General features: G+C 34.5%; 4 pseudogenes; 1 reads left to right on the forward strand and 3 right to left on the reverse strand.

Annotated features, from left to right (window-relative positions):
* Positions 1–55541: 55541 nt before the first annotated feature.
* On the reverse strand, positions 55542–65514 carry LOC138340773 (endoribonuclease Dicer homolog 2-like; annotated as a pseudogene).
* Positions 65515–72546: 7032 nt separating this feature from the next.
* Positions 72547–104899, forward strand: LOC138340774 (endoribonuclease Dicer homolog 2-like; annotated as a pseudogene).
* A 5899-nt stretch (positions 104900–110798) lies between these two features.
* On the reverse strand, positions 110799–111563 carry LOC138340776 (endoribonuclease Dicer homolog 2-like; annotated as a pseudogene).
* Positions 111564–135941: 24378 nt separating this feature from the next.
* LOC138340777 (endoribonuclease Dicer homolog 2-like) lies at positions 135942–143686 on the reverse strand (annotated as a pseudogene).
* Positions 143687–144179: the final 493 nt, after the last annotated feature.

A 144179-nucleotide genomic window follows, 5' to 3' on the forward strand; every position in this document is an offset into this window, starting at 1 on the left:
AAATATCATTCCAAACCATCACATACCTCATGCCAATACTTAGAGAAATATTAGGTCTCCCCAATTATTCTATATACTATGAGCACATAATCTCTATTTACCATCACACATCTAAGTAATGCATCACAAAAATCTGTATCTCTCCATCAACAAAGTTGTTTCAATCCCCTCGAAATCTTAATTAACCATGTAGAACTGTAGGTCCACAGTGTTGAACATCCATAAGTTACCTATTATATTTTGAACAATCAAGCTAGACATAACCACCTAGAATCTTCACACATAATTGCTTGTCGCCCAAATTAAAACTTAATCTTAAAAAAAATCAATGATAACTTTCTAGTAAATCTGTCCTGAACTAGTTCACATCTCAAAGTCATATCATAACTCATAGGTAAAAATCAATGGATCTTTCCACTACAACAATGACTTATATGAGAGGTCTTATTTCTTCGCTTTTCTTAAATTCTTCCTATCACACAAAATTGTAAATATCTTGAACTCTTTAATACATCAAACTCTTGTTCCTTTCAATTCTATTTGAGTGGTGACTTAGAAGCTCCTATAATTTTCCGCTACTCACCAAATAATAGTAAACGTCAAACTCAGAGATTCACAAGTCATCATTACAATACCGAAATTCTTTTAACAAAAAATCCTTATCATATAGCTATGTCTCAGTCACAATCCATCACAAACTCTATTACCAATATGCTGACTTAGCATTTTTCATAACCACGAAGTCAACATTCTCAATGACATGACACCTCAAATCCAGTTATACTAATCAAATTCAAAAGGCTAACACAATTTTATACCCACTTTCTTACTAATATTCTCAATTACGTTCACAGAAGTATACATATCGAGACTTCTTTTGCCTATAAGTTTGTCATCCTAATATCGATCAACTTTAAAGGTGCTTATGATGAAATACTACTCATTTAAAAATCTTTGAGATACACTTCACAACCTTAACACATGAATATCATACCAAAGATCCACCACTAAAAGCTTCCTTATAAATCATGCTTAATACATCCATTCGTATAACAAGCTAGTTGGTTTCTCAAATATGAATTCAACATCAAACTTTATTATATGATCATGTGATACAATTGATAACTCTGTGTTCATATATCATTAGTATCACATCGTGAAAGATCGTACATCACCATTAAAACAAATTATACCGACCGAGGAGATCATATTCAAATAGGTCGCAAATTTCTACCTATTAAATTACTGTAAAGTATTACCAAATTAGTTATTCATCTAGCCCAAAATATATGTATTGTTTCATAGGCCAAATCAAAATCAAAAGTAACACACTCTATAATTCTAAGCAAAACCAACTAAGCATCTATACTATTGTAGTTGTCGTATTATGATTTTTTTTTGCACTCGATGTATGTTAGTTTTCAACTTCGATCGGCGCAATATCATTCGCTAAGAAGCCCATATATGTTATGAAAACTAAACTAACTGTACTTTTCAAGTTATATTGTTCATTATCTAGCGACCCCTTTAATAATCTCCTTTCCAATTGTCAAACCATTTCATATATCGCATATACCACACAAGTACTATTCAGTATACTAGGGTAACTAACCTTACATTACCCCTTTAATTTTTTAAACATTTTAAATCTAATCATATATAATATCCATAAGTATATCACTTAAAATTTAGTACCAGATCTAAAATTCAAACCATACACGACATCGACTACTCAAATGAGGATCTACGCACGAGCCATCACATAAATGAGAGTGAATGGAGTGAAGCGATGATAGTCAAAACTAAACAATGTACGCACGATTGAGATCCAAGAAAGGGAGATTTTTATTAAAAGTCACTATATCCTCTCAAAGATAAGTACAAACGTCTCCGTACAGATCCTAAAGACTCTACTTAGACTCGGCTTGTACACACGTGAGACCTATGAACATGGGGTTCTGATACCATCTTGTCACGCCCCAAAAATGGGCGTGATGGCACTCGTCTTAACCCACCAAGACAAGTCAGCCTAAAACTCAATCATTATAATAAAGTGTGGACATAAAATATAAGTAACTTAATAAAAACCCCAAAACCTGGTAGTCACGTATACAAGCCTCTAATGTATTACAATTGATTAAAAAAAACTGAAGTCTCAAATGAGCTTGTTTCTAGAATAGAACAAGATCATAATTAAGGAGAATAAAGTGTGCAGCGATGGAAACAACTACCTGACAAATATCCAAGAAGCTTCGGAAAAGAAGAGAATGGCAAATACAAAAAAAATCCAGGCTCATAACGTACAAAAATTTGTAAAAGCAAGAGGTGAGTACCAAACCACACGGTACTCATCAAGTAAACCTCTAAACACAAGCTAAGGGGATGAAATACAAGTACTCCTACCACCCCTAACCAAACCTTCACAACTACAACCTACATTAAAAATCAACCCAACCTAACAACTCACAGTTTACATAGCACGTAGCTGAACAACAACACTTAGACCAATTACCTATCCTCAACGACAACACTTCAACAAATTACATATCATCAACAACAATACTTCAGCAAATTACATATCCGCAATAACAAGCTCAATATTGATCAATCACAAGTTCTACACAAAGGTAATCAGAAGATCAGCAAAATACGATATCAAGTTCACTAATGATAAATATGTGCAATGCAATGGAATAGAATGTAAAGTATAATGATGCATGTCTGACCTAGTGATACACATTCGTTGTCTCTCAGTCCAGGACGCATGTGGGACATATCTGTTCATGCATCTTTCGCGGCACACGACATGACCCTCAATATTAGTATTTATCGCGGCGCGCGATACGTCCCTCGAAATATGGTATCCATCACGGCGCGTGATACGTCCCTTGAAAAGGTACATCCTCTTAAGTACACATTCTTTCTCAATGCACATAATACTTGTCACAACCAATGCCTCAGAATAATGCAGATGACAAGTTCACACAAATAATGAGGAGATGACCATTTTCATAACATCGCACAGTTCACAACCACACAAACATGAAGTTACATCAAAAATGACTCAACAAGCCTTCAACCCTTTCTCAACACAACACACATAAACAATTAATGACATTTCCTTTTTTATCCCCATTATTTCATCATTAGAATTAATCAATGTGGACAAGTCAACCCATCACCAATTCCGTTACTCCCAAACATATACACAAGGAAATACACGCATTTCATACACTTAATCAGAGTTTAGAAATCCACTTGCCTCAATTTATCGAATAATTACTTCAGGACTTTAGCCTTCCTTCTTCGTTGTACTTTCAAATCAATACAATCTATTCAAATCAATAACCACAATCTTCAATACTTACAACACTCATATAACTATCTGTTTAACTTTGACCTAACAATTTATCCAAATTTATAATAAAATTCCTAAATCTTGATTCTAACCAACAAGTCAAATCTCATATTTCTTAAATTTCAAGTCAAGAGTTAAGTCATAATATCTCCAAACACTATAACCCTAATAGTTTCCATCTAATATAATTGTTCAATAATTATCCCAAAATGACTATAGACGACATATAAATATTCCATTGGAAATCTTGGCATACTGCCAAAGGAAACACCATCAATAATTTTTTTAAAAAAAATCCAATGACATATCTATAATTAGTTATGACATTACCACTGTGAAAAACTACATGACAATTATAAGAAAGATTTAAAGAAAATTAAACCTCAATGAATTTTCAGAATCTATATGTCACACATTAAATTCCTATATATTTAGTACTCACCCATTACCATTAATTTTCAAAACAAACTCACAAACACTTTTTTCTTCTTTAGAACCTACAATAATCCACTTCGATTTTCTATCTAACTCTTAATGAATTAAAAGAATAAATCAACATAAAACTTATCTTATATACGTGTATTGTTTCATCAACAAACAATCATAATTTTTTTTTGATACGCTCTAAGCCATAAATATATGTAAATAACATATGCATACATGTGCACAAGATTAAAAATTAGTTTCACATATTAGTGTATATTATACACGTTTTAATCTAAAAATCTACTTCTAATTACATAAAAACTTAATAGAAAGGATTAAAATAATTACTTTGACGCCTTGAGATGAAAATATTAATTTTTCTTCTCCTTTTCCCTTTTCTTTTCTCCCTTTCTTTTCTTCTCTTCTTGGTGTATTTTTTTAAATCTTTCTTCTTCTATTTTTTTCCCAATCTCATATAAGCCACCATAGGCTTATAACGGTTTGGGCAATTTGCCCTTTTCCTTTTTATTTTATTCATTTATTTAATTAATTCCATTTCTATTTTTTTTAATTTTTTCATTATTTTTAGCTATAAAATTTTTTTTTATTAAATTTAAAAATCATGTTACTCATTGTTACAAGTCATATAAATTATTTAATAAATCTACTAAAACGGATAATATAAAAATAATAGTTGGAATTTCTAAAACGACTAAGAGGGGTTTCCAACTAATATAAAAATGTAAACATAAGAAATATCCTATCAGAATAACAAAATAACCTAATTAATAGAGGTTGATTGAAGGTGTGTGCAGCAAAATATCCAAAGAAGGGCACAACAACTCCAAAATAATCCAAACTCATTTGCAATCTGAGAGAACGTGCCTGAAATTGAAAGCCAATCTGCACCACAAAAGAGTGCAACAAGTGTAGTATGAGTGCGAAACCACGTTTACCCAGTATATCTCATTGACCGACAGCGAAGAAGTAGTGACATAAGTTTATATACAAAAAATTAATTCTTTAATTATAGAAATCTATATTACACTTACCAGTCAAGTTTCATCAAATAGAGGTAATCAAACATCAAGTAACTTTCAACAACAAAATAAAACACATAATCATAAAAAATGAAGGATGTCATGAGATGTAATGCAATATGATACTATGAAATGATGTGTCTCAGAATACCCAGTACTCTCTCAACCGTATATACATGATACTCCTCGGAAATACATCGAGAGTTCATGACCCATGGGGGACTCGTGAGGTCCATCTACCGACACGGACGATCTCCACGTGTTTGTGTTGACGATATCAACGCACTATCATAAAATCAAATAATTCCCAGCACGAACGATCTCCACGTGTCCAACTTATAATCATAACCAATCACTCGCACGGACGATCTCCACGTGCCCAAATTATAATCATAACTCGATCTCAACACGGACGATCTCCACGTGTTAGACCTTTACTCATGCTCAATCTCATGTCAATGAATATGCACAATATGATATCAATCAAAGGGGATGATTCAACAAGCCTTCAACCCTTTCTCAACACAACACACATAAACAATTAATCACATTGCCTTTTGTATCCCCATTTTTTCATCATTAGAATTAATCAATGTGGACAAGTCAACCCATCACCAATTCCGTTACTGACAAACATATACCACAAGGAAATACACGCATTTCATACACTTAATCAGAGTTTAGAAATCCACTTGCCTCAATTTATCGAATAATTACTTCAGGACTTTAGCCTTCCTTCTTTGTTGTACTTTCAAATCAATACAATCTATTCAAATCAATAACCACAATCTTCAATACTTACAACACTCATATTACTATCCGTTTAACTTTGACCCAACAATTTATCCAAATTTATAATAAAATTCCTAAATCTTGATTCTAACCAACAAGTCAAATCTCATATTTCTTAAATTTCAAGTCAAGAGTTAAGTCATAATATCTCCAAACACTATAACCCTAATAGTTTCCATATAATATAATTGTTCAATAATTATCCCAAAATGACTATAGACGACATATAAATATTCCATTGGAAATCTTGGCATACTGCCAAAGCAAACACCATCAATAATTCAAAAAATAAAATAATCCAATGACATATCTATAATTAGTTATGACATTATCACTGTGACAAATTTCATGATAATTATAAGAATAATTTAAATAAAATTATACCCCAACAAATTTCCAGAATCTATATGTCACACATTAAATTCCTATATATTTAGTACCCACCCATTACCATTAATTTTCAAAACACACACACAAACCCTTTTTTCTTCTTTATAAACCTACAATAATCCACTTCGATTTTCTATCTAACTCTTAATGAATTAAAAGAATTAATCAACATAAAACGTATCTTTTATACGTGTATTGTTTCATCCACTAACAATAATAATTTTTTTTTTGATGCCCTCTAGTCCATAAATATATGTAAATAACATATGCATACATGTACACGAAATTAAAAATTAGTTTCACACATTAGTCTAAATTATACGCGTTTAAATTTAAAAATGTACTTCTAATTACATAAAAACTTAATAGAAAGGATGAAAATAATTACCTTGACGCCTTGAGATGAAAATATTAATTTTTCTCCTCCTTTTCCCTTTTCTTTTCTTTTCTTCTCTGTGTTATTTTTTTAAAATCTTTCTTCTTCTATTTTTTTTCCCAATCTCATATAAGCCGTCGTAGGCTTATTATAGTTTGGGCAGTTTGCCCTTTTCCTTTTTATTTTATTCATTTATTTAATTAATTTCATTTCTACTTTTTTTTTTTCATTATTTTTAGCTATAAAATAATTTTTTATTAAATCTAAAAATCATGTTACTCATTGTTACAAGTCATATAAATTATTTATAAAATCTACTAAAACGGATAATATAAAAATAATAGTTGGAATTTCTAAAACGACTAAGAGGGTTTTTCAACTAATATAAAAATGTAAACATAAGAAATATCCTATTAGAATAACAAAATAACCTATTTAATAGAGGTAGATTGAAGGTGTGTGCCGCAAAATATCCCAAGCAGGGCACCACAACTCAAAAATAATCCAAACTCATATCCAATCTCAGAGAACGTGCCGGAAATTGAAAGCCAATCTGCACCACAAAAGAGTGCAGCAAGTATAGTGTGAGTGCGAAACCACGTTTACCCAGTATATCTCATTGACCGACAATGAAGAAGTAGTGACAGAAGTTTATATACGAAAAATTAATTCTACAATTATAGAAGTCTATATCACACTTACCAGTCAAGTTTCATCAAATAGAGGTAATCAAACATCAAGTAACGTTCAACCACAAAATAAAACACATAATCATAAAAAATGAAGGATGTCATGAGATGTAATGCAATATGATACTATGAAATGATGTGTCTCAGAATACCCAGTACTCTCTCAACCGTATATACATGATACTCCTCGGAAATACATCGAGAGTTCAGACCCATGGGGGACTCGCGCGGTCCATCTACCGATACGGACGATATCCACGTGTCTGTGTTGACGATCTCAACGCACTATCATAAAATCAAATAATCCCCAGCACGGACGATCTCCACGTGTCCAACTTATAATCATAACCAATCACTCGCACGGACGATCTCCACGTGCCCAAATTATAATCATAACTCGTTCTCTACACGGACGATCTCCACGTGTTAGACCTTTACTCATGCTCAATCTCATGTCAGTGCTTATGCAATATGATATCAATCAAAGGGGATGATTCAACATCTCAATAAATAAAATATCGATGACATATAATCACTTCAATCATCACAATTACAGGGGTTCAATAAAAGACACAGCCACACACAAGAAATCAAGTCATTAAATACTTCATCTAATACCCATATGCTTTGGCATTCTCAAATTACAATATACCATATTATAGTAAAAAAATTTTCCTTTTATAACGTTGGTACTCGTACCAATGCCCGTCAGAACATTGATACTATACCCCATATTCCACCCTTACCCATTATCTAATTCATTTTTCACTTTAATTAGGAAAACGTCCTTCAACAAGTCTGAAAGTCTTAGCATACCTTTGAATGTCGATCGTGTGTCACGGATCCTCATGATTTTGTCTTTCTCTTTTGTAAAGCTTCAGAATGTTCCCCAATCTATTAAATATGTAATAATTGTAAGCAAGTATGTCTTATAACACCTTGAGTGTTTAATATTATTCTCTATCCCATATAGAAGACTGACAAACTTAAATTTTAGATGTTTAGTGTGAGCGTGTATTCAACAAAAACATAATAAAATTTGAATTCGATAACATAATGATATTTTTAGTTTCCTTTTAACGTTACATTCTTAAGAGTCCTTCTCTAATTATAATATATGTGCATGTCTTATTATTCAAAGAATTATTCACCACCTGTAAAACCTTCCAACTACATTATTTTAATTTTTTCGTAGGAATTAAGTAAGTAATGGAGTAACTTCTATATTAAATCAAGTGTTTTCATCGCATTCTAACCGTGATTCTTAAGTCACTCAAAATCATAGAGCATAAATCTATTCTCAAAACTCTAAATTTCAAGTCTATAATTTAGTTTTAATTATCTTCAAATAACTTATCTCTAGTTGTGTTCATATATTATAATATACCTAATTACATGTGCTTATATGTCAACTTTCATATTCCTAAATCTTAAGCGTAGAAATAAGTCTCAATCCCTTCAAATATCTAAATTTGATGTTAAACATATAATATACCCACAACAATTAATTACTCATCTCAACATATCATAACTTCAATCATAATGTGGTGTTAAATTTAAAGGGGCAACCAGTAACCTTAACTACTGTACTTGCCCCAAATTATCATATATATTTTTTTCATAAATAATACATTACTCAAATTAACAATCATTTGTCCACCATCACGTAAAGAACTATTAAAATCCTATAACTTTCAAAGGTTAAATACTACAGTGCTTGTCCCAAACATTAATAAAAAAGTTAGGCATGCAAACATTAATAAAAAAGTTATGTTGGACAAACATATGTTAGTAAGGGATATTAGAAAACATAGAAATTTTTAAAGTGGAAAAAAATTCACCTCTCTTTTTCCTTCTATGAGAATCCAACCATAGAGTTTCTCCTAGCTAAATGTTGAACTATTTGTAAAAAAAACCAACACATTATTAAAATAATTTCAAGATGAAAAAAATTTTAATCAAAATTTAATTTTCAAATTTTAACCTGCACTTAATGTTTCCATGAACAATTATTTTTCACATAAAGCTTGCATCTCTAAATCTTAATCTTTCTACAAACTCTAAAATATTTGCCACCTATATACATAATAAATAATTCCAAAATCACAATTATGTGTAATCAATTAAATAGTAAAATAAAATCGATTAGGAATAATGACATTTGATTGATACAAACCTTATCGCTAAAGATATTAAAACCCACACTCGTTCCATCATAACATATAGTCAATGGCACAATCATTATACTATTTTTCAAGCCAGAGTCAAGCCTGATTTATACAATTAACATGAAATTTAATCGATGTGTTCATAATGGATATTTGAAGATATGTATTGAAGAAGTTGCAGAACTTTAGTTATTTTAAAAGATTTTATGTATATCTCCTAAATTTATCTTTTATATCTTCTCGACAAACTAATTGATCATTTATTGAATTGATGATTAATTTTTTTTAAAATAATTAATATCTTGGTTTCCTGCTTTTCTAAAATTGTGTTTGAATATACTTTTAGTTAACTTGAAAAAAAAAATTGTGAGTAGAAAAGAATTTACCTCAAATTTTGCTTCTCTCAAAATCTACCTCCACTTAATGTTTCCACAATATGATTGTCTTTTTGGTGGAATGACATTCTTAATTTTTAACATTTCTACAAACATTAGAATTTCCTTCGCCTACATACACAACGAATATTTTAGAAAAATAATTACTTGAAACTAAGTAAAAGTCAAAGAAAACACATCAGAGATTAATGACATTTGATTTATAAAAACCTTGTCACTGGAGACATTGAATTTTGCAACCTTTCCATTGCATGCAATAGTCATAAGCACGATTTTCATGCCATTTTCCAAGCCATCACAAATCCTAATTAATAAATCAACACAAAGATGAATCAATATTTTTTTTCATCGTCTGAAATACTAATCGAGTCACTACAAACATTATATTTGCTCAAAAGAATCTCTATACTTTTATAATTTTTAAATATATATATATATTCTTTTGGCGACAAAATTTAATTTTTACTCAAAATATTTTTTTTTTAGAGGGGGATGTTTGGCTGTGCAGAAATTTGATTCCAAGATTTACCATGGCAATTAATTGCTAATGTAATTTAATTAAACAATTCAACTTCTTTTGATTCTATTTGATAAGGATAAACATCTTATATCTTCAAAAATTGCTCTTTTAATCTTCAAATTATTTAATTCTCTATTTAATATTTCCCTTTTGGCTATTGATATGCATTTAATTTGAAAAAAATAAAAATACCAACTTCTCTTTTTTCGCTTCTCCAAGAATCTAAGTTGAGAGTTTTTCCTCGCCGCTTGGATTTTCTCCTTACCTTTACCTTGACTTTGTGTTTCCAAACCCAATGGTTTTTTTTTTTGATGAAGTATCATTCACAACTTTTGACATATCAACAAACTTTAGAATTTCCTCAGCCTATATTCACATTAAAATCAGAAATCACAATTACATGTAACCAATTCAATATTGAAAAGAAAAGGTTTTAGGATTAGTAAAATTTGATTAATTAAAATTAATCTTATCCCTCGAGACATTTAAAATCTTAACTATTTCATTTTTCAGAATTTCATAAGGATGGGTATTCCCAATCACATTATCAATAGCGACAAGAAAATTTCACAAAGGAAATATAATTAGAATTCAATGCCCTCTGTAACTATTTATATACTTTGTATTGAGATAAATCAAACATATATATGTACACTTACACGCATGAACATGTACTCATTGATGAATTTCTATAGCAAATTAGTGAAAAAGAAAGGAAAATTGGAACTTCCAAAAAATTAAAAACAAAAACTACTTTTCTCCTTACATAATACACCTTCATTTAAGATTTTCCTTCTTTATAGAAAGTAAGATTAGGTTTAAAATTAACAATTTTGCTATTTTCTATAACGTTAAGAAAATTAAAAATTATTATGCAACTTTTTCACCTGTAAAAACCAATTATTTCAATACCAAATATCGCGATAATATCCAAATAATAATAATAATAATAATAATCTCAAAACCAACATGTTATAGAGAACTTGTGCATTTTAATTTTACCTTCCTAATATTTATCGTACTTCTTTTAACGTTGTATTAATTTTTTTTTTGTTTTTATGTTTAGCTTTTATATAGTGAAAATATATTCTCACACTCTATGACACTGTAAGATTGATATATCATAAAAGGCAACAACAATAGATAGTTACTGTATTTGAACTAAATTTTTACTAATATACCATGAAAAATAAACTTCTAAATTATAATTAATAATGCTAGCGTTTAGTCAAAGATTTTAAAAATATATTTTGACAATCTATTTTTAAATTTATTTGAGTATGTAATTTAATCTGAAAATTTTGATTTTTAAATATTGTTTGGAACTTCTGGGCATACTTTAAATTTTTAAATTTCAACTTCTAAAAATATAGTCAAACGAGGCTAAAATTTTGACTGACACCAAAAAAATGTTAAGTTGAGTGGAAAGGACCCTCCATCACGTGAAGTGCACAAGTAACAAATTCTGCATGTGTTTTTAAAGAGAAAGCATCAACTAAAAATGACAATTTACCTCAAAGGATAATAGTATGGACAATTAACCTCATAGGATAATAGTATGGATTCGTGTCAAGTGTTTGGTAATAAAACTTCAAAATTTAATTTGAAGTTGAATCTCAAATTTGGGAAAAAGTGTTCTTAACATATATTTTTTTAATCTCCATCTTCATAAATCAAATAACGTGTCATATTCTCTCCTTTGCAAAAAGTACAATCAAGAACAAGTTCATTCAACTTCCACTTTATAAATTTAAATAAATCAATAAAATATTTGAAATCTATTATAAACTTCACTTTAAATCCTAAAGATTTTGAGTATAAAAATCATAAAGGAAGATTTTAAGGGAATCTACTTGAAGACATTATCACAAAGCAAAAGCGTTTATTCAAAAAATGTTTCTATCTCTTTCCTCTAGCTTTATGTTACCACCAACGGCAGTAATAGAAAATGTGCAAGAAAATGTGTAAACCCTAATGGATGAAAAAGATAAATTTATAAGTGGTTTAGATTTAATCTGGAACATCCATCAACTAAGTCATCTAATGATATATTGAGAGTCTTCATTAGTTATTAATGATGTACTTTACATTAATTGGGCCATGTATAAAATAATAAGAAGTCTAACATTTTTTCAATTGGACCAATAACCACATAACACTATTTAAGAGGAAATATCATAAACAACAAAGAGAGTTAAAATTAATAAGCCTCATTATCTACAATTTACCTAATTTTGCTCCATAACTATAGTTTCATTTCCTATGGGTATTTTCTTTTGTATAATTCGCTTGTCAATATACAAATATAGTAAGTCGGTAACTATAATACAAATTAATTATGTATTAATATAATTAGAATTTTTTCAAAACATATATAAATCAAATGTATTAACAAATGTACCAACATGATATCATATACAAGTTACGGTAAGCATATACAAATTTTAGATTTGTACAATTATGAACTAAATTATAAAAATTTTGAATTTATACAATTAGGAGTAGAATTATATAAATTTGGACGTGACCCACATGAACATGGTTATATATTAGTGACGAAAAGTAATTTCTTCAAACTATTAATTAACTAGTATTTGTGTAACATCTCACTGTTTGAATGAATTAGAATTAAAAAGAAAATAGTTTTGGAAATATTTAATGAGGAAATTTTAGCAAGTTATATTAAGCATATTTTTGGAAAGATTCAATAAGGAAATTTGAGCAAGATACATTAAGTATATGAGCTTTAGGTCAATTTCAAACAACCACAACTTTCAATACATGATAAGTTAGGTCTATAATAAAATATCAAATGAAAGGTCATTGAATTACCTTTCCAACGCAATTGAGTTGGCTAATTTTCAATCTCGTATAATGGAAATATGCCATTTGAAGTCGGGCTGTCTAGTTAAGGAAAACTACCCAAATTTAAGAGGGGTATTTTGTTCTTTTTATTACCCAAATAACTTAAATAAAAAATTGATAATATTTAGGGGTCTAAATTGATCTGGTTCATTTTTACAAATCCTAAAATGTTCTAGGGGTTTGAGAGGTGTTCAAGAAGAGGAGAAAAAAAGAGAAAAGTCTATAGTTCGCCATGTTCTTTAAGATTTCGTTGTGAATTTCGCCAAAGAGTTTTATCTGTAAGAAGTATGTGAGTTCACATGGAATTAGGTTCCTTCACCACGTGCGATAATGATTTAATTCAGTGAAATTACGTCCTTCAAAATAAAAGATTTAAGTGTTGATGAGTTATGTTGAAGTTTCTTTCATTATCTTGACTTTTGAGATTTGATGTGTTGTTCAGATAATCATATGCGTTTTAATGTCGTTTTTGGAGTTGATTCTTGTGTACATTGGTTGGGTATTAAAATATAAGTGTGTGGAGGAAGAAATCAATCGAATCTAGAAAAAATCAGGGTCGAAAAACAGATAAGAAAATTCATGGGTTTTTAGGATAGAGGCTAGCGTCGTAGTACTCAGTGCACCAGAGGAAGGGTTCTGTAGTTTCTCCCCTGGGGCGCCACGCCACTCAGTGAGATCTAGCAAGTATTCTGTACTTCAGGGTTGGTTCCCTCCACCACTGACCATGCTAGGTTCGCCTAGTAATCTACCCTTTCCGACTTCCCCCGAATCGTACCTATGTTTCTAGTTGTTTTTTACATTCTAAGGTATGCTTAAACATCGAGAGATAATCAAAAAAATGAGATCATAACCCTTTAATTTACAATTTAAATTCAAGGTAGAGCAAAAAGTCAAGTCTCAAGAGTCCTTACGGTCTTTCAAAAGTCTTTTACAATTAATCTCGAAATTCTCCATCACAACAAAAAGCTAGTAGACTATAGGACACGAAAATCAGTAAAATAGGGGGTCTATGTACTCTGCGGATCATTTGACCTTGAAAATGGACCGTTTTAGCCATGGTGACCAACCAACTTCATTATATAAGGTCTTAACGGGTGTCTTTGTAAAATTTTGGTCAAAAAGAATGATCTTAGAATTCTTGATCACCAAAAAAGATGGTGGACTATAGCACACGAAAATTGTCAAAATAGGGAGTTTACCTGATCTGCGGCTCTTTGACCTTGAATATGGGTCGTTATGGCTGTGGTGACTTACCGAATCCATAGATATGGTCTTAACGAACATCCTAGTACATATTTGGCAAAAATGATCTCAAAATTTTGGATCATCAAAAAAGTTGGTTAGCACATGAAAATCGGCAAAATAGCACGTTTACCTACTATGAGGCTTGTTTGACCTTGAAAACGGGTCGTTTTGACCGTGGTGACCAACTGAATCTGTAGATAAGGTCCTAAAAGAGGTCCGTCAAAATTTAAGGTAAAAACTAATCTTGAAATATCGGATCACCAAAAAAGATGGTGGACTACAACACATGAAAATCGGTCAAATGGAGGGCTTACCTTCTTTTAGCTCGATTGACCTTGATAATGAGTCTTTATGGCCATGATGTAAAATATGCTCGATTAATATGGTCTTAATGGACGACCGTTTAATTTTTTGGCAAAAATGATTTCGCAATTCTAGATCACTAATAAAGATGGTGGACTATGGCACACAAAAATTGGAAAATTGGGGGATTTACCTGCTTTGGGGTTCATTTGACCTTGAAGATCAGTCGTTTTGGCCGTGGTGACCAACCGAATCCATATATTAGATATTAATGGTCGTTTTTGAAAATTTTTTAGAAAAATGATCTCAAAATTATGGATCACCAAAAAAGATGATGGACTATAACACACGAAAATGGGCCAAATGGAGGGTTTACTTACTCTGGACCTGTTTGACCTTGAAAATGGATCGTTTTGGTCGTGGTGACCAACCAACTTCATATATAAATACTAACGGATGTCGGTGTAATTGTTTGGAAAAAATTATCTTGGAATTAAGGATCACAAAAAAAGATGGTGAACTATCTATAACAAACGCAAATCGGAAAATTTGGGAGTTTAGCTACTCTAAGCTCGTTTGACATAGAAAATGGGACGCTTTGTCCGTGGTGACCAACCGACACAATAGATAAGGTCTTAACGGACGTTCGTGCATATTTTTGCAAAAACTGATATAGGAATTCCAGATCACCAAAAAAGATGGTAGACTATAGCATACAAAAATTGATGAAATAGGGGGTTTACCTACTGTGGGGCACGTCTGACCTTAAAAATTGATTGTTTTGGCCGTGGTAATTGATCGACTCCATAGATAAGGTCTTAATAGACATCCGAGTAAATTTTTGGAAAAAAAAGATCTCGGAATTCCAGATCACTAAAAAAGATGGTGGACTAGAGCATAGGAAAATTAAAAAAATGGGGGGTTTACACTACTAAAAAAAGTGAATACCGACCTCAAATAATGTCAGTAATTTTCGACCTCCGGAGGTCAGTATTGTTAAAAAGAACAAAACTAGTTGTTTTTTATGAAAAAGGAGGAATTGAAAAAAATTCCGACCTCAAACGATCGGTGTTTTTCAAGGAAAAATTTATTACAATAAAAACCGACTTCTTGATGTCGGTATTAAATAAGATAAATGAATAAACATATTTTATTTTTGATAATTTTATTTCATCAATATCCAAATACCGACGTCATAAAGTATGTATTTTCATTTCATCCAAATACTGACATCATGAAGTCGGTATTTCATCCGAATACTGAAATTATGAAGTCGGTATTTTTATTTCATCCAAATACAAACCTCATGAAGTCGATATTTTTTCTTCATCCAAATATCGACCTTATGAGGTCGTTATTTTTATTTTATCTAAATTCCGACTTCATGATATTAGTATTTATCTTTCATCTAAATATTGACCTAATGAGGTCGGTGTTTTTATTTCATTCATATCCAAATACAAATATCATGAGGTCGGCATTTTTATTTCATCAAAATACCGACCTCATGAAGTTGGTATTTTTTCTTCATCAAAATATCTACCCCATGAGATCAGTAGTTTTACTTCATCTGTATTCCGACTTCATGAGATCGGTATTTATCTTTCATCTAAATACCGACCTAATTATTGGTGAATATAGTGTTTGAATTAAGTTAAACTAAACTAATTAGAATTAGAAAGTTGTTAAGTTATTTAAATATGTAATGTGATATATTTGGTGAATAGAGTGTTAGAAGTAAGTTAAAACTAAAATAATTAGACTTAGAAAGTTGTTAAGTTTTTCAAATAAGTTAATGTGATTTTGTTGGTGAATATAGTGTTAGAACAAAATTAAAATTATTATTATTATTTTTGTAGATGGATCCTGATTGTAGTTAGATGTATAAAAGAAACATTCTAGGTCGAGCGGGTATGATACCAAAATTTGCAGATGGTGTCACTAGATTAATAAATCATGCAAAGACACTTGATGATTTTTGTAACGACCTGTTTACTCGGTTCGAGCAGTAGAACTATTTTTGATAAAAAATTACTGGGTCGACACATCACGCGGCGGACCGTCATGGTCACGACGGACCGTGATGGACTCCGTCGTCCCATACTTGTGTAATTTCTCCTGCTGCTCTCCTCATTACCCTCGACGACAGGTAGGACAAACCATCATAGGCACGATGGTCCGTCGAGGGTCTGCGTTCCAAAACACTACAACTCTGAAATCAGGGTACTGGGATCGACTCTCTGAACTTCACGATGGAACTGCAGCACAGACCGTCGTAGGTACGACGGACCGTCACAAGTTGCGTAACCTTACTACTGAATTTAACTCTCTGAACTTTGTGACGGACCTGCACGACGGATCATCATAGATACGACGGACCGTCACACGCTGCGTAACTCCACCCTGGGTCGGATTTCCGCTAAAATTTAAATGGGTGTTTTGAACTATTCATGATTATAATTAAGAAATTAGTGGGGTAAGTTCAATAATTTATTTACTTGGGGGTTAAAGAAGATAATAGGGAAATAAATAGTGGGTTACTTTCATCATAATGAATTATATGATAATTAGGGTAAATGAAAAAGAATCTGCAGAAAAAAAAATAAAAAGAAGAGAAAGGGAGAACGAGCGAGAGAGAGAGAACGAAGAAGAAAGCAAGTGACTTAGACTTCAGATTGAAAAGGGTCAAAGGCATTGGGGAGGTATCTTGCTTGATCATGATTCTTCAGTGGAGGTTGGTTATGGTTTAATTTCTATGTGATAGATAAACTCTAAATAGCGATCGATATGTATTGGGTGGTATTGTAAAGTCTTCTATGTACTTGATTGTGTGATTGTATGTGTTGATTGTGCAGTTTTAGTTGGTTAGAATGATGAGATTGTTGAACCTCCAACCTTAAATCCTCTCTATTAAGATGACACCTTGACATAAAGAAGACTTGATGAAATAAAATAATGAGATAAATGGATCGGAGTGTCACGTTCCGACATGGTAATATTGGATCGGAGTGTCCCGTTCTTACTCGTATTAGGGGATCGGAGTGTCACGTTCCGACACAGTATATGGGATCGGAGTGTCACGTTCTGACACGATAATAATAAAGAGAAGGAATCTTGGATTAGGTTAATATACTCTAATTTGAAGAACCTATTTTCCCAAATTAGTATAATGTGGAGGCTTCAGTCCTCATAGGTGTGCTTGGTGTTGTTGCCAATGGTTCTTGTACTTGTTGCTTGTCACCTGTTAAGTATTGTGGTTTATTTCATATTATTATTCAGTATATATTGCTTTCTATTTTGAGTTGGCCGATGATACCTACTCAGTACGTATTCCTTATACTAACCCCTACTTGCATATTTCTTCTTGTTGTTTTGTGGAGTGCAGCAAGTGCACCATCGACTTTGACTCGCCCTCAACTCTAGCCAGTCTCCAGCACATCAGATTTCAGGGTGAGCTATTATTCCTAGCTCGGACTGGATTCTATCCCTCACGTCTTGATGTCTTTGAAGTTCAGACATGGACCATTTCTTTTACTTATTTTAGCTTCTTAAATACTCTTAGATTTAGAAATTTGAGGATAGATGTTCTTGATGTGATGACTTCCAGATTTTGGGAATAATAAATATTAAACTTTAGAAGTTTATTTAATTGATGACGTTAATAAGTTAGGTTCTTCCGCAATATTCTTACTTCTCATAACTGATTTACTGGTAAATGTTGGGGTTTAGATTTGTTGGTTTGCTCACCTAGGAGGATAAGTGTGGGTGCCACTCGCGGCTCGTTTTGGGTCGTGACAATCTTGGTATCAAAGCCTTAGGTTCGTTGATCTCATCACACAAGAACGAGTCTAGTAGAGTCTTGAGGAACAGTAGGGGGACACCCTTACTTTTCTTTGAGAGGCTATAGGACTTTAGGAAAACTCCATTCTTTCTTTCTTTCGTGCTATTACTTGGATCCAATTGGTATCTAGGTGATACAAATTGGTATCTGACATCCTCACTCTATTATGCAGATGGTTAGAACTAGAGCAACAACTGTGTCAACACCAACACCGGCAAGAAAGGGTGCGTCTGAGCCAAACATTCGGGTTGTAGCTCGAGGAGGAGCAGTGGCAAGAGGACCTGGTAGAAGTCGCAGGAGAACGCCCTCAAGGGGTAGAGGACAAACTCCTGGTCCAGCTAGTAATAGGGCGGTGACTCCTCCACCGACTAATGAGGTAGTGAGAGAGGGTGAAGAAGGGGAAAACGAGCAGGTTAAAGATGAGGAATTACCACCCTAGCCTACCTCAGAGATGATTAACCAGGTTCATACTTATCTTAGCGGGTTATCTGATCAGGGCCAGACACCTCCAGTGTTTTCTAAACAAGCACCTCATGTTCCGAGAGTACAACATGCAGCTGGTGTGGCTCCCTGCATGGAAGCCTAATTGGAAGTAGGCACGTTTCCTCGATTGACTACAGGGTCTATAATGACCAGTGATCAGCATGAACTTTTCACTAAATTCTTAAAGTTTAAACTTCCAGTCTTCAAGGGTGCTCAATCTGAGGATGTCTATGATTTTCTGGTTGATTGTTATGAGCTGCTACATAAGATGGACATAGTAGAATGATTCGGTGCTGAGTTTGTGACCTACCAGTTTCAGGGGAATGCCAAAATGTGGTGGCGGTCGTATGTTGTGTGTCAACCAGCACAGGCACCACCTATGACTTGGGCATCATTCTCTAGCTTATTTATGGAGAAGTATATACCCTGGACTTTGAGGTACAAGAGGAGAGATGAGTTCCTGAGCCTAGAGAAAGGAAGGATGGCTGTTACTGCTTATGAGGCTAAATTTCGTGCACTATCAAGGTATGCCACCCAGCTTTGCTTCAGTACACAAGATCGGATTCGCCGTTTTGTGAAAGGATTGAGGTCAGATTTGCAGATCCCAGCCTTACAGGTAGCTATTGCAGCAAAATCCTTTCAAGAAGTGGTTGATTTTGTAATAGAGGGGGAGGGGGTGAAGCCAGACGACTTCACCATGGCGTCGACATCTAAGAAGTTCCGTAAGGAAGGTGAGTTTAGTGGTTCTTACTCCATAGGGCAGAGTTCAGGAGGTTACCCAGCCCATCCTAATCAGTCTTCACTACAGGCTGTAACAGGGGGTCCATCGCAGACCAGTCAGCATTTTTCTGAGTTTGGAGGTTATCCCCAGACTTCGTCATTCTCATAGAGACCTATGCTTGACTCCAGAAATTGTTATGGATGTGGAGAGACTAGACATATTAGGAAATATTATCCAAAATAGAGTTACAGACCCCCAATAGCTAGAGGAAGAGGTGGTCATGGTAGGGGTCGCCAATCTAGAGGACGTGGTGGCCAAGGTAATGGTAGTCATTAAATCAGTCGGGGTGGCGGGCAAGTTGGAACTTCTGCAGCACAACATGGTAGGGGTAACGTGCAGACAGGTGATAGGGCCCATTGTTATGCTTTCCTCGGGAGGTCTGAAGCAGAGACATCTGATGCTGTTACCACATGTAATTTTTCGGTCTATGACTGCATGGATTCTGTATTATTTGATCCTGGATCCACATTTTCATATGTTTCTTCCTCATTTTCTAATGATCTTGATTTATATTGTGATTTGCTTGACCTGCCTATTCGTGTCTCTACTCCTGTGAGTGAGTCTGTGATAGTTGAGAGGGTGAATAGGTCCTTTCTTGTGACTTTTGTGGGGAGCAATACTCATGTAGATTTGATTATTCTAGAGATGGTTGATTTCTATGTAATTCTTGGTATGACTTGGCTTTCTCCAAACATTTCAATCTTAAATTGTAATGGTAAAACTGTGACATTGGCCAAGCCTGGGACAGATTTGCTAGTGTGGGAGGGTGACTATATTTCCACTCCAGTTCATATAATCTCTTTTCTTCGTGCTAAGAGAATGATTAGTAAGGGTTGTTTAGCTTTCGTGTCACATCTCAAGGATGTACTTCCCAAGTACCTTCGATTGAGTGTGTCTCGATAGTCCGTGAGTTTTTGGATGTGTTTCCTGCAGACCTTCCTGGTATGCCACCAGATAGGGATATTGATTTTTGTATTGATCTGGAGCCGGGTATTCGCCCCATTTCCATACCCCCTTATAGAATGGCTCCAGCTGAGTTAAGGGAGATAAAGTCCCAACTTTAGGAGTTGTTAGGTAAAGGTTTTATTAGACCAAGTGCATCCCCTTTGGGTGCTCCTGTTTTATTTGTGAAGAAGAAGGATGGAAGTTTTCGGATGTGCATAGACTACAGGCAATTGAATAAGGTAACTATTAAGAACAAGTATCCTATTCCTCGCATTGATGATTTGTTTGATCAGTTACAAGGTGCTTGTACCTTCTCAAAAATTGATTTGAGATCTGGTTATCATCAATTGAAAATACAGGTAGCAGATATGCCCAAGACCGCTTTTCGAACTAGGTATGGACATCATAAATTCTTAGTAATGTCTTTTGGGCTTACGAATGCCCCTTCTGCTTTCATGAGCCTGATGAACGAGATTTTTAAGCCATATATGGATCTCTTTGTTATTCTATTTATTGATGATATACTGATATACTCAATGAGTAGGAATGAACATGAGGAGCCTTTGAAAAATGTATTGGAATTGTTTAGGGAGAAAAGGCTTTATTCCAAATTCTCCAAGTGTGAGTTTTTGCTAGATTTAGTGTCCTTCTTGGGACACGTGGTTTCTAAGGATAGAGTGATGGTGGATCCATCTAAGATTGAAGCAGTGAAAAGTTGGGTAAGACCTACTAATGTTACAGAGGCAAGGAGCTTTGTTTGTTTAGCTAGCTACTATCGTCGATTTGTCAAGGGATTTTCTTCTGTTGCTTCCCAATTGACAAATTTGACTAAGTAGAATGTTCCATTTGTATGGTCGGACGAATGTGAAGAAAGCTTCCAAAGCCTCAAGACCTTGTTGACTACTGCACCAATTCTTACCTTGCCAGTGGAAGGTAAGAATTTCATTATTTACTGTGATGCATCTTATTCTGGTTTGTGTGCAGTGCTAATGCAAGAGAGGAATGTAATTGCTTATGCTTCGAGGCAATTAAAAGTGCATGAACGTTACTATCCGACCCATGAGTTGGAGTTGGATGCAGTTGTGTTTGCATTAAAGCAATGGAGACATTATCTATATGGGGTCAAGTGTGAAGGCTATACAGATCATCGTAGTTTACAGTATGTGTGTACTCTGAAAGATTTGAATTTGAGGCAGAGGAGGTGGATGGAACTCCTGAAGGACTATGATATTACTATTTTGTATCACCTAGGAAAAGCTAATGTTGTGGCAGATGCATTAAGTAGAAAAGCAGGGAGCATGGGAAGTCTAGCCCACTTACAGGTTTCTAGACGCCCATTGGGTAGAGAGGTTCAGACTCTAGCTAATGACTTTCTGAGACTGGAAGTACTAGAGAAGGGAGGATTTTTGGCCTGCGTGGAGGCAAAATCTTCTTTTCTTGACAAGATTAAAGGAAAACAATTTACTGATGAGAGGCTGAGCCGAATTTGAGATATGGTATTATGAGGAGAGGCTAAAGAGGCAATAATGGATGAGGAAGGCATTTTGACAATTAAGGGAAGGGTATGTGTGCCCCGTATTGATAATTTGATTCACACTATTCTTAAAGAGGCTCATAGTTCAAGGTATTCTATACATCCTGGTGCAACCAAGATGTATCGTGACCTAAAGCAACATTTTTGGTGGAGTAGAATGAAGCGTGACATTGTTGATTTTGTTGCCCAATGCCCGAATTGTCAGCAGGTAAAGTATGAACACCAGAGGCCCGGAGGAACACTTCAGAAAATGCCCATTCCTGAATGAAAATGAGAAAGAATTGCAATGGATTTTGTGGTTGGTCTTCCAAAGACATTGGGTAAGTTTGATTCTATTTGGGTAATCGTTGACAGATTAACTAAGTCTGGTCACTTCATTCCGGTCAAGGTGACTTACAATGTAGAGAAGTTAGCCAAACTCTATATCTCAGAAATTGTTCGATTGAATGGAGTTCCACTTTCCATGATATCAGATAGAGGTACGCAATTTAGTTCTAAGTTTTGGAGAACATTGCATGTTGAATTAGGTACTAGGTTGGATCTTAGTACTGCATTTTACCCTCAGAACGATGGTTAGTTTGAGCGAACGATTCAGGTGTTGGAGGATATGCTTCGTGCATGTGTGATAGAATTTGGTGGTCATTGGGATAACTTCTTACCCTTAGAAGAGTTTTCATACAATATTAGATATCACTCAAGTAATGATATGGCCCCATTTAAGGCATTGTGTGGGAGGAGATATTGGTCTCCCATTGGTTGGTTTGATGCGTTTGAGGTGAGACCATGGGGTATCGATCTCTTGAGGGAATCGTTAGATAAAGTAAAATTCATTCAAGAGAAGATTCTAGCAGCTCAGAACAGGCAGAAAGAATATGAAGATCGAACGGTTAGGGACTTGGATTTTATGGAGGGTGAACAAGTCTTGTTGAAGTTTTCACCCATGAAAGGGGTGATGCAGTTTGGGAAGCGAGGTAAGCTTAGTCCGATGTATATTGGTCCATTTGAAGTTATGAAGCGTGTAAGGGAACCGGCTTATGAATTGACATTGCCTCCAGGACTCTCAGGAGTGCACCCGGTATTTCATGTGTCTATGCTGAAAAAATATCATGGGGATAGTAACTACATTATTCGTTGGGATCCAATTCTTCTTGATGAGTATTTGTCTTATGAGGAGGAGCCTATTGCTATTTTAGATAGAGAGGTCCGCAAGTAGAGATCAAAGGAGATTGCATCTATCAAGGTTTAGTGGAAGAATCGGCCAGTTGAAGAGTCCACATGGGAGAATGAGGCTGATATGCAAGAAAGATGTCCACATCTCTTTACAGATTCAGGTACTCTTTCTCACCCTTGTTTTTCTTCCTGTGATCGTTCGAGGATGAACGATGGGTAAATTGGTATCTATTGTAACGAGTAGTAGATATATTTTTAATAAAAACTGACAGGGTCGATGAATCACGCGACGGACCGTCATGGTAACGATAGACCGTGATGGACTCCGTCGTCCCATACTTGTGTAATTTCTCCTGCTGCTCTCCTCATTACCCTCGACGATATATAGGACGAACTGTCATAGGCACGACGGTCCGTCGAGGGTCTGCGTTCCAAAAAACTTCAACTCTAAAATTTGGAACTGGGATCGACTCTCTGAACTTCACGACGGAACTGCAGCACGGACCGTCGTAGGTACGACGGACCGTCACAAGTTGCGTAACCTCACTACTAAATTTAACTCTCTGAACTTTGTGACGGACCTGCAGGACGGACCGTCACACGCAGCGTAACTCCACCTTGGGTCGGATTTCTGCTAAAATTTAAATGGGTGTTTTGGACTATTCATGATTATAATTATGAAATTAGTGGGGTAAGTTCAATAATTTATTTACTTGGGGGTTAAAGAAGATAATAGGGAAATAAATAGTGGGTTACTTTTATCATAATGGATTATATGATAATTAGAGTAAAAGAAAAAGAATCTGCAGAAGAAAAATAAAAAGAAGAGAAAGGGAGAACGAGCGAGAGAGAGAGAACGAAGAAGAAAGCAAGTGACTTAGACTTCAGATTGAAAAGGTTCAAAGGCATTGGGGAGGTAGCTTGCTTGATCACGATTCTTCGGTGGAGGTAGGTTATGGTTTAATTTCTATGTGATAGATAAACTCTAAATAGTGATCGATATGTATTGGGTGGTATTGTAAAGTCTTCTATGTACTTGATTGTGTGATTGTATGTGTTGATTGTGCAGTTGTAGTTGGTTAGAATGATGAGATTGTTTAACCTCCAACCTTAAATCCTCTCTATTAAGATGACGCCTTGATATAAAGAAGACTTGATAAAATAAAATAATCAGATTAATGGATCAGAGTGTCACGTTCCGACACGATAATATTGGATTGGAGTGTCACGTTCCGACACGTATTAGGGGATCGGAGTGTCACGTTACAACACGCCATATGGGATCGGAGTGTCACATTTCGACACGATAATAATAAAGAGAAGGAATCTTGAATTAGGTTAATATACTCTAAATTGAAGAACCTATTTTCCCAAATGAGTATCGTGTGGAGGCTTGAGTCCTCATAGATGTGCTTGGTGTTGTGGCCAATGGTTCATGTCCCTGTTGCTTGTCACCTGTTAAGTATTGTGGTTGATTTCATATTATTATTCAGTATATATTGCTTTCTATTTTGAGTTGGCCGATTATACCGACTCAGTACGTGTTCCTTGTACTAACCCCTACTTGTATTTTTCTTCTTGTTGTTTTGTGGAGTGCAGCAAGTGCACCATCGACTTCGACTCACCCTCAACTCTAGCCAGTCTCCAGCACATTAGATTTCAGGGTGAGCTATTATTCCTAGCTTGGACTGGATTCTCTCCCTCACGTCTTGATGTATTTGAAGTTCGGACATGGACCATTTCTTTTACTTATTTTAGCTTCTTAAATACTCTTAGATTTAGAAATTTGAGGATAGATGTTCTTGATGTGATGACTTCCAGATTTTGGGATTAATAAATATTAAACTTAAGAAATTTATTTAATTGATTACGTTAATAAGTTTTGGATATTTCGCAGTATTCTTGCTACTCATAATTGATTTACTGGTAAATGTTGGGGTTTAGATTTGTTGGTTTGCTCACCTAGGAGGATAAGTGTGGGTGCCACTCGCGGCTCGTTTGGGGTCGTGACAATTTTTTAACTTCAAATATTGATTAGGTGTCCTTGTATGAATTGTTAAAATGAGAGATATCATACAACAGAGACTATTGCTATGCATCTTATGAGGGATGGATTCAAACAAGGGTATACATTTTTGACTAGTCATGGTGAGGTTGAAAGTAACACCATGTTTAATAAGTTTACCGCTAGTTAAAGTAGTAGATCTATAGAGTGTAATTATTTCCAAGATTCTAGAATATCAGATATGGTTGATAATGCTTTTGGGATGCATTCTGATTTTGAATTTGGGGAAAATGTAGAAGAAGATCCCAATAAAGAAACAAACATCTTTTATGAACAATTTTATAATTGTAGTAGTCCTTTGTTCAACGAAAGTCAACACTCAAAATTTTCTCTTGTAGTTATATTGTTGAGAATCAAATCTAACAATAATATTTCTCAAAAAGGAATGGACTCTATGATAGAACTTATGAAGGAATTAGTTGATTCCAATGTAAAGATTCATGATTCTTATTTTAAAGAAAATGCATCGATGTCTAGGTTAGGACTGTCCTTGATAAGAATTGATTGTTGTGAAAATGGTTGTATGTTATACTATAAGGAGGATGTCGATGTAGAGTCTTGTAAGTTTTGTAGTCATCCGCGCTATAAGACTGGTAGTACAGGAAAGGAACTTGTTCTTAAAGCTTGGAAACATTTTGATAGACCTTATCCAAATTTTGTAGCTGAACAAGGAATGATATGTTGGGTTTGTGTGAGGATGGTTTCACCCCTTTTTCAATTGGGCCTGCACCATATTCTTGTTGGCATGTGTTTCTTACGCCGTAAACTTCCACCTGAGATGTGTATGACAAGTCCATATATATTTCTAAATTGTGTCATTACTGGTCCGAGTAATCCAAAAAGCAAGATTCATGTGTGCTTACAACCTTTGATGGATGAGTTGAAATTTTTGTGTTCTAAGTGGGTAAAAACATGGGACATTTCTTGTAAACAAAATTTCAACATGCGTGCTACTTTAATGTGTACTATTAATGATTTTCCTGTCTATGAGATGCTATCTGGATGGATGACAGCTGGAAAGTTAGCATGTCCCTATTGTATGGAAAATACTAAATCATTCACATTAAAACATGGCCCGAAAAATTCATGGTTTTATTGTCATCGTCGATTCTTTCCACCTGATCATGTGTTTAGGAGTAAGAAATGTGCATTTTAAAAGAGTAAAACTGAACGAGATGGTCCACACTCAATATTAACGGGTGATGATATTTGGGAAAGGGTTCAAAATTTTCCAAAGGTAACTGAGGAATCACCGTACGAATTTAATGGGTATGGTGTTACACATAATTGAACTAAACAGAGTATATTCTGGAAGTGGACTTATTGGGAGGATAATTTGCTTAGACATTATCTTCATGTCATGCATATTGAGAAGAATTACTTTGATAATTGTTCAACACTGTAATGGATGTTACTGGCAAGACAAAATATAATGTTAAGGCTAGACTTGATTTACCAGAACATTGTAGACGTCTGGAGTTGCATTTACAAGACTCTTCCAACAACAAGTTACTTAAGCCCAAGTCTAGTTATTCATTCACAATGGAACAGAAGAGATAAAATTGTGAGTGGGTGGAAAGCTTGAAAAAGCAAGATGGATATGCCTCATATTTGGGAAAGAGAGTTGACAAGGAGCGTGGAATATTACATGGGATGAAATGTCACGACTCTCATGTTTTCATGGAACAATTACTTCCCATTACTTTTTTGTATTGCCTTAAAACATATGGAAACCGATGACAAAGATAAGTTTGTTCTTCAAAGACTTGTGTTCCAGCACATTAAGAATAGAGAATCTAGTCCAAATGGCCGAAAATATTGTTGTCATTAGTAATAAGTTGAAGATGATTCTTCCACCTAGGTTATTTGATAGGATGGAACATCTTCCCATTCACCTTGTTCATAAAGCCTTACTTGGAGGTCCAGTTCAATATAGGTGGATATATACTTTTGAGCTGTAAGTAACTATACCACATTTATTCTTATTTGATAAATGGTTCATATATCTTTTTAAATTATGTATCTAATATAAAATTTTACAGGAGCATTCGCAAGTCTAAAAGGAGTATTAAGAATAAACATAGAGTGGAGGGATGTATGTTTCAAGAATATCTAACCAAAGAATGTTGCCATTTTGTTCTTGCTACTTTGATAATTATGTGTCCTGTTTGAGAAACAGACCTAATCGACATGATGATAGTGAGATGATCATGCAGTACAATCTTTATCAATTTTTAACGAACTGGGTAAGGGTTCAAAAAAGTGTACATTGCGCAAACATACCGAAAAGGAGAAAAAATCTGCAGAGCTTCATGTCTTGTTGAATTGTCCAGAAGTCCAACCCTTCTTAGAGTAAAAAATTTAAATATGTAAAAGGCATATATTCAACTACGATTTAATCAAGAAACTAACTGTATTTTAAATGTGAATCTACAGTTATTTTGTGAGCCAATATGGTTATGATGAAATGTTTTCCATCATTTATACCATGGTATACTAATTGGGTAAGTATTGTAATATATACACCTATTCATATATTAGTTTAATCCACTTTATCCTAACAAATCCTTTAATTAACTAACGATATATAGGTCTACAACTAAAAAAATTGCCACATTTGATAATTTTTTCAAGGGTATTTCTTGGGGACCGATTACTGTTCACACAATGTCCCAATATATCGTGAATGGTTTTAAATTTTCCACAGAGAAATACTCAAAGAATAAGAAAACCAATAATAGTGGTGTTTGGGTTAAAGGTGATGATGGAAATAAAAATGAGAATGTTTATTATTTTGGCGTCCTACAGGACATTCTAGTATTGGAGTATTCGGGTTGGCCAATAAAAAAAGTAGTACTTTTCCAATGCAAGTGGTTCGATCCAACTTCAAGAGGTATGATGGAGCTTAAGCAGCATAATACATTGAAGTCAAGCACACTAGGAAGTATGAGGATTATGATCCTTTTATTATTGCACAGAATGCTAAGCAAGTGTACTATGCTCCTTATCCGTTGCATAGGGATAAGTTTGATTGATGGGTTTTAATAAAAAACAAAACCGAGGGGGCGAGTGGAAGTTGAGAATGAATTGGTTGTTGCATATCCAAATGAAATATCAAGTGTTCATCAAGTGGTAGATGTTGAGTTAGAAATGAATTTGGAGCATCCTGATCACATTTTAGAAGAAGTTAATAGAGAAGAATAAGATATGCCAACAAACATGGAGGAGGATGAGGAGGGAAATTTTGAAGAAGAAGAATGGATAGATAAGGAGGAAACATCCGAAGATGATGCAAATGAATGGATAGATGATGTAGAAACATCCGAAGATGATGAATAACACTTTTTATGTTTACTTGGAGGATTTTTAGTTATTGATATTTGAGTATACTTTATATTTTAATAGTTTTAATGTTTGTTTGACATTGTGAAAGACCATTTTTGTTAAGCATTATGTTATGATATAGTTGTTTGATATATTTGTTTGATATTGTGACATTATTTTGTACTATTCTTTTTTTATCTTTATGTTTAATTGATATAGATGGTAGATAAAGACAAGGGTAAATAAAAAATGTCAGCTAATCCAAAAAAGAAATTTAAGGTCAATGTTGTGAGAAGGTTCACTTGGGTGGTGATATCTGATGAGCCCTTTAGAGTGAATATTTCAAAACGAGCCTCAGTTTTACATAGTCACTCTGCACAGCAGGCATATAATTCCTCTACTCATGTGGCTCCACAATCAGGTTATACTATATCTACACCTACTGTGATACCTAGATCAGGTCACCAAAACATTGCAGGCTATTCACATCTTGGTCGTGAGTCTATCTTACCATCAGCTAGTGCTAGTCAGTACAGTAATTTGAATTCTAATATTGGATCAGTTGGATTTTCAAATATTCATCTTGAATCCAATGGCTCGGAGCCTAATACTCCCATCACCCAGCACTCAGATGGACGTGGTCCTTAGCCAGGCAATAGAGACAATTTTCGGAGACTTGTCATCGAGCCGTTAGGATACAAATATGATTTAATTATGTTTCATCTTCCATTTGTGTTTTTATACTTTAATTAATTGATTGATTATTTTTTGTTTACCATTCTTTTTCAATGAAATCATATTTAAACTTCCGTCTGGATATGGGTATGTTAAGATTATTTTAATGTGCATCGGTACTCACTATAATGGTGTGTACCCGACCTGGGGTTCGATTCCAATTAACAATAAGGGCAGATGTTCAATGAATTTAAGGTAAGAATGTGTATCAATTAAATTCACATCATATAAATTTAAATTCGCTATTCATTTGAATAATAAATATTTTGTCATATTACATTAAAGAAATATTATGTTTGGTCTCCCGAACATGAGGAAGATGTTCAAGCGTACTTCAAGGTTAAAGCTTCAAATTTTATTTCTAGCACATTTATTGAATGTCGAAAAAATAATTGAATTCCTCAATTTATGGTACCAACTCGATAGGATCTATTACTGGAACATTGAGGTGGTGATAAAAAGTTTAAAAAGAGTACTTAGATTGGGAAGATGGCTCGCGCATCAGAAAAGGGAGGCTCTTTGCACACCGGTGGAGCTATTAGCCTAGTTACTAGGAAGGAAAGAATGGTATACTTTCTTAATTTTGTAAAATACTTGTGTTTTTTTTTGACAAGTGGTTTTTGGAGATTAGATTATACTTGTGCTATTTGTAGAAAAAAGAGTTGGGTAGGCCGGTAGCTGTAGAAGAGATGTTCAAGGTTACTCATGACAAGAAGAGTACGACTCCCAATGAAGAAGAAAGATGGATTGAGCAACGTGCACAAGAGACAGATGTAAGAACTCTATTCAAGTTAATCTTTTTTTCTCTCTCTTGTATATATTAAATTCTTATTTGTAGAATTCTTTGTTTAAATTACAGGATAGGTTTATACGAATGTCTCAGGAATATCGTAGTACTCTACCTCTTGAGAGCCAGGAAAGATCATTTACACAAGAAGAAAGTGAGAATCTTTGGAAACAAAGTGCAGGTTAAACGATTAGAGGTTCAGTTTACGACTATCTAGAAAAGACATATCAAAATAAGTAGGCTTGGTATTGTAGTTCATGATCCTATAGATTCGATGACGGGGGTAAAGAGACAATATCTACATTGAGGGTAAGATAAATTTTCTCAATGCCGAGATTGCTGTTGTAGATGACACCGAGAGGAAGAGAGAGGTGGAGATTGTAGCATCAAAGGAGGCACGAACAAGAAGTATGCAACGCTTCAGGACCAACTAAATTTTCTTTTTAATTCAGGAAATATTCTTCCTCCATGTCCCACCAGTAGTGATAATGGAGCTAATCAGGAGGGTGATGAGAATAATAAGGGTGATAAGGATAGTGAGGGTTATAAGGAGTAGTTGTATTGGCTTGACATTTAGACTTCTATATTTCTGGAACTATTTGATCGTATTTTAGTATATTTTGAAGTTGGATGAAGTTAATTTTGAAATAGTTTAATGTATAATTTGAAAATATTGTGTTGTTTTTGTTAGATCAAGTTTATTTTAAAATAGTTCATTTGGAATTCTTTGAGTTCGATGAAGATTATTTTGTAATCGCTTATTTGAACTTCTTTGGGTTGTTTTGATATAAATATGCAGGTGGGATACTAAAATTGTAGCTCACTACTGCCACATTTGTAGAAGAAATACTTACCTCTTGAGGTTGAAATCTAAAAAATAAGAAATGAAAATGCCGACCTCTGGAGGTCGGAATCGCAAAAATAAGATATAAAAATACCAATCTCCAGATGTCGGAATCTCAAAAATAAGAAATAGAAATACCGACCTCAGGAGATCAGAATCTAAAAAGTAATAAATAAAAATATTGACCTACGGAGATCGATAAGAATTAAGAAATAGAAATACTAACCTCCAGAGTTCGAAATCTAAAAAATAAGAAATAAAAATACCAGCCTCCGGAGGTCAGAATCTCAAATATAAGAAATAAAAATATCGACCTCCGGAGGTCTGATGTACCGTGGTTTCACGGTACTCTCAATGCTTTTTCCTTAAGTTTAGTGTGTGTCTAGGGCCTTTTTGTAGTAATTTTAATATATTTTTATATGTATTTGTAGTAAATCAATCCAAAACGAAAATGCAGAAGACTGTGCTGAAAGTAGTGCAGATGTGATGACCTACGAAGCTCTCGACGGTTCGTTGACCCATCGACGGTCCGTAGGTGGTGATTGTCAACTCGAGGTTCAAGAATTTGGAAGCAACTCATGGAAATTTGACAAAGTGTGGGGATACAGAAGGATCGACAGTCCGTCGACTAATCGATGGACCGTCCTGGCAAAGCGTTGATTCTAACAGAGAGTAGTCCTAGTACCTGACTTGAAGAAATCGATAAGTATGGAAAGATGGAGGCATCTATGGACCATAAGTGAGACGATGGACCGTGCTGTTGGTCTGTCGATTGTAATAGAGAGGATGTAAAAGTGATGGCTCGAGAAAAAGTTAAGTGTGGACCGACAGAGGCAGTCGATGGTCCGTGTTCCATCGATGGAGCTTTAGTTGGGTCGTTGACTGAAGTCGCATTTTGGGACATATTTTCCTTATTTAGAACTCCTTTTAATTTTGTACTTTATTATTATAAATAGGGTTACAAACCTCCTTTTTGGGGTTAGACTTTTTGTTATTTATCATACTCTTTTTATTGGAAGTTGAACTTTGAATTTTTGGAATTACTTCAAAATTCTGGAATCGATTTTCAAGATATTTTCTTTAATTCAAGTGTTATTTCAGGATCTTTTTCAAAACTGTCAAAGTAAGTACTTGAATTCTTGTTTAATAACTAGGAATTGTGTATTTCAAAGAATGAGTAACTCAATCCACAACTAGGGTTGTGATATTGATAATTAACTAGGTAAAACTACATAATTAACAATTCTAGAATAGGTTCTTGGATGTATTGTTAATTCTTTCGTTTTGAAGTCTTTTTAACGAGTGCATGCGTTAGAACTTGCCCTCTTTCCACTTACTGGACCAAGGAGGTAGTTGATAGGAAAGGAATTATTAACACAGATTTAGTATACACTATCTAATAGGCTAGTTTCAATTGGTACAAAGTAATAACTTAGCCATACATTGAATATGATGCTTAATATGAGATAAAGGTAAGGTTTAGTAAAGTAGACACATGTAACCTAACAAAGGTACGGAGTGAAATTCTCTAGTTGCCGGACCAAGGAATCAGAGATACATTATTTACCACTTTGCATGCAAGACACTAATAAAGAATTGTTATATCTAGGATTTCCACGTTATGAAACTATGTGAAACAATTACACCCTAGGTTCTTTCATCACTTGAAAAACACAAAAGTTATAATCTTGCTATTTGTCTTACTTAGAAATAATAAATATTTTTGTTACACAAAATCTCCCTTTAATTAATAGTTTTCGGAAAGGACTTGACTAAATTAACGTAATCGATGATTGAAGTTAGTCTAAATCATTTTCCTCATGGGATCGACCCAATCTAACAATTGGGTTCTTTACTTGATATGACCTCTTATACTTCTTTAGGGAAGTATAATTTGAGCATATTAAATTATGGCGCCACTGCTGGGAATAGTGACTTTTAGATTAAATTTAAGAGGAGTTACAGAAATTTAGTTAACAATTTCCTGATTTTACTTTTTTTTGTTTTTGGCATCCGAGTCCACTTAAACTACTGTGTCTCCATAAGAAATTTAATCCCCTCAGTGTACCCGAGGTTACAGATTAATTTCTTCCAAGATAAAACAGATTTATCCTATTAAATAAGTATTGGTACCTCAAACTTCTATAATTTCAGTGAACGTAAGAACAATAACAAGCCACACAAACTTAGTTGATCGAGACTTTGTTTATTAGAGAAAATATATACAAAGAAGAAAAATTTCCAATTTTTGAAAAAATAAAAAATGACTTCCTCTTTTATAGCCGTGTTCAGCAAAAAAGCGTGTTTGTTCAGACAAGTATGTTCAGACCAATTTTTCCCAGAAAGTTGTGTCGTTTGAGAAAATTAACGACTTTTTGGAAATCAGACCCTTATCACTGTTGCACGCGAATTTCAAATAAATTCTGTTGCGTCAAAATTAATTCTGTTATTTAACTAACATTCTGAATTAATTTATAAGAGAAAAGAAATTGATTAATAGGTCACATGATTTGTCAAATCCAAATCCAAATTCGAAACCGAAGTGGAGGTCGATCGAGCACCGACGGTGCGAGGGGGCACCTTCTTCTTAGAGCTTTAAGAATTAATGGAAGTGTTTCCTAATATAAGGAAAACAATTTTCTTTCTTCTACCGATATGGGATAAATGACTTTTCATTTGCACTTTGCAAATAAATTTTCATTTTCCCTCAAAAATTAGTTCCTTCTCATTTACCATTCATACTTTGCTAAAACCTAACATTTAATGCCCCTGTAATCTTCCTTTTCATCATTGGAAGGAAGAATTTCTCCCTTTTAAATAGTGATGGTCTTACTTTGTTAGCAGAACGTCGAGAATAATTATTCTTTGTTTAGAAAATTAATTTGGTCAACCATGACCGTAACTTCTCATTGAAACTTCATTATTTTTTACTTTATGTTTTGCAATTCATGTAGCATTTAAGTCATTTATCTACCCAATTAACTATCCCGTATTCTTCCTATTCATTTCAAGTAAATAAGGACGGTCTTAATTTTTTAGGAGAACGCTGGGAGTAATTGTCGTTTGTTTAGAGACTGAACGCGGTCAATCATATTGGCCATAATATCCCATTGAAACTCCATTAATTCAATCATTATTCTATCTTTTTATGTATTCAAACACATGTAATTAACCTCTATGCCATTTATCTACGCAATTTACTAATAGGTAACCTTCTAATTCATTGCAAGAAAAAATTTCACCCTTATAAATAGTCGGGTCATACTTTGTTAGCACAATGTTGAGAGTAATTGCATTTTATTTAGTTATTGAACATGGACAGTCATATTGGACATAACTTCTCATTGAAATTATTATTTCACTCATTATTCTATATTTTTATGTGTTGTCACTCATATAATATCTACTTCATTTTTCTATCCAATTTACTACCTTATAATCTTCCTATTCACTGCAAGGAGGAATTTCTCCACTACAAATAGTGATGATCTTACTTTTTTTTGTTGTATTAGAAAATATGAGTGCATAAAAGTGAGTTTAAAAAGAAAGTTCTTATTATAGAGTTCTGGATTCAACTCTTGTTCAATATTTATTTAGTTGTACTTTGAGTTTCAGGTATGTTGTCTGGAGGGGACAAATTACGAAGATTATTGCTAGATTTGTGAACAGAGTTTTTGCCATGGGCTTAAATCTCCTTAAAGAGAGAAAAATATACATCCATATTTCTACCTGAAGATAATTTATTTTAAATTGTAATTTTAAAATTTCACCAACAACAACTACTTGACTTTCCCATATCAATGTATATCATCCTACAATTTTTTATTTTATTTTCAACAAAGACTATATTATCTAATCACTTGAAGAATATCTACATGTAAACCTAAATTTTCTTTCTATATTGCTATTTTTTGGTCATATGTTTTTCTTACAACCATGTTCTGAAATTTTATTTTGAATCGTGGGTCAATTACAAAATTAATTATTATCACACAGAGATAGGAATAAAATATGTGTACATCTTAGTCTTACCCTCCTCAAATTCACTTGTGGGATATTAAATGTTCACTATTAGAAAAACCAACATCAAAAGGGGTTTTGATAAACCCATCTTTTGAATTGTGGATCAATTAGAAAAAAATCTTTTTATTCTGCAAAGGGGTAAGATTTGTGTACATGCTGCCTCTGAGACTCAACTGTACATTAATATATTTTACTACTAAATATGATATTGAGCAAGACTTTATTAGCATAAGAGATGGTGATGTTTAAAAAATTGATCATAAATCTTGACAAATTGCCTTACAAAAAGTTAAGGTGATCGTAAAAAATTTGTCAAGAAAAATATGGATGTATCGCCAGTTCGCCACAATATTTTCTGCAACAACGAAAATATCATATTGATTGATTTTTCTCTCGATATATTTGATATATTTTTGAAAGAAGTAGAATTGATACACTCTCTACTAGTATTATTGAGCGCCGTCCAGTTATAATTTGTAGTTTTAGAAAAATCAAATCATTCTTTTGCTAATAAACTAAAACTATGCTCTTGACAACTCAATGATAAATGAATGTGTGTATAGAACTTTTCAACCCATTTCAATGAAATATCGTTTATTTACTAATCATAAGTAACTTAGTTCTATGAGTTGAAATCTCTCTTTTTTGAAGGGTTGAACACGTTGAACTTTGATATTTTATCTAAGAAACTTTGTTATAATTAACCAATTATGGGATAATGAGTGATGAACTTGTAGAAATGGTAGCTATGGGAAAGGAAAGTTGTGAAGAACTCTATAATAATAATCTGGAATGTTGTTTATCCATTAAAATTTTCTTAAATTTATTTTCTTAAATACTCCTTCTTGAACTTTTAAGTGAAGACTCATGTCTATCGATTATAATATAAAAGAATTCTTAACCATCATTTCTATATTCAACAGTGCTAATCTTGGAATTCTCATTTTTTGTCCTCAATTAATTGAAAGTTTTTATTTCTCTAGTTATCTCAATATGTTATCTGTAAATTTACGAGGAAGCATGTCACCTATATTTCTATGCACTTTTGCATTCATACGGTTAAAAATGATATTGTGAAATGACTTTGAACATACAAAATGGTAAATTATTTGAAAATTACTTCATGTCCATTACAGACTCACTCCTCTTCACTTGCAATAGAATTTTCTTACTTAAATAGTCTTGCCTATAGAATATACGATACGTCAATATTGAAGATGCAAATGTAGGTAAGGTAATAATTCACCATATTCCCTTTAGCTAATGAGGAAAGGGAATATGTGGACCATTTTTCTCGAGATGATAATATTGTGCCCTCCTTATTTGATGCACATAATTTATTTTCGTAGCTACAAAATAGGTGAAAAGTATAATCGGTAAGTAGGAGACCTGACATCGATCTATCATCCTCATGTTCTTTTACTTGTTCGCGCAAGGTGATTAAGGATTTCTACCTTTAAGCCTGTGGCATAAGTACTTGAACATGAGACGGGTTTCAATGTTTACCAAATTCCTCTATGGAGTAAATAATCATTGGTCATTGTGCATGAAGTTCATTGAGACAATCAATTAATTCAATTCATATTGTTCTCAAATATTTGGACGAGCTAGAAAACTCTTTAGGATTACTTCATCCTTGGAGATCAGTTCATTTCCCATACTATCATTATCTACAGTACATAGAAATTCGATTAATTATATTCCCGCACAATGCGAATGTTTGTAGTTGTGAAAGGGGGATGAAAGTATTTATAAAATGAGGAACTCACGAAAATTATGACAATTCCATATATATTTTAGCCATTTTGATAATATTACAAGGTTTACATTTCTTTACCATATTCAGATATTTGCTATATTACCGTAAAAAACTGTTGTTAAAGAAAGATTTTTCTTTGGTCGTATAGGCCATTTTATTAATTAACTAAAAATGAAAATAAAATTTTGGCCCAAGCCCAAAATAAAACAATCAAAATAATTTATTTCTAATATGATTAGGGTAAAACCCACTTTCATTAACCCTACCTGTAAATGCTAAATGCAGCTTACACTTGAGCTCATTTTCTTTGTTCACGGCTGAATGTTACTCAATTAATTTTTCTCTTGTGGGCTGTTCCAGCTCTGCAATCCAACATTCTTGTCTCTCTTATTCTCAAAGAAGAAGTGTCAATCAACCAAGGTAATGTAACTCCTATCTTTTCCTTCTCTTTTTCATCACCATTCAAAATCTTTGTTATTTCTTGAAGTGAAAGAGCTTTTTTCTCTTAAAAACATATCTAGAATTTTAAAATTTTCTTTGAGTTCAAAAATCGGCTATAAGAGAATCAAAGCAAACTCTTCAATTTCTTACCTAGAAGATGATACTCTATTCCAAATCACACATGTACTCATTACACATTAATAATATATATTTAGTGATTTTGACATTAAAATGGAAATTTAAACATGAGATTACTACATTTCAAATAAGTAATAGATTAGACTTTCCTTTGTTTTAGATCAAGGGTGTTATTGCTATTCGCTTGGGTTAGTTTATCTACTATTATAAATAGTAGAAACTAGGGTTTATTTTAGGGGTTGATTTTTGAATGAAAATTTGATGTTTATACTTCTTTGTGAGTTTGGGGAAACCCTCATATCTGTTCAATTGAACCTTCTTAATAGGTATTCACTTGTATGAGTTCAATTTCTTTTACCCTTATGAGTTTATTCTAGTAATTGAATACTTTTAGTTACTAGATCATCTGTTTTTCTTCTTCTGAATCTCTCTGTCTTTCTTTCTACTTCTTGATAGTATATTTGGTTTGATTGATTGTAGTTCGCTTTATTGTTTTTGCATTTAGGATTACATCAATTGGTATCTCTCCCTCTACCTTTCTATTTCTATACCATAATTCTTGCCTGCTTGATTGTGGTACTAGGAAAGTCTATCCTTCAAGGCATAAACAAATTAAATAACCAAGATTTTTTGTCACCGTTGAAAATTGTACTTGATACGTCATGGTTCTCAACTCATTTCGTTGACGACCAGGTAATGTTTTGACTGTATTCTAAAAAAACTTATATTTCTGATGCAAAAGGAATTTTCCTCTAGTGAACAATATATTTTATTGTCTTTTTATTATGTTTAATGAATCTACTAGTCTAGGTAGGTATTAAGTGAATTTTAGTGCACCTCTAATATCTGAAGTTCTTTATGTCTTCACAATCCAATTATTAGGCCAAGTAATGCATGTATACATGTCATCTATACCTCCATTCCTCCTCATCCTGATCAAAAAATTTAAGAGAATTGACCCCAACTAGCTTAAAATTGACACGTCGTTGTTAATTATATCAATATTTTTTTGACAAATGCCTTTATCACAACTTCCACATAATGCCTCATAAAGTAATTTTATACTAGTATGATCAATAAACGGCTAGCTTTGATATTCACTTAAATTTTCCTTAGTTTGGTATTGGATTACTCAGTATTGGGTATTTAGTGGGTGTACATGATTTATTATTGTCCAATTATCTAGTGTAAAGTGTCACTTGACTTGCACCACAATGATCAATAGCTTATGTAAAAATATAGGATATAAAAGAAAATTAATAATCTTTTTTATACTAAAGTATTTGGGCGATCAATTAAATGTTGAGACATTTAATACTAGAATTTTTGTATTTTGAATGAGTATTATTTGTGTATGTTGACCACAATGATGTTGAAACCCAATTAAAGATTTTGTTAAGCTACAAAGTGTGTTGAGCTCTTTCAGGAGGATGTTCCCACTAATTGTGACTTTCCAAATTGTCACATTTTTCTTGTGGATGTGATTCATCTCATAGAGTTCCACAAAATTTCGGTGTCTATAAACCCCTACTTCAAGGCTTGTCAGCATGTAGAATCAATAATCTCGAATACAAGAGTTGATGTACCCTGAAAAATAGAGTTTCAGTCTTTGCGGTTAGTGTATCAAGATTTGCATTTGATTTGTGAGAGAGAAAATGAAGGGTAAATTGGGTCACACTAGGTGTGCCAATTTATTTGCAATTTTTTTTGTCACAAATACAAAAAATATATTGCAATCAAATAGTAATAAAAAGAATAATTTTATTCATAAATATTGTGAGTACAAATATGTTTATTACTTTTTTCTTCTCTCTTAGGATTTCTCCGTGATTCAAAGGTTGTTGGTGTAACTCAAACCAAGGATGATGTTGACCTCCTTAGGATTTATTTGATCTCCATGAAATAATTTTATGGATCTTGTTAAAAAATTTGGTTGCCAAGAAGAGGGCACCCACATCATCAGCACTTTACAAAAAGTTCATAAATATATGAAATTTTAGAAATGCCTATTCAAGGATATATATTACACTATATATAAGTAGTCTCTAAGATCCTTAAATAAAATGGGACTCATCTTGTAGAGTCCCATCTCAAATATCGAATTGTTAAATAAATTGGACTCACTCTTGTCCCGTGAAACATTTTTGGTAGTTAACTTAACTGTCTTGTTGGATAGAGTTCTATTGTGTGAATGACTATTCCAGAAGAGGTCTTATGCTTAAAAATTTAATATATAATAGAAGCCAATATCAACAAAGATCTCACTCTAGCAAGGTAGTCAATAACACCTCCAAGCACATTTGGGAAAGTAGTTTCACTCTCCAACCCAAATGTGGACACGAGATCCAATTTCTAGAATTTATCGATAGTAAAACATATGTGCCTTTGCAGATCTAGCATGAGGCATGAACAATGTGCTCAACCATACTAGCCTAAACTTAAGATTGAGCAGAGCATTAATTATTTACAAAAGTAGACTGAAAATAAGTAATTCGTCTTGGAATCAATCTCGAATATTTAAATAGAGATGTGCTGTAACAACATATTCTAGCACTACATCTCCAAGAAATTCCAAGTGCTAATAGCATTGTGGAATCTCAGGTAGAATGTAAGATCCGTGAGTTACATTGACTAGCTTGTGGAATCTCAGCGAAGGTTCGTGAAACTTGTAACTTAGAAGTGATTTCTAAGATTCATACATTGACTAGTTTCTTATCATTCACGATGAAGTGCCTTTGCATAGTTGCATCAATAAAATCAATGTCCATCCCAATCCATTTCATTAATGATAAAGCTTCTACTTTGTCCGCCCGAGCTAAGGTAGGCACCTATTAGTGCCTCAACTCCTGTGGGGAAGTAGCAACTTTATCATTTATGAAATGGTTTGGATTTCACATTGATTTTGTTGATGCACCTATGCCGTGTGAATGTTAAGAAGATAGTTGATGTCTGGTACTTTTAATTATGGCTAGTTACAAGGTCCATGATCCTTCACTGCTTGTTGAAGCTCTAACTCAGGGATCATACATGCTATCTGAGATTTCACGATGATATCAACACAAGGAATTCTTGGAGATGCAGTGCTAGATTATTTTGTTACAACACATTTTTATTTCTAATGTTTTAACTGACTCCATGAATAATAATTGATTTGAGGTTTGCTTCTGTAAACAATGAGTGATATGCTCAATCTGCTGTTAAGACTGGCATGCACGAACACTTTTTTAATGCCTCTCCAAATCCGCAGAGACAGATGTACTGTTGAGAATTTTAGAATTTTGATCTTCAGTCCACGTTCGAATGGGAAGCTGAAACTACTTTTCAAAGGTTCTTAGATATGTTGTTCGTGCGAAGTTTGTTGATTCTAGCTTCGACAAAGATACTTGATACCCTTCTTAACATAAGACCTCTTGTAGAACCGTTGGTTACACCTCAAACAATAAAACTCCAACCAATAAGAGAGTTAAGTAAACTATGTGCCCAGAAAGGTTATTTATAGAAAACTTAGTTTCTTCATGAGACTGAGACTCTACATTTGTAGACATTCAAATTGTGTGGGACTCTACCAAATGAGTCCAACTTCTGTTAGAATTCATGAAGATTACTATATAAAGAAAACTATATTCCTTAGAGAGGGATCTTGAAAATTTCATACATGGAACATTCACAGAAAGATCAAGATGTGGGTGGACTATTCGCGACAACAAAATACGTCATGAAAGTCCACAAAATCCTCTGTACATGGAGATTATATAAAATTCATTTTAGATAGAAACTATCTAACATAAGAATCAACAAAGCGACAAAATTGAACTTAAAAAAATGGTTAATTAATAAAATATTATTGTTTCTTTATACAAAAAATTTATTGCAAATAAATTGTCTCCTAGAACCCTAAATAAAATTTATATTTTATTTTGGGGTTTGATAGGTTGGATCCGAGTTAAAGAATTGGTCAAAATCCATTCAAAGTTGTAAAAAGATTGAATATTTATTTATCAATTGAATATTTATTTTTCAAATTCTTCATTCAAAAGTCAAATAGATCGTTTGATGAAATTAATTAACTAGACGAGAGTAAAGATAGATCGAGTGTCTTTGAGGTCTATCTCATACCTTCTAAATAGTATTTTTCTCCAAAAAGTTTGGAGATGCACGAAATTTGATGAAGTTTAACTTAATATAATGAGATTTACCTCAATTAGTATAATTAACATTGTTCATTGATATAAGATGTCACGATAAAGATGCCACATTTCATTTAATTATGAGAAGTATCTCTGTGGATGGAGCTGATCTATCTTGTGGATATAACAATGGTGTGTTGCTTCTATATATATGCTTGTTTCCCATCATTAATATTATTATTGTTTAAAACAATGATAGTTTTGACATGAAAAGATAAGATGTGTAGATTACGTATCGATGAGGATGTTAGAGAGGTTGGCTATAGAGGGTGCAAGGAAAGACAGAAGTAGACAGAAAAAAAATTGGAGAGAGGTGATAATAGAAAATTTAATGCAACTTCATATTACCAAGGACATGACTTATATAAAAAACTATGGAGGATACATACTAGCATATCAAGTTAATAGGTGGTGTATAAATATCTTTATTACAATGGTTGGTGTTTATCATTGTATATATACAATTGTTTATTATTATTTTAAATAATCTATCCCAGCAAATTGTTCATCGTATTACAATGTTATTATCTCTGCACCCTTCAGATAGATTCTGCATCGTTTCCTCGTTACTTACTATTTTTATTACTTGAGCCAAAAGTCTTTCAGAAATAATCTTTTACCTTTACGTGATAATGGAAAGATGCACGTATATTCAGTTCTTGTGGGTCGTGCTCAAAAATGGACTCTTTAAAGAACCCTTTTCGTCTGTTAGTATTCTCCTCCTCTCTTTTAATTGTATAATGTTTGTTTGGATTATAGATCTTTGTAGAAAATGAGCTTAAAATTCGTTATGGGTGTTTGATTATGTGATTGAAATTGAGTTTTTTGTTGATGGATGTGAATTATTTACCAATAAGCATGCCCCCTTTGATTAATCTCCTAGTAAGGAAGAAGAAATTGTGAAATTTTGAGAAATGGGTTAATTTTGATTATGTGGTAGGAATCGAGTGTTGTATTGTGAGCTGAGGGTCTATTGGAAACTCCCTGTTAGGGGTAACGTTGCGTACACACAATCCTCTTTAGACCCTCCTAGACTCAACTGCACATTAATATGTTTTTACTACTAAAATATGATATTGAGCAAGACTTCATTAGCATAAGTGATGGTTATGTTCAAAAAATTGATCATAAATCTTGACAAATTGCCTTACAAAAAGTTAAGGTGATCGTTAAAATGTTGTCCACAAAATTATGGATGTATCGCCAGTTTGCCACAATATTTTCAGCATCAACCGAAATATCATATTGATTGATTTGTCTCTCAATATATTTGACATATTTCTGAAGGAAGTGGAATTGATACACTCCCTACTCTGTCCAGTTATACTTTGTAGTTTTAGAAAAATCAAATCATTCTTTTGCTATTAAACTAAAACTATGATCTTGACAACTCAATGATATAGTAATGTGTATGTAGAACTTTCCAGCCCATTTCAATGGAATGTTTTTCTTTACTAATCATGAATAGCTTGGTTCTGCGGGTTGAAATCTCTCTTTTCAAAAGGGTCAAACACGGCGAGGTTTGGCAATTTAGCTATGAAACTTTGTGGTGAATTAACCATTTATGGGATAACAAGTGATGAACTTGTAGAAGTGGTAGCTATGAGTAAGAAAGTCGTGAAGGACACTAGGATAGCAATTTGGAATTCTAGTTTATCTATTGGTATTTTCTTAAATTCATTTTAAAGGTTAGTTAACATTTTTTTTCTTGACATTTCTAGTAAGGTTGTACCTTAAAGAACTCTTAATTACCATTCCTATATTCCATTATTCTAATCTAGGAATTTTTCCTTTTTGCTCCCATTCTTTTTTATCAATTAATTTAAATGTTTTTATCTTTTGAATTATCCCCGTACATTGTTCGTATATTTATGAGGAAGCATCTCAACTATATTTCTTTGCACTTTTTAATATTTATTGTTATAACGATATTGTGAAATTACTATGACCATACAAAATAGTAAATTCTTTGAAATTTACTTCATATCCATTAAAGACTCATTGTCCTTAACTTGCAATACATTTTTCCTAATTAAATAGTCTTGCATATAGAAAGTAAGATACACCAATATTGAAGATGGAAATATAGTTAAGGTAAGATTTCTTCATGTTCCCTTTATCTAATGATGGAAGAAAGTGTGGACCATTTTCTCGAGATGATAATTTTGTGCCCTCCTAATTTGATGCGCGTATTTCTTTTTTTGTAGCTAAAAGAAGGTTGAAGGTATATGCGATAAGTTGGAGACCTGGCATCGAACTATCGTCTACATCTACTTTTACTTGTTTGCACATTCTTATGTTTGTGACATAAGTACTTGAACATGATTAGGGTTTCAATGAATACCATATTCCTCTACTATATAAGTCTAATAGTTAGGGGGACATAATTTCTTTAGACTTTGTTGATTACGGTGTATTAGAGTTTTATATCTAAAGAGTAAATCATTGTTGGTCATTGTTCATACTGGGAGTTCATCGAGAGAATCAACAAATTCGATTCATATTGTTCTCTAATTTTTGGAGGAGCTAGAAAACTCTTCAGGACTACTTCATCTTTGGTGATCAATAAATCTCTTATCATTATATACTAAAGATGAAATTTTAATTTCTTATATTCCTGCACCATCTGCATATGACTAGTTTTTAAGGGGTCTGAAGTTATTTTCTATATGAGAAACTCACGAAAATCTTGGTAATTTCATATTTTTACTACTTTGAAAATATTAGGTTATTGAAATTTCTTTACCATATTTATTATTTTATACTTCCTAAATTACCCAGAAAAACCTTTTTTTAAAGATTTTTTTTTGGGGCCATATAGACCATTTAATTAATTATCAAAAAATGAAAATAAGGTTTTGGCCAAAGCCGAACCTAATCTTATTAGGGTAAAGCCCACTTTTATTAACCCTAAGTACAAAATCTTTTCTTATAGTGTTGCCTCCTTGCTCGCGGCTTAATACTACTCTTCACGATTCTTCTGGGCTGTACCACCTTCCTATTCCAACGTTGTCATATCTCTTCTTCTCATACAAGATGTGTCAGTCCACCAAGGTAACAACTCCTATCTTTTCCCTTCCTTTATTCATTACTGATGAAGACGATTCGAAGTAATTTGGATACCTTAGTAGATTAATAAAACAAGCATTGAAGGTTTAAAATACACTTAAATTAAAATTAAGCAAGAGGTGACTACATTTTAAATAATTAATAGCCTAGCCTTTTCTGTGTTTTAGCTCAAGGTTATTATTGTAACTAGCTTATGTTCGTTTATCTACTATTATAAATAGCAGATATTAGGATTTGTCTTAGGGGTTGGTTTTTGAATGCACATTTAATGTTTAGGCTACTTTGTGAATTTGGGAAATCCTTACATCTGTTCAATTTAACCCTCTTGATTATTTGGGTAAGTCTTCACTTTTATGAATTAAATTTCTTTCACCTTTAGATTTTACTCTAGTCTTTTAGTTGATAGATCATCCTTTTTTTCTTCTAAATCTCATCGTCTTTTATTCTATTTCTTAATAGTATATTTTGTTTCCTTTAATGTTTTTGCACCTACAATTACATCAAGTATCGCTCCCTCTTCCTTTATGTTTCTAAATCATATATCTTGCATGCTTGTTCGTGTTACTAGGTGGGTCTATTCTTCAAGGCATAAACAGAAGAAATATCCTAGATTTTTTCCACTGGTAAAAATTGTACTTGATACCTCATGGTTCTCAACTCACTTCCTTGTTGACCAGGTAATGCATTGATTATATGCTCAAAAAATATATTTCTGATGCAGAAGGAATTTTACCACTAGTGAAAAATATATTGAATGACCTTTTTATTATGTTCTATGAACCCTACTATTTTAGGTAGGCATTGAATACATTTTGCTGCACCTCAAATATATGAAGTTCTTTGTGTCTTCACAATCCAATTATTAGGTTATCATAGTGCGAGTATTGGAAGTATAACTTATACATGTCACCTATATATTCATTCCTTCTCGCCCTGATCCAAAAAACCAAAAGAATGGACCCTAACTAGCTTAGAATTGACATGTAATTGTTGTTTATATCAATTTTTGTTTGACAAATGTCTTTACCATAACTCATCTTTTTATACTAGTTTGATCGATATACTGTTAGCTCTAATATTCACTTAATTTTTATTATTCTAATATTGGATTACTTAGCATTGGGTGTTATTGGGATGTTCAGGATATTTTATTGTCCATATACCTAATGGATAGTGGCATTTGGCTTGGACCTTAGTGATCCATAGCTTATATAAAAATATAGGAAATACAAAGAAACTTTTTAGCATTGTGTGTTGCCGGAGTTATTATTGTCTAGATACTAATGCAAAGTGTGATTAGCTTGGACACCAATGATCCATAGTGTCATGTCCCACCACTTCCTAGATCTGTGAAGAGGTTAGTAAAATACTCTAGAACATCCTAGATATATTCAAGAAGGCTTTAGAATTCCGTAAAACTTTTAGAGAATTCTAGAATAGGAATGAAGTGTAAATATTGTAGGGATTTTTAAAGTAGAAAAAATTTACACTTATGCCTTTAGGAGGTAATATAAATAAAGGGCCTCTCATTGAAAAAATGCCCCAACCAAGTGTAAAACATTCGACAAAGTAATACAAAGCCTTTTTTGAAAGCTTTTCAAGTTTCTCTAAGTCTTTCTTGTATTCTCTTAGCGGTCTTAGATTCAAAAGTACTACTTGAGCTTACAAGACCGTGAAACATTGTAAGTAAGTTGTCTAGTGTTGCATGAAACATTAGTTAGACTCTAAGTCTCCGACAATGTGGTATCATATCAAAGGTTTGTTGTAAGAGAATGACCAATGAAGGAGACATAAAATGTTGCAAGCACCCCTACAATCAGGATGGATGGTGGAAGTAAGATTTGCAAGGAAAACAAGCACCACAAGAGTAGTATGGAAATGTTGTTTGACCCTACACCAAGCAAGGCACTAACATGTCACCCATATTTGTCCATTGAAGCAAGTGACGATGAGTATGGTGATGAGGCTATTGACGCCACCATCGAAGAGGAATAAGTCACAAGGTTTCAAATGGAGAGGTAGACCGTAGAGATATTAGGGCGGCATTTGGATGAGGTTGATGAAAATTTCAAGACTCTAAAGGACTTCAACCTTACAAAAACAACAACATCTGCAAGGAGTTAGAGGGACTCCATCATGTCTAGTTCGAGATGAAGGAGACCATCACTTTCTTGGAGTGTCGTCTCATTGATGCGCTAAGTATGATTGCAGCTATGAGAGTCTAGAATAAAGCACTCAATGAGGGAGTGTAAGCTAAAGGATCGACATCATCCGGCCGAGATAGGGAAGCCTAGGTCGAGGCTCCCAAGTCTCATATTTTCAAAGGCATCCATGACACCCAAGAAGCGGAGAACTTCTTATGGCACTTGGAGAATTACTTCAAGTGCAGTTCGGTAAAGAGTGACAAAAACAAGATCAACATTGTCGGGTTGTATCTTCAAGGCTTGTGAGAGTGTAAACCTTATAAACTGAAGATGCTACTTGAAGTACCCTTAGAATGGAGTTTCGATTTTTGAAGTTTGTGGCTTGATATTTGGATTTTATTTGCAAGAGAGGAGATGCCGAGTAAATTAGGTCACACTAGGCATCCAAGTTATTTGGATAAATTTCTGCAAATAGAAAAAAATTATTTCAATAACTGAATAAATAAAAAAGAATGAGATTATTCATAAAAATTGTGAGTACATATATGTTTATCCCTTGATTCTTCTCTTATAAGATTACTCCACGATTCAAAGGCTATTATTGTCACCCAAACTAGGATGTTGTGGACCTTCTTAGGATTTATTTGATCATTTTGAAAGGATTTTACTGATCTTGTTAAAGTATTTGGTTGTCAAGAAGAGTGCGCCCATATCTTGATCACTTCATGAATATATGAAATTTTAGAGATACATATTCAAAGAAATATATGCACTTTATATAAGTGTTATATACGTGTCAGCTAGAGTTTAGGGTAAGTAGTCTCCAAAAACCCTAAATGAAATTGGATTCATCTTGTAGAGTCCCACAAAATTTTGATGTCTCAAATCTCATGTTTTTGTCCCGTGAATTTTTTTGGGACGCATAGCTCACTTAATAGTCTTGCTGGACAAAGTTTTATTGGTTGAGGTCGAATCAACTATTCCATAAGCGGTCTTATGCTTTGAAATGTGGTATGTTTGTCGAAACCTGTAGTAACAAGGATCTCTCTCTAGCAAGGGACTCAAAATCATATCCAAGCACCTTTGGGAAAGTAGTTCCACTCTCACATCTAAACGTGGACACAAGATCTAATTTCTCAAAATCCTTAAAAGTACAACATAACCTTTGTATATCTAGCGAGGCATGAAGAATATGCTCATGCGAGCTAGCCTTAAGTGCAGATTGAGCATAACATTCATTATTTACAAACATAGACCGCAAATAAGTAATTAGTCTTGGAATCAGTCTTGAATATTTGAAATAGAGATGTGTTTTAACAACATAATATAGCACTACTTCTCCAAGAAATTCCAAGTGCTAATAGCATCTTGGTATCTCAGGTAGCATGTAAGATCCGTGAGTTAGAGCTTTTACAAACAACGAAGAGCCACAAAACTTGTAAAGTAGTAGTGATTTCCAAGTATCCGTATATTGATTAGCTTCTCAATATTCACGAGGAAGTATCTTAGAATAGGTGCATCAATAAAATCAATATCAATCCAGATCCATTTCAATAAATGATAAAGTTGTCACTTCCGCGTTTGAGCTGAGGTAGGTACCTATAAGTGCCTCACCACATTAGCTGTTATCTTACTTATAATCTCTCACTTTACTCGATTATACAATTCTACCAAAGGCAAACTCTTTGAAAAAATTCTGAACTTGAGAATTATCTCTAAGAACGAACCCCTTTTTAAGATTTAATTGTTCATTACGGATAAATCTCAGAATTTTACGAGTACATCCAAGCTTGAACAATGCAACACTCAAAATTATTTTATTCTTCTTAATGCTAAAAGACCCTCATAATGATTTTCATAAGTCTTAAACAACTGTATACTGATAGTATATTTGAGAAAAGATTCTCCAAGTTACCTATGTGATTCCAAATGAGACTTCTGGATTCATTTCTTTGTTGTCAACACTTTCAAAACCTTAGCAGTTGGGATAAAAATTTTTAGTTTGCCCTAAAAAGTCCAAAGATTCTAGCTGACAGATAGTAATTGGCGAAAGATACTTGACCTAGAGAATCATATGAATCTAAGTTATACACGTATGACACTGAATCTTTTCGGGTGGAATATAACAGATTCACTGCCATACATGTATACCTTAGAATTCATAATATTCTGAAGGTTTGAAATCTCTCCTAATACATATCTGTCGTGCTACAACCTTTAGATTTTATATGGGAAGCAGTAATGCCATATAAACTTGAACTGCAAGGAAAAACTTTATATCCCAATTGCTAAGGTTTTGGAAGTAATGACAACAAAAAATTCCTCTAGAAGTAACTTTTGGAATAACATGGGAAACATGGAGACTTTATTCTCGAACGTGATGTTAGTATACAATTACTTAAGACCTATGAAAGTCATCACGAGGGTTTTCTCAAAATATAGAAAAATAAAATCATTTCCAATGTGACACTGTGAAAGTTCAGATGTGCTCGTATAATATCAAAATTAATCTATAATGAACCATTCAATCTTAAAATGTGATCATTCCTGATGAAAATTCTTGAGCTCACTACTTTTGTTAATAGTTCCTATTGCCTTCAATAAAAACGTATAGTAGGCTAAGACAAACGGTTAGAAATAGTAAGAAGTAGTTGATGTGGTTGAGGACCTAATAGGTTCCTACCTCAACTAATGTGGGGAAGTAGTGAATTTACCATTTATGAAATGACTTTTGTTGCACAGTAATTTTGTCTGTACACCTATGACAAGACACTTCCCTTTGAATGCTGAGAAACAAGTTAATATGTCTGGTACTTTGTATCCCTGCTACATTACAAGTTCCATGATCCTTGACTGCTTGTTAAAGCTCTAACTCAAGGATCATACAAGCTACCAGAGATTCCACGATGATATCAACATTAGGAATTCTTGGACATACAATGCTAGATTATGTTGTTACAACATATATCTATTTCAATTATTCAAACTATCTCCATGAATAATTATTGATTTGATGTATGCTTCTATTAACAATGAATGATATGCTCAAACTACAAAAAAAGGCTGGCATGCTCAAGCACCTTCTTCTTCATGCCTTGCCAAATTTTCAAAGAATGTACTGTAGAGGATTGTTGAAAATCGGATCTTGTGTCTACGTTCGTATGGGAGGATTAAACTGTTGCAAATCAGTGTTACAAAATCACAAATTACTGATTCTAATATATTGTTTAGAAACACGAAGTAACTGAAATTTATAGAACTTGTAAGAGAGATGAACAAAAATTTAATTCACAAAAAGTAAAAGTTGTAAAAAACGTACCAAAATCTTAAATACCTTTAGATCAGAAAAAGATCAAGTCCACTGAACTCACAGTGGCCCCTTAAGGAAATTATTTCCCTCTAGTATCTGAGGTTTGATTTGGAATATAACATCTTAGGGTAAAATGATCTTAATCAGCAGAGTGTAGATACTAAAAACTCAACTGTCAGTGAACCAATTCACAGTAGGAAAGTACACAAAGAAAAATATGTGCAGACGAAGAAGAAGAAGAACATAAAATTTGTAAGGAAATATTCCGAAGGATGAGTGGTATTGATAGGCAAGAAAAATAGGTTCCGAAAGGTTGCAACCCTTTAAGATTTCACATGACCATTAATGAAAGTTTGCAACCTTTCAAATGGTATTGAATGTTCCTAAAAGTTGAAACCTTTTAAAACGGTCATGGCGGAAAATTTAAATAACATGGGAAAGTTCAAATAAAACGGGTCGCATGCGGATCCGAGTTAGGTAGGGTTTGTCATCTAAAAAGTTGAAACATTTCGGCTAATTTTCAACTTCTGTTATCAACTAATTAATTGAAAACATTTTTGGTCATTTAATAAATAATTAATTAAATAATTAAAATAAACTTTGTCCAAAAAATAATCTCTCGGTGATTTTCCAAATCCAAAGCCGAAGCCGAAGCTGAGACGAGCGAGCGACGACGACGACAGCGTGAGGGGGGTCCCTCTTTCCAACCTTTTAAACAATTAATAGGAGTGTTTCTGTATTTAACCTCTTCTATTTTTCTTTTTACCACGGATGAGGGACACATGCCTTTTAATTAAAGCATAAGAGGACTTTTCAAATTTCTAACTCTTCAAGTTCTCAACATTTCAAACTCCTCTCTTTCCCTCTATTTCCCATTAATTCTTGCGACATACCCAAAAATCCACCACATTGTTGGGGAATGGTTATAACATAGGAATGCACGAACAATTATGTAATTTACAGGCAAGAATTAATTGCATCTGGATAAGTAGGTTTCCCTTTGGACTTTCCGTAGTGAACATATGTCGGATATACTCGGTCAATCGATAGATGTGATATCTTTGAACCGTCGATCTTTGCTGTATACCAAGACAAGTATATGTCACACAGTAATCCTTTTCTATTTATGGTTCTTACGATTGTGTTTGTTTAAGCCATGAAAACCTCCTGATTTCATGAGTGTATAGAGAATAGGCTTTTGACATAAATTCTCTTTGAAGCAGCTTTCACTTCACACTCAAATACGTGATTTCTAGCCGTGTCATCTCGTAGATACACCATTTGTTCAAATATATTAAACTTAGCAAATCATTTAAAACTTTAAGCTTTATTACCTCATTAACAAGCCTTAAAATCTTAACCTTGTTCTTGAACATTAACTTCATCATGAGAATGGATTAAGTTAATTGACAATGTTGAACCGTCAGCCACAACTTTGTTTTTCTCCATGAATCTAGATCTTGGGATCTCAAGTCTGCGAGATAGAGTTACCATCATTCTGCCGTAAACCCATTCCCTTAGATGATCTTTTAACTGCCTCTCTCACAAGGACTTTCATTAGTAGATCTGACACATAGTCTCTTGACTTTACATAGTCAATTGTGATAATTCCACTAAAGAGCAGTTGTCTTACGGTGTTATGTCTCCGTCGTATATGACGAGATTTCCTATTGTACATAACGCTTCCTGCCCTACCTATTGTTGTTTGACTATCACAATGTATGCAAATAGGTCCAATAGATTTGGGCCTGAATGTAATATCCTCTAGGAAATTCCGGAGTCATTAAGCTTCTTCACCAACCTTATCCAAAACAATGAATTCAAATTTCATTGTAGAGCGAGCAATACATGTCTGTTTCGACGATTTTGAAGAGGCTCCTCCTCCACCAAGTATGAACACATAACCACTCGTGGATTTTACATCATTTGACCAAGTGATATAATTTGCATCACTATATTCTTCAATCAAAAACAGTATACTTATTAAAATGCAAAGCATAATGTATTGTATATTTTAGATAACCGAACACACATTCATTTCCATCCAATGAGTTTGATTTGGACTACTAATGAACCAAATGAGTTAACTAATAGCAGATGCTAAATCTGGTCGCGTAGAATTCATAATAAACATTGAACTTCCCAACACTCTGGCATATTCCAATTAACAGTCCTTCATTGTTTTTAAATGTACAACTTAAAACAATTGGAGTTTTGACAGTATTTAAATTCAAGTACTTGAACTTATCCAATACTTATTCAATATAATGAGATTGAGATAATGCTAGTCCCTTGGGAGTTTTGATAATCCTGGCCTCTAAGACCAAATCAGAAACTCCTAAGTATTTCATATCGTACTTGCTGGATAGCATGCGCTTAGTACCATTTAAATCGTCAATGTCTTTATTCATTATTAAAATGTATCAACATACAAACAAACAATGACTTAATGATTCATATCATTTTTAATGTAAACACATTTGTCATATTCGTTAATCTTGAATCCCTTCGCCAACATTTTTTGGTCAAATTTAGCACGTCTTTCTTTGCGTGCTTGCTTAAGTCCATAAAGTGATTTCACAATGCGCACTTTCTTTTCTTTACCATGAACTATAAACCCTTCAGTTTTTTCATTGTAAATTCCTTCCTCCAACTCTCCATTTAAGAAGGTTGTCTTTACATCCATTTGGTGGATTTAAAGATCATGCACTGCTGTAAATTCTATTAACATTCTAATTGATATTATCCTTGTTACTGTAGAGTATGTGTCAAAGTAGTCCAGACCTTCCTTTTGTCTATACCCTTTGACGACCAGTCTAGCCTCATATTTGTCAATAGTCCCATCACGTTTCATTTTCCTTTTAAAGATCCACTTTGATCCTAAAGGTTTATTCCATGGAGGAAGATCAGTCAATTCCCTAGTGTGATTGCTTAAAATTGATTCGACCTAACTATTAATTGCTTCTTTCCAATAAGTTGACTCAGACGAAGACATAACTACTTTAAATGTTTGAGGCTCATTTTAAAACAATTGTGCTAGAAAATCTGGTCCGAAATAAGAGTTTTTTTGGAGAGTACTAAGCCTAGGTTCCTCACTTGTTAGAATATTTTCCATTGATTCTTCTCGTGTTCGTTTAGGTCTTTCACTTGTTGACTCACTTTCTATTTTATATGGATAAATGTTATCAAAAAACTCTGCATTAATTGATTTAATTATCGTATTAATATGGATCTCAGGATTATCAGATTTGTGAACTAAAAATTAATAGGCTTTACTTTTCACAACATACCCAATAAAGACACAATCTACTATTTTGGGTCCAATTTTAACCCTCTACGGTAAATAAAACACTACCTTGGCTAAACACCCCCACACTTTGAAATATTTTAAGTTGGGTTTCCTTCCTTTTCACAACTCATATGGAATTGACTGTGTTTTTCAATGGGGTACTCTATTGAGTATTTTATTACATGTAAGGATGACTCCCACCCAAACGTTTTGTGGTGAACTAGAATTGATCCTTAAGGCATTCATCATTTTCTTTAATGTCCTGTTCTTCCGTTCTGCCAAACCATTTGATTGTGGTGTATAAGGTGCAGTAGTTTGATGAATAATACCATATTCCAAATATATCTCTGTAAAAGGATATTCATATTTTCCATTCCTATCACTCCGAGTCATATATCTTTGTGTATTAAGTCTAAAGGTTAGGATTTTCTTACAACAGACTTATAAGGATGTTTAACAAACTTACAATTCACACAAATTTCACATTTCGATCTATTACATTTAAAATCAGGCAAAATACATAAAGATTAACCAATTTTCGCAAGGCTTTGTAATTTATATGTGCAAAACGGGAAAGCCATAAATCATTTAACTCCAATAAGTAAACAGAAGCAAAATTTTTATTAATACTGTCAACAACCATTACATTCCGTTTGAAAAGACCCTGATTGAGGTATCCTTTTCGTATGAACATTTCGTTCTTACTTATTACAACTTTATCATTAACTAGGACACACTTAAACCCATTCTTAACGAGTAGTTCAACATAAAGTAAATTCTTCCTAATAGTAGAGACATGCAGAACATTGTTCAAAGTCAACACCTTGTCGGATGTCATTTTCAACATTACTTTCCCAATTCATACAATCCTTGTTTTTACTGTGTTTCCCATGAATAAATCTTCATCGTACTCAGCAGGAGTGTACATTGCAAAGGCTTCTTTCGCAGAGCAAATACGTCTAGTTGCACCTTAGTCGAGAAATCACTCCTTGTGGTTTCCAACTAAGTTACACTCCGAGGTCAATGCACACAAGTCATCTGCATCTTCCATCCTTTCCATGATGTTTGCTTGACTTTTGTCTTTGCCTTTAAACTCTCCTATTTTTTCCCCACCATCGATGAGGGACAAATGCCTTTTTATAAAAGCATAAGAGGACTTTTAAAGTTCCCAATTCATCAAGTTCTCATTTTTTAAATTCCTCTCTTTCCCTCTATTTCCCATCTTCGGGCTACATAGCCAACAAAAACTACTTCCAAAATGTGTTGGGAGATATTATTGGGTTAGTTGTTTGTGTGGTCTTTGTTGATTCTAGATCTAAAAACTCAACATTCGTAGACATCAAATTTGTGTGGGACTCTATTAGATGACTTAAATTTCAATTAGGCCTTATTGAAAACTACTCCTAGCTTACACTATATAAAGGGTAATGTATCCCTTAGAGAGGGATCTTAAAAATTTCATAAATTCATGAAATATTTACAAAGATATCAAGATGTGGGTGGAATCTTCTTGTTAACAAAATACATAAAAAATATCCATAGAAACCTATTTACATGGATATCAAATAAAATTTATTTAAGGTGCAAATTATCCGTTAGAAGAATCAAGAGAGGGATAGAATTTTATCTAAACTATTAATTAACAAAATATTCTTGTTTCATCAAATTTATTTTGTGGTCAGAGTATATTTTCCTTAAATAAGATTTATGTCAAACAAATTTTGTCTCCTCGAACCTAACAAGTATTATAACTTCTTTTAGAATTTGATTAGTTCGATCGGAGTTGATAAATTGGTAAAATTTGTTAGAAATTGATGAAAAAAATGAATATTCATTGATCAAATCATTCATTCCGTAGTCTGATAGATCTTTTGTAGAAATTAATTAATCAGACAAGAATAAAGATAAATCAAGTGCCTTTGGGGTCATCTCTTACCTTATATGTAGTATTTATCTCCCTAAAGCTTGGACATGCACACACAAGAAGAGGCCTTATATTTAAAAATGTACTAAGTATCTTTTTCAAAGCTAGAATAAAAAAAGATCGCATTAATAAAGGACCTAACAACATCCCCAACCACATTCCGTAAAGTAGTTTCACTCTCTCATCCAAATGTAGACACAATATAAAATTTATCAAAATTCTCAACTGTATAACATATCTGCCTTTGCAAATATGGTGAGGCATGAAGAATGTGCTCATGCAGGCTAGCCTTAATTGCAGATTGAGTATATCATTCATTATTTAATAATTAGCCTTAATTGCAGATTGAGTATATCATTCATTATTTAATAATCTAGACCACAAATAAGTAATTAGTCCTGTAATCCACCTCGAATATTTGAAATAGATATATGTTGTAATAACATAATCTAGCATTACATCTCCAACAAATTTCAAGTGCTAATAGTATGGTGGAATCTCATGTAGCACGTAAGATCCCTGAGTTATCGTTTTTACAAGCAGCGAAGGGTCGTGAAATTTGTAGTGTAGCAATGATTTCTATGTACCGACATTGACTAGCTTCTTAGCATTCACGATGAAGTGCCTTAAGATAGGTACATCAATAAAATCAATGTCCATCTCAATCCATTTCATAAATGATAAAGCTGCTACGGTGCCCGTCCGAGCTAAGGTAGGCACCTGTTAGTGCCTCAACCAATTCAGCTACTCTATTGTTTCTAATCTCCTATGCTTTACCCTACAACACATTTCTACTGAAGGCATCAAGAAATTTTTGTTAAGTTTTAAACTTGAGGATTATCACTAGGAATTGTCCACACTTTAAGATATAATGGTTCATTACGGATAAATCCCAAAATTTTACGAGCACATCCAAGCTTTAACAATGCAACACTAAAATGATTTTATTTTTCTTAATGTTGAGAAGACCCTCATGATAATTTTCATATGTCTGTCACGACCCAAATCCGGGCCGCGACTGGCACCCACACTTACCCTCCTATGTGAGCGAACCAACCAATCTAAACCTTAACATTTCAATATTATATAAACAGAAATTAATGGGGAAGACTTAAACTCAGAAATAAAATCAATAGCTATTATTATCCCCAAAATCTGGAAGTCATCACCACAAGAACATCTACGATCAAATGACTAAACTAAGAGTATTCTAAAAGCTAAAAATACATAAGAAGCTCGTCCATGCCGGAAGTTCAAGGCATCAAGACTTGAAGAATAAGATCCAGTCCAAGCTAGAAGCATTAGCTCACCCTGAATTTCCGGTATAGTAAGACTGGCTTGAATTACTGTTGAGTTGAAGGCGACGACACGTTTGCTTCACTCCACAAATAAACAAGAAGAAAACATAAAAGTAGGGGTCAGTACAAAACACGGGTACTGAGTAGATATCATCGGCCAACTCAAAATAGAAAACAGCATATATCAGATAATATCATAAAATCAACTAATATCCTTAGCATGCAGCATTTACAATTACCATAGCCCTTGGTTACAACACCAAGCTCATCAATGAGGACTCACGCCTCCTCATCATACTCATTTGGGAATTAGGTTCATTAGATTGAATATATTAACATCTTTCAAGATTCTTTATCTTTATTCCCCTCGTGTCGGTACGTGACACTCCGATCCTCATATACTATTCTGGTACCGGAACGTGGTACCCAATCTATATTCTATCCTGGTGTCGGAACGTGACACCCAATCAATATTCTATCCTGGTACCGGAACGTGGCACCCGATCCATATTCTATCCTGGTGTCGGAACGTGACACTCCGATCCTCATATACTATCCTGGTACCGGAACGTGGCACCCGATCCATATTTTATCCTGGTGTCGGAACGTGACACCTGATCCATATTCTATCCTGGTACCGGAACATGGCACCCAATCCATATTCTATCCTTGTGTCGGAATGTGACACTCCGATCCTCATATACTATCCTGGTACCGGAACATGGCACCCGATCCCCTAATCTCACTACTTTCATTCATCAAGGCTTCTTTTATACGAAGACATCATCATTAACAAAATAGATTAGGGTTTGCAAGATTTGGGATTCAATAACTTCATCATGCTTATATAATCACAATTATATAATTACGTTAATGCAAGCATACAATTAAGCACATAGCAGGGTTTACAATATTATCAATACATATCATTCGGTATTAAGAGTTTACTACGAATATCGTAAGAGAAACCATAGCCTACCTCCACCGAAGATTATTAATCAAGCAAGAAAATTTTCTCCAATGCTTTGTGTTTCCCCTCCTCGATCGTCTCTCTCTATCGATTCCCTTCTCTCTCTTTCTGTTCATTTCTTTTTCTTATTCCAACCCTCTTTCTTTTACCCTAATTAGTATAAAATTAAGAATAAAAGATGGCAATAATGCCCCACTAATTAACTTAAGGTTACCTCTTTTAACCCCCAAGTAATTAGACTTATTAACATTAACCCACTAACTTTATAATTAAGGCAAGAATAGTCAAAAACGTCCCTTAAGTCTTATCAAGAAATCCGACCCTGACTGGGATTGTGCAGTCTGTGACGGCCCGTCGCGCCTGCGACGGTCCGTCCTGCTGCCCGTCACAGAGTTCAGAGACTCAATTTCTCTTAAGGGTCTGTGACGGTCCGTTACACCTGTGATGGTCTGTCCTGCCATTCCGTCACGAAGTTCAGAGAGTCGATTTTCAGTACCCAATTTCAGATTTTCTAAGTGTTTTTAAAAGAGACCCTGCGACGATCCGTCGTGCCCATGACGGTCCGTCGTGGGGTCCGTTGTTTCTGCCAGTTTCTCCAAAATTGAAGTCTGCGGCTCAAAACGACTAAACAGGTCGTTACAATAGATACCAATTTACCCATCGTTCGTTCCCGAACAATCACAAGAAGGAAAACAAGGGCGAAGAGGAGTACCTGAATCTGTAAACAGGTGTGGGTATCTTTCTCGCATATCGACCTCCTTCTCCCAAGTTGCTTCTTCAACCGGCCGGTTCTTCCATTGCACCTTGACTGATGCAATCTCCCTTGATCTGAACTTGCGAATTTCCCTATCTAGAATGGAAACAGGTTCCTCCTCATAAGATAAATTCTCGTCAAGCAGAACTGAATCCCAACGGATAATGTAGTTTCCATCCCCATGGTATCTTTTCAACATCGCCACATGGAATACCGGATGCACTCCGGACAGTCCTGGAGGCAAGGCTAACTCATACGCCACCTCCCCTACTCGCTTACGTACTTCAAATGGTCCAATGTACCTTGGACTTAGCTTACCCCTTTTACCAATCCACATCACCCCTTTTATGGGCGAAACCTTCAGCAAGACTCGTTCTCCCTCCATGAACTCTATGTCTCTAGCCCTTCGATCTGTATATTCTTTTTGTCTACTTTGCGCCGCTAGAAGCTTTTATTGAAAAGATTTCACCTTCTCCATCGAATCCCTCAAAAGATCAGTACCCCAAGGTCTAACCTCGAACACATCAAACCAACCAATTGGGGACCTACATCTCCTACCATACAATGCTTCAAATGGAGACATATCAATGCTTGAGTGATAGCTATTATTGTATGAAAATTCCGCTAAGGGTAAGAAGCTATCCAAATGGCCACCAAACTCTATCACACATGCGCGAAGCATATCCTCCAACACTTCAATCGTTCGCTCAGACTAACCATCGGTCTGAGGATGGAACACGGTACTAAGGTCCAACCTAGTACCCAATTCCGCATGCAGTGTTTTCCAAAACTTAGAAGTAAACTGCGTACATCTATCTGATATAATGGAGATTGGAACCCCATGCAATCGCACCACTTCCAAGATGTAAAGTTTGGCTAACTTCTCTTCATTGTAAGTCACCTTGACCGGAATGAAATGAGCAGACTTAGTTAACCTATCAACAATCACCCAGATGGAATCGTACTTACCCATCGTCTTTGGAAGACCAACCACGAAGTCCATTGCGATTCTCTCCCATTTCCATTCTGGAATAGGCATTCTCTGAAGTGTTCCTCCGGGCCTTTGGTGTTCATACTTTACTTGTTGACAGTTTGGACATTTGGCAATAATGTCCACAATGTCACGCTTCATTCTACTCCACCAAAAGTGTTGCTTTAGGTCACGGTACATCTTGGTTGCACCCGGATGTATCAAATACCTTGAACTATGAGCCTCTATTAGAATAGTGTTGATCAAATCATCGACGCGGGGTACACATACCCTTCCCTTGATCCTCAAAACACCCTCATCATCGATTTGTGCTTCCTTAGCCTCTCCTCGCAATACCTTATCTTGAATTCTGCGCAGTTTAACATCGTTAGACTGTCTTCCCTTAATCTTGTCAAGAAAGGAAGATCTTGCCTCCACAGAAGCCAACAGTCCTACATTCTCATTTACTTCTAATCTAATCAAGTCATTAGCTAGAGTCTGAACCTCTCTAGCCAATGGGCGTCTAGAAGCTTGCAAGTGAGCTAGACTTCGCATGCTTCCCGCCTTTCTACTAAAACCATCCGCTACAACATTCACCTTTCCCGGATGATACAAGATAGTGATATCGTAGTCCTTTAGTAGCTCCATCCATCTCCTTTGTCTCAAGTTCAAATCCTTCTGAGTAAAGACATACTGAAGGCTACGATGATTCGTGTAGACCTCACACTTAACCCCATATAAATAGTGTCTCCATTGCTTTAATGCAAACACCACCGCAGCCAATTCCAAATCATGAGTTGGATAGTTACGTTCATGCACTTTTAATTGTCTTGAAGCATAAGCAATCACATTCTTCTCTTGCATTAGCACTGCACCCAAACCCGAATAGGATGCATCACATAGACAATGAAATTCTTACCCTCCACTAGGAAGGTGAGAATTGGTGCAGTAGTTAACAGAGTCTTGGGCTTCTGAAAGCTTTCTTCACACTCGTCTGACCATACAAATGGAACATTCTACTTAGTCAAGTTCGTTAGTTGGGAAGCAATAGAAGAGAATCCCTTGACAAATCGGCGGTAGTAGCTAGTTAACCCAACAAAGCTCCTTATTTCTGACACATTAGTAGGTCTTACCTATTTCTTCTCTGTCTCGATTTTAGAAGGATCCACCATCACTCCATCCTTTGAAACAACGTGCCCCAAGAAGGACACTGCATCTAGTCAAAACTCACACTTAGAGGACTTGGCATAAAGCTTTTTCTCTCTCAACATTTCCAATACCATTCTCAAATGCTCCACATGTTCTTTCTTGCTCTTTGAGTATATCAGTACATCATCAATAAATACGATCACGAAGAGGTCCAAATATGGCTTAAAAATCCCATTCATCAAGCTCATGAACACAGCAGGGGCATTCGTAAGACGAAAAGACATCACTACAAATTCATAATGCCCATTCCTCATTCGAAAAGCAGTCTTTGGCACATCCGTTGCCCGTATTTTCAATTGATGATAATCGGATCTCAAGTCAATCTTAGAGAAGACACAAGCACCTTGTAACTGATCGAACAAGTCATCAATGCAAGGAAGAGGGTACTTGTTCTTTATGGTTACCTTGTTCAATTGCTGGTAGTCTATGCACATCCGAAAACTCCCATCCTTCTTCTTCACAAACAAAACCAGAGCACTCCAAGGGGATGCACTTGGTCTAATGAAGCCTTTGTTCAACAACTCTTGAAGTTGTGCCTTTAACTCTCTTAACTCCGCGGGAGCCATTCTATAAGGGGGTATAGAAATGGGGCGAGTACCCGGTTCAAGGTCAATACAGAAATCAATATCCCTATCTGGTGGCATACCAGGAAGATCTGCAGGGAACACATCCCGAAACTCACGAACCACCGAAACTGACTCAATCGAAGGTACTTGGGTAGTGTCATTTTGAGATGTGCCAAGAAAGCTAAACGCCCTTTACTAACCATTTTCTTAGCACGAAGAAGGGAGATGATACGCACCGGATTGGAAGTGTAGTCACCCTCCCACACTAACGGATCTATCCCAGGTTTGGCTAATGTCACCGTTTTAGTATTACAATCCAAGATCGCAAATTGCGGAGAAAGCCAAGTCATACCCAGAATTACATCAAAATCATCCATTTCTAAGATAACCAAATCTACATAAGTGTTGCTCCCCACAAAGTTCACCAAACATGACCTATACACCTTTTCAACTACCACAGACTCACCCACCAGAGTAGAAACACGAATATGCATATCAAGTAATTCACAATGTAAATTTAGACCATTAGCAAATGAGGAAGATACATAAGAAAATGTGGATTCAGGATCAAACAATACAGAAGCCATGCAATCACAAACCAGAAGATTACCTGTGATGACAGCATCAGATGCCTCCGCTTCAGATCTCCCAGGGAAAGCGTAGCAATGGGCCCTCTCACCCGTCTCTCCGTTGCCCCTACCATGTTGTGATGTAGTGGCTACAGTTTGCCCATCACCTCGACCGTTCTGGTGGCCACCATTACCTCGGCCACCACGTCCTCTAAAATAACGGCCTCTACCATGACCACCTCTACCTCTAACATTTGGAGGTTTGTAACTCTGTTTCGGAAAATATCTCTTAATATGTCCAATCTCCCCACATCCATAGCACTCTCTGGGTTCATGCGTAGGTCTCTTAGAGAAGTGTTGACCGGTCGGAGGTGGACCCCCAATTACAGTATGTAGTGACGACTAAATGGGTCGAACTGCGTAACCTCCGGAACCCTGTCCTCTAGAGTAAGAACCATTAAACTCACCTTCCTTTTGAAACCTCTTAAATGTCGATGCCATGGTTAATTCATCTGGGTTCACTCTTTCCACCTCTACCAGGAAATCTACCACTTCTTGGAAGGATTTTGCCATAGCCGCTACCTGTAAGGCTGAAATCCGCAACTCTGACCTCAACCCCTTCACAAAATGACGAATCCGCTCTTGTGGACTGAAACAAAGTTCGGTGGCATATCTGGATAGTGCACGGAACTTAGCCTCATATGCATTGACCGACATCCTACCTTGCTCTAGGCTCAAGAACTCATCCCTTTTCCTATCCCTCAACGTCCGGGGGATATACTTCTCCATAAACAAGTTAGAGAATGAGGCCCAAGTCATAGGTGGTGCCTCTGTTGGTTGACACTCAATATGCGACCGCCACCACATTTTGGCGTTCCCTTGAAACTGATAAGTCACAAACTCCACACCAAACCGTTCTACTATACCCATCTTGTGTAGTAGCTCGTGATAGTAAACCAAAAATCATAAGCATCCTCCGATTCAGCACCCTTGAAGACCAGAGGTTTCAATTTCAAGAACTTACTGAAATGTTCATGCTGATCATTTGTCATTATAGGCCCAGTAGTCAGACGTGGAAATGTTCCTATGTCCAATGAGCCATCCATACGAGGAGCCATAGTGGCTGCATGTTGTACTTCGGAAACCGGAGGTGTTGGCACAGAAAACACTGGAGGTGCCTGACCTTGATCAGACAACCCACTGATATAGGCGAGAACCTGATTGATCATCTGTGGGGTAGGTTGGGGTGGAATATCCCTCATTTTGCACTTGTTCATTTTCCCCATCCTCTCCTTCTCTTATTACTTACTCAGTCGGTGGAGGAGTCACTGCCCTAGAATCAGATGGGCTAGGTGCTCGTCCTCTTCCCCTAGAGGACGTCCTCCCACGACCTCTACCACGGTCTCTTGCCGCTGCTCTTCCTCGAGCTACAACCCCAGTGGCTGGCTCAGACGCACCCTGTCCTGCCGGTGCTGGTGTTGGTGTTGGCGTAGTCATTGCTCTAGTTCTAACCATCTGCGAAAGAGAGTAAAGATGGTCAGATACCAATTTGTATCACCTAGATACCAATTGGATTCAAGTAGTAGCACGAAAGAAAGAATGAAAGAATGGAATTTTCCTAAAGTCTTATAGCCTATAAACCAAAAGTAAAGGCGTCCCCCTACCGTTCCTTAAGACTCTACTAGACTCGTTCTTGTGTGATGAGACCAACGAACCTAATGCTCTGATACCAAGTTTGTCACGACCCAAATCCGGGCCGCGACTGGCACCCACACATACCCTCCTATGTGAGCGAACCAACCAATCTAAACCTTAACATTTCAATATAATATAAACAGAAAGTAATGTCGAAGACTTAAACTCATAAATAAAATCAATAACTATTATTATCCCTAAAATCTGGAAGTCATCACCACAAGAACATCTACGATCAAATGACTAAACTAATAGTATTCTAAAAGCTAAAAATACATAAGAAGCTAGTCCATGCCGGAAGGTCAAGGCATCAAGACTTGAAGAAGAAGATCCAGTCCAAGCTAGAAGCATTAGCTCACCTTGAATTTCTGGTATAGTAAGACTGGCTTGAATTACTGTTGAGTCGAAGGCGACGGCACATTTGCTGCACTCCACAAATAAACAAGAAGAAAACATAAAAGTAGCGGTCAGTACAAAACACGGGTACTGAGTAGATATCATCGGCCAACTCAAAATAGAATACAGTATATATCATATAATATCATAAAATCAACTAATATCCATAGCATGCAGCATTTACAATTACCATAGCCCTTGGTTACAACACCAAGCTCATCAATGAGGACTCACGCCTCCTCATCATACTCATTTGGGAATTAGGTTCATTAGATTGAATATATTAACATCTTTCAAGATTCATTATCTTTATTCCCCTCATGTCGGTACGTGACACTCTGATCCTCATATACTATCCTGGTACCGGAACGTGGCACCCGATCAATATTCTATCCTGGTGCCGGAACGTGACACCCGATCAATATTCTATCCTGGTACCAGAACGTGGCACCCGATCCATATTCTATCCTGGTGTCGGAACGTGACACTCCGATCCTCATATACTATCTTGGTACCGGAACGTGGCACCCGATCCATATTCTATCCTGGTGTCAGAACGTGACACCCGATCCATATTTTATCCTGGTACAGGAACGTGGCACCCGATCCATATTCTATCCTGGTGTCGGAACGTGACACTCCGATCCTCATATACTATCCTGGTACCGGAACATGGCACCCGATCCCCTAATCTCACTACATTAATTCATCAAGCCTTCTTTTATACCGAGGCATCATCATTAACAAAGTAGATTAGGGTTTGCAAGATTCGGGATTCAATAACATCATCATGCTTATATAATCACAATTATATAATTACGTTAATGCAAGCATACAATTAAGCACATAGCAGGGTTTAAAATATTATCAATACATATGATTCGCTATTAAGAGTTTACTACGAATATCATAAGAGAAACCATAACCTACCTCCACCGAAGATTACTGATCAAGCAAGCAAATTTTCTCCAAAGCTTTGTGTTTCCCCCTCTCGATCGTCTCTCTCTCTATCGATTCCCTTCTCTCTCTTTCTGTTCTTTTCTTTTTATTATTCCAACCCTCTTTCTTTTATCCTAATTAGTATATAATTAAGAATAAAAGATGGAAATAATGCCCCACTAATTAACTTAAGGTTACCTCTTTTAACCCCCAAGTAATTAGACTTATTAACATTAACCCACTAACTTTATAATTAAGGAAAGTATAGTCAAAAACGTCCCTTAAAACGTATCAAGAAATCCGACCCAGACTGGGATTGTGCAGTCTGTGACGGCCCGTCGCACCTGCGACGGTCCGTCTTGCTGCCCGTCACAGAATTGAGAGACTCAATTTCTCTGAAGGGTCTGTGACGGTCCGTTACACCTGTGACGGTCCGTCCTGTCATTTCGTCATGAAGTTCAGAGAGTCGATTTTCAGTACCCAATTTCAGATTTTCTAATTGTTTTGAAACGAGACCCTGCGACGGTCTGTCGTGCCCATGATGGTCCGTCGTGGGGTCCGTCGTTTCTGCCAGTTTCTCCAAAATTGAAGTCTGCTGCTCAAAAGCACTAAATAGGTCGTTACAATATCTTAAATGATTGTATACTAATAGCATGTCTGAGAAAAGAGTTAACAAGCTTCTCACGGGATTGCAAATGAACATTCTGGAGACATTTCTTTGTTGTCATTACTTCTAAAATCTTAGTAGTTTCGATACAAAGTTTTTCTTTGTGGTAATTCAAAAGCATTTTTTAAAGTTTATTCGGCAACGATGGTTTCCCTTTAAGGTCTAAAGGTTCTAGCACGGTAGATGGTTTCCCAAACTCCGCTGAACAAATTCACTGCTATATGTATATACCTTAGATTCATAAGATTCTCGAGGTCAAGAATATTTATCCAATAACTATATGCCGTGCTAGAACTTGTAGACTTTATTTGAGAAGCATTCATACTGAATAAACTTGAAAGAATGCTTTTGAATTATTGCAAGCTAAAACATTGTATCCCAGCTGGAAAGATTTTGGAAGGAATGACAACAAAGAAATGCCTCCAGAAGTTTCATTCAGAATCACTAGGGAAACTTTGAGTCTCTTTTCTAAAATCTGACGTCAGTATACAACTATTTAAGAATTATGAAATTCAGCACGAGGGTTTATTCATAAATAAGAAAATAAAATCATTTCCAATGTTAAACTTTGAAACTTCGGATGCGCTCGTAAAATATTAAATTTATGCATAATGAACCATTTGATTTTCTAACGTGAATCATTCCTGATGATAATTCTCATGTTCTTCGACTATTAGTTCCCTTTTCCTTCAATAAAAATGTAAAATAGGCTAAGGGAAACTGTTAGAAATAGTAAGAAGTAGTTAATGTGGGTGAGGAACTAATAGGTGCCTACCTCAGCTCATGTGGGGTAGAACCGATTTTACCATTTAAGAAGTGGATTGGTTTGAACATTGAGTTTGTTGATTCTGTGAAGCTAGTTAATGTATGTTTCTTTTGAACCTTGCTACTTACAAGTTCCATGATCCTTCATGGCTTGTTGAAACTATTACTCATGGATCATATTCCACAATAATATCAACGGTAGGAATTCTAGGAGATGCAATGCTATATTATGTTGGGACAACACATATCGATTTAAAATATCGAACTGACTCCATGACTAATTACTGATTTGAGGTAAGCTTCTATAAATAATGAATAATATGCTCAATATGCACTTAAGGCTGGCATGCACAAGCACCTTCTTCATGCCTCACAAAATTTGTAAAGAAAAATATGTTGTACTATTGAGAATTTTTGAGAAATTAAATCATGTGTCCACGTTTTGATGGGAATTTGAAAGTCTCTTAGAGATTTTTTTGGGTCCTCTGTTGGTGTGATCCCTTAAGACCTCTCCTGGAACCGTTGATTACACCTCAAACAATAAACACCAACCAATAAGAGAGTTAAGTGAACTATGTGCCCACAAAGGTTATTTAAAAAAGAAATCAGTTTCTTCTTGAGACTGAGACTCAAGATTTGTAGACATCAAAATTGTGTGGGACTCTACCAGATGAGTCCAACATCGATTAGAATTCTTGAAGACTAATCCTAATTCTTGAAGACTAATCCTAACTCACACTATATAAAGGGTGCTATATCCCTTGAAGAGGGATCTCGTAAATTTCATAAATTCATGGAACATTTATAGAGAGATAGAGATATGGGCGGACTCTTTGTGAACACAAATACTTCATGAAAGTCCACAAGTCCTCAAGAAATGCACAAATTGTATTCAAATTGTTAATTAGTAACATATTCTTCTTTCTGCATATTTATTTCTTAGTTAGAGTTTATTGTCAATACATAAATTTTTTTTTAGAGAAATTGTCTACTAGAACCCTAACTAAAATTTCTAATTTATTTTGGGTTTTATTAGTTTTATCCGAGTTGAAGAATTGGTCAGAATCCATTAGACATTGTAGAAAGAACTTAATGTTCATTGATCAAATCCTTCATTGAATAGTCAAATAGATCGTTTGACGAAATTAATTAACAAAAAGAGAGTAAATATAGATCTAGTTTCTTTAGGGTCATATCATACCTTCTAAGTAGTATTTATCGCCAAATAGATAGATATACAAACACAAGATTTAGTGAAGTTTAATTTTAAATTGTTTCTTGTAAGTGGTCATGAGATGTTACAAAATGTGGAGTTTGTGGAGTCCGACACAGTGGATTACACTACTTTTCACATGTGGGTCCTATCTAGGAAGTGGTGGCAGTCTGATGTCGATACTAGAAAAACATGTTCGTTCCTTGTAACTTCAGTCTGAAAACTTGACTGAAGATGGTAGTTCTGATCAATTTTTGGAAAGATTTCATGCCTTGTCTCACCATGCTTTGATGATTTTACCAGATGAGACTTAGAATTTTTCGATTCATGAGAAGTTTGACTTATTTTATCCGTTGAAGCAGCTTATCAAACAACCTTGTCCGAAGCTTCTTTTTAAAGAGCAGTCAAAGGTGGTCATGGATCTTATGGCCACATGGAATCTAAGGATTTGGCAGACAAGACGTCTTGCCCTTGTTGTTTTTTTGTAGTATCTCATCTGGAGGGGGATCCTTAAGGAGGGGTATTCATCCTCGGTGTTTAGTATACATGTTCATCCAGTTATGTAAGTTACCGAGGGAGGTAATATTGGACAAAGATTCTACAACTTGGGTCAAGACTTATCAGGGTTGCTATTAAAGGTTTTCAGGTTACGGTGACCATTCAATGTGTTTTGATTTCTGTTAGTACATGGTGGTTCCTAGTCCTACAAGAGTGTGGTGGGTCAAGTAAAATCAATAGATATTCCTCCAGACTTGGACCAGGAGGTCGGCATCAATAATGTTTTGTAACGTTTTTCATTCATTCATTTATGTTTTTTACAAAATAAAGACTGGAAAATTATTTCATTAAAACTGAGTAAAATTTTCAAATTCAACTTGGAAAAAGTGAACAATTTCATAGCAAAACACTAATATTATAAAAATAAAGGGTATTTAAAGAAAGTGAATGTAATTTATATACAATGACTTTTATTAGAAAAAATAACAATGAACAAGAAAACACATATTTCTTTTTACCTCATTCGCCTTAAATGGTCTTGATTCATTCAATTCATTGTTGATCAAATTAATTTTTTTATGAATCTAAAAACTACTCATTAATGCAAGCTTTGTCTACTTGAAGAATAAAAAAATTGGAGCATAATTTACCACGTGAATTTAGATCCTCTAAAATGAAACTCAAAACTTTTCTTTAAAAATGGAGATAGTTGAAGAAGATATGGTGTTGGCATGTTCATTGCGACGTCATGGATTATAAAATCAGAAATTATGGCTGCAAAATTCTCACATTCCATTACCAATTGAAGTCGATGTATTCTCAAATTTTCGTAAGTAGAATGTTAGGTTAAAGTATGAAAATTGAAAACGGCGTTGTAAGTGTCTAGATCAGACAAATTTTACTGATGAAGAAGATGATGAGAGTGCATTCATAAAATTGTGCCATATAAACTTACAAAGACTTATAGAGATTATTGGATAAACAAAGGGATACTCCATATTTTTCATAAATCTCTTTTTATTTCTTTAAAAATAGTTTTTAATTATGATGTTTGAAGAATTATGAGTTTTCACTAATGTTTTGCTTGATCCACATTTATGATGGTCTTTACAAAATCAAAATTATCTATGAGATACAAAATATATTCAAAGATGTATTTGTTAATTTAATGTTATAGTTGAGTTAATTCTAACTATGTTAATTAAGTCAAATGCAAAGATATAACCACAATTCATTTCAAAAGAGAATACTTATCCGTTCCAATAAACAACAAAAAGAGGTTTTTGTAAAAGTGAAGTAATGGTCTTTAATGGCATTAATCTTGACAATCCGTTTCTTAAAATTTTAAAGAAAAATTAACTCTTCTATTTTAAACTACTCTTGAAATATCTATATAAGAATTGGAATTTGTAAGCATAAAAAATACAACATAAACCACAAAGAAAAAGAGAAAACAATTTTCCCTCCTTTCATCATATTCTTTGGATATTTTTTGCAATTTGGTTTTGGGCAACCTCCAAACTCTTAGCCACGAGTGCACGTGTTTGAGAGCAACTATGGAACCTTGAGAGCGACCGATTATAATGATTTGCATCGGAGTCAAGCCGAAATCGCTTTTAAAGCAGCGGCTTTCCACGACACAGTATTTGTGCTAATTTCTTTACTACTTTATAATTTCAATCTAATATCAATATTGTAGTATTTTGCCTAACAATTTTAAAGTGGTTTTCCTAACATTTATTATTGTTAAATGACTATTTCTTTGAACAAAACTTTTAATGATTTATAAAAACATGAGCCTTTTGATGGAAATAATTTTAAACCATGGTCACAAAAACATTTAATATTCTTTGAACAATGAGAAGTTGATTATGTTTTATTTAATGAACCTTCTATGAATGGTTCTAACATTAATACTGATTCTAGCATTGTTATAACTGTTGACGATGTTGGTAAAATGAAGGTTGACAAGGATAACAAAATTGTTAGAGAACATTTGCTAAATCATATGGAGAATCCTTTATTTGATTATTTTTAGACTATAAATCTGCCAAAGAAATATGGGATAGTTTGGAAAAGAAATATGGTGTTGATGATGCAGGAAAGAAAAAATATGTTCTCTGAAAGTTGATTAAAATCCAAATGTTTGATAATAAGCAAATAATGGAACAAGTTCACGAATATGAGAACTCTACTAGTGATGTTCTCAACGAGGACATGAAGATATGTGAGATATTTCAGGCTAATGTTCTTCTTTAAAAATTTCCACCATCTTGGAGTTATTATAGAAATCAATTAAAACATCAGAAAAAGAATTTAACCCTTCGAGAACTTATCAGTCACATGAGGACTGAAGAGGCGAACCGTGTCAAAGATAAGATGGAAGAACTTTCTCTTAATTCGTCTAAAGCTAATCTTGTTTAATTTTCTGCTACTATTGTGAAAGAGAGGTTAAAAGGCAAACAGAAGAAAGTCTCGAAAAATGAACATATGATGACGAAAAATCAAATCAACAAGCTGGAGAGTAAAATTCAAAATTTTAGCGTTCTTTTTTTTTTGTGGAAAAGTTGGTGATAGAGCTTCTAGGTGCTATCAGAGAAAAGGGAAAGACTCAAAGAAGGAAGGACAACGTGATTTCAAACCAATCTTGCTCAAGGTAAAGAAGTGATTGGTGCTGTAGTCGTTGAGGCAAATCTTGTGGCAAATAAAATTGACTAGGTGCTATACACAGGTGCCTCACGGCATTTCTGTGCCAGTAAAGAGTTATTACATGAGTTAGAGGAGTCTACTGATAGAGTGTGTGTTTATATGGGTAAATGCAATACTGTTGTAGTAATGGGTAAAGGAAAAGTTTTACTTAAATTAACTTCTGGAAAGACATTATCCCTGACCAATATTTTGTATGTTCCCTCCCTCTGTAAAACATAGTTTCCTGAGCACTTCCAATAAAGTAGGTCTTGCAGTTGTGTTTGAAGCTCATAAAATAATTATTTCTAGCGGAGGAGACTTTGTTGGGAAGGGATATCTTAGTAGAGGATTATTTGTATTAAAAATTGTTCGGCATTTCAAATTCTGCTTATATTGTTGAGTGTATTAATTTGTGGCATGGTAGACTAGGTCATGTTTATATTGCTTCTATTAAAATGCTCAGAAAAATGGAATTAATTCCTATGATAAAAACTGATGATTTTTCTAAATGTCATTTGTTGTAGAAGCAAAGCATGCAAAGAAACCTTTCAAATCTTTAATAAGTAGAAAGACTTAATGACTTGAACTAATACATGTATGTTTAGCACATTTCGAGAACACAGTTCGCAAAGGTGGAAAAGGTATTACATTACTTTTGTTGATGACTTTTCTAGATACACAAAGCTATATCTTCTTAAGTCAAAAGATGAAGCTGAAAGCATGTTTTGAAATTTAAAGCAGAAGTGGAAAATCAAGAAGTTTAGATCTGATAGGGGTGGTGAATATAGTAATAAAACTCTACAAGATTTTTATGAGAAAAATGGTATAATACATGAAGTTAGTGCTTGATATACTCCCTTACAAAACGTTTTAGCCGAATGGAAAAATACAACCCTTAAAGAAATGATGAACTCTATGCTTCTAAGCTCTGGTTTATCTAACAATATGTGGGGAGAAGCAGTCTTGTCTGCATGTTATATTCTTAATAGAGTCCCGCATAAGAAGTAAGAAAAGACCTCATATGTGTTGTAGAAAGTGTTTTCTCCTAACTTGACATTTCTAATAGTGTGTGTGTGTTTAGCTAAGGTTGGCTTACCTGATTTTAAATGAGTAAATATTTGTTCTAATACTTCTAATACTATCTTTATTGTTTATGCTCAAAATAGAGTTGCATATAGATTTATGTGTCTAAATGATCATTCTATTCGTGAATCTAGAGATGCAGAATTTTTTGAGTACATTTTTTCCTTTGAAAAACAATGTGCTAAGAGATGCGCAAAATAATGCTTCTATGTCTATGTCTATTAGTTCGCATGTTGTACCTTCTTCTAGAGTTATTTCTAATGAGCATGGAAATGAAATTAGAAGGAGTAAGAGTCATGGAATTGAGAAAAGTTTTTGTCCTGATTTTATCACTACATTCTTCACTGAAAATTTTGATATAAATATTTTAAATGATGAATAAGTGTCTACTTATTTAATAGAAGAAGACTCTAAGACTTATGATGAAGCAATGATATCAATAGATGTTATATTTTGGAAATAGGCTATTAAAAGAGAATTAGACTCCATAGTTTCTAATCACACTTGGGGCTTGAATGATTTACCTGAAGGTTGTAAGACCATAAGTAGCACGTTGATATTTAAGAATAAATTAAGACATGATTGTACAATTGATAAATATAAGGCTAGACTTGTGATTAGGGGTTTTAACGAAAAGAAAGGTGTTTTTGTGGAAGGGAAGATGCAATAGCCGGGAACAAGCGTAATTGGGCATTACGCCACTTGACTGTTGGGAAAGGAATTTGGGATAAAAAAGAAGAAATTTCGTATATAAAGATATGGTATTACTTTGATACTTATTCTTCTGTGACTAAAATAGGGACCATTATAGCTATTATTGCTTTAGCCTCTATTCAAGACTTAGTGGTACATCAAATGGATGTAAAAACATCAATTCTAAATTGTGATTTAAAGGAAAAGATCGATATGACTCAACTTGAGAGTTTTGTGGTTCCAGGACAAGAGGATAAAGTATGCAAACTGAGAATGTCCTTGTATGGACTAAAACAAGGACTTAAGCAATCATATCAAAAATTAAATATCACATTAGTGGACTATGACTTTATTGTATATTCATCTGATACATGGGTTTATTCTAACATGATAGGTTCAGATTGTGTCATTATATGTTTATATGTATGACATGTTAATCTTTTGTTCTAATGTGAATGTCATAAATGAGACTAAGAATTTTTTGTCTTCTAAATTTGAAATGAAAGACCTTGGTGAAGCAATGTAATTTTGGGAGTTAAAATTAAAAAAACTCTTAATAGTTTTTCTTTTTGTCAGTCTCATTACAATGAAAAGCTATTGAAAAAGTTTGATTGTTTTGATGTAGTTCGAGTGAGAACTCCTTATGATCCTAGTATACACTTGAAGAAGAAGAATGAATCTAGTGTTTCCCAAACTACATATGCTAAAATAATTGGTAGTGTAATGTTTCTCATGAACTATTCGTTGATTGATATAGCTTATACTGTTTGTAGATTGAGTTGATATACTCATAATCCTAGTAGTGAAGACTGGAATGCTCTTCATCGGTTGCTAAGGTATTTGATAGGTACTATGAATTGGTGTTTGCATTTTAACAAATTTTCTGCTGTTTTAGAAGGTTTTGGGATGCAAACTCGGTAACTGACAATAATGAACTTAGCTCCACCAGTGGCTATGTGTCTACTTTGGGTGGAGGCGCTATTTCGTGGAAGTGTTCTAAACAGAGTTGTATAGCCCATTTTACAATCGAATCAGAATTCATTGCTCTCGAGTTTGCAGCGGAAGAAGCTGAATTGATGAGAAATCTTTTGACAGATACGCCTTTGTGGGGAAGACAAGATTCACAAGTTTCTATTCATTGTGACTCACAAGCAGTAATTGTAATTGCCAAAATAGTGTGTACAATGGAAAAAAGAGACATACATGCATCAGACATTGTGCATTTAAATAGTTTTTGAAACTCTGTGTTATTTCCATTGAATATGTCAGGTCCGAAAGAAATTTGGCGGATCCTATGACCATGGTCTTGAAACTAAAAGAATCCTTGAAAGGTTGAGGGGGATGGTGCTAAAGACCATTGATTGAGGTAATGTAGTAGAACAGTTAGGCCTCAATATACACGACATTTCTATCCCTATGGCGTGAGGCAATGTTTTATAAGGTTGAGGTTATTTTTATCTTAATGATTCTGTTGCCTAAAGGTGATATATTTGAGATAGACTTGTTGGAGTCACCTACGTGAGTGTAAAGGTATGGTCTCCTTTTATGAATGTCTTGGGTCGTCTTTCTAGAACACTCATAAGAACCAAGGTGTGTGTGCATGACCATAAAAGCAATTTGTTTGTATCACGGAGGTTGCTTAAAATTTAAGGATATAGTATGTGTTATGGAGGTCTCAATTTATATCCATTCAGTTCAACAGTACTTCACTTTGTGGATATTGAGTTGTTTTCCCATTTTCACTATGTGTTAATTCAAATCGAAACATATTGACACTAAAGTACATGTTTCTTCCTTTTGTCCAAAAGTCTGTTCTTACTCTTTATCTTTGCATTGGTGGGGTATTGTTGAGTTAATACTAACTATGTTAATTAAGTCTAATACAATGATATAACAACAATACGTTTCAAAGGAGAAAACATATCCATTCAAATAAACAAACAAGAGCTTTCTATAAAAGTGAAATAATGACCTTTAATGCCATTAAACTTGACAATCCGTTTCTTGAAATGAAATAGAAAAAATTAACTCTTCTATTTGAAACTCCTCTTCTTGAAATATCCATACAAGAAAGACAATTTGTAAGTATAAAAAATATCACATCAACCATAAAGGATAAGAAAAAAGAATTTCCCTCCTTTCATTATATTCTTTGAATATTTTTGGGCATTTAGTTTTGCGCAACCTCCAAACTCTTAGCGACGAGTGAACGTGTTTGAGAGTAACTATGAAATCTTGGGGAGTGACCGGCTATAACGATTTGCATCGAAGTCAAGCCAAAATCGCTTTCAAGGCAGTGGATTGCCACGACACAAGATTTGTGATAAGTTCTTTACTACGTTATAATTCCAATCTAATATCAATATTGTAGTATTTTTCCTTACTGTATTATCTTTTCTAAACCTTAGGTGTTTGTGGACAAATAAAGTATCACAAACTGGTACTAAATGCACTAAATTTTATTTTATTTTCACATAAAATGTTTTTGATTTCATTTTATCATTACAATAAAATAATCCCACTATCACTAAACATCAAAACTCTATTGTTAAAATATATAGGGAAAATTATCAAATAATACTATTAGCTATATACTTTTTAAAAAAGAATTTCCTATCTAATTAATGTTTTTATTATAAATATCACAAATTGATTGTTAGATTTGTTAATCTTCTCCAAATAATTCTTCATTAGTTGTTTCTATTTTCATTGTCCAAATCTATGTTGCATATTTAATTTCTTGGTACACTAAAATAAATCTCTAAAGGAAAAAAAAGTTTTGACAAGTCGAAATGCGTAAATATTCAAAGAGAAAAATCATCATATTATTGTTGTTGTCTTTCAAAACTAGAAAATATTCTTTATTTTAAAAAACAAAAAAAATAAAATTAGGGTTAGAGAAAGAGAAAATGTAGGAGGGGATTACAAAGTAGTAGACGAACCTTCATCTACTCAATCAACATAACTACTAAGAATCTCCAACTAGCAATTCTTTTTATGTAATGATAATTATTTCTCAATGAGTCTGTAAGATTATTTACAATCTCTCTTCAGATACATAATTTATTCTTCATTTCTATCGAGTGTTTATAATATTCATTAATAGCAATATGAGGGTGTGTGTATATATATATATATATATATATATATATATATATATATATATATAAATTAAAAGTTTACAACAAAAAGGTAATATCCTTATTGATATCTTTATTTATGCTATGTTTATGTGGAAAAAGGTTTCTGAATTTTTTCAAACAATAAGTTGAACAAAGAATAAAGTTAAATGAAGAAAAAGTGATTATCATTCTTGTGACAAAATGGAGAATATTTATCAAGATTTGATAAAATCTTTGATGTGATCAGATTTCACAAGCATTGTTGCCTTTTAGAATCTCGACTTTCCAAGACAGGTAAATACATTGCTAATCTACATGTTATAGTTTCTTATACTTATATTTGTACTTTATGATAAACTAAAACTTTGACAATTAAATAGAATACTGCATTTCTTGTATTTCATGTGACACTCTTTCCCCTTTAATGTACTATGAAAAAAATGTATTTTCTTACTTGAAACATGATGAACTTTGAACTTCATATCTTTTTATCTTTGAAGGCATGCTTATTTTGGCTATACATGAAACAAAAAATTCTATAACTTGTGGTCTTAAATAGGTTGTAATATTTGTGTGACTATATAACTTCTCAATAATAGTAAAACAAAAAAAATTATGACTTGATTATTTTAAAATACATACATATGTCATATATTTTTTAACCGATTATTGATAAAATGGTGTTACATAAAATTTAAAAGGAGTATATGATATGTTAAATACCACAAGTGTTTATTTTTTTCTTTTATATTCTTTATGAGGTCTAATTTATAGTGTAAGGATGATAAAATATGGGTTAAATATTCTAAATTAGTGCTAATATTGATATTTTTTTTTCTGAAAGACTATGTTATACTAAACAAATTAAGAAACATATGGATTTAAAGATTATTCAAAACAAGTTAGCATAAGATGTTTTTTCGAACTTCAAAATTGCCAATTTAATTAAAGAACTCTTATTGATTTTCAACAACGTCATTGTTTAATACCCATATGAAGCTCTTCAAAATTCTATTGCGCTTGAACTCAAACCCATTATTGTGAGGAAAATGGGTAAGAAGCTCTAATTAATCGCAAAATTGTGTGTTGATAATATGCATCAGATAATACAATGTTGGCTAGACAACAATTAGAGAAAAAGGGTAAATAATGCACATAACAATGCTCAAGAAGGTGAGTCGTCAGTGAGGAGGAGTACGAGAGTGATAAATAAAACATGTGGGTTCAAGAACGATCAAAATAATGATTGCAAAGGGAAACAAAGAAGAATGATGTCACGACCCAAATCGAGCCGTGATTGGCACCCACATTTATCCTCCTATGTGAGCGAACCAACCAATCTAAACCCCAACATTTTACCATAATAAATAGAATACAATGCGGAAGACTTAAAACTCATTAATAAAAATAGATTAATAACTTCTAAAACTCAAACACTTATTATTATCCCAAAATCTGGAAGTCATCATCACAAGAACATTTATCCTCATATTACTAAAGCTAAGAGTATCTAAGAAACTAAACATAAATAATAGCTAGTCTATGCCAGAACTTCAAGGCATCAAGACATGAAGAAGAAAATCCAGTCCAAGCTAGAAGGTTTAGCTCACCCTGAAATCTGACGTGATGAAGACTGGCTAGAGTTGCAGTTGAATTGAAGACGACGGTACGTTTGCTGCACTCCACAATGAACAAAAGGAAAACATACAAGTAGGGGTCAGTACAAAACACGAGTACTGAGTAGATATCAACGGTCAACTAAAAATAGAAAATAGTATATATCAGATAATATCATAAAATCAACTACAATACTCAACATGTAGCAACAACAAGTACAAGAATCATTGATAACAACGCCAAGTACACCCATTAGGACGCAAGCCTCTATACCATGCTCATTTGGGAAATAGGTTCATTAAATCTATGTTTATTACCATAATTCAAGATTCCCTCTCTTTATTCCTCTTGTGTTGGAACGTGACACTCCGATCCCCTAATACTACGTGTCGGTTCGTGACACTCGATCCCCTAATACTACGTGTTGGTTCGTGACACCCGATCACCCTAATACTACGTGTCATTCGTGACACCCGATCCCCCTAATACTACGTGTCGGTTCGTGACACCCGATCACCCTATTACTAAGTGTCGGTTCGTGACACCTGATCCCCCTATTACTACGTGTCGGTTCGTGACACCCGATCCGCTAACCTCATTCTTTTAGTTTATCAAGCCTTCTTTTATACCAAGGCATCATCATTAACAAGAGGTTTTCAAGATTTAGGATTCAATAGCTTCATCATACTTATTTAATCACAATTATATTGTCACATCATGCAAACACACAATTAAGCATATAGAAGGGTTTTACAATACTACCCAATACATATCATTCGCAATTGAGAGTTTACTATGAAATAGCATAAAACCATAACCTACCTCCACCGAAGAATTGAAGTCAAGAAATCTACTTTTCCAATGCTTTGCTTTCTTCTTCGCTTCTTCCTCTCTCGTTCGTTCGTCCCTCTCTCTCTCTTTTTCTGATTTTCTTATTCAAACCCTCTTTCTTTTACCCTAATTAGCATATAATTAAGTATAAAAGATGATAAAATACCCCACTACTTGTTTCAATGTTCTCTCTTTTAACCTCCAAGTAATTAAATTATTAACATTAAACCACTAACTTTATAATTATAAGCAGGAATAGTCCAAAATACCCCTTAAAACATTTAACAGAAATCCGACCTAGGCAGGGTTACGCATACTGTGACGGGCCGTCGTGCCTGCGACGGTCCGTCCTGCTGAGTCGTAAGAGAGTTCAGAGACTAAAATTTACCGAGGGCCTGTGACGGTCTGTCGTGCCCACGATGGTCCGTCCTGCCATGTCGTCGCGAAGTTTAGAGGGTTGTTCTCAGTACCCAAATTTTAGAATTCTAAGTGTTTTGGAACGAGACACCCTCGACGGTCCGTCGTGCCCATGACGGTCAATCGTGGGATCCGTTGATCAAGACAGTTTTTTCAGAAATAAAATCTGTTGCTTAAAACGACTAAACTGGTCGTTACAAATGACAAAAAATTACTTTGGAAACAACGAGTGAAGCTTACTAGAAGGTGGTCGAATTTATAGAAGATTTTTTGGTGTAATAAATTTCTTATGTTTTGTAGTTCTTGTAAGATTTGGGAATTTATTATCAATGTAAATCAGAGACTATAATTAATATTCTAACCCTTGTCATTTGCCTTTTCTAATATCAAGATTATATGTTTAATTTTAAACAAAAAAATGTCACATAATTGAATTAACCTAATTCAGTTGATAATGTGAACAATTGTTTGATACATGATCTGCATCAACCTTCTTATTTTACAAGAAAAACTAAAATTCAATTATTTTAGAACATTTGATCATTTTTATAATATTTATTATTTAATTTGTCTCCTATCGTATCATTATCTATTGCCCACTCTTTCAAGTTAAACGTTGGATGTAATTGTCATTAGTTTAGCGACTAAAATGATCAGTCAAGACCGTAACTTCTTAAAGAAACATCATTATTTCACTCATTATTTTATCTTTTTTTTGATTTGTAATTTATGTAATATCTTGGACATTTATCTACCCAATTTACTATTATCACATGTATTAAGGCTAGTCAAAATTGCACTAACAGAAAGAAGAGGAAATTGGCATAATATACTTATAATATGAGTCCATTGAAACTATGTGTCTCCTTAAGAAATTTAATTTCCTCACTGTACCCGAGGTTAGAGATAACTTCTCCAAACATAATATAGATTTCTCTTGTTAAAGAAGTAGTAGTACCTCAAACTTCTATAACTTCAGCAAACGTAAGAACAGTAACAAGCCACACAGAATCAGTTGATCGACAATTTGTTTATGAGAGAAAATATATGCAAAGAAGAAAAATTTCCAATTTCTGAAAACATGATAAATGACTTCCTTTTATAACTATGTTCAGCAAGAAATGTTTTTGTTTAGACAAGTATGTTTAGACAATTTTTTTCCCAGATTGTTGTGTCTTTTGAAAAAATATTACCTTGTAGAGAAAGATCTGTCTTTTGATAAAATTAACAAATTTTTGGAAATCAGTCCGTTATGATTGTTGCACGAGAATTTCAAATAAATTATGTTGCGTCAAAATTAATTTTGTTATTTAATTCATTCTGAATTAGTTTATAAGAGAAAATAAGTTGATTAACAGCTCACATGATTTGTCAAATCCAAATCCAAATTCGAAGCGGAAGCGGAGGTCGACCGAGCAATGACGGCGCGAGGGGGTACCTTCTTCTCAGACATTTAAGAAGTAAAGGAAGTGTTTCCAAATATAAGGACAACAATTTTCTTTCTTCTACCGATATGGGATGAATGACTTTTCATTTGCACTTTGCAAATAACTTTTCATTTTCCCTCCAAAATTTATTCCTCCTCATTTAATTTTGCTCTTCTCATTTCCTATTCACACTTTGTTAGAACCCACAATTTACTGCCCGTGTAATCTTCCTTTTAATCATTGGAAGGAAGAATTTCTCCCTTATAAATAGTGATGGTCTTACTCTGTTAGCAGAACTTTGAAAATAATTATCTTTTGTTTAGAAAATGGATATGGTCAACCATGACCATAACTTCTCATTGAAACTTCATTATTTTATACTTTATGTTTTTTAATTCATGTAGCATTTAAGGTATTTATCTACCCAATTAACCACCCTATATTCTTCCTATTCATTTCAAGTAAATAAGGACGGTCTTACTTTTTTAGGAGAACGTTGGGAGTAATTGTCGTTTGTTAAGTGACTTAACGCGGTCAACCATATTGGCCATAACATCCCATTGAAACTCCATTATTTCAATCAGTATTCTATCTTTTTATGTCTTCAAACTCATGTAATTAACCTCTAGGCCATTTATCTACCCAATTTACCACTCTGTAATCTTCTTATTCATTGCAAGAAAAAATTTCTCCCCTATAAATTGTGATGGTTTTACTTTGTTAGCACAATGTTTAGAGTAATTGCATTTTATTTAGTGATTTAACATTGAAAGTCATATTGGACATAACTTCTCATTGAAACTCTATTATTTCACTCATTATTCTATCTTTTTATGGCTTGTCACTCATGTAACATCTATTTCATTTTTTTCTACCCAATTTACCACCTCATAATCTTCCTATTCTTTGCAAGGAAGGCTTTCTCCACTTCAAATAGTGATGATCTTACTTTTTTTTTGTTGTATTATAAAATATAGAGTGCATAAAAGTGAGTTAAAAAGAAAGTTCTTGTTATAGAATTCTGCATTCAACTCTTGTTCAGTATTTGTTTAGTTGTACTTTCAGTTTCAGGTATGTTGTTTGGAGGGGGAAAATAAAGAAGATTATTGCTAGATTTGCGAAAAGAGTTTTTGTCATGAGCATAAATCTTCTTAAAGAAAGAAAAATATATATTCATGTCTCTACCTGAAGATAATTTTTTTAATATTGTAATTTTAAAATTTCACCAACAAAAACAACCTTTCCCATATAAATTTATATCATCCTATAATTTTTTATTTTATTTTTTAACAAAAAATATATTATCTAATCACTTGAATAATATCTACGTGTAAACCTAAATTTTTTTTCTATATTGCTATTTTTTGGTCATATTTTTTTCTTAAAACCATGTTCCAAAATTTTCTTTTGAATCATGGGTTTATTAGAAAAAATATTATAATCACACAAAGATAGGAATAAAATAAGTGAACATCTTAGTCTTACCCTCCTCAAATTCACTTGTGGGATTATACTAACTGTTCACAATTAGAAAAACCAACATCAAAAGGGGTTTGAATAAACCTATCTTTTGAATTGTGGATCAATTAGAAAAATCTTTTTATTCCAAAAAGGGGTAAGATTTGTGTACATCCTTCCTTTTAGACTCAACTGTACATAAATATGTTTTCACTACTAAAATATGATATTGAGCAAGACTTCATTAGCATAAGTGATGGTGATGTTTACAAAATTGATCATAAATATTTACAAATTGCCTTACAAAAAGTTAAGGTGATCGTCAAAATTTTGTCCACAAAAATATGGATGTATCGCCAGTTTGTCACAATATTTTCTGCAACAATGAAAATATCATATTGATTGATTTGTCTCTCGATACATTTGACATATTTATGAATAAAGTGGAATTGATACACTCCCTACTAGTATTTTTGAGCTCCATCTAGTTATACTTTGTAGTTTTAGAAAAATCAAATCATTGTTTTGCTATTAAACAAAAAATGTGCTCAAGACAACTCAATGATATATTAATGGGTGTGTAGAACTTTTCCAGCCATTTCACTGAAATATCATTTATTTACTAATCATAAATAACTTGGTTCTACGAGTTGAAATCTCTCTTTTTTAAAGGGTTGAACACGTTGATGTTTGGCATTTTAGCTAAGAAACTTGTGATGAATTAACCAATTATGGGATAATGGGTGATGAACTTGTAGAAGTGGTAGCTATGGGAATGGAAAGTTGTGAAGAACTCTATGATAATAATCTGGAATGTTGTTTATCCATTAAAATTTTCTTAACTTTATTTTCTTAAATGCTCTTTCTTGAATTTTTGAGTGAAGACTCTTGTCTATCGATTATAACTTAAAAGAACTCTTAACCATCTTTTCTATATTCAACAGTGCTAATAAAGGAATAACCACTCTTTATCCTCAATCAATTGAAAGTTTTTATTTCTCTAGTTATCCCAATATGTTATCCGTAAATTTACGAGGAAGCATCTCACCCATATTTCTATGCTCTTTTCAATACTTATGGTAAAAAATTATATTGTGAAATCACTTTGACGATAAAAAATAGTAAATTATTTGAAATTTACTTCATGTCCATTACAGACTCCTCTTCACTTGCAATACAATATTTTTACTTAAATAGTCTTGCCTATAGAAAGTAAGGTTTGTCAATATTGAAGATGAAAGTGTAGGTAAGGTAAGAATTCACCATATTCCCTTTAGCTAATGAAGAAAGAATATGTGGACCATTTTTCTTGAGATTATAATATTGTGCCCTCCTTATTTGATGCACATAATTTATTTTCGTAGCTACAAAATAGGTGAAAAGTATAATCGATAAGTAAGAGACGTGACATTGATCTATCATCCTCATGTACTTTTTTTACTTGTTCGCGCATTCTTCATGCAAGGTGATTCAAATTAAAAGGAAGATTTCTACCTTTAAGCGTATGACATAAGTACTTGAACAAGATACGGGTTTCAATGTTTACCAAATTTCTCTATGGAGAAAATAATCCTTGGTCTTTGTGCATAAAGTTCATTGAGACAATAAACAAATTCAATTCATATTGTTCTCAAATTTTTGGAGGAGCTAGAAAACTATTCAGGATTACTTCATCCTTGGTGATCAATACATTTCCCATACTATCATTATATACAGTAGATAGAAATTCAATTAATTATATTCTCGCACAATCCGAATGTTTGTAGTTGTGAAAGGGTGATGAAGGTATTTACAAAATGAGGAACTCGCGAAAAATAATGATAATTCCATATATATTTTATCCATTTTGATAATAATACAAGTTTGACATTTCTTTACCATATTCAGATATTTGCTATATTACCCTGAAAAACCTTTTTTAAAAAAGATTTTTCTTTGGTCGTATAGGTCATTTTATTAATTAACCAAAAATGAAAATAAAATTTAGGCTCAAGACCAAAATAAAACAGTCAAAATAATTTATTTCTAATATGATTAGGGTAAAAACCACTTTCATTAACCCTACATATAAATGCTAATTGCATCTTACACTTGAGCTAATTTTCTTTTTTCTCATTGTGTTGCCTGCTTGTTCACGACAGAATGTAACTCAACTCATTTTTCTCTTGTCGGCTGTTCCAGCTCACTAATCCAACGTTCTTGTCTCTCTTATTCTCAAACAAGAACTGTCAATCAACCAAGGAAATGTAACTCCTATCTTTTCCTTCCCTTTTTCATTACCGTTCTAACTCTTTGTTGTTTCTCTAGGTGAAAGAGCTTTTTTCACTGAAAAACTTATCCAAAATTTTGAGATTTTCTTTTGAATTTACAAATTGGATATAAGAGAATCAAAGGGAAATCTTCAATTTCTTACCTAGAAGATGTTACCCTATTCCAAATCACACATGTACTCATTACACATTACTAATATATATTTCGTGATTTGAGATTATAATGGAAATTTAAACAAGAGATTACTACATTTAAAATAAGTAATAGATTAGACTTTTCTTTGTTTTAGATCAAGGGTGTTATTGTAAAAACTAACTAGCTTGGGTTAGTTTATCTACTATTATAAATAGTAGAAAGTAGGGTTTATTTTAAGGGTTGATTTTTGAATGAAAATTTGATGTTTATACTTCTTTGTGAGTTTGGGGAAACCCCCATATCTCTTCAATTTAACCTTCTTGATAAGTCTTTACTTGTATGAGTTCAATTTCTTTTTACCCTTAGAGTTTATTCTACTAATCAAAAATCTTTTAGTTGCTAGATTTTCCTTTTTTTGTTATTCTGAATCTCTCTGTCATTCATTCTACTTCTTGATAGTATATTTTGTTTGACTGATTGTAGTTCCCTTTGTTGTTTTTGCATCTAGGATTACATCAATTGGTATTTCTTCCTCTGCCTTTCTATTTCTAAACCATAATTGTTGCTTGCTTGATTGTAGTACTAGGCAAGTCTATCCTTCAAGGCATAAACAAATTAAATCACCAAGATTTTTTTGTCACCGCCGTAAATTGTACTTGATACATCATGGTTCTTAACTCACTTCCTTGACGACCAGGTAATGTTTTGATTGTAGTCTAAAAAAATTATATTTCTGATGCAAAAGGAAATTTCCTCTAGTGAAAAATATATAGTACTGTCTTTTTATTATGCTCCATGAACCTACTACTCTAGGTAGGTATTAAGTTAATTTTGATGCACCTCTAATATCTGAAGTTTTTTATGTCTTCATAATCCAATTATTACGCCAAGTAATGGATGTATACATGTCATCTATACCTCTATTCCTCCTCGCATTGATCCATATATTCAAGAGAATTGACCCCAAATAGATTAGAATTGACACGTAGTTGCTATTTATATCAATATTTTTTGACAAATGCCTTTATAACAACTTCCACGTAATGCGTCATAATGTAATTTTATACTAGTATGATCAATATATGACTATCTTTGATATTCACTTAACTTTTTCTTAGTTTTGTATTGGGTTACTTAGAATTGGGTATTTAGTGGGTGTGCAGGAGTTATTATAGTCCAAATATCTAGTGCAAAGAGTCACTTGGCTTGCATCACAATTATCCATAGCTTACGTAAAAATATATGATATAAAAGAAAATAAATAATCTTTTTTTCTATACTTAAGTATTTTGGGCGATCTATTAAATGCTACATTTAATACTATAATTTAGGTATTTTAAATGAGGATGATTTGCATACGTTGACCGCAATGATGTTAAAACCCAATTTAAAAATTTCCTAAGCTACAAAGTGTGTTGAAATCTTTCGGGAGGATGTTCCCACTAATTGTGACTTTCCAAATTATCACACTTTTCTTGTGGATGTAATTCATCTCAGAGAGTTCCACAAAATTTCGGTGTCTATAAATTCCCCCTACTTCAAGGCTTGTCAGCGTGTAGACTCAATAAACTCGAATACAAGACATGAAAGGCCCTGAAAAATAGAGTTTTAGTCTTTGCGGTTAGTGGATTCAGATTTGCATTTTATTTGTGAGAGAGAAGATGAAGGGTAAATTGGGTAACACTAGGTGTGACAATTTATTTGAATTTTTTTGTCACAAATACAAAAAATATATTTCAATCTAATAGTAAAAAAAAAATGAATAATTTTATTCACAAAGATTGTGAGTACAAATATGTTTATTACTTGTTTCCTCTCTCTTAGGATTTCTCCATGATTCAAGGGTTGTTAGTGTCACTCAAACTAAGGATGATGTGGACCTCCTTAGGATTTATTTGAACTCCATCAAATGATTTTATGGATAATTTTAAAAAAATTTGTTGCCAAGAAGAAGGCACCCACATCATCATCACTTTACGAATATTTCAGGAATATATGAAATTTTAGAAATGCCTATTCAACGAAATATATTACACTATATATAAGTAGTCTCTAAGAACCTTAAATAACATGGGACTCATCTTGCAGAGTTGTCCCACATAATTTTGATATCTCAAATGTCAAAATTTTAAATAAATTGGACTCATCTTGTCCCGTGAAATTTTATTGGTTGTTTACTTAACTGTCTTGTTGGATAGAGTTCTATTGTTTTATTGACTATTCCAGAAGAGGTATTATGCTTATAAATGAGGTATCTAATAGAGGACAACATCAACAAACACCTCCAAGAACATTTGGGAAAGTAGTTTCACTTACCCATCAAAATGTGTACATGAAATCCAACTTCTTAAATTCCACGACAGTACAACATATTTGCCTTTTAAGATCTAGCGTGAGGCATGAACAATGTGCTCAAGCATACTATACTTAACATTAGATTGAGCAGAGCATTCATTATTTACAAAAGTAGACCGCAAATAAGTAATTAGTGTTGGAATTAGACTCAAATATTTGAAATAGAAATATGCTGTAACAACATAATCTAGCTCTACATCTCCATGAAATTCAAAGTAATAATAGCATCGTGAAATCTCAGGTAGAATGTAAGATCCATGAGTTACCGCTTTAATAAGCAGCGAAGGGTCGTGAAACTTTTAATGTTTCAGTGATTTCCAAGTGTCTTACAATGACTAACTTCTTAGCATTCACTATGAAGTGCCTTTCCATAGTTGCATCAATGAAATCAATGTCCATCCCAATCCATTTCATTAATGATAAAGCTGCTACTTTGTCAGCCCGAGCTGAGAGGGTAGGCACCTATTAGTGCCTCAAGTCCTGTGGGGAAGTAGCAACTTTATCATTCATGAAATGGTTTGGATTGCACATTGATTTAGTGGATGCACCTATGCCGTGGGAATGCTAAGAAGATAGTTAATGTCTGGTACTTTGAACTCCTGCTACTGACAAATTCCATGATCCTTCACTGCTTGTTGACGCTCTAACTCAGGATCACACATGCTACTTGAGATTTCACGATGATATCAAGACTAGGAATTCTTGTATATGAAGTGCTTGATTACGTTGTTACAACACATTTTTATTTAAAATATTTAAACTGACTCCATGACTAATTATTGATTTGAAGTTTGCTTCTGTAAACAATGACTGATATGCTCAATCTGCAATTTAGACTGGCATGCAGAAACACTTTTTTAATGTCTCGCCAAATCTGCAGCGGTAGATGTACTGTTTAGAATTTGAGAATTGGGATCTTTTGTCCATGTTCGAATGGGAAGCTGAAACTACTTTTCAATGGTGCTTGGACATGTTGTTGGTGCGACCTTTGTTAATTCTAGCTTCGACAAAGATAGTTAATACATTTCTTAACATAAGACCTCTTGTAGAACTTTTGGTTACACCTCAAAAAATAAAACTCCTACCAATAAGAGAGTTAAGTGAACTATGTGCCCAGAAAGGTTATTTAAAAAAGAAATCAGTTTCTTAATGAGACAGAGAATCGACATTTGTAGACATTCAAATTGTGTGGGACTCTACCAGATGAGTCCAACTTCAGTAAGAATTCTTGAAGATTAATCCTAGCTCACACTATATAAATGGTAGTATATTCCTTAGAGAGGGATCACGAAAAATTTCATAAATTTATAGAACATTTACAAAAAAAATCAAGATATGGGCGTAATATTCGTGACAACAAAATACTTCATGAATGTCCACAAAATCCTCTTTACATGGAGATTAAATAAAATTCATTTAAGATGCAAATTATCCAACATAAGAATCAAGAAAGAGACAAAACTGAATTTTAAAAACTATTGATTAAATAAATATTATTAATTATTTATACATAATTTTTTTTGCAAATCAATTGTCTCCTAGAACCCTAAATAAAAATTATATTTTATTTTGTGGTTTAATAAGTTGGATCCGAGTTGAAGAATTTGTCAGAATCCATTAAATGTTGTAAAAAGATTGACAATTTATTGATCAAATTCTTCACTCAATAGTCAAATAGATCATTTGATGAAATTAATTAACCAGACGACAGTAAAAATAGATCGAGTGTCTTTGGGGTCTATCTCATACCTTCTAAATATTATTTATCTCCAAAAAGTTTGGAGCAACACAAAATTTGATGAAGTTTAACTTAATATAATGAGAATGACCTCAATTATTATAATTAACATTGTTCTTTGATATAAGATGTCACATTTCATTTAATTATGAGAACTATCTATGTGGAAGGAGCTGATCCATGTTGTGGATATAACAATGGTGTGTTGCTTCTATATATGTGCTTGTTTCCCATCATTAATTTTATTATCTTGTAAAAACTATGATAGTTTGGACATGCGAAGAGAAGATGTGGAGATGACGTATCGATGAGGAGGTGAGAGAGGTTGGCTATAGAGGGTGCAAGGAAATACAAAGGTAGGCAGAAGAAGTATTGGAGAGAGATGATAAAACATAATTTAATGCAACTTCATATTACCGAGGACATGACTTCATATAGGAAACTGTGGAGGATAGATATTAGGATATCAGGTTAAGAGGTGGTGTATGGATATCTCTATTACAATGGTTGGTGTTTATCATTGTATATATACCATTGTTTATTCTTATTTTAAATAATCTATCCTTGTTCATTGATTTATCGATTACAATGTTGTTGTCTTTGCACCCTGCCAATAGATTTTGCATCGTTTCCGTGTTACTTACTATTTTTTTACTTGAGACGAGTGTTTCACAAATAATCTTTTACATTTACGAGATAATGGCAAGATGTAAGTATATTCAATTCTTGTGATATTCCATTTTTGATATTTCACTAATTACTTAACTATTTTTATAATATGACAATTCGGTACATTAATCGGATTCAAAAAAGTCAAAAGCAAGAGTCTATTGTATGTCGTAATTTTATTGAATATTTATATCAAAAACTATTTTTAGAGCTCTAATTCTTGATTTATCCGAGTCCAACAAAACCTGATTGACAACCTTTGTATTGCCATTTGCCACTCTGTAGCCATTTTTCTCTTAGGATTCAGATTCTCCCAGAAAAAAAGGATCTAAAAAAGTTGATGTTTTTTGAATAAATAAACAAAATTTAAGGATGGAAAATGGGTTTATTGAAGAAGATCTGTCGAAGATCGGAGGTATTGCTACGGTATCACTGTTTCATTCCTTCATGCTAACTCATTGATTTCTATTTTCCATTGTGGGTCATGCTAAAAAATTGACTCTTTCAAGAACTGTTTTTGTCAATTTGTACTCTCCTCCTCTCTTTTAATTGTATAAAGTTTGTTTGGAGTACAGATCTCTGTAGAAAATGAGCTGAAAATTCGTAATGGGTGTTTGATTATGTGATTGAAATTGAGCTTTTTGTTGATGGAAGTGATTTATTTACCAATTAGCATGCCCCCTTTGATAAATCTGCTAGTAAGCAAGATGAAATGGGGAAATTTTGAGAAATGGATGAATTTTGATTATGTGGTAGGAATTGACTGCTGTGTTGTGAACTAAGGGTCTATTGAAAACGCCTTGTTAGGGGTAACTTTGCGTACACACAATCCTCTTTAGACCCTCTTAGACTCTACTGTACATTAACATATTTTTATTACTAAAATATGATATCGAGCAAGACTTCATTAGCATAAGTGATGGTGACGTTCAAAAAATTGATCATAAATCTTGACAAATTGCCTTCCAAAAAGTTAAGGTGGTCGTCAAAACATTTTCAACAAAAAAAAAAGGATGTATCCCCAGTGCGCAACAATATTTCCAGCATTGACGAAAATATCATATTGATTGATTTGTTTGTCGATATATTTGACATATTTCTGAAGGATGTGGAATTGATACACGCTTTACTCCGTCCAATTATACTTTGTAATTTTACAAAAAATAAAATCATTCTTTTGCTATTAAACTAAAACTATGATCTTGACAACTCAATGATATAGTAATGTGTACGTAGACTTTGTAGTCCATTTCAATGGAACGTTTTTGCTTACTAATCATTAAGAGATTAGTTCTACGGGTTGAAATCTCTCTTTTGAAAAGGGTCAAACACGCGATGAATTAACTAGTTATGGGATAACACGTGATGAACTTGCAGAAGTGGTAGCAATGAGAAAGAAAGTCGTGAATGACACTAGGATAGCTATTTGGAATGCGAGTTTGTCAATCAATATTTTCGTAAATTCATTTTAAAGGTTAGTTAACATTTCTTTTTCTTGACATTTCCAATAAGGTTGTAACTTAAAGAACCCTTAATTACCATTCCTATATTCCATTATGCTAATGTAGGAGTTCTTCCTTTTTGCTCCCATTCTTTGTCATTAATTAATAATGTTTTTATATTTTGAGTTACCCCAATACGTTGTTAGTATATTTATGAGGAAGCATCTCAACAATATTTCCTTGCACTTTTCAATATTTATTGTTATAACGATATTGTGAAATTACTATGACCATACAAAATAGTAAGTTCTTTGAAATTTACTTCTTCTCCATTAAAGACTCATTTTCCTTAAATTGCAATACAATTTTCTTACTTGAATAGTTTTGCTTATAGAAATTAAATACGCCAATACTTAAGATGGAAATATCGTTAAGGTAAGAATTCTTCATTTTTTCATTTAGCTAATGATGAAAGAGAACGTGGACAATTTTCTTGAGATGATAATTTTGTGCCCTCCTAATTTTATGTGGGTATTTCCTTTTTTGTAGCTAAAAGAAGGTTGAAGGTATAGTCGATAAGTTGGAGACCTGACATCGAACTGTCATCCACATCTACTTTTACTTGTTTGCACTTTTTTAAGTTTGTGACATAAGTACTTGAACATGAGTAGTGTTTCAATGAATACAGTTTCCTCTACTATATAAGTCTAATGGTTGGGGGGACATAATTTCTTTAGATTTTCTTGACTACGGTGTATTAGAGTTTTATATCTAATGAGTAAATCATCGTTTGTCATTATGCATACTGGGAATCATTGAGGGAATCAACAAATTCGATTCATATTGTTCTCAAATTTTTGGAGGAGCTAGAAAACTCTTCAGGATTAATTATCTTAGGTTAGCAATAAATCTCTTTTAATAATATACTATAGAAGAAATTTTAATTTCTTATATTCCTAGACCATCTGCATGTTTGTAGTTGTTAAGGGGGATGAAGGTATTTTCTATATGAGAAACTCACAAAAATGTTGGCAATTTCGTATTTTTACTATTTTCAAAATATTACGTTACTGACATTCTTTATACTCCCTAAATTACCCTGAAAACACTTTTTAAAGACTTTTTTTGGGACATAGACCATTTAATTAATTATAAGATATGAAAATAATGTTTTGGCCCAAGACCAACCTAATCTGATTAGGGTAAAGCCCACTTTTATTAACCCTATAAAATGTATTCTTACTATGTTGCCTCCTTGCTCACGACTGAATGTTACTCTTCTCGATTCTTTTGGCTTGTACCAGCTCTCTTTTCCAACGTTATTATATCTCTTCTTCTCATACCAGATTTGTCACTCAACCAAGGCAACAACTCCTAGCTTTTCCCTTCCTTTATTCATTACTGATGAAGTCGATTCAAAGTTATTTGGATACATTAAAAGATTAATAAAACAAGCATGGAAGGTTTAAAATACACTAAAATGGAAATTAAGCAAGAGGTGACTACATTTTAAATAATTAATAAGCTAGCCTTTTCTTCGTTTTAGGTCAAGGTTATTATTGGAACTAGCTTAGGTTTGTTTATCAACTATTATACATAGAAGAAACTAGGTTTTGTCTTAGGGATTGGTTTTTGAATGCACATTTAATGTTTAGGCTACTTTGTGAATTTGGGTAACCCTTACAGCTGTTCAATTTAACCCTTTTGATTATTTGGGTAAGTCTTCACTTTTATGAGTTAAATTTCTTTATCCTTTTGTCACGACCAAAATTGGGTCGCGACTGGCACCCACACTTACCCTCCTATGTGAGCGAACCAACCAATCTAAACCTTAACATTTCAATATAATATCAACAGAAGTAATGCGGAAGACTTAAACTCATTAATAAAAACCAATTCAATAACTTCTAAAAAATCTCAACAACTATTATTATTATCCCCAAAATCTGGAAGTCATCACCACAAGAACATCTATGATCAAATTACTAAACTAAGAGTATTCTAAAAAGCTAAAACAAGTAAAAGATAGTCCATGCCGGAACTTAAAGGCATCAAGACATGAAGAGGAAGACCCAGTCCAAGCTAGAAGCATTAGCTCACCCTGAAATTCAGAGTAATTAAGACTGGCTAGAGTTACTGTGGAGTCGAAGATGACGACATGTTTGCTGCACTCCACAAATAAACAAGAAACAAACATAAAAGTAGGGGTCAGTACAAAACACGGGTAATGAGTAGATATCATCGGCCAACTCAAAATAGAAATCAATATATACCAAGTAATATAATAAAATCAACTATGATACTCAACATGTAGCAACAGCAAATACTATATCATTAACAATTACTGTCAGGTTCACACATGAGGACTCAAGCCTCAATACCATACTCATTTGGGAATTATGTTCATTAGATTAAGTATATTACCATCTTTCAAGATTCATTATCTTTATTTCTCTTGTGTCGGTATGTGACACTCCGCTCCCTCATATTCATTAATCCTCTTGTGTCGGTACGTGACACTCCGATCCCCTAAATCTACGTGTCGGTTCGTGACACCCGATCCCCTAAATCTACGTGTCGGTTTGTGACACCCGATCCCCTAAATCTACGTGTCAGTTTGTGACACCTGATACCCTAAATCTACGTGTCGGTTCGTGACACCCGATCCCCTAAATTTACGTGTCGGTTCGTGACACCTGATCCCCTAAATCTACGTGTCGGTTCATGACACCGGATCCCCTAATCTCCTTCTATCAATTCATCAAGCCTTCTTTCTCACCAAGGCATCATCAATCTCATTATTTTAGTTCATCACGCCTTCCTTTATACCAACGCCTCATCATTAACAGAGAGATTAGGGTTTTGTAAGATTTGGGATTCAATAACTTCATCATGCTTATATAATCACAATTACATAATTACATTCATGCAAGCATACAATTAAGCACATAGTAGGGTTTACAATATTATCAATACATATCATTCGCTATTAAGAGTTTACTACGAATATCGTAAGAGAAACCATAACCTACCTCCACCGAAGACTAGTGATCAAGCAAGCAAATTCCCAAAGCTTTGTTCATCTTCTCTCCCTGTTCGTTCGTTTTCTCCCTCTCTTGTGCTTTCAAATTTTCTTATTCCAACCCTCTTTCTTTTACCCTAATTAGTATATAATTAAAAATAAAAGATGGCAATAATAACCTACTAATTAACTTAAGGTTACCTCTTTTAAACCCCAAGTAATTAGACTTATTAACATTAACCCACTAACTTTATAATTAAAGCAAGAATAGTCAAAAACGTCACTTAAAACGTATAAAGAAATCCGACCCAGACTTGGATTACGCAACCTGCGAGGGCCCATCGTGCCTGCGACGGTCCGTTCTGCAGGTCCTCGCAAGATTTAGAGACTCAATTTCCCACCAAAGAGTCTGTGACGGCCCGTCACACATGTGATGGTCCGTCCTTCCATTTCGTTACGAAGTTCAGAGAGTCGATTTTTAGTATCCAATTTCAGATTTTCTAAGTGTTTTGAAACGAGACTCTGCGACGGTCCATCGTGCCCATGACGGTCCGTCGTGGGGTCCGTCGCCTCAGCCTGTTTTTCCAGAAATAAAATCTATCGTTCAAAACGACTAAACAGATTATTACAATAGATACCAATTTACCCATCGTTCGTTCCCGCAATAGATACCAATATCTGCCTCCTTCTCCCAAGTGGCTTCTTCAACGGGTCGATTCTTCCATTGAACATTGATGGATGCAATCTCCCTTGATCTCAACTTGCGAATTTCTCTATCTAGAATGGCAACAGGTTCCTCCTCATAAGACAAATTCTCATCAAGCAAAACTGAATCCCAACGGATAATGTAGTTTCCATCCCCATGGTATATTTTCAACATCAACACATGGAACACCGGATGCACTCCGGACAGCCCTGGAGGCAAGGCTAACTCATAAGCCACCTCCCCTACTCGCTTAAGTACTTCAAATGGACCAATATACCTTGGGCTAAGTTTACCGCGCTTACCAAACCGCATCACCCCTTTCATTGGCGAAACCTTCAACAAGACTTGTTCACCCTCCATAAACTCCAAGTCTCTAACCTTCCGATCTGTATACTCCTTCTGTCTACTTTGCACCACTAGAAGCTTTTCTTGAATAGATTTCACTTTATCTAACGATTCCCTCAGAAGGTCAGTACCCCAAGGCCAAACTTCAAATGCATCAAACCACCTAATGGGAGACCTACATTTTCTCCCATATAGTGCCTCAAATTGGGCCATATCAATGCTTGAGTGCTAGCTATTGTTGTAGGAGAATTCTTTTAAGGGTAAGAAGCTATCCCACTTACCAACGAATTCTATCACACATGCACGAAGCATATCCTCCAAGACTTGAATCTTTCGCTCAGACTGACCATCGGTCTAAGGATGGAACGCAGTACTAAGGTCCAACCTAGTACCTAATTTCGCATGCAATGTTTTCCAAAAATTAGAAGTAAACTGCGTACCTCTATCTGATATAATAGAGAGTGGAACCCCATGCAATCGCACCACTTCCGAGATGTATAGTTTGGCTAACTTCTCTGCATTGTAAGTCACCTTGACCGGAATGAAGTGAGCAGACTTAGTTAACCTATCAACAATTACCCAAATAGAATCAAACTTTCCCAATGTCTTTGAAAGACCAACCACGAAATCCATTGCAATCCTTTCCCACTTCCATTTAAGAATGGGCATTCTCTGAAGTGTTCCTCCGGGCCTTTGGTGTTCATACTTTACCTGTTGGCAGTTTGGACATTTGGCAATAAAATCCACAATATCACGCTTCATTCTACTCCACCAAAAGTGTTGCTTTAGGTCACGGTACATCTTGGTTGCACCCGGATGTATCGAATACCTTGAACTATGAGCCTCTGTCAGAATAGTGTTGATTAAATCATCGACGCGGGGTACACATACCCTTCCTCTAATCCTCAAAATACCTTCCTCATCGATTGTCTCTTCTTTAGCCTCTCCTTGCAACACTTTATCTTGGATAATGATCAATTTTTCATCATTAAACTGCTTTACCTTAATCTTGTCAAGGAAGGAAGATCTTGCCTCCACACAAGCTAAAAATCCTCCCTTCTCATTTACTTCTAATCTCATACGGTCGTTAGCCAGAATCTGAACTTCTCTAGCCCATGGGCGTCTAGAATCTTGCAAGTGAGCTAGACTTCCCATGCTTCCCGCATTTCTTCTTAAAACATCCGCTACAACATTCGTCTTCCCCGGATGATACAAAATAGTGATGTCGTAGTCCTTTAGTAGTTCCATCCATCTCCTCTGTCTAAAGTTCAAATCTTTCTGTGTAAAGACATACTGTAGGCTACGGTGATCCGTATAGACCTCACATTTAACCCCATATAAATAGTGTCTCCATTGCTTTAATGCAAACACTACTGCGGCCAATTCCAAATCATGAGTTGGATAGTTATGTTCATGCACTTTTAATTATCTTGAAGCATAAGCAATCACATTCTTCTCTTGCATTAGTACTGTACCCAAACCCGAATAGGATGCATCACAATAGATAATGAAATTCTTACCTTCCACTAGCAAGGTGAGAATTGGTGTAGTAGTCAACAGAGTCTTGAGCTTCTGAAAGCTTTCCTCACACTCATCCGACCATACAAATGGAACATTTTACTTAGTCAAGTTCATCAGTTGTGAGGCAATAGAAGAGAATCCCTTGACAAATCGGCGGTAGTAGCTAGCTAACCCAACAAAGCTCCTCATTTCAGACACATCAGTAGGTCTTACCCAATTCTTCACTGTTTCAATCTTAGAAGGATCCACCATCACTCCATCCTTAGAAACCACGTGCCCCAAGAAAGAAAACTGCATCTAGCCAAAACCCACACTTAGAGAACTTGGCATAAAGCTTTTTCTCCCTCAACATTTCTAATACCATTCTCAAATGCTCCTCATGTTCCTCCTTACTTTTAGAGTATATCAGTACGTCATCAATAAATACGATCACAAAGAGATCCAAATATGGCTTAAAAATCCCGTTCATCAAACTCATTAACGCAGCAGGGGCATTCATAAGACCAAAAGACATCACTACAAATTCGTAATGCCCATACCTGGTTCTAAAAATGGTCTTTGGCACATCCGTTGCCCGTATTTTAAATTGATGATAGCCGGATCTCAAGTCAATCTTAGAGAAGACACAAGCACCTTGTAACTGATCGAACAAGTCATCAATGCGAGGAAGAGGATACTTGTTCTTTATGGTTACGTTGTTCAACTTCCGGTAGTCTATGCACATCCGAAAACTCCCATCCTTCTTCTTTACAAACAAAACCGGAGCACCCCAAGAAGATACACTTGGTCTAATGAAGCCTTTGCTCAGCAACTCTTGAAGTTATGCTTTTAACTCTCTTAACTCCGTGGGAGACATTCTATAAGGGGGTATAGAAATGGGGTGAGTACCCGGTTCAAGATCAATACAGAAGTCAATATCCCTATCTGGTGGCATACCAGGAAGATCTGCAGGGAACACATCAAGAAACTCACGGACCACCAAAACCGACTCAATCGAAGGAACTTGGGTAGTGTCATCCTTGAGATGTGCCAAGAAAGCTAAACACCCTTTACTAACCATTTTCTTAGCACGAAGAAAGGAGATGATACGCACCGGATTGGAAGTGTAGTCACCCTCCCACACTAACGGATCTGTCCCAGGCTTGGCTAACGTCACCGTTTTAGCATTACAATCCAAGATCACAAATTGCGGAGAAAGCCAAGTCATACCCAGAATTACATCAAAATCATCCATTTCTAAGATAACCAAATCTACATAAGTGTTGCTCCCCACAATGTTCACCAAACATGACCTATATAACTTTTCAACTACCACAGACACACCCACCGGAGTAGAAACACGAATAGGCCTATCAAGTAATTCACAATGTAAATTTAGACCATTAGGAAATGAGGAAGATAGATAAGAAAATGTGGATCCAGGATCAAACAATACAGAAGCCATGCAATCACAAACCAGAAGATTACCTGTGATGACAGCATCAGATGCCTCCGCTTCAGACCGCCCAGGGAAAGAGTAACAATGGGCCCTATCGTTTGTCAGTCCATTGCCCCTACCATGTTGTGATGTAGTGGCTCTAGTTTGCCCATCACCTCGGTCATTTTGGTGACCACCATTACCTCGACCGCCACGTCCTCCAGAATAACGGCCTCTACCATGACCACCTCTACCTCTAGCTATTGGGGGTCTATAACTCTGTTTGGGACAATTCCTCCTAATATGTCCAGTCTCCCCACATCCATAACACTCTTTAGAGTCAAGCATAGGTATCTCAGAGATGTGTTGACCGGTTTGAGGTGGACCCCCAACTACAGTCTGTAGTGAAGACTGAATGGGTCGAACTGAATAACCTCCAGAACCCTGTCCTCTAGAGTAAGAACCACTAAACTCACCTCCTTTTCGAAACCTCTTTGAGGTCGATGCCGTGGTGAATTCATCTGGCTTCACTCCTTCAACCTCTACCACGAAATCTACCACTTCTTTGAAGGATTATGCCGTAGCCGCTACCTGTAAGGCTGAAATCCGCAATTCTGACCTCAACCCCTTCACAAAACGACGAATCCTCTCTTGTGGACTGAAACAATGTTGATTGGCATATCTGGATAGTGCACGAAACTTAGCCTCATATGCATTGACCGACATCCTACCTTGCTCTAGGCTCAAGAACTCATCCCTTTTCCTATCCCTCAAAGTACCGGGGATATACTTTTCCATAAACAAGCTAGAGAATGAGGCCCAAGTCATAGGTGGTGCCTCCGTTGGTTGACACTCAACATGTGACCGCCACCACATTTTGGCGTTCCCTTGAAACTGATAACTCACGAACTCAACACCAAACCATTCTACTATACCCATCTTGTGTAGTTGCTCATGATAGTCAACCTGAAAATCATAAGCATCCTCAGATTCAGCACCCTTGAAGAGTAGAAGTTTCAATTTCAAGAACTTACTGAAAAGTTCATGCTGATCATTAGTCATTATAGGCCCTGTAGACAGACGTGGAAACGTGCCTATGTCCAATGAGGCATCCATACGAGGAGCCATAGTGGCTGCATGTTGTACCTTTGAAACCGGAGGTGTTGGTGCAGAAAACACTGGAGGGGCCTGACCCTGATCAGACAACCCACTAATATAAGCGAGAACCTGATTGATCATCTCTGGGGAAGGTTGGGGTGGCAATTCCTCATTTTGCACTTGTTCATTCTCCCCTTCCTCACCCTCTCTTACCACTTCCTCAGTCAGTGGAGGAGTCACCGCCCTAGTATCAGACGGGCTAGGTGCTCGACCTCTTCCTCTAGAGGACGTCCTCCCACAAACTCTACCACGACCTCTTGCCCCTCAAAGAAAAGTAAAGGTGTTCCCCTACCGTTACTTAAGACTCTACCAGACTCGTTCTTGTGTGATGAGACCAACGAACCTAATGCTCTGATACCAAGTTTGTCACGACCCAAATCGGGTCGCGACTGACACCCACACTTACCCTCCTATGTGAGTGAACCAACCAATCTAAACCTTAACATTTCAATATAATATCAACAGAAGTAATGCGGAAGACTGAAACTCATTAATAAAAACCAATTCAATAACTTCTAAAAAAACTCAACAACTATATTATTATCCCCAAAATCTGGAAGTCATCACCACAAGAACATCTATGATCAAATTACTAAACTAATAGTATTCAAAAAACCTAAAACAAGTAAAAGCTAGTCCATGCCGGAACTTCAAGGCATCAAGACATGAATAGGAAGACCCACTCCAAGCTAGAAGCATTAGCTCACCCTGAAATCCAGAGTAATTAAGACTGGCTAAAGTTACTGTTGAGTTGAAGATGACGGCACGTTTGCTGCACTCCACAAATAAACAAGAATAAAACATCAAAGTAGGGGTCAGTAAAAACACGGGTACTGAGTAGATATCATCGGCCAACTCAAAATATAAATCATTATATACCAAGTAATATCATAAAATAAAATATGATACTCAACATGTATCAACCGCAAGTACTATATCATTAACAATTACCGTCAGGTTCACACATGAGGACTCAAGCCTCAATACCATACTCATTTAGGAATTATGTTCATTAGATTGAGTATATTACCATCTTTGAAGATTCATTATCTTTATTTCTCTTGTGTCGGTACGTGACACTACATTCTCTCATATTCATTAATCCTCTTGTGTCGGTACGTGAAACTCCGATCCCCTAAATCTACGTGTCGGTTCGTGACACCCGATCCCCTAAATCTACGTGTCGGTTCGTGACAGCCGATCCCCTTAATCTACGTGTCAGTTCGTGACACCCGATCCCCTAAATCTACGTGTCGGTTCGTGACACCGGATCCCCTAATCTCCTTCTATCAATTCATCAAGCCTTTTTTCTCACAAAGGCATCATCAATCTCATTATTTTAGTTCATCACTCCTTCCTTTATACCAGTTGAGGCGCAGCAGTTGACTGGACATCTAGGGGTAAAGCACGGTTTCGGTGCGGGCCTCGAGAGCGGTACCAAATCGAGGCAAACTCTGAATACTAGATATGGAACAAATGTATACCAAGAATTCTTGGAATTCCTTGGGGATTCTTGATTGGTGCTGAGCTAACTATAGCGCAAAGTCGAATCTCTTTGGTTAATAAAATCCGGCCTCATCATAAACACAGAGATTAGAGTTTTGTAAGATTTGAGATTCAATAACTTCATCATGCTTTTTTAATCACAATTACATAATTACATTCATGCAAGCATACAATTAAGCACATAGCAGGGTTTACAATATTATCAATACATATCATTCGCTATTAAGATTTTACTACGAATATCGTAAGAGAAACCATAACCTACCTCCACCGAAGACTAGTGATCAAGCAAGCAAATTCCCAAAGCTTTGTTCTTCTTCTCTCCCTGTTCGTTCGTTTTCTCCCTCTCTTATGCTTTCAAAATTTCTTATTCCAACCCTCTTTCTTTTACCCTGATTAGTATATAATTAAAAATAAAAGATGGCAATAATAACCCACTAATTAACTTAAGGTTACCTCTTTTAACTCCCAAGTAATTAGACTTATTAACATTAACCACTAACTTTTTAATTAAAGCAAGAATAGTCAAAAATGTCCCTTAAAACGTATAAAGAAATCCGACCCAGACTAGGATTACGCAACCTGCAACGGCCCGTCGTGCCTGCGACAGTCCGTTCTGCAGGTCGTCACAAGATTCAGGGACTCAACTTCCCACCAAAGAGTCTGTGACGGCCCGTCACACATGTGACGATCCGTCCTGCCATTTCATTACGAAGTTCAGAGAGTCGATTTTCAGTACCCAATTTCAGATTTTCTAAGTGTTTTGAAATGAGACCCTTCGACGGTCCGTCGTGCCCATGACGATCCGTCGTGGGATCCGTCGCCTCAGCCTGTTTTTTTAGAAATAAAATCTGCCGTTCAAAATGACTAAAAAGGGTCATTACACCTTTAAATTTTACTTTAGTAATTAATTGCGTCTTAGTTGATAGATCATCATTTTTTTCGTCTAAATATCCCCTTCTTTCTTTCTATTTATTAATAGTATATTTTGTTTCCTTTAGTGTTCTTGCACCTACAATTACATCAAGTACGTCTCCCTCATCCTTTCTATTTCTAAATCATATATCTTGTTTGCTTGATCGTTGTACTAGGTAAGTCAATCCTTCAAGTCAAAAATAGAAGAAATTACCAAGATTTTTTCCACTGGTGAAAATTATACTTGATACCTCATGGTTCTCAATTCACTTCCTTGTTAACCAGGTAATGCTTTGATTGTATGCTAACAAAATATATTTCAGATGCAGAAGGAATTTTTCCTCTAGTGAACAATATATTGAATGCCTTTTTATTATGTTCTATGAACCCTACTATTCTAGGTAGGTATTGAGTATATTTTGGTGCACCTCCAATATATGATGTTCTTTGTGTCTTCATAATCTAATTAGTAGGTTATCATAGTGCAAGGATTGGAAGTATAACTTATACATGTCACGTATATACTCATTCCTCCTCGCCCTGATCCAAAAAACCAAAAGAATTGACCCCAACTAGCTTAGAATTGATACGTAATTGTTGTTTATATCAATTTTTGTTTGACAAATGCCTTTGCCATTACACATCCTATTATACTAGTATGATCAATATATTGTTAGCTCTGATATTCACTAATATTTTGCTTACTCTTATATTGGATTACTTAGCATTGGGTGTTATAGGGATGTTCAGGATTTTTTTGTCCATATACCTAATAGAAAGTTGCATTTGGCTTGGACCTTAGTGGTCCAAACTTATTTAAAAATATAGGAAATACGAAGAAACTTCGTAGCATTGTGTGTTGCAGGTGTTATTAATGTCTAGATACAAATGCAAAGTGTGATTAGCTTGGACCGCAATGATCCATTGTGTCATGTCCCACCACTTCTTTGTTCAAATTCAGCATCTGGACAAGGGAAAAATCTAGATTTATGAAGAGGTTTGTAAAAAATACTCTACAACTTCTTAGATATATTCAAGAAGGCTTTAGAATTCCCTAAAACTTTGAGAGAATTCTAGAATATGACTGAAGTGTAAATATTGTAGGGAACTTTAAAGTAGATAATATTTACACTTAGACCTTTAGGAGGTAATATAAATAAAGGTCCTCTCATTGAAAAAATGTTTCAACCAAGTGTAAAACAATCGACAAATTAATACTAATCCTTTTTTTTTTAAAGATTTTCATGTTTCTCTAAGTCTTTCTTTCATTCTCTTAGTGGTCTTAGATTCAAAAATCCTACTTGAGCTTACAAGACCGTGAAATATTATAAGTTGTCAAGTGTTGCATGAAACATTAGTTAGACTATAAGTCTTCGACAATGTGGTATCATATCAAATGTTTGCAGTAAGGGAATGACCAATGAAGGAGATATAAACGTTGCTAGCACAACAACAATAAAGATGGATGGTGGAAGTATGATGTGCAAAGGAAATAATTACCACAAATGAAGTAAGGAAATGTAGTTCGACCCTACACCAAGCAAGGCACTAACATGTCACCCACATTTGACCATTGAAAAAACTGACGATGATAATGGTGATGAGGCGTTTGAGTGCTTGTAGCTGAAGGACCTACATAATCTGGCCGATACAGGGAAGCCAAGGTGGAAGATCCAAAGTCACATATGTTCAATGTCATCCGTGACGCCCAAGAAGCGGAGAACTTCTTATGACACTTGGAGAATTACTTCAAGTGTAGTTGAGTAGAGAGTGATAAAAACAAGATCAACATTGTCGTGTTGTATCTTCAAGGCTTGTCATAGTGTAAACCTTATAAACTCAAAGATGATACTTGAACGATCCATAAAATGGAGTTTCAATTTTTCATGTTTGTGTCTAGATATTTTCATTTTATTTGCAAGAGATGAGATGCCGAGCAAATTATGTCAAACTAGGCAAGCAAGTTAGTTGCACATTTTTTTTCCATATAGAAAAAAATTATTGCAATCACTAAATAAATAAAAAAGAATGAGTTTATTCATAAAAATTGTGAGTACATATATGTTTATCCCTTGATTCCCCTCTCATAATATTACTCCACGATTCAAAGGCTATTAGTGTCACCCAAACTAGGATGATGTGGACCTTCTTAGGATTTATTTGATATTTGTGAAAGGATTTTACCGATCTTGTTTAAGTATTTGGTTGTCAAGAAGAGTGCGCCAATATCTTGATCACTTCATGAATATGTGAAATTTTAGAGATGCATATTCAAAGAAATATATGCACTTTATATAAGTGTTATGTAAGTATGAGGTAGAGTTTAGAGTAAGTATTCTCCAAAAACCCTAAATGAAATTGGATTCATTTTTAGAGTCCCACTAAATTTTGATGTCTCAAATGTCAAGTTTTTGTCCCGTGAATATTTTTGGGATGCATAATTCACTTCATAGTCTTGCTTGATAGAGTTTTGTTGGTTGAGGTCTAATCATCTATTCTAGAAGAGGTCTTATGCTTAGATCTTTGTTGAAGCCAATATTTACAAGGATATCTCTCTAGCAAGGCACTAAAAATTATCTCCAAGCACCTTTAAGAAAGTAGTTCCACTCTCCCATCTAAACGTGGACATAAGATCTAATTTCTCAAAATCCATAAAAGTACAACATAGCCTTTGTAGATCTAGAGAGGCATGAAGAATGTGCTCATGCAGGCAAGCCTTAACTGCAGATTGAGCATAACATTCATTATTTACAAAAGTAGATCACAAATAAGTAATTAGTCTTCGAATCAGTCTCGAATATGTGTTGTACCAACATAATATAGCACTACATCTCCAATAAATTCCAAGTGCTAAGAGCATGTTGGTATCTCGGGTATCATGTAAGATCCGTGAGTTAGAGCTTTAACAAACAAAGAAGAGTAAAAAAACTTGCAAAGTAGCAGTGGTTTCCAAGTACCGTATGTTGACTAGCTTCTCCACATTCATGAGTAAGTTCCTTAGCATAGGTGCATCAATAAAATCAATGTCCATCCAAATCCATTTCAATAAATGATAAAGTTTCTACTTCTGCGCGTGAGCTGAGGTAGGTACCTATTAGTGCCTCACCACATTAGCTACTATCTTAACTATAATCTCCTACTTTACCCGATTATACATTTCTACCAAAGGCAAACTCTTTGAAAAAGTTTTGAACCCGAAAATTATCCGTATAAATGAACCCCATTTTAAGATTTAATGGTTCATTATGGATAAATCTCAAAATTTTATGAGCAAATCCAAGCTTGAACAATGCAACACTCCAAATTATTTTATTTTTCCTAATGTTGAAAGACCCGCATGATGATTTTCGTAAGTCTTAAACAAATGTATACTAATAGCATATTTGAGAAAAGAGTCTATAGGTTACCTAAGTGATTCCAAATGAAACTTCTGCATGCATTTCTTTGTTGTCAACACTTTCAAAACCTAAGCAGTTGGGATTAAAATTTTTAATTTGCCCTATAAAGTCCAAAGGTTCCAAAAGACAGACAGTAATTGGCGAAAGATTTATGTCCTAGAGAATCTTATGAATCTAAGGTATACAAGTATGAGAGTGAATCTGTTCGGGTGGAATATAAGAGATTCACTGCCATACATGTATACCTTAGAATTCATAATATTCTCAAGGTTTGGAATCTCTCCTAATACCTATCTGTCGTGCTACAACCTTAAGATTTGTATGGGAAGCAGTCATGCAGAATAAACTTGAACTGCAAGCAAAAACTTTGTATCCACATTGCCAAGGTTTTGGAAGGAATGACAACAAAAAAATGCCTCTAGAAGTTACATTTGGAATAACTTGGGAAACTTGGAGACTCTATTCTCAAATGTGATTTTAGTATACAATTATATAAGGCTTATTAATGTCATTACCAGGGTTTTCTCAAAATTAAGAAAAATAAAATTATTTCCAATGTGACACTGTGCAAGTTTGGATGTGCTCGTAAAATATTAAATTCATCTATAATGAACCATTCAATCTTAAAATGTGAATCATTCCTGATAATAATTCTCGAGTTCATTACTTTGGTTAAGAGTTCCTATTGCCTTCAATAAAAATGTATAGTAGGCTAAGACAAACTATTAGAAATAGTAAGAAGTAGTTGATGTGGTTGAGGAACTAATAGGTTCTTACCTCAACTTGTGTGGGGAAGTAGCGGATTTACCATTTATGAAATGACATATGTTGCACAATAATTTTATCGATACACCTATGGCAAGACACTTTCCTATGAATGCTGAGAAACAAGTTAATATGTCTGGTACTTTGAATCCCTGCTACATTACAAGTTCCATGATCCTTCACTGCATGTTAAAGATCTAACTCAAGGATCATAAAAGCTACATGAGATTCCACGATGATATCAATACTAGGAATTCTTGGAGATACAATTCTAGATTATGTTGTTACAACATATATGTATTTCAACTACTCAAATTGTCTCCATGACTGATAATTGATTTGATGTATGCTTCTATTAGAATAAATGATATGCTCAATCTGCAGAAAAAGGTTGGCATGCACAAGCAGCTTGTTCTTCATGCCTCGCCACATTTGCAAAGACTGTACGGTTGAGGATTGTTGATAATCGAATCTTGTGTTTATGTTTTTATGGGAGGCTGAAAATTTTGACAAATTGAGTTATAAAATCTGAAATTACTAATTCTAATAAATTATTCTGAAATATGAAGTAACTGAAATTTATAGAACCAGTAAGAGAGATGAACAAAAATTTAATTCAAAAAAGTAATATTTGTAAAAAACATACCAGAATCTTAAAAAACTTTTAAATCGTAAAAAGATCAAGTCCACTGAACTCGCAGTGTCCCCTTAAGGAAATTATTCCCCTCTAGTATCCGAGGTTTCATTTTGAATATAACCTCCTAGGGTAAAATGATCTTAATCAGCATAGTGTAGATACAAAAAACTCTACAGTCAGTGAACCAATCCATAGTAGAAAAGTACATTAAGAAAAATGTGTGCAGACGACGACGACGAAGAAGATCTTAAAATAAGTAAATAAATATTCTAAAGAATGAGTGATATTTATAGGCAAGAAGAATAGGTTTCGAAATGTTGCAACGCTTTCAGAATTCACATGACCATTAATGAAAGTTTGAAATCTTACAAATGGTACTGAATGTTCCTGAAAGTTGCAACCTTTTAGAAAAGTCATGGCTGAACATTTAAATAAAATGGGAAATTTCAAATAAACGGGACGCACGCGGATCCGAGTAAAGTCGGATTAGTCAACTTAAAAGTTGACACATTTCGCCTAATTTTCAACTTCTGTTATCAACTAATTAATTGAAAACATTTTTAGTCATTTAATTAATTAATTAATTCATTAATTAAAATAAAACTTGTTTAAAAAGTAATCTCTCGAACATTTGCCGAAGCCAAAGCCAAAGCCGAAGATGAGACAAGCGAGCGATAACGATGACGGCGCGAGGGGGGTCCCTCTTTTCAACCCTTTTAACAATTAATAGGAGTTTTTCTATATTTAAACTATCATATTTTTCTTCATCACCGATGAGGGATAAATGCCTTTTCATTAAAGCATAAGTGGACTTTTAATATTCCTAACTCTTCAAGTTCTCAACATTTCAAATTTCTCTCTTTCCCTCTATTTTTCAACAATTCTTGCTATACCAAACAATTCACCACATTGATGGGGAATAGTTATAACATAGGAATGCACGGACAATTGTGTACTTTATAGTCAAGAATTAATTGCATAAGGATAAGTAGGTTTCCCCTTGGACTTTCCGTGGTGATAATATGTCTGATATACTCGGTCAATCGGTAGGTCTAATATTTTGAATTGTCGAGATTTGGTGTATACCTAGACAACCATATGTCACACAATTAACCCTTTACTATTTATGGTTCTTACGGTTGTGTTCATTTCAGCAATTAACACCTCCTGGTTTCATGAGTGTATAGAGAATAGTATTTTTACATAAGATTCTCTTTGACGCGGCTTCCACTTTACACTCACATAGGTGATTCCTAGACGTGTCATCTCGTAGATACACTATTTGGTATGATCTACCTCATTACCTCATTAGGAATCCTTAAAGTCTTAACCTTGTTCCTGAACATTGTCTTCATCATGAGAATGTATTATGTTAATTGACAATGCCAAACCGTCAGCCACAACATTGTTTTTCTCCATGAATCTAGCTCTTTGGATGTTCAGTCTACTAGATAGAGTTACTGTCATGCTGACTTGTCCTAAGACATAAACTTATTCCCTTGGATGATCTTTTAACTGCCTCTCTCACGAGGACTTTCGTTACTAGATCTGACACATAATCTCTTGACTTTACATAGTCAAATGTGATAATTCCACTAGAGAACAGTTGTCTTAAGGTGTCACGTCTCTGTCGTATATGGCGAGATTTCCCGTTGTAGATAACGCTCCCTACCCTACCTATTGCTGCTTGAATATCGCAATGTATGCAACTAGGTCCAACAGGTTTGGGACAAAATGTAATATCCTCTAGGAAATTTCGGAGTCATTCAGATTCTTCACCAGCCTTATACAAAGCAATGAATTAAGATTTCATTGTTGAGCGAGCAATACATGTCTGTATGGCCGATTTCCAAAAGGATGCTTCTCCACAAAGTATGAATACATAGCGACTCCTGGATTTTACATCATTTGACTAGGTGATCCAATTTGCATGTATCCTTCAATCACAATAGGATATTTATTATAATGCAAAACATAATGTTGTGTATATTTTAGATACCTGACAAACGTTTCATTGCCATCCACTGAGTTTGATTCGGATTAGCAGTGAACCGACTCAGTTTAATTATAGCACATGCTATATCTGGTCGCGTGCAATTCATAATATACATCAAACTTTCCAACACTCTTTCTTATTCCAATTGACAGTCCTTCACTCTTTTTAAATGTACAGCTTAAATCAATTGAAATTTTGAAAAAATTGAAATTCATGTATTTGAACTTATCTAATACATTTTCAATATAATGAGATTGAGATAATTCTAGTCCCTAGGGAGTTTTGATAATCCTGACCTCAAAGATCAAATCAGCAACTCCTAAGTCGTTCATATTGAACTTGCTGAACAGCATGTGCTTAGTATGATTTATATCGTCAATGTCATTACTTATTATTAACATGTAATCAACATACAAACAAACAATGACTTCATGATTCATAACATTTTTAATGTAAACACATTTAACACATTTGTTAATCTTGAATCAACTGGCCAACATTGTTTTGTCAAATTTAGCATGTCATTGTTAGGGTGCTTGCTTGACTCCATAAAGTGTTTTCATAAGTCTGGGCATGTTCTTTTCTTTACCACGAACTATAAACCCTTAAGATTTTTCATTATAAATTTCTTCCTCCAACATTCCATTTAAGAAGGTTGTCTTTACATCCATTAGGTGGAGTTTATGATCATGCACTGCTGCTAGTGCTGTTAATATCCTAATGTGTCAAAGCAGTCCAGACCTTCCTTTTGTCTGTACCATTTGACTACAAGTGTAGCCTTATATTTGTCAATAGTCCCATCACAATTAATTTTCCTATTAAACATACACTTAGATCCTGAAGGTTTATTCCCTGGGGGAATATCAGCTAATTCCCAAGTGTGATTACTTAAATTTAATTTTATCTCACGATTAACTCCTTCAAGAAGTAGTGCTACAATAGATTTTTGCTGGCGAGTACTAAGCCTATGTTCCTCACTAGTTAGAATATTTTCCATTGATTCTTGTCGTGGTCGTTTAGGTCTTTCACTTGTTTACTCACATACTATTTTATACGGATAAATATTTTCAAAATAACACTGCATTATGTTATTTAATTATGGTATTAATATGGATCTCAAGATTATAAGATATGTGAACTAAAAACAGACAGGCTTTACTGTTCACAGCATACCCAATAAAGACACAATGTAGTGTTTTGGGTCAAATTTTTACCCTCTTCTGTAAAGGAACCTCTAACTTGTAAAACACCCCCACACTTTGAAATATTTTAAGTCGGGTTTCCTTCCTTTCCACTACTTATATGGAATTGATTGTGTTTTGCGATGGGGTACTCTATTGCGTATTTTATTACTTGTAGGGATGACTTCCCCCAAAAGTTTTGTGGTGAACAATAATTGATCACTAAGGCATTCATCATTTCCATTAATGTTTTGTTCTTCCGTTCTGCCAAACAATTTGACTATGGTTTATAAGGTGTAGTAGTTTTATGAATAATACCATATTCCAAATATATCTCTTCAAAAGGATATTCATATTCTCCACCTCTATCACTTCGAGTCATTTTTATCTTAAGATTCAATCGGTTCTCCACTTCATTTTTGTATTATATAAATGCATCAATTGCTTCATCCTTACTATTAGAAAATATACATAACAAAATTGGGTGCATTCATCAATAAAAGTTATAAAATACTTTTTCCAACCAAATGATGGTGTTGACATCATATCACATATATCTGTGTTAATTAACTCAAAACTTTTAGAATTTCTTTTAATAGACTTATAAGGATTTTTAACAAACTTACTTTCCACACAAATTACGCATTTCGATTTATCATATTTAAAATAAGGCAATACTTCTATATCAACCAATTTTCGCAAGGCTTTGTAATTTACATGTCCCAAACGGGCATGCCATAAATCACTTAACTCCAATAAGTAAACAGAAGCAGAATTTTTATTAATACTATCAAAAACCATTACTTCAGTTTGAATAGAAACTCATTGAGGTAGCTCTTTCCTATGAACATTTCATTCTTACTTGTTAGAGCCTTATCACTAACTAGGACACACTTAAACCCATTCTCAACGAGTAGTGCGGCACAAACTTAATTCTTCCCAATAGTAGGGACATGTAGAACATTTTTCAAAGTCAACACCTTGCCGGATTTCAATTTCAACATTAATTTCCCAGTTCCTGCAATCCTTGCTTTTAGTGTGTTTCCCATGAAAAAATCTTCATCTTTCTCAGTAGGAGTGTACGTTGCAAAGGCTTCTTTTGTGGAACAAATATGTCTAGTGGCACCTGAGTCGAGAAACCACTCCTTGTGATTTCCAACTAAGTTACACTCTGAGGTCATTGCACAGAAGTCATCTGCATCTTCCATCTTCTCCATGATGTTTGCTTGACTTTTGCCTTTGCCTTTAAACTCTCATACTTTTTTTTCCACCACCGATGAGGGAAAAATGCCTATTCATTAAATAATAAGAGGACTTTTCATGTTCCCAACTGTTTAAGTTCTCAACTTTTCAAATTCCTCTCTTTCCATCTATTTCCCATCTTCTTGCTACATACCCAACAAAAACTACTTAAAAAATATGTTTGGAGAAATTATTGGGTTCTTTATGTGTGCGATCTTTGTTGATTCTACATCCAAAAACTCGACATCGTAGACGTCAAATTTGTGTGGGAATCTACAAGATGAGTCAAATTTAAATGTGTCCTTCTTGAAAACTACTCCTAGCTTACACTTTATAAAGTGTAATATATCCCTTAGAGAGGGATCTTTAAATTTTCATAAATTCATGAAATATTTACAAAGATATCAAGTCGTGGGTGGACTCTTCTTGATAACAAAATACTTAATCCATAGAATCCTATTTACATGGATATCAAATAAAAAACATTTAAGGTGCAAATTAACCGTTAGAAGAATCAAGAGAGGGAAATAATTGTACACAAACTACTAATTAATAAAATATTCTTGTTTAATCATATTTATTTTGTGATCAGAGTTTATTTTCCATAAATAAGATTTAATGAAAACAAATTTCGTATCCTTGAACCTAACAAATATTTATAATTTCTTTTGGTGTTTGATTAGTTCGATCAGAGTTGATTAATTGCTAAGAATTGTTAGAAATTGAAGAAAAAAATGAATATTCGTTGATCAAATCATTCATTCCGTAGTCTGGTAGATATTTTGCAGAAATTATTTAATTAGACGAGAATAAGGATAGATCAAGTGCCTTTCGGGTCATCTCTTACCTTTTATTTAGTATTTATCTCCCCAAAGCTTGGAGATGCACACACAAGAAGAGGCCTTATGTTAAAAAATGTATAATGTATATTTTTTAAAGCTCTAATAAACAAAGATCGGGCCAATAAAGTACCTAACATTATCCCCAACAATATTTGGGAAAGTAGTTTCACTCTCCCAGCCAAACGTAGACACAATATCCAATTTATCAATATTCTCAACTGTATAACATATCTTCCTTTGTAGATCTGGCGAGGCATGAAGCATGTGCTCATGCAGGCTAGTCTTAACTGCAGATTGAGCATACCATTCATTATTTACATAAGTAGACCACATCAAGTAATTTGTCTTGTTATCACCCTCGAATTGAAATAGAGATATGTTGTAACAATATAATCTAGCAATACATCTCAAAGAAATTTCAAGTGCTATTAGCATCGTCGAATCTCATGTAGTACGTAAGATCCGTGAGTTAGAGTTTGAATAAGCAGCGGAGGGTCGTGAAACTTGTAGTGTAGCAGTGATTTCTAAGTACCGTACATTGACAATCCTCTTAGCATTCACGATGAAGTGCCTTAAGATAGGTGCATCAATAATATCAATGTCCATCCCGATCCATTTCATAAATGATAAATCTGCTACGTTGCGCGTCTGATCTGAGGTATGCACGTGTTAGTGCCTCAACCACATCAACTACTCTTTTGTTTCTAATCTCCTATACTTTATCCTACAACATATTTCTACTGCAGGCATCAACAAATTTTTGTCAAGTTGTAAACTTGAGGATTATAACTAGTAATTGTCCACACTTGAGGATAGAATGGTTCATTATAGATAAATCTCAGAATTTCATAAGCACATCCAAGCTTGAACGATGCAACATTGGAAATGATTTTATTTTACTTAATGTTGAGAAGACCCTCATGATAATTTTAATAAGTCTTAAACGATTGTATACTAATATCATATATGAGAACAGAGTCACCTAGATTCTCAAGTGATTCCAAATAAAAATTCTGGAGACATTTCTTTGTTGTCATTACTTCCAAAATCATAGCGGTTGGAATACAAAGTTTTAGTTTGTGGTAATTCAAAAGCATTCTTTTAAAGTTTATTCGGCTTGTATGCTTTCCCTATAAGATCTAATGGTTCTAGCATGGTAGATAGTTATCGTTGACCTCAAGAATCTTATGAGTTCTAGGTATACACATATGGTAGTGAATCCCCAAACTCCACCGAACAGATTCACTGCCATATGTATATACCTTAGAATTTATAAGATTCTCGAAGTCAAGAATATTTTTCCAATGACTATCTGCCGTGCTAGAACCTTTAGATTTGGCAAGCATTTATACTGAATAAACTTGAAAAGAATACTTTTGGATCATTGCAAACTAAAACATTGTATCCCAACTTGTAAAATTTTTGAAGAAATGACAACAAATAAATGCCTCTAGAAGTTTCATTCGGAATCTCTTGAGAAACTTGGAGACTCTTTTCTCAAAAGTGATATTAGTATACAACTTACTAGTTCCGTGATCCTTCATTGCTCTTCTAAACTCTTACTCACGGATCATATTCCACAATGATATTAACGCTAGGAATTCTAGGAGATGCAGTGCTAGATTATACGGGTGCAACACATATCTATTTCAAATATTCAACCTGACATGATGAATAATTAATGATTTGAGGTAAGCTTCTTTAAACAATGAATAATATGCTTAATCTGCACTTAAGGCTCGCATGAACAAGCACCTTCTTCATGCCTCGTGAAACCTGCAAAGACAAAAATGTTGTATTATTGAGAATGTTTTCAAGATTGGATCATGTGTCTACACTCGGATGGGAATCTGAAACATGCTTGGAGATGTTGTTGGGTCCTCTGTTGGTTTGAGCCCTTAAGACCTCCCCTATGAACTGTGGATTACACCTCAAACAATAAACTCCAACCAATAAGAGATTTAAGTGAACTATGTGCCCAGAAAGGTTATTTAAAAAAGAAGTTAGTTTCTTCATGAGACATAGACTCGACATTTGTATACATTCAAATTGTATGGGACTCTACCAGATGAGTCCAACTTCAGTTAGAATTCTTGAAGATTAATCCTAGCTAACAACATTATATAAAGGGTACTATATTCCTTTGAGAGAGATTTCGAAAACTTCATAAAATCATGGAACATTTACAAAAAGATCAAGATGTGGGCGGACTATTCGTGACAACAAAATACTTCATGAATGTCCACAAAATCCTATTTACATGAAGATTGAATAAAAAGCATTTTAGATGCAAATTATCAAATATAAGAATCAAGAAAGGGATAAAATTGAACTTAAAAAAACTATTATTTAATATAATATTATTGTTTCTTTATACATAAAATTTATTGCAAATAATTTGTCTCCTAGACCCCTAAATAAAATTTATATTTTATTTTGGGGTTAAAAGGTTGGATCCGAGTTGAAGAATTGGTCAAAATCCATTCATCGATGTAAAAAGATTGAATATTTATTGATCAAGTTCTTCACTCAATAGTCAAATAGATCCTTTGATGAAATTAATTAACCAGACGAGAGTATAGATAGATCGAGTGTCTATCTCATACCTTCTAATTAGTTATTATCGCCAAAAAGTTTGAGATACACAAAATTTAATGAAGTTTAACTTAATATAATGATATTGACCTCAATTAGTATAATTCACATTGTTCATTCATATAAGATGTCAGATTGCATTTAATTATGAGAACTATCTCTATTGATGGAGCTGATCCATCTTGTGGATATAACTATGGTGTGTTGCTTCTATATATGTGCTTTTTTCCCATCTTTAATATTATTATCTTGTAAATACTAAGATAGTTTGGACATGCGAAGAGAAGATGTGACTTTATATAGAAAACTATGGAGGATATACATTAGAATATCTGGTTAATAGGTGGTGTATTGATATCTTGCCAACAATGGTTGATGTTTGTCATTGTATATGTACCATTGTTTATTCTTATTTTAAATAATCAATCCCAGTAAACTGTTCATTGATTATCGTATTCCAACGTTGTTGTCTCTGCACCCTTCTGATAGATTTTGCATCGTTTCCTTGTTACTTACTATTTTTTTTCTTGAGCCAAGTGTCTTTTAGAAATACTTTTTTACCTTTACGAGATAATGGCAAGACGTACGTATATTCAATTCTTGTGATATTCCATTTTTGATATTTCACTAATTACTAAATTATTTTTATAATATCACAATCCAGAACACTATTCGAATTCAAGAAAGTCAAAAACATGAGTCTATTGTAAGTCGTAATTTTATTTAACATTTATATCGAAAACTATTTTCACAGCTAAAAATAGTGATTAATTCGAGTCCACAATACCTGATTGATATCCTTTGTATTGCCATTTGCCACTCTGTCGACATTTTTCTCGTAGGATTAAAATTCTCCCAGAAAAAAGGATCTATAAAAGTTGATGTTTTTTTGAATAAATCAGCAAAATTTAAGGATGGAAAATGGGTTTACTGCAGAAGATATGTCGAAGATCGGAGGTATTGCTACCGTATAACTTCTTCATTCCATAATCCCAGATACTTGGTTGCCATTTTCCATTGTGGGTCGTGATAAGAAATGGACTCTTTCAAGAACCCTTTTCATCATTTAGTACTCTCCTCCTCTCTTTTAATTGTATAATGTTTGTTTGGAGTACAGATCTTTGCAGAAAATGAGCTGAAATCTCGTAATGGGTGTTTAATTATGTGATTGAAATTGAGTTTTTTGTTGATGGAAGTGATTTAGTTACCAATTAGCATGTCCCCTTTGATTAATATAGTAGTAAGGACGAAGAAATTGGGAAATTTTGAGAAATGGGTGAATTTTGATTATGTGGTAGGAATCGAGTGTTGTGTTGTGAGCTGATGGTATATTTGAAACGCCTTGTTAAGGGTAACATTGCGTACACACAATCCTCTTTAGGCCCTCGTAGAATCAACTGTATATTAATATGTTTTTACTACTAGAATATGATATTAAGCAAGACTTCATTAGCATAAGTGATGTTGATGTTCAAAAAAATGATCATAAATATTGAGAAAGAGTGATGTTCAAAAAAATGATCATAACTATTGACAAAAAATGATGTTCAAAAAAATGATCATAAATCTTGATAAATTTCCTTACAAAAAGTTAAGGTGATCGTCAAAATTTTGTCCACAAAAATATGGATGTATCGCTAGTTCACCACAATATTTTCAGCATCAACAAAAATATCATATTAATTGATTTGCCTGTCGATATATTTCACATATTTTGAAGGAAGTGGAATTAATACACTCCCTACTCCGTCGAGTTATACTTTGTAGTTTTACAAAAATAATCAAATCATTCTTTTGCTATTAAACTAAATGTATGATCCTGACAACTCAATGATATAGTAATGTGTATGTACAACTTTTGCAGCCCATTTCAATGGAATGTTTTTCTTTACTAATCATGAATAGATTTGTTCTAAGGGTACGAATCTCTCTTTTCAAAAGGGTCAAACACAGTGAAGTTTGCATTTTAGCTAAGCAACTTTGTGATGAATTAACCAGTTATGGGATAACGAGTGATGAACTTGTAGAAGTGGTAGCTATGAGAAAGAAAGTCATAAATGACACTAGGACAACTTTTTTGAATGCTAGTTTATCTATCAATATTTTCTAAAATAATTTCCAAAAGTTAGTTAACATTTTTTTTCTTGACATTTCCAATAAGGTTGTAACTTAAATATCTTAATTAACATTCCTATATTCCGTTATGTTAATCTAGGAGTTCTTCCTTTTTGCTCCTATTCTTTGTAATCAATTAATTGAAATGTTTTTATCTTTTGAGTTATCCCAATACGTTGTTCGTATATTTATGAGGAAGCATCTCAACTATATTGCTTTGAACTTTTCAATGTTTATTGTTATAACGATATTGTGAAATTACTATGACCATACAAAATAGTAAATTCTTTGAAATTTACTTTTTCTCCATCAAAGTGTCATTTTCCTTAACATGCAATACAATTTTCTTACTTAAATAGTCTTGCTTATAAAAGTAGATACACCAATGCTTTTTTGTAGCTAAAAGAAGGTTAAATTTATAGTCGATAAGTTGGAGACCTGACATCTAACTATCGTCCACATCTACTTTTACTTGTTTGCACATTCTTAAGTTTGTGACATAACTACTTGAAAATGAGCAGTGTTTCAATGAATACCATATTCCTCTACTATTTAAGTCTAATGGTTAGAGGGACATAATTTCTTTAGATTTTCTTGATTACGATATATAAGTGTTTTATATCTAAATAGTAAATCATCGTTTGTCATTATGCATACTGGGAGTTCATTGAGAGAATCAACAAATTTGATTCATATGTTCTCAAATTTTTGGAGGATCTAGAAAACTCTTCAGGATTACTTCATCTTTTGTGAGCAATAAATCTCTTTTCATACTAAACTATAAATGAAATTTGAAATTCTTATATTCCTAGACCATCGCATGTTAGTAGTTGTTAAGGGGGATGAAGGTATTTTCTATATGAGAAACTCACGAAAATCTTGGCAATTTCGTGAACTATTTTCAAAATATTACGTTATTGACATTTCTTTACCATATTTGATATTTTTATACTCCCTAAATAACCCCGAAAACCCTTTTTTTAGCCATATAGACCATATAATTAATTATTAAAAATGAAAATAATGTTTTGGCCCAAGCCCAACCTAATCTGATTAGGGTAAAGCCCACTTTTATTAACCCTTACTATAAAATATATTCTTACTGTTTTGCCTCCTTGCTCGTGGCTGAATATTACTCTTCTCGATTCATGTGGGCTGTACCAGCTCTCTTTTCCGACGTTCTTATATCTCTTCTTCTCATACAAGATGTGTCAGTCAACCAAGGTAACAACTTCTATCTTTTCCCTTCCTTTATTCATTACTGATTAAGTCGATTCAAAGTTATTTGGATACCTTAGAATATTAATAAAACAAGCACGGAAGGTTTAAGTACACTTAAATGAAAATTAAGCAAGAGGTGACTACATTTTAAATAATTAATAGGCTAGCCTTTTCTTCGTTTTAGCTCAAGGTTATTATTGTAACTACATAAGGTTTGTTTATCTACTATTATAAATAGAAGAAACTAGGATTTGTCTTAGGGGTTGGTTTTTGAATGCACATTTAATGTATAGGCTACTTTGTGAATTTGGGAAACCCTTACAGTTGTTCAATTTAACCCTCTTGATTATTTGGGTAAGTCTTCACTTTTATGAATTAAATTTCTTTCACCTTTAGATTTTACTATAGTAATTAATTGCGTTTTAGTTGATATATCATCGTTTTTTTCTTCTAAATCTCCCGGTTTTTCTTTCTATTTATTAGTGGTATATTTGTTTCTTTTATTGTTCTTGCACCTACAATTACATAAAGTATGTCTCCCTCTTCCTTTCTATTTCTAAATCATATATCTTGTTTGGTTGATCGTGGTACTAGGTAAGTCTATCCTTCAAGTCTAAATATAAGAAATTACCAAGATTTTTTACAATAGTGAAAATTGTAGTTGATACCTCATGGTTTTAAACTCACTTCCTTGTTTACCAGGTAATGCTTTGATTGTATGCTAACAAAATATATTTCAGATGCAGAAGGAATATTTCCTCTAGTGAACAATATATTTAATGTCTTTTTATTATGTTCTATGAACGCTACTATTCTAGGTAGGTATTGAGTACATTTTGGTGCACCTACAATATATGAAGTTCTTTGTGTCTTGATAATCCAATTAGTAGGTTATCATAGTGCGAGGATTGGAAGTATAACTTATACATGTAACCTATATATCCATTCCTTCTCGCCCTGATAAAAAAAACCAAAATAATTGCCTCAACTAGCTTAGAATTGACACGTAATTGTTGTTTATATCAAATTTTGTTTGACATGCCTTTACCATTACACATCCTTGTATACTAGTATGATCAATATACTGTTAGCTCTTATATTCACTTAAATTTTCCTTACTCTGATATTGGATTACTTAGCACTTAGTGTTATAGGGATGTTCAGGATTTTTTTTTGTCCATATACCTACTGGAAAGTTTCATTTGGCTTGGATCTTAGTGATCCATAGCTTATGTAAAAATAAAGGAAATACGAAGAAACTTCGTAGCATTGTGTGTTGTAGGAGTTATTATTGTTTAGATACTAATGCAAAGTGTGATTAGCTTGGACCGTAATGATCCATTCTGTCATGTCCCACCACTTCCTTGTTCACATTCAGCTTCAGGACAAGGGAGAAACTCTAGATTAATTAAGAGGTTGGTAAAATACTCTAGAACTTCCTAGATATATTCAAGAAGGCTTTAGAATTTCCTAAAACTTTGAGATAATTCTAGAATATGACTGAAGTGTAAATATTGTGGGGAACTTTAATGTAGATAATATTTTCACTTAGACCTTTAGGAGGTAATATAAATAAAGGGCCTCTCATTGAAGAAATGTTCCAACCAAGTCTAAAGCATTTAACAATGTAATACTAAGCCTTTTTTGTAAGCTTTTAAAGTTTCTCTAAGTCTATCTTGCATTCTCTTAGTGGTCTTAGATTCAAAAGTCCAACTTAAGCTTACAAGACCGTGATATATTTTAAGTTGTCAAGTGTTGAATGAAACATTAGTTAGACACTAAGTCTCCGAAAGTGTGGTATCATATCAATGGTTTGCAGTAAGGAAATGACGAATAAAGGAGATATAAACGTTGATAGCACCACAACAATCAAGATGGATGGTGGAAGTAAGATTCTCAAGGGAAATAAGCATCACATGAGTAGTAAGGAAATGTTGTTCGACCCTACACCAAGCAAGGAACTAACATGTCACCCACATTTTACCATTGAAACAAGTGACGATGATTGTGGTAATGAGGCTATTGACGCCACCATCGGAGAGGAATGGGACACAAGGGGTCAAATGGAGAGTTAGACCATATAGATATTAGGCCGGCATTTGGATGATGTTAATTAAAAGTTGAAGACTCTAAAGGACTTCAACCTTAGGAAAACAACAACATCCGCAAGGAGTTGGAGGGACGCCATCATGCCGAGTTCCAGAAGAAGGAGGCCATCACATTCTTGGAGTTTCGGCTAATTGATGCGCTAAGTATGATTGCAGCTTTGAGAATCGAGAATAATGAACTCAATGAGGGCGTGTAGGCTAAAGGATCGACATCATCCGGCTGATATAGGGAAGCCAAAGTCGAGGCTCACAAGTCACAGGCATCCGTGACACCTAAGAAGCGGAGAACTTCTTATGGCACTTGGAGAATTACTTCAAGTGTAGTTCGGTAAAGAGTGAGAAAAACAAGATCAACATTGTTGTGTTCTATCTTCAAGGCGTGTAAGAGTGTAAACCTAATGAACTCAAAGATGATACTTCAAGTACCCATTAAATGGAGTTTCAAGTTTTGAAGATTGTGGCTTGATATTTGCATTTTATTTGCAAAAGAGGAGATGCGGAGTAAATTATGTCAAACTAGGCATGCAATTTAGTTGCACAAATTTTTTATAAATAGAAAAAAATTATTGCAATCACTGAATAAATAAAAAAGAATAAGTTTATTAATAAAAATTGTGAGTACATATATGTTTTTTACTTGATTCCCCTCTAATAAGATTACTCCATGATTCAAAGGCTATTAGTGTCACCCAAACTAGGATGATGTGGACCTTCATAGGATTTATTTAATCTTTGTGAAAGGATTTTACCAATCTTGTTAACGTATTTGGTTGTCGAGAAGAGTGCTCCGATATCTTGGTCACTTCATGAATATATGAAATTCTAGAGATGCATATTCAATGAAATATATCCACTTTATATAAGTTTTATATAAGGGTGAGATAGAGTTTAGGGTAAGTAGTCTCTAAAAACCCTAAATGAAATTGGATTCATCTTGTAGAGTCTTACAAAATTTTGATGTTTCAAGTTTCATGTTTTTGTCCCATGAATTTTATTGGGACGCATAGTTCACTTAATAGTCTTGCTTGATAGAGTTTTATTGGTTGAGGTCTAATCAACTATTCAAGAAGAGGTCTTATGCTTAGAAATGTGGTATCTTTGTCGAAGCCAATATTAACAAGTTTCTCTCTCTAGCAAGGGACTAAAAATCATCTCCAAGCACCTTTGGGAAAGTAGTTCCACTCTCCCATCTAAACGTGGACACAATATCTAATTTCTCAAAATCCTTTAAAGTACAACATAGACTTTGTAGATCTAGCGAGGCATGAAGAATGTTCTCATGCAAGCCAGCCTTAACTGCAGATTGAGCATTTTATTAATTATTTACAAAAGTAGACCGCAAATAAGTAATTAGTCTTGGAATCAGTCTCGAATATGTGTTGTAACAACATAATATATCACTACATCTCAAAGAAATTCCAAGTGCTAATAGCATTTTGGTATCTCAGGTAGCATGTAAGATCCGTGAGTTAGAGCTCTAAACAACAACGAAGAGTACAAAACATGTAAAGTAGCAGTGATTTCAAAGTATCATATGTTGAATAAGTTCTTAACATTCACGAGGAAGTTCCTTAGCATAGGTTCATCAATAAAATCAATGTCCATCCAGATCCATTTCAATAAATGATAAAGTTGGTACTTCTGGCCTGAGCTGTAGTAGGTACCTATCAGTGCCTCACCACATTAGCTACTATCTTACTTATAATGTCCTACTTTACCCGATTATACATTTCTACCGAAGGCAAACCCTTAGAAAAAGTTTTGAACTTGAGAATTATCCCTAGGAATGAAAGCCATTTTAATATTTAACAGTTTAGTACAGATAAATCTCAAAATTTTACAAGCACATCCAAGCTTGAAAAATGCAACACTCAAAATTATTTCATTTTTCTTAATGTTTAAATACGATCACTATGATTTTCATAAGTCTTAAAAAAATGTATACTGATAGCATATTTGAGAAAAGAGTCTCCAATTTACCTAAGTGATTCCAAATGAAAAATCTGCATGCATTTCTTTGTTGTCAACACTTTCAAAACCTTAGAAGTTGGGATAAAAAATTTTAGTTTGCCCTATAAAGTCCAAAGGTTCTAGAAGACAGATAGTAATTGGCGAAAGATTATTGATCTAGAGAATCTTATGAATTTAAGGTTTACACGTATTAGAGTGAATCTGTCCGGGTGGAATATAACAGAGTTCACTGCCATTCGTGTATACCTTAAAATTCATAATAATCTCAAGGTTTCGAATCTCTCCTAATACGAATATGTCATGCATAATAAATTTGAAGCAAAAACTTTGTATTCCAATTGCTATGGTTTTGGAAGTAATGACAACAAAAAAATTCCTCTAGAAGTTACATTTGGAATGACTTGGGAAACATGGAGACTCTATTCTCAAATATGATGTTAGTATACAATTATTTAAGACGTATGAAAGTCATCACGAGGGTTTTCTCAAAATTAAGAAAAATAAAATCATTTCCAATGTTACAGTGTGCAAGTTTAGATGTGCTGGTAAAATATCAAAATTCATCTATAATGAACCATTCAATCTTAAAATGTGAATCGTTCCTGATAATAATTCTGGAGTTCATTACTTTGGTTAATAGTTCCTATTGCATTAAATAAAAATGTATAGTAGGCTAAGACAAACTATTAGAAATAGTAAAAAGTAGTTGATGCGGTTGAGGCACTAATAGGTTTCTACCTCAATTTGTCTGGGGAAGTAGCGGATTTACCATTTATGAAATGACTTTTGTTGCACAATAATTTTGTCGATACACCTACGACAAGACACTTCCCTACGAATGTTGAGAATCAAGTCAATATGTCTGGTACTTTGAATCCCTGCTACATTACAAGTTCCATGATACTTCAGTGCATCTTAAAGCTATTACTCAAGGATCATACAAGCTACCTGAGATTCCACGATGTTATCAACACTAGGAATTCTTGGAGATACAGTGCTAGATTATGTTTTCACAATATATATCTATTTCAACTATTCAAACTGACCCCATGACTAATTATTGATTTAATGTATGCTTCTATTAACAATGAATGATATGCTCAATCTGTATAAAAAGGTTGGCATGCACAAGCACCTTCTTCTTCATGCCTCGCCAAATTTGCAAATACTATACTGTTGAGGATTGTTGAAAATCGGATCTTGTGTATACGTTTGTATGGGAGGCTGATACTGTTTCCAATATGTGTTATAAAATCAGAAATCACTGATTCTAATAAATTATTCATAAACATAAAGTAACTGAAATTTATAGAACCAGTAAGATAGATAAACAAAAATTTAATTCAAAAAAAGTAAAATTTGTAAAAAACATACCAGAATCTTAAAAACCTTTTAAATCGGAAAAATATCAAGTCCAGAATCTTAAAAACCTTTTAAATCGGAAAAATATCAAGTCCACTGAACTGACACTATCCCCTTAAGGAAACTATTCCCTTTTAGTATCCGAGATTTGATTTTAAATAAAACCTCCTAGGGTAAAATGATCTTAAGCAGCATAGTGTAGATACCAAAATCACTTTTGTCAGTGAACCAATCCATAGTAGGATTACACGAAGGAAAATGTGTGCAAACGAAGAAGAATAAGAAGATCATAAAATTAGTAAGTAATTATTCTGAAGAATGAGTGGTATTTATAGGTAAGAAGAATAGGTTCCGAAAGGTTGCAACACTTTTAGAATTCACATGACCGTTAAAGAAAGTTTGCAACCTTTCAAATTGTACTGAATGTTCCCGAAAGTTGCAATATTTTAGAACAGTCATGGCAAAAAAATCAAATAAAATGGGAAAGTTCAAATAAAACGAGTCGCGCACGGATCCGAGTTAGGTCGGGTTAGTCAACTAGAAAGTTGAATCATTTTGGCTAATTTTCAACTTCTATTACCAACTAATTAATTGAAAATATTTTTGGTCATTTAATTAGTTATTAATTAATTAATTATAAATAATATTTTTCCAAAAAATAATCTCTCGATCATTTGCTAAAGCCAATGCCGAAACCGAAGCTGAGACGATTGAGCAAAAACAACGACGGTGCAAGGGGGGTCCCTCTTTCCAACCCCTTTAACAATTAATAGGAGTGTTTTTGTATTTAAAGTCTCCTATTTTTCTTTTCACCACCGATGAGGGACAAATGCCTTATCATTAAGGAAATTCCCAACTCTTCAAGTTCTCAACATTTCAAATTCCTCTCTTTCCCTTTATTTCCAAACAATTCTTGCTACATACCCAACAATCCACAACATTGATGGGAAATTGTTATAACATTGGAATGTACGGATAATTGTCTACTTTATGATCAATAATTAATTGCATCTTCATAAGTAGGTTTTCCTTTGGACTTTCCGTATTGATCATATATCGGATATACTCAGTCAATCCCTAGATGTGATATCTTTCAACCGTCGAGCTTTGGTGTATACCTAAAAAACCATATGTCACACAATTAACCCTTTACTATTTATGGTTCATATGGTTGTGTTCATTTCAGCCATGAACACCGCCTAGTTTCATCGGTATATAGAGAATACGATTTTCACATTAAATTCTATTTGACGCTGCCTCCATTTCACACTCACATAGGTGATTTCTAGGCGTGTCATAACGTAGATACACTATTTGGTCAAATCTACTAAACTTAGAAAATCATGTAAAACTTTAAGCTTTATTACCTCATTAACAAGCCTTAAAGTCTTAACATTGTTCCTAAACATTGTCTTCATCATGAGAAAGAATTAAGGTAATTGACAATGTCGAACCGTCAGTGTCACGACCCAAATCCGGGCCCCGACTGGCACCCACACTTACCCTCCTATGTGAGCGAACCAACCAATCTAAACCTTAACATTTCAATATAATATCAACATGAAGTAATGCGGAAGACTTAAACTCATAAATAAAAATCAATAATGAACTTCTATAACTCAAAACTTATCATTCCCCAAAATCTGGAAGTCATCATCACAAGAACATCTACGATCAAGTGACTAAACTAAGAATATTCTAAAAGCTAAAAAATACATAAGAAGCTAGTCCATGCTGGATGTTCAAGGAATCAATACTTGAAGAAGAAGATCCAGTCCAAGCTAGAAGCATTAGCTCACCCTGAATTTCCGATGTAGTAAGACTGGCTTGAATTACTGTTGAGTTGAAGGCAATGGCACGTTTGCTGCACTTCACAAATAAACAAGAAGAGAACATAAAAGTAGGGGTCAGTACAAAACACAGGTATTGAGTAGATATCATCGGCCAACTCAAAATAGAAAACAGTATGTATTAAGCAATATCATAAAATTAACCAATATCCTTAGCATGCAGCATTTACAGTTACCATAACCCTTGGTTACAACACCAAGCACATCAATGAGGACTCACACCTCCTCATCATACTCATTTGGGAATTTAGTTCATTAGATTGGATATATTAACATATTTCAAGATTCATTATCTTTATTCCCCTGGTGTCGGTATGTGATACTCCGCTCCTCAATATACTATCCTGGTGTCGGAACGTGACACTCCGATTCTTATTCTATCTTGGTACCGGAACGTTGCACCCGATCCATATTCTATCCTGGTGTCGGAACGTGACACTCCGATCCTCATATTATATCTTGGTACCGGAACGTGGCACCCGATCCATATTCTATCCTGGTGTCGGAACGTGACACCCGATCCATATTCTATCCTGGTACCGGAACGTGGCACCCGATCCATATTCTATCCTGGTGTCGGAACGTGACACCCGATCCATATTCTATTCTGGTACCGGAACGTGGCACCCGATCTCCTAATCTCACCACTTTCGTTCATCAAGTCTTCTTTTATACCAAGGCATCATCATTAACAATGTAGATTAGGGTTTCGTTTCAAGATTTGGGATTCAATAGCTTCATCATGCTTATTTATTCACAATTACATAATCACAGCATTCATGCAAGCATACAATTAAGCATATAGCAGGTTTACAATACTACTAACACATATCATTCGCTATTAAGAGTTTACTACGAATAGCATGAAAACCATAACCTACCTCCACCGAAGAATTGCGATGAACAAGCTAATCCTCAAAGCTTGGTGCTTTCCTCTTCTCTCGATCGGTTCTCCCTCTCCCTTCTTGTTCTTTGTGTTTTCTTATTCAAACCCTCTTTCTTTTACCCTAATTAGTATATAATTAAGAATCAAAGATGGCAATAATACCTCACGAATTAACTTAATTATAGCAGGAATAGTCCAAAACGCCCCTTTAAAACTTAACCAGAAATCCGATTGCAACTGGGATTATGCAAACTGTGACGGGCCGTCGCGCCTGCGACGGTCCGTCTTGCCACTCCGTTACGAAGTTCAGACAGTCGATTTTCAGTACCCAATTTCAGATTTTCTAAGTGTTTTGAAACGAGACCCTGCGACGGTCCGTCATGCCCCTGACGGTCAGTCGTTGGATCCGTCGCCTCAGCCTGTTTTTCCAGAATAAAATCTGCTGCTCAAAACGACTAAACAGGTCTTTACAATAGATACCAATTTACCCATCGTTCGTCCCCGAACGATCAAAAGAAGGAAAACAAGGGCGAAAAGGAGTACCTGAATCTGTTAACAGATGTGGGTATTTTTCTCACATATCCGCCTCCTTCTCCCAAGTCGCTACTTCAACAGGTCGATTCTTCCATTGCACCTTGATGGATGCAATCTCTCTTGACCTCAACTTGCGAACTTCTCTATCTAAAATAGCAGCAGGCTCCTCCTCATAACACAAGTTCTCATCAAGCAAAACTGAATCCTAACAGATAATGTAGTTTCCATCCCCATGGTATCTTTTCAACATTGACACATGGAATACCGGATGTACTCCGAACAGCCCTGGAGGCAAGGCTAACTCATAAGCCACCTCCCCTACTCGCTTAAGTACTTCAAATGGTCCAATGTACCTTGGACTTAGTTTACCCCTTTTACCAAACCGCATCACCCCTTTCATTGGTGAAACTTTCAACAAGACTTGTTCACTCTCCATGAACTCTAAGTCTCTAACCTTTTGATCTGCATATTCTTTTTGTCTACTTTGCACCGCTAGAAGCTTTTCTTGAATAGACTTCACTTTCTCTATCGAATCCCTCAAAAGGTCAGTACCCCAAGGCCTAACCTCAAATGCATCAAACCAACCAATGGGAGACCTACATCTCCTACCATACAATGCTTCAAATGGAGCCATATCAATGCTTGAGTGATAGCTATTATTGTATGAAAACTCCGCTAAGGGTAAGAAGCTATCCTAATGGCCACCAAACTCTATCACACATGCACGAAGCATATCTTCCAACACTTGAATCGTTCTCTCAGACTAACCATCAGTCTGAGGATGGAACGCAGTACTAAGGTCCAACCTAGTACCCAATTCCGCATGCAATGTTTTCCAAAACTTAGAAGTAAACTGCGTACCTGTATATGATATGATGGATAGTGGAACCCCATGGAATCGCACCACTTCCGAGATGTAAAGTTTGGCTAACTTCTCTTCATTGTAAGTCACCTTAACCGGAATAAAATGAGCAGACTTAGTTAACCTATCAACAATCACCCAAATAGAGTCATACTTACCCATCGTTTTTGGAAGACCAACCACGAAGTCCATTGCGATCCTCTCCCATTTCCATTCCGGAATGGGCATTCTCTGAAGTGTTCCTCCGGGCCTTTGGTGTTCATACTTTACTTGTTGACAGTTTGGACACTCGGCAATAAAGTCAACAACATCACGCTTCATTCTACTCCACCAAAAGTGTTGCTTTAGGTCACGATACATCTTGGTTGCACCCGGATGTATAGAATACCTTGAACTATGAGCCTCTATCAGAATAGTATTGATCAAATCAATGACGCGGGGTACACATACCCTTCCCTTGATCCTCAAAACACCTTCCTCATCAATTTGTGCTTCCTTAGCCTCTCCTCGCAATACCTTATCTTTAATTCCGTGCAGTTTCTCATCATCAGACTGTCTTCCCTTAATCTTGTCAAGAAAAGAAGATCTTGACTCCACACTAGCCAACAATCCTCCCTTCTCATTTACTTCTAATCTCATCAAGTCATTAGCTAGAGTTTGAACCTCTCTAGCCAGTGGGCGTCTAGAAGCTTGCAAGTGAGCTAGACTTCCCATGCTTCCCGCCTTTCTACTTAAAGCATCCGCTACAACATTCGCCTTCCAAGGATGATACATAATAGTAATGTCGTAGTCCTTCAGTAGTTCCATCCATCTCCTCTGTGTCAAGTTCAAATCCTTCTGAGTAAAGACATACTGAAGGCTACGATGATCCGTGTAGACCTCACACTTAACCCCATATAAATAGTGTCTCCATTGCTTTAATGCAAACACTACCGCAGCCAATTCCAAATCATGAGTTGGATAGTTATGTTCATGCACCTTTAATTGCCTTGAAGCATAAGCAATCACACTCTTCTCTTGCATTAGTACTGCACCCAAACCAGAATAGGATGCATCACAATAAACAATGAAGTTCTTACCCTCTACTGGCAAGGTAAGGATAGGTGCGGTAGTCAAAAATGTCTTGAGCTTCTGAAAGCATTCCTCACATTCGTCCGACCATACAAATGGAACATTTTGCTTAGTCATGTTCGTCAGTTGGGAAGCAATAGAAGAGAATCCATTGACAAATCGGCGGTAGTAGCTAGCTAACCCAACAAAGCTCCTTATTTCTGACACATTAGTAGGTCTTACCCAATTCTTCACAGTCTCAATCATAGAAGGATCCACCATCACTCCATCCTTAGAAACCACGTGCCCCAAGAAGGACACTGCATCTAGCCAAAACTCACACTTAGAGAACTTGGCATAAAGCTTTTTCTCCCTCAACATTTCCAATACCATTCTCAAATGCTCTTCATGTTCCTTCTTGCTCTTTGAGTATACCAATATATCATCAATAAATACGATCACGAAGAGGTCCAAATATGGCTTAAAAATCATATTCATCAAGCTCATGAACGCAGCAGGGGCATTCATAAGACCAAAAGACATCACTACAAATTCGTAATGCCCATACCTCGTTCAAAAAGCAGTCTTTGGCACATCCGTTGCCCGTATTTTCAATTGATGATAACCGGATCTCAAGTAAATCTTAGAGAAGACACAAGCACCTTGTAACTGATCGAACAAATCATCAATGCGGGGAAGAGGATAGTTGTTCTTTATGGTTACCTTGTTTAGTTGTCTGTAGTCTATACACATTTGAAAACTCCCATCCTTCTTCTTCACAAACAGAACCGGAGCACCCCAAGGAGATGCACTTGGTCTAATAAAGTCTTTTTTTAATAACTCTTGAAGTTGGGCTTTTAACTCTCTTAACCCCGCGGGAGCCATTCTATAAGGGGGTATCGAAATGGGGCGAGTACCCGGTTCAAGGTCAATACAGAAATCGATATCCCTATCTGGTGGCATACCAGGAAGATCTGCAGGGAACACATCCAAAAACTCGCGAACTACCAAAACCGACTCAATCGAAGGTACTTGGGTAGTGTTATCCTTGAGATGGGCCAAGAAAGCTAAACACCCTTTACTAACCATTTTCTTAGCACGAAGAAAGGAGATGATACGCACCGGATTGGAAGTATAGTCACCCTCCCACACTAACGGATCTGTCCCAGGCTTGGCTAACGTCACTGTTTTAGCATTACAATCCAAGATCGCAAATTGCAGAGAAAGCCAAGTCATACCCAGAATTACATCAAAATCGACCATTTCTAAGATAACCAAGTCTACATAAGTATTGCTCCCCACAAAAGTTACAAGACAAGACCTATACACCCTTTCAACTATCACAGACTCACCCACCGGTGTAGAAACACGAATAGGTATGTCAAGCAATTCACAATGTAAACTAATACCATTAGCAAATGCGGAAGATACATAAGAAAATGTGGTTCCGGAATCAAAAAATACAGAAGCCATGCAATCACAAACCAAAAGATTACCTGTGATGACAGCATCAGATGCCTCCGCTTCAAACCGCCAAGGGAAAGCGTAACAATGGGCCCTATCATTTGTCTGTCCGTTGCCCCTACCATGTTGTGATATAGTGGCTCCAGTTTGCCCATCACCTCGGCCATTTTGGTGACCACCATTTCCTCGACCACCACGTCCTCCAGAAAAACGGCCTCTGTCATGACCACCTCTACCTCTAATATTTGGAGGTCTGTAACTCTGTTTTGGACAATATCTCTTAATATTTCCAATCTCCCCACATCCATAGCACTCTCTGGGTTCATGCATAGGTCTCTCAGAGAAGTGTTAACCGGTCGGAGGTGGAGCCCCAACTACAGTCTGTAGTGAAGACTGAATTGGTCAGACTGAGTAACTTCCGGAACCTTGTCCTCTAGAGTAAGAACCATTAAACTCACCTCCCTTTCGAAACTTTTTTGATGTTGATGTCAGGGTGAAGTCATCGGGCTTCAATCCTTCCACTTCTATCACAAACTCTACCACCTCTTGGAAGGATTTTGCCAGTGCCGCTATCTGTAAGGCCGAAATCCACAATTCTTACCTCAACCCCTTCACAAAACGGCGAATTCGCTCTTGTGGACTGAAACACAGTTGGGTGGCATACCGGGATAATGCACGAAACTTAGCCTCATATGCATTGACCGACATCCTACCTTGCTCTAGGCTCAAGAACTCACCCCTTTTCCTATCCCTCAAAGTTCAGGGGATATACTTCTCCATAAACAAGATAGAGAATGAGGCCCAAGTCATAGGTGGTGCCTCTGTTGGTTGAGACTCAATATGTGACCGCCACCACATTTTGGCGTTCCCTTGAAACTGATAACTCACGAACTCAACACCAAACCGTTCTACTATACCCATCTTGTGTAGTAGCTCATGACAGTCAACCAGAAAATCGTAAGCATCCTCAGATTCCGCACCCTTGAAGACTGGAGGTTTCAATTTCAAGAACATACTTAAAAGTTCATGCTGATCATTTGTCATTATAGGCCCAGTAGTCAGACGTGGAAACGTGCCTATTTCCAATGGAACATCCATGCGGGGAGCCATAGTAGCCGCATGTTGTAGCTCCGGAGCCTGAGGTGCTGGTGCAGAAAACACTGGGGGTGTCTGGCCATGATCAGATAACCTGCTAAGATAAGCCAGAACCTGATTGATCATCTCTGGGGTAGGTTGGGGTGGCAATCCCTCATTCTGCACTTGTTCAATTTCCCCATCCTCCCCTTCTCTTATCACTTCCTCAGTCGGTGGAGGAGTCACTGCCCTAGTATTAGATTGGCTAGGCGCTTGTCCTCTTCCCCTAGAGGATGTCCTCACATGACCTCTACCACGACCCCTTGCCGCTGTTCTTCCTCGAGCCACAGCCCCAGTGGCTGGCTCAGTTGTTTCTTGTCTGGCCGGTGTTGGTGTTGGCGTAGTCGTTGCTCTAGTTCTAACCATCTGCGAAAGAGAGTGAAGATGGTCAGATACCAATTCGTATTGCCTAGATTCCAATTGGACTCAAGTAGTAGCACGAAAGAAAGAATGAAAGAGTGAAATTTTCCTAAAGTCTTATAGCCTCTCAAGGAAAAGTAAAGGCGTCCCCCTACCGTTCCTTAAGACTCTACTAGACCTGTTCTTGTGTGATGAGACCAACGAACCTAATGCTCTGATACAAAGTTTGTCACGACCCAAATTCGGGCCGCGACTAGCACCCACACTTACCCTCCTATGTGAGCGAACCAACCAATGTAATCCTTAATATTTCAATATAATATCAACATGAAGTAATGCGGAAGACTTAAACTCTTTAATAAATATCAATAATCAACTTCTATAACTCAAAACTTATCATTCCCCAAAATCTGGAAGTCATCATCACAAGAACATCTACGATCAAGTGACTAAACTAAGAATATTCTAAAAGCTAAAAAATACATAAGAATCTAGTCCATGCCGAAAGTTCAAGGCATCAAGACTTGAAGAAGAAGATCCAGTCCAAGCTAGAAGCATTAGCTCACCCTAAATTTCCGATGTAGTATGACTGGCTTGAATTACTTTTGAGTTGAAGACAATGGCACGTTTGCTGCACCCCACAAATAAACAAGAAGAGAACATAAAAGTAGGGGTCAGTACAAAACATGGGTACTGAGTAGATATCATCAGCCAACTAAAAATAGAAAACAGTATGTATTAAGCAATATCATAAAATCAACCAATATCCTTAGCATACAGCATTAACAGTTACAATAACCCTTAGTTACAACACCAAGCACATCAACGAGGACTCACACCTCCTCATCATACTCATTTGGGAATTTAGTTCATTAGATTGGATATATTAACATATTTCAAGATTCATTATCTTTATTCCCCTCGTGTCGGTACGTGACACTCCGCTCCTCAATATACTATCCTGGTGTCAGAACGTGACACTCCGATCCTTATTCTATTCTGGTACCGGAACGTGGCACCCGATCCATATTCTATCCTGGTGTCAGAACGTGACACTCCGATCCTCATATTCTATCCTGGTACCGGAACGTGGCACCCGATCCATATTCTATCCTGGTGTCGGAACGTGACAACCGATCCATATTCTATCCTGGTACCGGAACGTGGCACCCGATCCATATTCTATCCTGGTGTCGGAACGTGACACCCGATCCATATTCTATCCTGGTACCGGAACGTGGCACCCGATCCCCTAATCTCACCACTTTCATTTATCAAGCCTTCTTTTATACCAAGGCATCATCATTAACAAAGTAGATTAGGGTTTCTTTTCAAGATTTGGGATTCAATAGCTTCATCATGCTTATTTATTCAAAATTACATAATCACAACATTCATGCAAGCATACAATTAAGCATATAGAAGGTTTACAATACTACTAACACATATCATTCGCTATTAAGAGTTTACTACGAATAGCATGAAAACCATAACCTACCTCCACCGAAGAATTGCGATCAACAAGCTAATCCTCAAAGCTTGGTGCTTTCCTCTTCTCTCGATCGGTTCTCCCTCTCCCTTCTTGTTCTTTCTGTTTTCTTATTCAAACCCTCTTTCTTTTACCCTAATTAGTATATAATTAAGAATAAAAGATGGCAATAATACCCCACGAATTAACTTAATTATAGCAGGAATAGTCCAAAACGCCCCTTTAAAACTTAACCAGAAATCCAACTCCAACTGGGATTATGCAAACTGTGACGGGCCGTCGCGCCTGCGACGGTCCGTCCTACTGTCCGTCGCATAGTTCAGAAACTTAATTTTGGGTGAATGGCCTGTGACGGTCCGTCACACCTGTAACGGTTCGTCCTGCCACTCTTTTACGAAGCTCAGAGAGTCGATTTTCAGTACCCAATTTCAGATTTTCTAAGTGTTTTGAAACGAGACCCTGCGACGGTACGTCGTGCCCCTGAAGGTCCGTCGTTGGGTCCGTCGCCTCAGCTTGTTTTTCCAGAATAAAATCTGCTGCTCAAAACTACTAAACAGGTCGTTACAGTCAGCCACACCTTTGTTTTTTTCCATGACTCTATCTCTTGGGATTTCCAGTCTGCTAGATAGGGTTACTGTAATGCTGACTTGTCCTAAGCCATAAACTCATTCCCTTAGATGATCTTTTAACTGCTTCTCTCACTAGGACATTCGTTAGCAGATCTGACACATAATCTCTTGACTTTACATAGTAAATTGTGATAATTAACAAGAGATTAGGTGTCTTACGATGTTATGTCTCTATCGTATATGACGAGATTTCCAATTTTACATAACGCTCCCTGCCCTACCTATTGCTGCTTGACTATCGCAATGTATGATAATAGGTCCAACAGGTTTGGGCCAGGGTTGAATATCTTGTATGAAATTTTGGAGCCATTCAGCTTCTTCACCATACTTATACTAAGCGATTAATTCAGATTCCATTGTGGAGCGAGCAATACATGTCTGTTTGTAAAATTCAAAAGAGGCTGCTCCACCACCAAGAATGAATACAAAACGACTCATGGATTTTTTATCATTTCACCAGGTGATCCAATTTGCATCACTATATCCTTCAATCATAGCAGGATAATTATTATAATGCAAAGCATAATGTTTTTTATATTTATGAAAACCTAACACACGTTTCATTGTCATTCAGTGAGTTTGATACATTTTAAATGTACAACTTAAGTCAATTTGAGTTTTGACAACATTGAAATTTCAGTACTTGAACTTATCCAATACATTTTCAATATAATGAGATTGAGATAGTGCTAGTCCCTAGGGAGTGTCGGTAATCCTGACCTCTAAGATCAAATAAGTAACTCCTAAGTCCTTCATACTAAACTTGCTGGACATCATGTACTTAGTATTATTTATATCGTCAATAACTTTACTCATTATTAGCATGTCATCACCATACAAACAAACAATGACTTCACGATTCATAACATTTTTAATGTAAATTCATTTATTACATTTGTTAATCTTGAATCCATTTGCCAACATTTTTTGGGTGCTTGTTTGAGTCCATAAAGTGATTTCATAAGTCTGCGCACTTTATTTTCATTACCAGGAACTATAAACCCTTCAGGTTATTCATTGTAAATTTATTCCTTCAACTCTCCATTTATGAAGGTTGTCTTTACATACATTTGGTGGATATTAAGATCATGCACTTCTGCTAGTGCTATTAACATCCTAACTGATGTTATCCTTTTTACTGAAGAGTATGTGTCAAAGTAGTCCACACCTTCATGTTGTATGTACCCTTTGACTACGAGTCTAGTATTATATTTGTCAATAGTCCCATCCCATTTCATTTTCCTTTTAAAGATCCATTTTGATCCTAAAGGTTTATTTCCTAGAGGAAGATCAGTCAATTCCCAAGTGTGATTACTTAAAATTGATTTGATCTAACGATTAACTGTTTCTTTCCAATAAGTTGACTCAGACGAAGACATAACTTCATTAAATGTTTGAGGCTCATTTTCAAGCTGTAGTGCTACAAAATGTGGTCCGAAATAAGCAGATTTTTGTTAGCAAGTACTACGCCTAGGTTCCTCACTAGTTAGAATATTTTCCATTGATTCTTCTTGTGGTCGTTTAGGTCTTTCCCTTTTTGACTCACTGTCTATTTTATATGGATAAATGTTTTCAAAATACTATGCATTATCTTATTTAATTATTGTATTAATATTGATCTCAGGATTATAAGATTGGTGAAGTAAAAACCGACAGGCTTTACTATTCACAATATACCAAATAAAGACTCAATCTAGTGTTTTGAGTCAAATTTTTACCCTCTTCGGTAAAGGAACCTCTACCTTTGCTAAACACCCCAACACTTATAAATATTTTAAGTTAACTTTCCTTCCTTTCCATAAATCATATGGAATTGATTGTGTTTTTCGATGGGGTACTCTATTTAGTATTATATTACCTGTAAGGATGGCTTCCCCCAAAAGGTTTTGTGATGAACCAGAATTGATCATTAAGGCATTCATCATTTCTATGAATGTTCTGTTCTTCTGTTCTACCAAACCATTTGACTGTGGTGTATAAGGTGAAGTAGTTTGATGAATAATACCATATTGCAAATACATCTCTGCAAAAGGATATTCATATTCTCCACCCCTATCACTCCGAGTCGTTTATATGTTGAGATTCAATCGGTTCTCCACTTCATTTTTGTATTGTTTAAATGCATCAATTGCTTCATCCTTACTATTAGAAAATATACATAACAAAATTGAGTGCAGACATCAATAAAAGTTATAAAATACTTTGGTTTTGATTTCATATCGCATATATCTGTGTGAATTAAGTCATAAGTTTTAGAATTTCTTTCAATAAACTTATAATGATTTTTAACAAACTTACTTTCCACACAAATTTCGCATTTCGATTTATCATATTTAAAATCAGGTAATACTTCTAGATTAACCAATTTTCGCAAGGCTTTGTAATTAACATATCCCAATCGGGCAATGCCCTAAATCATTTAACTCCAATCAGTAAACAGAAGCAATTTTTTTATTTATACCATAAATGACCATTACATTCAGCTGGAAAAGACCCTCATTGAGGTAGCCCTTTCTTATTAACATTTCATGCTTACTTGTTAGAGTTTTATCACTAACTAGGATATGCAAGAAATTGTTCAAAGTCAACACCTTGCCGGATGTCATTTTCAACACTAAATTCCAGTTCTTGCAATACTTGTTGTTAATGTGTTCCATGAACAAATCTTCATCGTACTCAGAAGGAGTGAATGTTGCAAAGTCTTCTTTTGCAGTGAAAATATGTCTAGTGGCACCAGAGTCGAGAAACCACTCCTAGTGATTTCCAACTAAGTTACACTCCGAGGTCATTGCAAACAAGTCATCTGCATCTTTCATCTTCTGCATGATGTTTTCTTGACTCTTTCCTTTGCCTTTAAACTCTCATATTTTTCTATCCACCACCGATGAGGGAAAATGCCTTTTCATTAAATTATAAGAGGACTTTTCAAGTTCTCCACTGTTCAAGTTCTCAACTTTTCAAATTCCGTTCTTTCCCTCTATTTCCCATCTTCTTGCTACATACCCAACAAAAACAACTTCCAAAATGTGTTTTGAGATATTTTTGGGTTCGCTGTTTGTGCGATCTTTGTTGATTCTAGATCCCAAAACTCGACATTCGTAGTCATCAAATTTGTGTGGGACTCTACTATATGAGTCAAATTTCAATTAGGCCTTCTTGAATACTTCTCCTAGCTTACACTATATAAAGTGTAATATATCCCTAAGAGAGGGATCTTGAAAATTTCATAAATTCATGAAATATTTACAAAGATATGAAGATATGGGTGGACTCTTCTTGATAAAAAAATACTTTAAAAAAACTATCCATAGAAACCTATTTACATGGATATAAAATAAAATTCTTTTAAGGTGCAAATTATCCGTTAGAAGAATCAAGAGAGGGATATAATTGTACCCAAACTGTTAATTAATAAAATATTCTTGATTCATCATATATATTTTCTGGTCGGACTTTATTTTCCATAAATATGATTTTGTGCAAACATATTTTGTCTCCTAGAACCTAACAAATATTTATAATTTCTTTTAGGGTTTGATTAGTTCGATCAGAGTTGATTTATTGGTAAAATTCGGTAGAAATTGAGGAAAAAATTAAATATTCATTGATCAAATCATTCATTTCGTAGTCTGATAGATCTTTTGTAGAAATTTTATAATTAGACGAGAATAAAGATAGAGCAAGTGCCTTTGGGGTCATCTCTTTCTATGTAGTATTTATCTCCCAATATCTTTGAGATGCACACACAAGAAGAGGCCTTATGTTTCACTCTCCATAAAGATCACACCAATAAAGTACCTAACAACATCCCCAACCACATTTGGGAAAGTAGTTTCACTCTCCCATCAAAACATAGACACAATATCCAATTTCTCAAAATTCTTAACTGTATAACATATCTGCCTTTGCAGATCTGGCGAGGCACGAATAATGTGCTCATGAAGGCTAGCCTTAACTGGAGATTGAGTATATCATTCATTATTTACAAAAGTAGACCACAAATAAGTTATTAGTCTTGTAATTTGCCTCGAATATTTGAAATAGAGATATGTTGTAACAACATAATCTAAAATTACATCTCCAAGAAATTTCAAGTGCTAATAGAATCGTGGAATCTCTTGTAATACGTAAGATCCGTGAATTAGTGTTTGAAAAAGAAGCGAAGGGTCATGAAACCTTTAGTGTAGCAGTGATTTCTATGTACCGCACATTGACTAACATCATAGCATTCACGATGAAGTGCCTTAACATAGGTGCATCAATAATGTCAATGTCTATCAGGATCCATTTCATAAATGATAAAGATTCTACGTTGCCCGTCTCAACTTAGGTATGCACCTGTTAGTGCCTCAACCACATCAACTACTCTCTTGTTTCTAATCTCTTATACTTTACCCTACAACACATTTCTATTGAAGTCATCAAGAATGTTTTTTTAAAGGTATAAACTTGAGGATTATAACTAAAAATTTTCCACACTTTAATATAATATGGTTCATTATGGATAAATCTAAGAATTTTATGATCACATCCAAGCTTAACCGATGCAACATTGGAAATGATTTTATTTTTCTTAATGTTGAGAAGATCCTCATGATAATTTTCATATGTCGTAAACGATTGTATACTAAAAGCATATATGAGAAAAGAGTCGCCAAGATTCTCAAGTGATTACAAATAAAAATTCTGGAGACATTTCTTTGTTGTCATTTTATCAAAAATCTTAGCGGTTGTAATACAAAGTTTTACTTTATGGTGATTCAAAAGTATTCTTTTAAATTTTATTCGGCATGGATGCTTTCCCTATAAGGTCTAGAGGTTCTAGAACGGTAGATAGTTATCGTTGACCTCAAAAATCTTATGAATTCTAGGTAAACACCTATGGTAGTGAATCCCAAAACTCCGCCGAACAGATTCACTGCTATATTTATAAACCTTAGAATTCATAAGATTCTCGCAAGAATATTTTTCCAATAAAATTCTGCCATGCTACAACCTTTAGACTTTATTGGGGAAGCATTCATACTGAATAAACTTGAAAAGAATACATTTGGATCATTGTAAACTAAAACTTTGTATCCCATCTGGTAACATTTTGGAAGGAATGACAACAAAGAAATGCCTCTAGAAGTTTTATTATGAATCATTAGGGAAATTTGGTGACTCTTTTCTCAAATCTGATGTTAGTATACAACTATTTAAGAATTATAAAAGTCAGCACGAGGGTTTACTCAAGATTTAGAAAATCAAATTATTTTTAAGCTTACACTCTCCATTTTTGGATACGCTCGTAAAATATGAAATTTATGCATAATGAACCATTTGATCTTCTAATGTAAATTATTCCTGGTGATAATTCTCAAGTTCTTCGACTAAGAGTTCACTTTGCCTTCAATAAAAAGGTATAGTAAGCTTAGTCAAATGATTAGAAATAGTAAGAATTAGTTAATGTTGTTGAGGAAATAATAGGTTCCTACCTTAGCTCGTGTGGGAAAGTAACGACTTTACCATTTATTAATTTTATTGGGTTGGACATTGTTTTTGTTGATTCTAAGAAGCTAGTTAATGTCTGATACTTTGAAACCATGCTACTTACAAGTTCAATGATCCTTCATGGCTTGTTGAAACTCTTATTCACGGATTATATTCCACAATGATATTAATGCTAGGAATTTTAGGAGATGCAGTGCTAGAGTATGTTGGTGCAACACATATCTATTTAAAATATTAGAAATGACTCCGTGACTAATTAATGATTTGAGTTAAGGTTCTGGAAACAATGAATAATATGCTCAATCTGCACTTAAGGCTCGCATGCACAAGCACCTTCTTCATGCCTCGCGAAATCTGCAAAGATAAAAATGTTGTACTATTGAGGATTTTTGAGAAATTGGATCATGTGTCTACATTCAGATGGGAATATGAAACGTGCTTGGAGATTTTGTTGGGTCCTCTATGGTTGCGATCCCTTAAGACCTGTCCTGGAACCGTTGATTACACCTCAAACAATAAACTCCACCCAATAAGAGAGTTAAGTGAACTATGTGCATAGAAAAATTATTTAAAAATGAAATCCATTTCTACATGAGACAGAGACTCGACATTTGTAAACATCAAAATTGTGTGGGACTCTACAAGTTGAGTCCAACTTCATTTAGAATTCTTGAGACTAATCCTTATTCATGAAGACTAATCGTAACTCTTACTATATAAATGGTACTATATCCCTTAGAGAGGGATATCAAAAATTTCATAAATTCATGAAACATTTACAAATAGATCAAGATGTGGACAGACTCTTTGTGACCACAAATACTTTATGAAAGTCCACAAATCCTCTTTACATAAGATCAAATAAAATCCATTTTACGTGCAAATAATCATACAGAAGAAGCAAGAAAAGCACAAATTGTACTCAAACTGTTAATTTGTAACATATTCTTCTTTCTTCATATTTATTTCTTAGTTGGAGTTTATTTTCAATAAATAAAATTTGTTTGAAAGAAATTATATCCTACAAACCCTAAGTAAAAATTATAATTTATTCGGTGTTTTAGTAGTTTGATCCGAGTTGAAGAATTTGTAAGAATCCATTCGACATTGTTGAAAGAACTGAATGTTCATTGATCAAATCCTTCAGTGAATAGTCAATTAGATCATTTGACGAAATTAATTAAAAAGAGAGAGTAAAGATAGATCAAGTGTCTTTAAGGTCATCTCATACCTTCTAAGTAGTATTTATCGCCAAATAGATAGATATACACACACAAGATTTACTGAAGTGCAACTTTAAATGATTTATTGTGAGTTTTCATGAGATGTTACAAAATGTGGAGTTGGTGGATTCCGAAAGAGTGGATTACACTACTTTTCACATGTGGTGCCTATCTTGGAAGTGGTGGCAGTCTGATGTCGATACTAGCACATCATGTTCATTCCCTGTAACTTCAATTTGATAACTTGACTTAAGATGGTATTTCAAATCGTGTTTTAGAAATATTTCATGCCTTGCCTCACCATGCTTTGGTGATTTTACTAGATGAGACTAAGAATTTTTTAATTCATGAGATGTTTGACTTATTATATCTGTTGAAGCAGCTTATCAAACAACCTTGTCTGAAGCTTCTTTTCACAGAGCACTAAAAGGTGTCCATGGAGCATATGCGCCGCATGGAATTTAGGGATTTGGCAGACAAGAAGTCTTGCCGTTGGTGTTATTTAAGTAGTACCTCATCTGGAGGGTGATCCTTAAGGGGGGGGGTATTCATCCTCGGTTAAGTATTCATGTTCATGTAGTTATGTAGGTGTCTGAGGGATGTTATATTGGAAAAAGTTTCTATAACTTGGGTCAAGACTTATCAAGGTTGCTATTAAATGTTTTCAGGTTACGGTGACAATTACATGTATTTAGATTTTTGTTAGTATATGGCGGTTCCTAGTCCTATTATAAGTGTTGTGAGTTAGGAAAAATCAATAGATATTCCTCCAGATATGGAGCAGGAGGCCGGCATCAATAATGTTTTGTAACGTTGTTGATTCATTTCTGTTTTTACAAAATAATGTTTGGAAAATTCTTTCTTTAAAATTGAGTAAAATATTCAAATTCAACTTGAAAAAAATGAACAATTTCATAGCAAAACACTAATATTATAAAAAGAAATATTATTTAAAGAAAGTGTATATACACTAAATACCATGACATTTATTAGAAAATAACAATGAACAAACATATATTTCTTTTTACCTTATTCTACTTAAATGGTCTTCATTCATTCAGTTCATATTTGACAATTGTTTTTTTATGAATCTAACAACTACTCATTAATGCAAGGTATGTCTATTTGAAGAAGAAAAAAATTGGATCATAATTTACCAAGTGATTTAGATCATCTAATGTAACACTCAAAACATTTCTTTAAAAATCGATATAGTTGAAGAAGATATGGTGTTTGCATGTTTTGTGCGACGTCATTGATTAGAAAATTGGAAATGATGGCTGCAAAATTCTCATATTCCATTACCAATTGAGGTCGATGTATTCTCAAATTTTCATAAGTAAAATGTTAGGTTTAAGTATGAAAATTTAAAAGGGCGTTTTAATTGTCTAGATCAGTCAAATTTTACTTATGAAGAAGTGATTAAACTGCATTCATAAAGTTGTGACATATACACTTACAAAGACTTATAGAGATTATTGGACAAACTAAAGGATACTCAATCTTTTTCATAAATCTCTCTTTATTTGTTTTTAAATATTTTTTACTTATGATGTTTGAAGAATTATGAGTGTTCACTAATGTTTTGTTTGATCCACATTTATGATGGTTTTTACAGAATAAAAATATCTACGAGATACATAATATATTCAAAGATGTATTTGTTAAGTTAATGTTATAGTTGAGTTAATTCTAACTATGTTAATTTAGTCTAATGGAAAGATATAACAACAATACGTTTCAAAAGAGAATACATATCCGTTCCAATAACCAAACATGAGGTTTCTGTAAAAGTGAAGTAATGTTCTTTAATGCCATTAATCTTGACAATCAGTTTCTTAAAATGAAAAAGAAAAATTATGTCTTCTATTTGAAACTCCTCCTCTTGAAATATTTATATAAGAATGAAAATTTTTAAGCATAAAAAATACAACATCAATCACAAAGATAAGAGAAAAAAAAACTTCCATCCTTTTATCATATTCTTTGGATGTTTTTGGAAATTTTGTTTTTGTCATCCTCCATAATCTTAGCCACGAGTGCACGTGTTTGAGAGCAGCTGTGGAACCTTTTGAGTGAACGGCTATAACGATTTGCATCGAAGTCAAAATCAAATCGCTTTTAAAGAAGTGACTTGCCACGACACAGTATTTATGATAAGTTCTTTACTACTTTATAATTCCAATCTCATATCAATATTGTAGTATGTTTCCTAACAATTTGTATGCGGTTTTCCTAACACATAGTATTGATAAATGGCTATTTCTTTGAACAAAAATTTAAATGATTCGTCAAAACATGAACCTTTTGATTGAAATAGTTGTAAACGATGGTCACAAAAACTTTTAATATTCTTTGAACAATTAGAAGTTGACTATGTTTTATTTAAAGAACCTTTTAGGAATAGTTCTAACACTAATACTGATTCTAGGTATGTTATAACTGTTGAATATTGTTAAAAAGATGTTTGAAATGGATAACAAAATTTTTAGAGGACATTTGCTAAATCATATGTCTATCCTTTGTTTTATTTATTTTTTAACTATGAATATACCATAGAAATATGGGATAGTTTGGAAAAACAAATATGGTGCTGCTGATGCAGGAAAGAAAAAATATGTTGTTTGTAAGTGGATTAAATTCCAAATGGTTGATAATAAACCAATATTGGAACAAGTTCACGAATATGAGAACTTTACTAGTGATGTTCTCAACGAGGAGATGAAGATATGTGAGATATTTTAGGCTAATATTCTTCTTAAAAAATTTCCTCCATCTGGGGTGATTATAAAAATAAGTTAAAACATAAGAGAAATAATTAAACACTTCGAGAACCTATAAGTCACATAAGGACCAAAGAGGCGAACCTTCTCAAAGATAAGATAGAAGAACTTTCTCTTAATTTGTCTAAAGCTAATTTTGTTAATCTTCTAGTACTGTGTTGAAAGACAGGTTAAAAGGCAAACTAAAGAAAGTTTCGAAAATGGAACTTATGAAGAAGAAAAATCAATTCAACAAGGCAGAGAGAAACTCAAAAATTTAAAGGGCTGTTGTTTTGTTTGTGGAAAAGTTGGTCATAGAGGTGTCTGGTGCGATCAAAGAAAAGACAACACTCAAAGAAGGAAGGACAAAGTGATGTCCAAGAAAATCATGCTGAAGGTAATGAAGTGATTGTTGTTGTAGTCGTTGAGGAAAATCTGGTGGCAAATAAAATTGACTGGGTTCTATACGCAGGCACTTCAAGGCATTTTTGTGCCAATAAAGAGTTATTAAATGACTTTGAGGAGTCTACTGATAGATAGTGTGTATATATGGGTAACTCCACTACTTTTGTAGTAATGGGTAAAGGAAAACATTTTGCTTGAATTAACTTCTGGAAAGACATTATCCTTGGACAATGTTCTGTATGTTCCCTCCATCCGTGGAAACATAGTTTCCTGAGCACTTCTCAACAAAGTAGGCCTTAAAAATGTGTTTGAAGCTGATAAAATTATTATGTCTCGCGGGAGAGACTCTGTTTGGAAGGGATATCATAGTGGAGGATTATTTATATTAAACATTGTTCAAGAGATTCTCAATAATGCAAGCATTTCAAATTCTACTTATATTGTTGAGTCTATTAATTTGTGGCATGGTAGACTAGGTCATGTTAATATTGCTTCTATTAAAATATTCAAAAAAATGGAATAAATTCATGTGATAAGAACTGATGATTTTTCTATATGTCATGTATGCGTAGAATCAAAGCATGCCAAGAAACCTTTCAAATCTATTATTAGTAGAAACACTGAATTACTTGAACTGATATATTAAGGTTTAGCAGATTTCAAGAACACTGTTAGCAAAGGGGAAAAAAGTATTACATTACTTTTGTTGTGGAATTTTCTAGATACACTAAGATATATCTTCTTAAGTCCAAAGATTAAGTTGAAAGCATGTTTTGAAATTTAAAGCAAAAGTGGAAAATCAAAAAGTTTAGATCTTAAAGTGGTGGTGAATATCATACAAAAACTCTAGAATATTTTTTTGCGAAAAATTGTAATATACATGTAGTAAGTACTCCATATAATCCCCAATAAAATGTTTAGCCAAACAGAAAAATAAAACCCTTAAAAAAATGATGAACTTTATGCTTTAAGCTCAGGTCTATCTAACAATATGTGGGGAAAAAGAGCCTTGTCTACATTTATATTCTTAATAGAGTCCCGCATAAGAAGTAAGACAAGACCTCATATTAGTTGTAAAAAGGGTTTTCTCCTAACTTGTAATTTCTGAAATTGTGTGGGTGTTTGTCTAAGGTTAGTGTACCTTATTTTAAATGTGTAAATGTTGGTTCTAAGATTTCTGATACTATATTTATTGGTTATGCTCAAAATAGTGTTGCATATAGATTTATGCCTCTAAATGATCATTCTATTCATGAATCTAGAGATGCGGGAATTTTTTGAGTATATTTTTCCATTGAAAAACAATGTGCCGAGTAATGCGCAAGATAATGCTTCTATGTCTATGTCTATTAATTGGCAAGTTGTACCATCTTCTAGAGTTATTTCTAATATGCATGAAAATGAACTTAGAAGGAGTAAGGATCTTAGATTTGAGACAAGTTTTGGTCTTGATTTTATCACTACTTTCTTAACTGAACATTTGATATTAATATTTTAAATGACGAATTTGTGTCTATTTATTTAATAGAAGAAGACTCTAAGACTTATGATGAAGTAATGATATCTATAGATGTTATATTTTGAAAAGAGGCTATTAAAAGAGAATTAGACTCCATAGTTTCTAATCACACTTGGGGCTTGTATGATTTACCTGAAGGTTGTAAGACCATAAGTAGCAAGTGGATATTTAAGAAGAAATTGAGACATGATTTTACAATTTATAAATATAAGGCTAGACTTGTGATTAGGGTTTTTAACCAAAAGAAAGTTGTTTTTAAGCCAGGGAAGATGTAATAGCCGGGAACAAGCGGAACTAGGCATTCCACCACATATTGTAAGGAAAGGAATTTTTTTTTCAAAAAAGTAATTTTTTATATAAAGATATGGGATTACTTTGATACTTATTCTCCTGTGACTAAAATAGCGACCATTATAACTCTTATTGCTTTGGCCGCTATTCACAACATAGTGGTATATCAAATGGATGTCAAAATAGTATTTCTAAATGGCGATTCAAAGGAATAGATCTATATGACTTAACCTTAGGGTTTTGTAGTTCCAGGACAAGAGGATAAAATATGTAAACTGAGAAAGTCCTTGTATGGACTAAAACAATCACTTAAGCAATGGTATGAAAAAATTAATATCACATTAGTGGACAATGACTTTGTTGTAAATTTATCTGATACATGTGTTTATT

This window comes from Solanum lycopersicum, chromosome 1 (assembly GCF_036512215.1).
Source record: "Solanum lycopersicum chromosome 1, SLM_r2.1".
In the NCBI taxonomy this organism is placed as follows: Eukaryota; Viridiplantae; Streptophyta; class Magnoliopsida; order Solanales; family Solanaceae; genus Solanum; species Solanum lycopersicum.